Source organism: Myodes glareolus, chromosome 2, assembly GCF_982192425.1.
Source record: "Myodes glareolus chromosome 2, mMyoGla1.1, whole genome shotgun sequence".
Lineage (NCBI taxonomy): Eukaryota > Metazoa > Chordata > Mammalia > Rodentia > Cricetidae > Myodes > Myodes glareolus.
The window spans coordinates 62,866,867-62,982,908 of record NC_142027.1 but is presented as its reverse complement, the minus strand read 5'-3'; the positions used below and the strand labels follow the sequence as shown (position 1 = coordinate 62,982,908).

Here is a 116,042-nt window from a genome sequence, read left to right as displayed (position 1 = left end):
TGGTCCAGAAATAGTGCGAGTGGCTCCCGAAACCCTGAGTTAAATCTCGATCTTCGGGACCTGGAGAGATGGCTGACGCAGAGGTTAAGAGCATTGGCAGCTCTTCCGGAGGTCCTGAGTTCAATTCCTAGGGATCTATGCCCTCTTCTGGTATGCAGGTGTACATGCAGATGGCGCGCTCGTATATAAAGTAAATAAATCTTTAAAAAAAAAAATCCCTTTAAAAAAAATTTTCAACTTCTGAAAAAAAAAAAAAGTTTTAGCCTGACACGGTGGCGCAAGGTTTTTAATCCCAGCTATTTGGGAGGCCCTCTCGCAGTCTGGTCTGCATAGCAAGACAGTGCCCAGACTACATCTATTGCTACTACTGTATTAAAAACTAAAACTAGTCAGGCAGTGGTAGCGACACCTTTAATCCAAGCACTCAGGAGAATTAAAGAGTTAAAGATTAAGAGACAAGTGGATTCCTGTGAGTTCGAGGTCTGCCTGGTCTACAGAGCGAGTTCCGGGATAAGCCCTAAAGATACAGAGAAAACCAAAAATGAATAAATTAATAAAGTAAAAATAATTAACCACTTGTTTAAATATGCCCGTGAGCGTATAATACCAGCACTCAGGAACTAAGACAAATTGCAACAAGTCTCGCGTGTACTCACACACACACACACACACACACACACAAAGCTAGTTTTTTTTTCTGTTTTCTTTCTTTCTTTTTTTTTTAAAAGATTTATTTATTTATGTTTACAGTATTCTACCTGCATACCAGATCTCACTATAGATGGTTGTGAGCCACCATGTGGTTGCTGGGAATTGAACTCGGGACCTCTGGAAGAGCAGCCAGTGCTCTTAATCGCTGAGCCATCTCTCTAGCCCCTTTTCTTTCTTTTTTGCTATTTAAGAAATGCTATTTTAAGTGGCTGGAGAGATGATTCAGCAGTTAAGAGCACTGGCTGCTCTTCCAGAGGTCCCGAGTTCAATTCCCAGCATCCACATGGCAGCTCACAACTCTCTGTAACGCCAGTTCCAGGGGATCTGGCACCAGCACATAGACATACATGCAGGCAAAACATTAATGCACATAAAAGTAAAGAAATCTGTGTGTGTGTGTGTGTGTGTGTGTGTGTGTGTGTGAGAGAGAGAGAGAGAGAGAGAGAGAGAGAGAGAGAGAGAGAGAGAGAGAAGCTATTTTGCCCTGGAAACATGGCTCGGCAGTTAAGAGCACTTGTGCTAGCAGAGACCTAGTGTTTGAATCCCAGCATCCACATGGTGACTCACGACCATCTGTAATTCCAGTTCCAGGGACTCTAGCTCTGTCTAATGACCTCCAGTGGTACCCCTCTGACACATGGCACATGTACATACATTCAAAATATTCAGATACATAAAATAAGATGAATAAATCTAAAAAAATATTTTAATTAAATAACTATTTTAGTTGGGCAGTGGTGGTGCATACCTTTGATTCCAGTTCTCAGGAGGCAAAAGCAGGCAGATCTCTATGAGTTCAAAGTCAGCCTTGTCTCCAGAGCAAATTCCCGGACAGCCAGGGCAACACAGAGAAACTTTGTCTCAAAAAACAAGCAAGCAAACAAAAAAGCTATTGTAAAAATTTCCTGGGCAGGTGGTGCTGGTGTACATCTTAATCCCAGCACTCTGGAGGCTGAGGCAGCCAGGTGTCTGTGAGTTCAAGGCCAACCTGGTCTACAAAGCTAGTTCCAGAACAGCCAGAATACATACATAGAAACCCTCTCTTGAAAAAAGTGAGGGAAAAAAAAAGTACAAATTGGCAAAGTTGTTTTACCCACCAGGTGACATGCTTGCCTTGTAAACCTGATGACCTGAGTTCAGTCCCAAAACCTACATAAAGGTGGAAGGCAAAAAACAGCTTCTCGTAGTTGTCCTCTAACGTCCTATGCTTGCTGTGTACTGAAGCACAATTAAGTGTGGCTACTTGCACAATTAAGGTGCATGTCATTGTGGCTTCCAAGATTAAAGGTGTGTGTTAGCATAACCTGGTCTATAAGGCTGACCAGTAGGATTGTTTTACTCTCACTTCAGGCAGTCTTTATTTATTAAAATACAATTGAAATGCCACTACATTTCCCCTTTTTGTCTAAAATAAAAAAGAAGGCTATAACTAATATAATAAAACTATAAACAATAAATAAATAATGACTATATATACTATATTCAGGCAATAAATACATCAACAATGTTTATTCCATTTGCATTTGACAAATTCAGAGAAAATATATCTATCCTACTTTGGTGCGTCCAAAGTCTTATACCTAATTTACTTTCTATCATAACTTGCTTTACTAAACTATGACTATCTAATCTTCAACTCCCTCAGAGACCCAAGAAGGAAATAATATTAACTGAATAAGCAGGAAGTACAAACAGGCGACTTCTAGAAAATGTGAATAATGACAGAAACAGCTGAGACAGTCACCAAAAGTTCTGTAACGTTGGGGCATCCATCTTCAGCCACGGGCCTAGCGTGTTCAACAGACTCTTCTGTGATGCAGGATATTTTGTGTACTGCTTGTCTAACTAGGATGGCATTATGTCAGCAATAGAGGCAGGGGCATTTTCTTGCCCAGTGATAGGCTTTCTTTTGCCACAAAGAAAGTAAACGCTATGTGGAGTGTCTTTGATGCCTATTATCTTCTCTGAAGTAGATTGGTGCTGACAATCTACTTCAGATCATTTTCATAAAAAGAACAACCTAGGCTATTAAAACATCTTAAATGTCATATTATTTAGATCTCTGAAGTGTTTAAAGATGACTTATCTATCTAAATTATACCTTTATTTGACCTTGAAAACATATCTAATGTGTCTATAAGTTTGATTATACTAGGTAATTAACTACTAATCTACATTTCTTAATTATCCTAAACAGTTGATGATAATAATTTTCAAGAACTAGAGATTAGTATTACATTGTTAAATGAGCTGTATAGGTACACTACCTGAACAAGGTTAGAAATGTATGTTCAATATGTTGTAACAAAATTAATCTCAAATTTGTATCAATATATAAAATTTGTATACAATATACAAAAATAAAACCAATACAACACATTTAAAACCAATCGTTGCTTTTAAAAAGTAGATTCAATAATCTATATTTCTATCTTATTATATTTATACTTCCTTTTTCTTTTCCTTCTTTTTTTTCTTCTCTCTTTCTTTATTTCTTTTTTTAAGTTTTTGGTTTTTCGAGACAGGGTTTCTCAGTAGCTATGGAGCCCATCCTGGAACTCGCTCTGTAGACCAGGCTGGTCTTGAACTCTCAGGGATCTGCGTGCTTCTTCCTCTTGTGTGCTGGGATTAAAGGCAATCACCACCAACTCCTGGAACCTGGTCATTGCATATCTTTAATTGCACTGGGGAGGCAGAGGCAGGCAGATCTCTGAGAGTTTGAGGTCATCTTGGTTTACAAAATGAGTTCCAGGACAGCCAGAACTGTTACACAGAAACCCTATCTTGAAAAACCAAAATCAACCTAACAAACAAGCAAAAAACAAAATAAACAGTAAAAGATGATAAAACATGAAGTCTAGAATTTGCCTTAAAACTACTTAAGAGGGTTACAGGAAAAGGCTTGTGTGAAGAGCTGGTTGACGAGGAGTGGGTTATTGCCCATGCCACATCTGTCAAAACGAGCCTGTTGTGGTGGAGTATAAGAACAGTGGTTACTACTCATCAAAATCCCATCAAAATTCTTCAAAGACCTCGAAAGAATGGTACTCAACTTCATTTGGAAAAGCAAAAAAAACAAGGATAGCCAAAACAATCCTGTACAATAAAAGAACGTCTGGAGGCATCACAATCCCTGACTTCAAACTCTACTACAGAGCTACAGTGGTGTGGGAGAATTGTCTGTATTCTGTCAATCATATTTTAATAAAACACTGATTGGCCAGGCAGGCAGTATAGGCGGGAAAGCCAGACAGGAAGTAGGGGTGGAGCAAAGAGACTGGGAGTATTCTGGGAAGCAGGAAACTCCCTCCGCCATTCCTGCACAGACCACCAGAGAGGCAACATGTGAGCTGACAACTGAAAAAGGTACTAAGCCATGTGGCTAACATAGGTCAGAATAATGGGTTAAGATAAGTCATAAGAACTAATAAGTAGCCTGATATAATGGGCCAATCAGTTTATAATCTTATAAAGTCTCATGTGTGATTTTCCTTGGGAGTTGCCAGTTGTGGGGTACTGGGCGGGACAGAAACCCCAACAAGCCGGCCCTCATGTTACACTACAGTAATGAAAACAGCCTGGTACTGGCATAAGAACAGACAAGAGGACCAATGGAACCGAATAGAAGACCTGGATATCAACCCACACATCTTCAAACACCTGATCTTTGATAAAGAAGCAAAAAATATCAAATGGAAAAAAAAGCATATTTAACAAGTAGTGCTGGCATAAATGGATATCAACATGTACAAAAATGAAAATAGACCCATATCTATCTCCATGCACAAAACTCAAGTCCAAATGGATCAAAGACCTCAACATAAACTCAGCCACACTGAACCTTATAGAAGAGAAAGTGGGAAGTACACTTGAACGCATTGGCACAGGGAACCACTTCCTAAATATAACCCCAGTAGCATAGACACTGAGAGAAACAATTAATAAATGGGACCTCCTGAAACTGAAAAGCTTCTATAAAGCAAAGGACACGGTCAGCAAGACAAACAACAGCCTACAGGATGGGAAAAGATCTTCACTAACCCCACATCAGACAGAGGTCTGATCTCCAAAATATACAATGAACTCAAGAAATTGGTCATCAAAAGATCACATAATCCAATAAAAAAAAATGGAGTACAGACCTAAACAGAGAACTTTCAACAGAGGAATCTAAAATGGCTGAAAGACACTCCTTAGTCAACATCCTTAGTCATCAGAGAAATGCAAATCAAAACATCTCTGAGATTCCATCTTATACCTGTAAGAATGGCCAAGATCAAAAACACTCATGACAATTTATGCTGGAGAGGTTGTGGGGAAAAGGGAACACTTCTACATTACTGGTGGGAATGCAAGCTGGTACAACCCCTTTGGATGTCAGTGTGGCGATTTCTCAAAAAATTGGGAAACAACCTTCCTCAAGACCCAATAATACCACTTTTGGGTATATATTCAAAGGATGCTCAATCGTGCCACAAGGACATGTGCTCAACTATGTTCATAGAAGCTTTATTTGTCATAGCCAGAACCTGGAAACAACCTAAATACCCCTCAACCGAAGAATGGATAAGGAAAATGTGGTACATTTACACAATGGAATGCTACACAGCAGAAAAAAATAACGACAGCTTGAATTTTACAGGAAAATGGATGGAGCTAGAAAACATTGTTTTGAGTGAGGTAACCCAGACACAGAAAGACAATTATCACATGTACTCACTCATAGGTGGTTTTTAAACATAAAACAAAGAAAGCCAGCCTACAAACCATAATCCCAGAGAACTTAGAAAACAATGAGGACAATAAGAGAGACTTACATAGATAAAATCTACATGGGAAGTAGAAAGAAAAAGAAAAGATCTCCTGAGTAAATTGGGAGCATGGGGACCTTGGGGGAAGATTGAAGGAGGAGGGGAGAGGAAGGGAGGGGAACAGAGAAAAATGTGGAGCTCAATAAATATCAATAAAAAATAAACAGTGGTTACTGCTAGTGATTGGTAAGGAGGGCACTTTGTGTGTTAATGGTAACATTCTGTATTTGTGTAGCTTCTGGGTTAATTGCAGTTTGTCTCAACTTGTCTAAACATTTGTTCATTTAAAATGTGTTCATTTCACTGTATATAAATTTTACTTCTCAGTGTTATAAGGGATCTCTTAGTTCTTTCCTGGAACTAAGAATGGGTGGGGAGACCCAGTTTAAACAGAAGTGTATTGAACTTTGCAAAGCAAGCACTCCAAAGACAGATGGGTGCTGAGGAGTCAGGAGGAGGGGAGGAGGGGTGTGGAGGAGTTGTCGGCCGAGTCGTCTCTGCCTTGGGAGGTGGAAAGAAGGTTTTATGAATATTGCAGGCATGTTCATGAGGTAAAGTAACACTTTTCTGCTCCAAAATCATGGTGGATCGGACCTTCCTTTTATTCGTCTAGAAATGCCCTTGGGGATGGGGATGCCAGCCTTAACTGGGCATGCACGTCCTTCCTCAGTGTTCGTGTATATTTTCTGTGGCAGGCGCAACCTCCTGACCGTCGGACACAGCACTAAGATGCAGCTGTGTTGTTCTGTTATCTTAAATCTGTCTAATTTTAAAGAATATTTTTTGAGATGTATCTGTTTTATGTGTCTTGCCTGCGTGTGTGTCTATGCACCATATGCATGCAGTGCCTATGAAGGGCAGAAGAGAGCTTTGGAACTCCTTGAACTGGTATTTCAGATAGTTGTGAGCCACCTTTTGGTTACTGGGAACCCAACCCACATCCTGTAGAGGAGCAGCCAGTGCTCTTACCTGCTGAGCCATCTCTTTGGCCTTCTTTCATTTTATTATTTATTCTATTTTATTTTGAGACAGGATCTCTCTATGTATCTATGTAATCTGTGTGTCCTGGGGCTCGCTGTGTACACCAGGAAGGCCTTGAACTAAGAGATCCACCTGCCTCTGCCTCCTAAATATTGGAATCAAAGTCAGTCATGGGCCAGCATACTAACACCCCCTCTTTTTCTTTTTTAACCACAAAAGGTCCCATTGAAATCGTAACTGTCACTAAAATATTTTTTTTTTTGGTTTTGTTTTGTTTTTTTGAGACAAGGCCTCTTCACATAGCCCTGGGTGTCCTAGAACTATGGAGACCATGCAGTCCTGGAGCTCACAGAGAGCTGCTTACTTCTGCTTCCTGAGTGTTGACACTAAAGTCATGCACCATCACACCTGGCTCATTTTATAATTTTTTTAAATTTAGGTTTTAGCATGAAAATTGGAGATGGAATCTCTCATTTAGCTATGATTCCAGGCTAGCCTTGAACTCACTTTGTAGCGGAGGATGCCCTTGAACTTTTGATCTTTTTCATAGTTTCTCTCCCACCTCCACTGCTCAAGTCCTCCTATTCCTCCTCCTCCTCCTCCTCCTCTTCCTCCTCCTCCTCCTCCTCCTCCTCTTCCTCCTCCTCCTCCTTATTTTGGTTTTACAAGACAGAGTTTTTCTGTAACTTTGGAGCCTGTCCTGGAACTAGTTCTTGTAGACCAGGTTGGCCTTGAACTCACAGAGATCCGCCTGCCTCTGCCTCCCGAGTGCTGGGATTAAAAGCGTGAGCCATCACAACCTGGCTTCAAATCAAGTCCGTCTTCTAAGTCACAAAACACATTCTAATGGTATTGCAGTTGCCTAGCATGCCTCAGGTCCCAGTGCTGCAAAAGTAATTAACATTTTTTAAAAAGGAAACAAGATAATTTGGATTACTAGTAAATGCAATACATGCTGATAATTTTTAAGAGAGGTGTAGTGACCTATTGATAACATGATTTATTGATAGATGAGTATATATGTGATTAAAAATATAAAAATGTTGGTGATGAAATAAAAATCATAAGTACATAAATGTTTACTGTAAAGTTCTCTCAAATTTTCCTTTTGGCTTTTCAACAAGCTAAATCAAGAGAGCCCTCTTCTGGAAGAATATGATATTACAGTTTGGCTCCCAAAGTCAAACCTGGGCAGAGAGGAATGGTCTATGTTTTGCAGGGCCTGGTATGCAATGCTTGTCTATCCTTTTTCACAGACTATTGGCTCATCCTCATGTGCCCAGCCTGTCCTTTTTGTTTAGAAATACTTTTCCCCTTTTCATTGGCTAAATTCTTACTTCCATCTTACTTTCTCTAGAATAGGGAATGGTAAATGTCTTCTGTGAAAGGCCACACAGCAAACACTTGTTGAGTTAGAGGACACGTTGAAGATATCATGTTGGTACAGATGTGGCAAGGGGAAGAGCAAGTTCACATAACATTCTTACTGACACAATTTCTAATATATTGAATACAACTTTTAATTTTTTAACCTTTATTTTGTTTTGTGTATATGGGTGTATTATGTCTGTGCACGATGTGCATGTAGTGACCACAGAGGTCACAAAAGGATGTCAGATACCCTAGGACGGGAGTTACAGACAATTATGAGCTTCCATGTGAAGGCTGAGAACCAAACCCTAGTCCTCTGCAAGAACAGTCAGTTCTCTTAACCGCTGAGCCTTTTCTCCAGCCCCAAGCGCAGATTTGTGTAAAAACAAATCTGCTAGCCTGTGAAATGGCTCATTGGGTAAATCTCAGGCTGCCAGTTCTGACAGCCTGAGTTGGAGCCCTAAGTCCATACAGTGGAAGGAGACAACTGATCCTGTAAGTTGTCCTCCGACCCCTACACATGTGACATGGTATACCTGCACACATCCTCCTGCCCTCTCTCTCACACATATGCCCTCCACACACACACACACACACCCTCTACACACACACATAAATGTGATAAACTTTAAAGCCTACTAATGAGAATTAAATTATTTTTACATTTCTGTTTTTCCAGAATGTTTTTTAATATTTCAAAGTTGTTTATTGCCTGTCATCAATTAATTAATGTACACTTGTCAGTTATGATATGGAATGTGATTTTACAAACTTTACCTTTGGAAAGTAAATCTGTGTGCAGACAGATACCTCACAATGCTGATAACAATCTGAGCATGTAAGTTTGCTTACTAATTGTTGTACCCATTTGAGACCCAAGAGAATGCCGCTCAATGAAGGTCAGGTTAAGAGTTCCTTATTTGCTGGAGGTCAAGAGCAGGCTTTGGCTGGAAAGAACTCTAGGCCCAGAGAAAAACAGGGAAGGGTTTATAAAACCCCACAATCAGATCATGCCAGAGGCAGGCTTGGATGTAGTTCTCTCCAATGTCTTAGTTCAATTCTCTATGTTGTGAAACAGTGGTGCTCCCGTGGCTGCAGGTGTCGCTGCGTGAGAAAGCTCTGCTCGGCAGGATGTGGTTAATGCAGGCTGTGAAGAGGGCTTAGCTAAAACTAGGACAAAATGAAGTCCCCTTGGGCCACTCATTACGTGGAAGTCAGCAACAGAAATGCATTATTTGGTTTGAGGAAACAAATACTAGAATGCTATTGGATATTTGATAACACTAAGAGTTACTGTTAGTTGTTGTCATATTTAATAAAGCTGTTGTTTATTATTTTAACCTTAGTTTTTAGAACCTCATGTTTTTTCTTTTCTTTTTGTTTTAATTTTTGCTATTTCGTGACAGGGTTTCTCTGTGTAGTTTTGAAGCCTGTCCTGAAACTCAGTCTGTAGAGCAGGCTGGCCTCGAACTCATAGAGATCCACCTGCTTCTGTCTCCCGAGTGCTGTGATTAAAGGTGTGTGTCCCCACTGCCTGACAAATTACATGTTAAGTACTTAAAGATGATATAACAAGAGTCTAGAATTTGCCTTAAAATAATGTGAGAGAAGGGTCATCCACAAAAGCTTGTGTGAAAGACTGATTAGACAGGAATGGTAATGATTACGGGCCAATAGTTCATATTATTCTTTCCAGTTCTGCCTAATGGTAATCATTTTCACCTGGAAATTAGGTGAAAGTTCAGTTACAGTGTTAAGTTTATTCTAAAATACAGACACGTCCTTTGTATTTGCATGGAGGCCTGTAAAGCAGTAGTGATATACACCTGTGGTTCCGGTTCTCCAGAGGCTGAGTGGTGACATCAGGCTGTGCTCTGTCTTAGGATTTCTGCTGCTGTGATAAAATACTGTGATCAAAAAGCAGCTTGGGCAGGAGACGGTTTATATTGCTTACTCTTCCACACCACAGTCCATCACTGAAGGCAGTCACGGCAGGAACTCAAGGCAGACACCATGGAGGATTGCTGCTTGCTGACTTTCTCTCCAGGGCTTGCTCAACTTTCTTTCCTTCTTTCTTTTTTTTTCATTTTTGTTTGTTTTTTGTTGTTGTTGTTTTGTTTTGTTTTTCTCTGTGTAACAGTCTTGGCTGTCCTGGCTTACTTGGTAGACCAGGTTAACTTTGAACTCACTGAAATCCACTTGCCTCTGCCTCCCAAGTGTTGGAATGAAAGACATGTGCCACCTCCACCTGGCCCTTCTTTCTATCTTCCTTCCTTCCTTCCTTCTTTTATTTAGATTTATTTTACATTGATCTTGGTGGCCCACAGCTTTAATTCCAGTATGTTGGAGACAGGGGCAGTGATCTCTGAGTTTGAGGCTAGTCTGGTCTACAGAGCAAGTTCCAGGACAACCAGGGCTACACAAATGAACTCTGTCTCAAAAAAAAAAAAAAAAAAAAAGAAGCACAACAAGCAAACAAACAAAAAACTTATGTTACTATTTTATGCATATGTTTTGCCTACATGCATATATGTATATACCACATGTCTGCCTAGTGCCTTCAGGGGATTGAAGAAACATCATATGCCCAGAATTTGGAGTTACAGAATGTTGTGAGCCACCACACGGATGCTGGGACTGGAATCTGGGTCCTCTGCAAGAACAACATATTCTTAACCACTAAGCCAACTCTCTAGCCTTCAATCTACTTTCTTTTTCTTTTTTCTTTTTGGTTTTTCAAGATAGTGTTTCTCTATGTATCTCTGACTATTCTGGAACTTACTCTGTAGACCAAGCTGGCCTCAAACTCACAGAAACCTGCCTACTTCTGCCTCCTCGAGTGCTGGGATTAAAGGTGTGTGCCACCACCACCTGGCCAGTCTATTTACAAATACATCCCTGGACTACTTGCTCAGGAGTCCCACGACCCACAATGGGCTAAGCCCTCCCACATCAATCACTAATTAAAAAAAATGTCCACAGGCTTGACTACAGCCCAATCAATCTTATCGAGTTGTTTTCTTAATTGTGGTTCCCTCCTCTTAGATAACTTTAGTTTCTGTCAAGTTGACAAAAAACTAACTAGCATACTTGCCATTAAGTCCCTCCATATTTTGTGAAAACAGTGGTATAAAGGTTATGATTAGCTCTGGGGGACTCCATCTTGCAAGTAGCATTAGTTCCATTTTGGGTGCAAAGGCAGAGGCAAGGGAATGCTGCACACTGTGTGTAGGTACCACCACCTAGCATCACCCACTAGGCACAAGCTGACAAAACTAATTTTTTTCTTTTGGAGATGGGATCTCATTTAGCTATGATTCTAGGCTTGCCTTGAACTCACTTTGTAGCTGAGGATGCCCTTGAACGTTTGATCTTTGTTATAGTTTCTGTTCTTCTGCTGTGAAGAGATAGACACCATGACTAAGACTACCCATATAAAAAACAGCATTTATTTTGGGGCATGCTTACAGTTTTAGAAGCTTAGTCCACGATTATCATGGTGGGAAGCTATTGGCATGGTGCTGGAGCCGTAGCTGAGAACTTCACATCCTAATGAGAGTGACTGGGCCTGGTGTGGGCTTTTGTAACCTCAAAGCTCACTTCCAGTGACATATTTCCTTCAACAAGACCATACCTCCTAATTCTTCCTAAACAGTTCTACTAACCCAGCACCAAACATTCAAATGTACCAGCCTACGGAGGCCATTCTCATTCACACCACCACAGTCTTCTCACCTTCACCTTTCAAGCACTGGGATTACAAGAATTGTGGTCACAGACATATGATTCCATGCTTTGTTGTTGTTGTTGTTTTGTTTTTGTTTTTCTTCTTTTTTCTTTTTTTATTGATATTCATTGAGCTTTACATTTTTCTCTGCTCCCCCCTGCCTCTCCCCTCCCCCTTCATGCCTCCCCCAAGGTCCCCATGCTCCCAACTTACTCAGGAAATCTTGTCTTTTTCTGTTTTCTACTTCCCATGTAGATTAGATCTATGCAAGTCTCTCTTAGTGTCTGCATTGTTATCTAAGTTCTCTGGGATTATGGTTTGTAGATTGACTTTCATTGCTTTTTGTTTAAAAACCACCTATGAGTGAGTACATGTGATAATTGTCTTACTGTGTCTGGGTTACCTCACTCAAAACAATGTTTTCTAGCTTCATCCATTTTCCTGTAAGATTCAAGCTGTTGTTATTTTTTTCTGCTGTGTAGTACCCCATTGTGTAAATGTACCACATTTTCCTTATCCATTCTTCGGTTGAGGGGTATTTAGGTTGTTTCCAGGTTCTGGCTATGACAAATAAAGCTTCTATGAACATAGTTGAGCACATGTCCTTGTGGCACGATTGAGCATCCTTTGAATATATACCCAAAGTGGTATTACTGGGTCTTGAGGAAGGTTGTTTCCCAATTTTCTGAGAAATCACCACACTGACATCCAAAGCGGTTGTTCCAGCTTGCATTCCCACCAGTAATGCAGAAGCGTTCCCTTTTCCCCACAACCTCTCCAGCATAAATTGTCATGAGTGTTTTTGATCTTGGCCATTCTTACAGGTATAAGATGGAATCTCAGAGATGTTTTGATTTGCATTTCTCTGATGGCTAAGTATGCTGAACATTCCCTTAAGTGTTTTTCAGCCATTTTAGAACATATCCTCTGTTGAGAATTCTCTATTTAGGGCTATACTCCTTTTTTTTTTTAAATTGGATTATGTGATCTTTTGATGTTCATTTTCTTGAGTTCTTTGTATATTTTGGAGATCAGACCTCTGTCTGATGTGGAGTTAGTGTAGATCTTTTCCCATCTGTAGGCTGTCGTTTTGTCTTGTTGACTGTGTCCTTTGTTTTACAGAAGATTTTTAGTTTCAGGAGGTCCCATTTATTAATTGTTTCTCTCAGTGTCTGTGCTACTGGGGTTATATTTAGGAAGGGGTTCCCTGTGCCAATGTGTTCAAGTGTACTTCCCACTTTCTCTTCTATAAGGTTCAGTGTGGCTGAGTTTATGTTGAGGTCTTTGATCCATTTGTACTTGAGTTTTGTGCATGGAGATAGATATGGGTCTATTTTCATTCTTCTGCATGTTGATATCCAGTTATGCAACACCACTTGTTAAATATGCTTTCTTTTTTCCATTTGATATTTTTTGCTTCTTTATCAAAGATCAGGTGTTTGAAGATGTGTGGATTGATATCCAGGTCTTCTATTCGGTTCCGTTGGTCCTCTTGTCTGTTCTTATGCCAGTACCATGCTATTTTCTTTACTGTAGCTCTATAGTAGAGTTTGAAGTCAGGGATTGTGTTGCCTCCAGAAGTTCTTTTATTGTACAGGATTGTTTTGGCTATCCTGGGTTTTTTGCTTTTCCAAATGAAGTTGAGTACCGTTCTTTCGAGGTCTTTGAAGAATTTTGCTGGTATTTTGCTGGGCTTTTAAATTTATTTGCTTTGTTTTGTTTTTCAAGGCAGAGTTTCTCTGTGAAACAGTCCTGGCTGTCCTGGAACTCACTCTGTAGACCAGGCTGGTCTCGAACTCACAGAGATCCACCTGCCTCTTCCTCCTGAGTGCTCGGTTTAAAGGCATGCACCACCATCACCTGACCCATTCGTGGTTTATAGAGTATTGAAGAATCAACCTCAGGGCTTGATGAATGGATGCTAGCCATCCTCAGTCTCCTAAAAACTTTTTAATATTTTTATTTTACGTGTATGAATGTTTTTACTGCTTACTTGTCTATGTATCACTTGTGTATCTGGTGCCCATGGAAGCCAGGAAGGTGAATATCATGGGACAGGGGTTACAGATGGATGTGAACCACTATGTGGATGCTGGGAATCAAATACAGGTCCTCTGGAAAACCAGTCAGTATTCTTAACTGCTAAGCCATTTCTCCAATCCCCCAAAATTTTAATTTCAGGTCATTTAATGTAAAATGAAATGTAATTCTTTTGATTTTTTTTCCAAGACAGGGTTTCTCTTTGTAGCCCTGGCTGTCCTGGAACTCACTCTGTAGACAAGACTGGCTTTGATATCCTCATGACTTTGCCTACTGCGTGCTGGGATTAAAGGTGTGTGCCACCACTGGCCATCTGTTTCTTTTTATTTCTTTTAAAAAATTATTTTATATTTTATCTGTGTGAATCTAAATGTACACATGCACTTAGGTGCCTGTAGAGGCAAGAAGTTGGATCTCTGGAAGTGGAGTTAATGCAGTTATGAGTCACTTAATGTGGGTGCTGGTGACTTAATTCCAGTTCTCTGAAAGAGCAGCGAGTGCTCTTAACCCATTTCTCCAGCCCCTCTATTTATTTATTTAATTTATTTATTTAATGCTGAGACTTGTTGCCACACCTGAGTTTCATTGCCCACACCCACAGGGTAGGATAAAACCAGTTCCCACAACCACTCTTTGACCTCTACATGTGCATATCAGTAACTTACTTTACAACTTGCAAACAGCGAAGTTAGACTTTTTCTTTCAGACATGGTCAGTTCAATCCTAATTGCCAATACAGTAATTTCAGTAGCCACAAATGTTTCCAGGCATGGTGGCAATGTCAGTAATCCTAGCACTTGGAAGTCAGAGGCAGGACTATTTTAGTGAGTTTGAGGCCAACCTAGGCTGCAGAGTAAATCCTTCTCTCAAAAAAACAAAACAAAACAAAACAACAACAACAACAAAAAAACCAAACACACACATGCTATTCCAATCCTGTGTTGACTTGGTCTCCTAACTGTGTTATCTGAACTTTGTATATATTCCTCTCCGGAGCCTTGTTGGACTATACAAGTCTTCTTCCTGAGCTCTTCCACCTCTCAATTCATGTTTGTTATGTGAGTACTTGCACTTTTCTAAGCAACAAGTGTTTTGTGTCAGTCGGCAGTGAAAAGCCCCGAATGAAAACGGATGGAGCGAATGGTAGAAGTTGAGCGAGGCCAGTTTATGTTTGGGAAGTTTCTGAGGGGACGTTGATGTGATAGAGGGCATTGTCTTGCTTGGATCACTCCGGTAACAGTGGGCAGATGAAACTGAGAGACAGAGGTGGGGATCGAATGTGCATTGCTGATAGACGTGAAAGAGGTCTGTGCCAGCCAAGAAACACTACCTTTCTGAGAGATTTGCATAGTTAATTAGTAGAATTCTCCAATTCATTCAGAAATTGCAGGGCTTAATATTCAAGCAAGAAGGCAATTTAGTTAAAAGGTTAGAGGTTTGGTTTAAATGTCAGATTGGTACCTGGAACACAAAGGTGTGTCTGTGTCTAGGAAGAACTGCTGGGTCACGTGACCATATGAGACCATCGAACCTTTGGGCCCTGTCCTGAGGAAAGCAGGGCAGATGAATCCAACAAAACCCTCTCTCAGCTACTATCGCAAACGTGGAAGAATCTGGCTCCTGAATACCTTCACCCGCTAACATTGCTGGGTCTCCTTTCTAAGTAATGACTTCGTTAAATAGAAGAGATCTGCAGCCCTTTCTTTAACCCCTCCTACAACAATCGTCTCCACACTCCTTAGAGCCCACTCCAGCTATGACAGCAATGTCAGAGTTTTCAGAATTAAAGTGGGGTACCCTCTGAAGACCCTTAAAATGACAAAATAAAACAGGAGTTTGGGGAGATGGCTCCACCTGTAGAGGGCCTGAGCTTGGTTTCCAGAATCTACACTGGTGGCTCACAACCACATTGCAGGTCCTTTTCTGTGCACACACACACACACACAGACACACACAGACACACACAAATAAAAATAAAATAAATCTTCAAAAGTATATTAGTGATTTTGAACGGAAGGTTCGGATGTATTTTGGGTTCTAATGCTACTGAGGTTTCTTGTTTTGGGGTTTTAGTCTTTTTTTTTTTTTTTTTTTTTTTTTTTGAGACAGGGTTTCTCTGTGTAACAGCTCTGGCTGTCCTGGTACTCACACTGTAGACCAGCCTGACCTCAAACTCACAGAGATCTGCCCGCCTGGGATTAAAGGTGTGTACCACCACTGTCTTAATCTTCTAAGTAAAATAATTTAAAGACAGACTTGGAAGTTTGAGGACAATTTTATTATCCTTTGGAAGAAAGAAAAACAACAGGGCAGGTAAGCTGTAACTATGAGCAGCTATTGGGAGAAGGGAGAGAGAGAGAGGAGGGAAAGAGAAAACCATGCCATTTGTAAGCAGCCTCCTGCAGACAACCAGCCATGTGGTGGAAGGTGACAATTACAGAGAGTTCCCTGCCCCAAAGTGCTGGATTAAAGGTGTGTGCGCCCACACCCAGTTAGACTAACTCATAAGGGAAGTAACAATAAATACTTATGTTTGGAGCAATCAGAATGTCACGTCTCCACTCAGGAACAGAGGTTTTCCATTCTTTTTACCAGAATGAAATTGGTTTCCCTCAAAAGGTCTCAACAAAGCTCTGGCATCTTCAATGTCTCCTAAAACGACTATAACATTTCCCCCTCAAATACTAAAATTATTTAGGAGACAAGATGAAATCAGAGACTAGATCTCATCCATTCCCACCATGCAAATCCAGAGGTCCAACTCCAGACTGGTTTGACAGCAGGGATAAGTTGTGAATTGAAGTTTTGGTCACACTGTCAGGTATATCTCTAGGAAGGAATGCGTTTTTAGAGGAAGAGAGATCAAGAAACTGGCCCAGCAACCAGAATTTTCTTCTGGCATCTCTACTCTTTTTTTTTCTTTAAATCATTTATTTATTCTTATTTTATGTGCATTGGTGTTTTGCCTGCATGTATGTCTGTGTGAGGGTGTCAGATCTTGGAGTTACAGACAGTTGTTAGCTGCCATGTGGGTGCTGGGAATTGAATCCAGGTCCTTTGGAAGAGCAGTCAGTGCTCTTAACTGCTGAGCCATCTCTCCAGCCTAGGTATCTTTACTCTTGATCTAGGACAGGAACCAAAAACATTATGATTCTGGCCAAGGTGAAGAGAGGAAATATTACTTTGGTGTGTGGGTTTGCTGGTGTTCTGTCCTAAAATTATGGCTTGTTTCTGTTACTGGAATATTTTGGGAAGTCCTGTCAGAGCTACCACATGTTACAGAGAAATGTAAGTCTCCTCCTGGGGTTCTTAGTCTCATTAATGAAAGAATTTAGGAATAGACCCAAAAGGAAGCTCAAAGACGATTTTGCTGGAGTTTATTATTTTTTTAATATTTATTTATTTATTATGTATACAATATTCTGTCTGTGTGTCTGCCTGCAGGCCAGAAGAGGGCACCAGACCTCATTACAGATGGTTGTGAGCCACCATGTGGTTGCTAGGAATTGAACTCAGGACCTTTGGAAGAGCAGGCAATGCTCTTAACCCCTTTGCTGGAGTTTAAAAGGAAATCTTGGACTGAAGAGATGGCTCAGAGGTTAAGAGCACTGGCTATTCTTCTTCAGGTCCTGAGTTCAATTCTCAGCGACCACATGGTGGCTCACAGCCATCTGTAGTTAAGATCTTTAAAAAAAAAAAAGGAAATCTCCAGTTTAAAAAGAATATCTCCAGTTTAAAAAGAAACTCTTGCAGAGGAGTTAGTTTGGGTTTCCAGCATCCACATGGTAGCTCCGGCTGCCTTTTTTTGTTTGTTTGTTTTTTTAAAGATGTATTTATTATGTATACTGTCTGCGTGCCTGCCTGCATGCCAGAAGAGGTCACCAGATCTCATCATAGATGGTTGCATGCCACCATGTGGTTTCTGGGAATCGAACTCAGGACCTCTGGGAAAATAGCCAGTGCTCTTAACATCTGAACCATCTCTAGCCCTCCAGTTTGTTGATACAGTTTCTCTGTTATATAGCTCTGGCTGTCCTGGAACTCACTATATAGATCACACTGACCTTTAACTCACAGATGTGCTTGACTCTGCCTCCAGACTGCTGGGATTAAAAGTTTGGGTCACCATACCTGGCTTGCTTTACATTTATACATATAAAATAATAAGACTATTTATTAAGTAAGGGGTCTCTGGTTAAAAGAAAGGGGGGAATCTTTATTCCTTCTTCGGAATTAGAAAATTATCTTTAGACTGAACCAATGGGAAGCAGAATAGGCCTTTAAGAAAAATGATATAAAAGAAAAAAAGGAATCCAAGACAGAGGAAATGCTTTTTGAATCGTGAGCCCAAAGAGCTGGAAGCCTAATTACTGGATCCTGAACAGAAAGTTCAGTCTTTGGAGCACCTGTTCAGCAAGGGCAGAGAGGTCAGTATGTAGAGAAGTTGGTGAGAAAAGTGGGGGCTCCCTTTGAACTATTGAGCTACCTTTTAAGTCCCTATCAAGTTTTCCCCAAATATCGTAATTTCCACTCTTTCTGAGTTCATAGTTAAATCAAAAAGGGATAAGTTTGTCCCTTCCAACCGTGCAACGTAAGTATTCTTGACTTTGGAAGCTGTTTTAAACTTCTTTTGAATACTCCATAAAAAGTTCTGGGCACTTATGTATCAAATATACTCCTTGGTCAAAAGCTCTGATAAATGTATAAGCACCACCCCTTAAAACAAAAATGTCTGTTTCTGTGGCTTTAAATCCATTTAGTTAGTTAAAATTTCAAATACAATGTATCCATCTTGACTGTCTCAAAATATTTAGTCATTCCTATAGCTAATCTCAAACCTTTTAAACTTAATTCAGAATTGTCAAAATGGGTAGCTGTCATAGAGACTTCTAGCAATGAGCCCTCAAATTGTTTACTTTAAATAACGTCCTTATAGTGTGCCAGGTGGTAAAAGTGTCAAATTTCTCAAACACCTGGACCTGGAGTGAAATGATTCATCTAAGGTGGCAGCTTGCTCACCTATCAGGGTCCCCAAAGCTCTTTCTTACCACTCACTTTCAAGCCTGTGATTCCCACTCCCAGCCAATTGGGCCGGTTGAGTGCTGTGCATCCTGGGAGTTGTAGTTTGCAGTGCCCCACTGCCGACTACATGATCTACAGAACGGATGAGGACGGTTGCCTGGTGTCATTAGCAAGCGGCAAGTATGGCGGTAGCGCGAGCCGACGGAGCTCTGACTCCGGGAGAAGGTAGGATGATCCCCACCACTAAGCTCGAAAGTTTACTTCACTAAGTCATATTACATAGTTGCTTAGTGTAAAGAGAAAGCCTGGGTTTAGACGTGCAGTTTTGGACCAGTTCTTTTGATGCGGGGCTGTAGGCAGCGCGGAGGCGCATTAGCTACTGGGAGTTGTAGTCCCGCTTTCTGATCCAGTTTGGTAGCATTGCGGTGAAGGTTGGATGAGGGACTCCAGCTCCCAGGAGTCTTCGCGGTACCTGGCGCCCCCGTCCCGCGCTCTCCTTAGTCTGACTGGGCAGTGGGCTTCGGACTGCGGCCACCTTTCTGGGACGTTTACTTTGAGTTCCGAGTGTCCACGGAAAATTGGCAGAGTCTCTTTATTTCTTGTGTTCCCCCCACCTTCATCGATTCCGAGAACGTTCAGGAAGCATCTTATTTGATACCGCATCATAGTCGCCTGAACTCTTCATTGGAAGTGGCCAGTACCCGTGATAGAATCTGGGGGTGACCGGGACACGCGTTGCTACCCCGTCATTCTGCAGGCCTGGTCTTAGGATCGAGTTTGGTCTTTGTTTGGCCGAGCGCAGGAGAGGGGTGCGCCTGTAGCTGGGAGATGCCTCCGTGGGGCGCCGGACCTGAGCTTTTGTTTTGGTTACACTCTGAGGCGTGGTAGCAGCTGGCTGGATTGGGGCAGACCAGGGTAGAGTTGGGGCTCATAACCTGGGGTCCCCGATCAGATTCTTGAGGGGAGGAGTTTGGCTAAAAGGTGTGTCGACCCTTCGGAATTGTGTGCGAACGCGCGGTGCGCTTTTCTAGTTTTCATCCATCAAGAAGAGGCTCACGACACCTCTCGTGCTAAGAAAACCGAAAAATATTGAAACCGTCTAGGAGAGCTGTCCCGAGAAATTATTTCTCAGGGTAGTCCCAGTCTACTGGTAAATTTGAAATTGGCAGTTACTTTGGCCCCGCCCCCTATGCCTATGATGCTGATTTTTCTAAACCTCCTTAGCACTCCAAGACAACAGACAAGAGTAGCAGTTGGCGTTTACAGAGCCACTTTTTAAAAACCAGATGATATTTTGGGCAACTTTCTTACATTATTTCACGTTTTTGGTTTTTCGAGACAGGGTTTCTCTGTAGCTTTAGAGCCTGTCCTGGAACTAGCTCTTGTAGACCAGGCTGGCCTCGAACTCACAGAGATCAGCCTGCCTCTGCCTCCTGAGTGTTGGGATAAAGGCGTGCGCCACCACCGCCCGGCTATTTCACGTTTTTATGTAGACCATTTTTTATATTGAATTCTCGCTTTTTTCTTTTCTTTTTCTTTCTTTTTTTTTTTTTTTTTAAGACGGTCTCATTATGTAGTTGTGACTGGCCTAAAACTCACTGAAATCTCCTGCTTTTGCCTTTCCAGTGCAAAGATTAAAGATGTGTACTACCAGAAGTGACTCAGCCTACCCCCCCCCTTTTTTGTTTTTTCGAGACGATTTCTCCGTGTAGCCCCTGACCGACTAGGCTCTGTAGACTAGGCTGGCTTCGAACTCACAGTCTCCCAAGTGCTGGGCTTAAAGCTGTGCACCACCACTGCACAGCTTTTTTGTTTTGTTTTCTTTTCAAGAAAAGTTTTCACTATGTATCTTCTCTCTGCCTGTCCTGGAACTCATTATATAGATAGGCTGGCCTCAAACTCAACAGAGATCTGCCTGCCTCTGCCTCCTGAGTACTGAATTAAAGGTGTGCACCACTATGCCTGGTTATCGTTCACAACTTATAGAGTAGGAAAGTTAACTCAGCGATTCGCACATATAATGAAGGGGCAGCCAGCCTCTTGGAGAGAGGTCTCAGTTACCAAACCTGCCAACACCTTAATTTGGGGGGTTTTCAGACTGAAAAAATGAAGGAGAAAAAGAGAAGGAAACTTGTCCATAGTGGTTAACCAGGGGAGCTATAGTACGAAACCAAATTTTATTGAGTGTTGTCTGCCAGGTCTGAGGCTAAGTACAAGTTATTTGGCTTCTTTACACCAACCTTGTGAAATCAGAGAATCATTTTATTCTATTGATTAGTTAACTATACTTTGATTTTCAAAATACTTTGAAGTGACTGGGGAGATAGTTTAGTTGGTACAGTGCTTGTTGTGCAAGTGTGGGGACCCGAGTTCAATCCTCCAAACCTGAGGAAAGCATTGAGTTTGGTGCTTGGAGCTTGTAATCTCAGGGCTGGGATGGTGGATATAGGCAGATTCTTGGGGCTCGCTGGCCAACCAGCCTACTCTGTTTGATGAGTTCCAGGCCAGGGAGAGACCCTGCCTCGAAAAACAAAGTGAGGGCTGTAGAGATGGCTCAGTGGGTATGAGCACTTGCCTTGAAAGCATGAGGGCTGGAGTTGAAATTCCTGTGAAATCCCCCAATGCCTGTAGCCCTAGTGATGCCTTCAATGCTGTGGAGGCCTTGCTGACTTGCAGTCTAGCTCTAAGTCCAGGTTCAGTGAGAGAGTGTTCATCAAGAGAATAAAAAGAGTGACGGAGCAGGATACCAGCATTTTCTTCAGGTCTTCTTGGGCATGCATGATGTGCACCCCCCCCACACCCCCCCAACCTCTCTCCTGTCACACACTACTTTGGGCACTTGAAGATATACTTGTAGTTATAAAGAGTTGGATCTCTATAAAAAAAAATTCAGTTCTAGGGTCTGATGTGGTGATAGCTATAATCCCAGCACTTGGGAAGTGGAGGACTCATCAAGAGTTCAGATCCAACCTCAGACACATAGAGTTTATGCTAACCTGGTTAGCTTCAGACCCTGTCTCAAATCAAACAAAATAAAACAACAGCAAAAGAAAAACAACCCAAAACAAAGAAGAAGTTTGAAGGGTAAGAAAGGGAAAAAAAAATACATAAAAAATTAAAACCCAGGTAAACAAAACCGAAAAACTCAAAAAAGAAACTTAAGCCCTAGTTTTAAAATACTTTTATTAGGTATAAAATAGGGAACCTCAGGGCCTTGCATGCCAGGCAAAGGCTTTTCCTCTGTGCTATACCCCAGCCTGTAACTTGTAAATTCTGAGGAAACATGTATCGTTACAGCTCTAGATTGCTATCATTTTAAATTCTTCTTCTTCCTTTTTTTTTTTTTTTTTGTCTTTTTTAAAATGTGTAGCTCAGGCTGGTCTCGAAATCGTGATCCTCCTGCCTCTGCCTCCTTCAGCAAATCCTACCGGCGTGTGCCACTACAACTGGCTCATTTTAAATTCTTATACTTATTGTGTATTGGTGTATTTTTAAATATGTATGCATATTTTTTCTCAGTGTAAAATGCTAAGCTCAGCTGTCGTGTTTGCATTCTAACAAGTTGTCTTCTCTTTTTAAGGATCAGTGGTGAACTGGTCAGGGCAGGGACTACAGAAATTAGGTCCCAACTTGCCCTGTGAAGCTGATGTTCACACATTGATTCTGGATAAAAATCAGATTATTAAACTGGAAAATCTAGAGAAATGCAAACAATTAATACAGGTGGGTATGAGTTACATAAGACTAATTTATTATTACAAAATAACTACAAAAAGTTATTCTACATGTGTTGAAAGCAGTAAATGTTGCCTTAAAATTTTATATGCTAGCTTCTGAAGATGAATATCTATCTATCTATCTATCTATCTATCTATCTATCTATCTATCTATCTATCTTACATTTACAGTGGTCTAGAAAAAGCAGTAGTGGTAAAAAGTGGAAATAGGGCCAGCAAGATGGCTCAGTAGGTAGGAGAGGTTGTGCAAAGGCCTAAAGTTTGAGCTGTGTGTACCCCAAGGCAGGAGAGAACTGACTTCTGAGAGTATGCTGGTGACATTTGATTGTATGCCTGCTCCAGAGTGCCTGCAAGTGCACTGCTTGAACATACACACACTCTCTAAAAATTTTTAATTTCTTGTTTATTTGCTTTATTTATGTTTATTTGTGCATATCTGTATGAACGTATGCCATATGTATATGAGTACATGTGGAGGCCGGAAGAGCGATCAGATTCCCTGGAGCTGGAGGGTGGTTATACACATGGTTGTGAGCCGCCTGACTTGGGTCTAGGAACTGACCTCTGATCCTCTGGAAGGATAGCAAGTGCTCTTAGCTATCGAGCCATCTTTCTAGTCCCATAAATAAATAGATGTAGATTTAAAGAGAACATTATATGTTGACGAAATATTGTGTTAATATAATTTATACTTCATATTGGGGGTAAAGAGTTTATTCATCCAAGGATGTTGGGGTTGGATGTGTTGATGGCTGAGTACACGCTTAGCATACTCAGAGCCCTAAGTTTAGTCGTCAGTACTCTACCAAAACTAGGAAATAAACAAGAAGTGTTTATTTAGTCTACCTAATGTTATGAAGACATTTTTTGTGGAGCTTATATATATATGAAACGGTGAGTTCCTGGGCACTCAGGGCTACACAGAGAAGCCCTGTCTTGAAATACCAAAAGAAAAACAAAACGAAACAAAAAACACAACAGCCATGTCATGCCCAGAAGTCAATATTCCATGCTTTCCCCCTTCCCCTGCTCTCACGTTCTTTCTACCCCTTTTCCCACCACACTCCTGGAGCCCTGGAAGGGATGTTACAAATGTCTTACTTCCGACTGGGCACGTAGCAGCTATTTATTTGTTTCCTGCACTTTGATCAGCTATGAGTCTCTGCAGTCGCCACTAATCACTGCAAAGGAAGCGTCTCTGAGTAGAGCTGACAGCACTAAATAGCTGACCCTGTTCTTTGCTGTGCATGCAGCTATTTAGAAGGCAATTTGATGCGTACATTATGTCCTCTTAGCAAAAGTCGTCAGTTGCTTTTTCGCTAGGCTATGTCATCTCCAGCCACGGGTTTTGGGTGGGTTTACAATAACACATGTGAATTCCTTCCTGTGGAGCAGGCATCAGTTGGTTACCCCATAACAGACTTAACCTATACTTTTTGTTGATTAGAAGAACAAACTCCAGTAGTTATATTGTAGGTGTAGATGTAAATAATATATGTAAAAAATAGAAGGTGGGTGTGTGTATTTGGGTAATGTTTGACCATCTACTGTAGTGTGAAAGTAATATGTGTGGATGTATATATTTGTTTCTAGGAATAATAATGTTCCCTTTTCATAGTTGTCAGTGGCTAATAATCGGCTGGTTCGGATGATGGGCGTGGCCAAACTTACTCAACTCCGGGTATTAAATTTACCTCATAATAGTATTGGCTGTGTGGAAGGACTGAAGGACCTAGTCCATTTGGAATGGCTGAATTTAGCAGGAAATAATCTGAAGGTGAATGGCTTTTTTTTTTCTTGGTAATTAACTTTTGATTTTTTTCATAGCAAATCTGTTCTCTATGAAAAGGAAACTTGGCAAGTATATAAATAAGTGGATAAAAAATGAAAATATCTACTTCTACAATCTGTATTAGCATAAACTTTAAAAAGCCTCCATTTTGAACATATACCACAGTATAGTATTCTTTCAAATGTGAACAGAGAATCTATATTATACTTGAAAAAAGTAAATCAAATACTAGAGTCATGAGGAAAGAGATTTTTTCCTATTGAGTTAAACTTTTAAGTAAATTTTTAATGGTACATGGAATTTTTTTTTTAAGTCAAGAGATCTATATTCTATCTTTCCTACTTTGTACACAGGGATTTATAATTTTGGACAAGTTAGCAAACATTTCTGTATCTGTTTTCTGATGTGCCAGGTAAGGGGACTAGAGTAATTGATAATAACCGTTGTCTTTACTGAGCAGCTACCTGCTGCTAGGTACTTTCCTAAGTGTCTGTAGTGAGCGCATGTCAGCCTGTGAAGTAGATAGAGTTGTCAGGCTTACGTAGATAGGGAAACTGAAGCACAGAGAAGCTAGTGCTTGTTCCAATCGTACATCCAAGAAGTTGCAGACCCAAAAATTAAAATATATATATATATATATTTAATTCATTCTTGAAGAATTTCACACAACATACAGCATATTTTGATTATATTCATCTACCACACCTTCCCTAACTTTCCAGATCCATCCCCACCTCCTTACTCAACTTGATTTCCTCTCTTTGTATGTACTTTTCTAAAAAATGACACATTGAGTCGAATTTATGCTGTTTATGTCTTCCTGGGTGTGGTGCCGTTTACTAGATGTAGTTGACTTACTAGGAGTCATACTCTTAAGGACAGCTGAGTGTCCCTTTCTCAGAAGACATTAACTATCCGTAGGTCCTCAGGGGTGGGGCTCAGACGCCTTCTCCCTCTGTGCTAAACTGTTAACTGGCTTGCTCTTGTGCAGGTCATGAACTCAGCTGCTGTGAGTTCATGAGTGCCGTGGTCCCATAATGCCTAGAAGACACTGCCTTGACTCTGGTCCTCCCTGACCATGGAGCCAGGATTTAATAGACTGTGTGGCTTCATTCTAAATTTGAGAATTCTTTTCTCGGCTAGCAGTTCGATGCCATTGAAGTTTCTTTGGGCTATAAATATCTGAGATGGTATGAATTGCTTGGTGTTCTTGAAAGCTTGCAACTTGGCTACTTTCTGAATTTTGCTCTCTCTTTCCCCCATTGTCTTGCTCAGCTCCGCTGCTGTGCATCTAGTGACAAGAGGAGGCGGGGGCTCAGCTGCAAAGAATTAGGGAACGATTTTGATTTTTGATTTTAAGTGCACTGACTAATGTGATGCTTTTCTTGTAATAGACCATGGAGCAAATCAATAGCTGCACAGCGCTCCAACACCTGGACTTGTCAGACAATAGCATACCTCAGATAGGTGACCTGTCAAAACTGGTGTCTTTGAAGGTAAGGGGTCTTCTGTTAGCTCTTAAAAACTATCACAAATAAAAAATTACTAAAGATGTGGTCTCATTGACATAAACTCAGCCTGCCATATATTGTATATTAAGAACCTCTCCTCTCTCTCCCCCCTTTTGAAGGGGTCTCCCAGTAAAGCCTAGGCTCACCTCTCAGGTCCTCCTTGAGCTTTCTTAATTTTTCCAGAGTGCTGGAATTACAGGTATTTGCCAATATGCTTGCCAGATTGTTTTTGTTTTAAAAATATAAGAACTTTTTCTTTCTCTTTTTGGAGACAAAGTCTTACTGTATCGCCCTGGTTATTTCTAGAACTCCTGAGCACAAGAGTATGTACTCTTGAGGCATAAGAACACTTTAGGCCACCCCAAATTGATTGTTAGTGCCTATAAGTGATTTATTTATTTTATATGAAAATAGTCATTGTAGTTAGTTATTTCTTATTTCCCATCCTCTGAATGTGATGAATTTAACTAATGCTAGGGACTTTAATATATATTATATAAATTATAATATATATATAAAATACACACACAGTATTCTGGTAAAGCTTAAAGTAATCCATCCTAAAGTTAAGTCTTTTTTTTTTTTTAAATATAGGATCTCTCTATTATATAGCTCTGCCTGTCTGTCTGTCTGTCCTGGCTATGTAGACAGACTGATTTCAAACTCACAGAGATCCGCCTGCCTCTGCCTCCAGAGTGCTGGGATTAAAGGCATGTGCCACCATGCCCAGCTTTATATTTTTTTAGATGAGGTATCACTATGTTGTCTAGGTTGGTCTTGAATGCAAGTGATCCATTTCCCTAAGTCTCCATCCAGCTGTCTGTTTGGGGTGTCTATGTGGTTTCGTTTATCTGTTTAATTTTTCCTATTCTCAAGGATGCTGTTTTCAATACTAAGTATAATTTAGTTAACAAAGCTAGTTACACTTAATAGACATGGAAGGTGGAGGGATAGCTCAATGGTTCGAAGCACTGGTTGTTGTTCTAGAGGACCTGGGTTTGAGTCCCAGTACCATATGGTGCCTAGAACTGTCTGCTATCCTGGGGAATCTAAATTTCAGGGGATCTAAATTCCCTCTTCTGACTTCCACAGGCACCAGATACACACATGGTTCAGACATACAAGTAGGCAAAACACCAACAAACATAAAATAAGTGATAAAATATAAAAAATTCATCTGTATATTTTTTCTGTATTTTTGCTTAGTATTATTATTAATTCTAATAATTTATTAATTTATATTTTATAAATATTTTTATTATTATATTATAAAGTACATTATAATGTAATAAAATAAATACTATAATATTAATATTTTGAATTTTATAATATTAATAATATTTTGAATATTATTAGCACCAGGTAGACTTTTCAAGCCTTAGATGTGAATCTGAAGCTCTATTTTCTCTACACATTGAGCAGAAATAATTTTATGACAACAATGATTCTAAACAATTTTATGTATCCAACTATTCCAATAAATGCTAAGAAAACTCAAAAGAACTAAAAGATGATTGGATATTTTGTGTATTTTTCTTTTAGTTATAACTTTTTTCTCCTTGGAATGGATATATGACTAACTAAACAGAATCCTGAATGTTTAGAGTATCTTAGACTTGTTCTTTTTAAATGGTTTATTTGTTTTATTTATGTGTATGTGTGTGGGTGCCTGGTTATCTGTATATATTCTATGTGCATGCAAGTGCACAGGAAGACAGAAGAGTGCATTGGATAGCCTGGAGCTGGAGCCACAGGTGGTTGTGAGCCTCTGGTATGGAAACTAAACCTAGGCCTCTGCAAGAGCAGTAAGCACTCTTGACCTCTGAAACATCCTCTACCTCTTAGATTTATTCTTTTTTATTGCTGACTTAATATGGGTCAGCTATGTCTGCAAGCAATAATTTCTACCTTTCTTTGGCTTCAACTAAGCAAAAAATGTAGTTATAAAGTATGAATTGTGACTTATCTGTCTCTTTTACAAAATTTTACAATAATCGCCTTCTACACGATTATTTTATTTTATGTGCATGTATGCATGTGTGGTAGGTGTGATGCATGGACAGGAGTACAGTTGAACACTCCTGTGTGTGCGGGTATGGAGGCTAGGACAGGATGCTGGGTGTCTTCCTCTATCCCTCTCTACCTTCTTACTTTGAAATAGTCTGTCACCGAATTGGAAGTTCACTCTTAGCTCTTGACTAGCTGGCCAGAAATCCCCTTATTTTCTGCCCCCAGTGCTGGGGTCGCAGGTATTAGCTACCGTGCCCAGATTTTCTCACAGATGCTGCAAATTCGCTAACAGGCCCTCATGGTTGTAGAGCAAACACTCTTATCCACCAAGCTATCTCTCCAGCCCTTATTTTGATATATATATATTTTTGTTGTTTGTTTGTTTTGTTTTGTTTTTGGTGTTTGATTTTTTTTTTTTGAGACAGAGTTTCTCTGTGTAGCCCTGGCTGTCTTGGAACTCACTTTGTAGACCCAGCTAGTCTCAAATTCAGAGATCAGTCTGCCTTTGCCTCCTCAGTGCTGGGATTAAAGGCGTGTGCTACCACATCCGTATTTATTTTGTTATTTTAAAAGGAAATGAATAACTATGTTGGAAATTGCTTTGTGTATTAACTTAAATTGTATATCATGCTAGTATATCATAGCAAAGCCAGATCACATCAATTACGTCTTCTTGCATAAGTCTTAAACCCTTGGTTTAAGGCTAAAGACCACTTAGGAGCCTTCTAAGTATTAATCTTTGATTTTTGTGTGATAAGGAATATAACAAAATAGGTCTTTTTATTCTTGGATGCTCTATTTTGGCATTGGCAAGTCAATTTATTTATTATTTGTTGATTTGTATTCTTTTTTCTTTCAAGACCTTGCTTTTACATGGAAACATCATCACTTCTCTTAGAATGGCACCTGCATATCTACCCAGAAGCCTTTCTATATTGTCTTTGGCAGAAAATGAAATCCGAGACTTAAATGAGGTAAAATTTGACTCTGGGATCTTTCCTTCTGGGATCCAAGAAGGAAAAAGTCCAGGACTTTGTGGGATCCAGGAAGGGGAGGTGCAGGACTCTGTGGGGTCCAGGAAGGGGAGGTGCAGGACTCTGTGGGGTCCAGGAAGGGGAAGTGCAGGAGAGATAAGAGAGGTTCTCAAGCTCATTTTAGATCACCGTGGGAGAATTACTGCCCTGGTGAAACATCTGGTCCTGGAGCATCAGCGTCTTTCTTTCTCCTTTTCTTAGCATTGGAGGTCATGAGGCTGAACTTCAGTTGTAAGGCTGCAGTGATCATTCCTGGTGATTGGTAGGGGAGAGACATCTACTTTACAGGGGGTCAATAAGGCAACCTGTCCACTTTTTCATGGCCTCTATTATGTTTCCCAATAGGGCTTTCTCAAGTCAGGCAAAGTCCTTGATGTCTGTAATCTCAGCACTTAGTAAATGGAAACAGGAGGATTAAAGCTGAAGATCAGTCTGGGTTAAATGAGACCCTGCCTCAAAGGAAGTAAATATGGTTTTCTTAATTAAGAAATAATATTGATGTTTTTCCTTGTGCAGCAAGAACAAATGACCAGGTTTTTAGAATTTTGGAAGTCAGTGGCTAATCGTAGAGAATTGCTTAATGCTTTTTAGAACAAGAGGGAAATTGTGACATTCTCAAATGCTGCCAAAGTTATGTAATCAGCGGAAACCCTGTGCTTGACACTGAACATTCATTTTGTTCAACAAGGATGTCTTTTGTTTTAGATCTCGTTTTTGGCCTCTTTAAGTGAATTGGAGCAGTTGTCAATCATGAACAATCCTTGTGTGATGGCAACACCGTCCATTCCAGGGTTTGACTATCGGCCGTACATCGTCAACTGGTGCTTAAATCTCAGAGTACTCGATGGATACGTGATTTCCCAGAAGGAAAGGTGAACAAGATCTGCTTAAAATTGTCTCAATCAAGGATTTTTTTCGGAAATATCATTTCTAGTTTGCTATAGATTAATTGCTGAGTTTTTCTTAAAGAGTGTATATTTACAAATTAAAAATGTCCAGGTAAGCTGTTTCACTGGGTATCTCCATCATGGTCTTGACCCCTTTGCTCATTTATTGCTCCTGCCTCCCTTTGACCAGACTTTGGGAGCTTAGCCCAATGTTCTGCTGTGGATCTCTGTATCTGCTTCCATCAGTTGCTGGATGAAAGTCCTATGATGACATTTAAGATAGTCATCAAGCTGGGTGGTGGTGGAGTATACCTTTAATCCCAGCACTTGGGAGGCAGAGACAGGTGGATCTCAGCGAGTTTGAGGCCAGCCTGCTCTACAAAGAGATTTCCAGGACAGTCAAAGCTGTTACACAGAGAAACCCTGTCTTGGAAAAACCAAAAAGAAAAAAAAAATTAGTCATCAATCTTACTACAGGACAAGGCCAGTTCTGTCACTTTCTCCACAATTGCTTAGGGTCTTAGCTGGGGTAATCCTTGTAGATTCTTGGGAATTTTTCTAGTGCTAGCCCCATAATGTCTCCCTCAATCAAGATATCTCTTTCTTTGCTCTCCTCTCTGTCCTTCCCCCACCTGACCATCCCGTTCTGTTCAGTTCTCGTCCCCCCCCCATTCCCTCCTCCTTCCCTTTCACCCTCCCTTCTCCTCCGACTCTCACACTCCCAATTTTCTCAGGAGATCTTATCTATACAGCTTACCTGAGCTAATGGGAGCTCACTGACCGTGGGAGAACCAGCATAGTCCCTCTGAATGTGGGTGACAGTTGTATGACTGGGGCAGACTGTGGGGCCATTGGCAGTGAGACTGGTACTGGCTTTTTGGAACCCGTTCTCTTTGGAAGGATATCTTGCTTAGCCTAGATATAGTGGGGAGGGCCTTGGTCCTGCCTCAAAGCAATGTTCTAGACTTTGTTGATTTCCCATGGGAAGCCTTACCATATCTGATCAGTGAATGGGGGGTGGTGTGGGGGGAAAGGTGGAGGGAGTGGGAGAAGGGGAGGGAGTAGGAACTGGGATTGGAATGTTTCTTTTTTTTTAATATTTATTTATTTATTTATTATATATACAATATTCTGTCTGTGTGTATGCCTGCAGGCCAGAAGAGGGCACCAGACCCCATTACAGATGGTTGGAAGCCACCATGTGGTTGCTGGGAATTGAACTCAGGACCTTTGGAAGAGCAGGCAATGCTCTTAACCTCTGAGCCATCTCTCCAGCCCCTGGGATTGGAATGTAAAATAAGAAAAGATAGTTTTTTTTTTTTTTTAAAAATTAAAAATGCTGGTATAATCATAGCTCAGATTGTGCTGGCGATTCAGGCTTATCTCTCCTTTCTTAGAAAAGGCAGAAGGTAAACATCGGGGCTGGGAGCAGGTGTTGTGGCACATTTAAGTAATCCCAGCCCTTGAGAAGCACGGATAGAAGAATTAGGTAGTCATTGTCATCGGGATACATTGTTGGTTCTAGAACAGCCTGGTCTACATAAGACCTAGCCTCGGGTCAGGAATACCGCTTAGTTGGGAGAGTGCTTGCCTACCATGTTTGAAGCCCTTGCTCTGCAAGCCTGAGAACCCATGTAGAAAGCCAAGGATAGCTTCTCTTACCTGTAGCCCCAGGATGGGGAAGCGGATGGCAGAAATGGGTGGGTAGATGGTTGGCTAGCCAGTAAAGAGCAAGCTTCTATTTCATTGTGAGACTATTTCAGAGCCCTGGTTTTCTGATAAAACTGGCCATGGTGGTGCATGCCTGTGATTCCAGCACTGGAGAGATGAAAGTAGGAGGATCAGAAGTTTAAATCATATTCAACTACAGAGCAACTATATATGAAAAAAGGGGGTGGGATAGGGGGAGGGAGAGATGGCTCAGCAGATATAAACACTGACTGCTCTTCCTGAGTTCTATTCCCTACATTTACATGATGGTTCACAACTAGCTGTAATTCTAGTTCTTGGGGATGCTCTTATGTCCTTCAAATGCATTTGGTATGTAGTTATACATGCAGGCAAAAATATTCATACACATAAAATAAAAATATGAAAAAAGTGAATATTAGCCCTAGAGATTGGAACTAGCAATTCTAAATGCCAAGCTTATAATAATCTATGTTTTAAAAGTCATTTTGTTGATTGCTTAGAAATGGTAACATTCTTTCCTAGAAACCACATGAATATGATACAAGATCTTGGCTTACTCCCACAAAAGCTTGCTATCTATCTATCATATGTGTAAAGGGGGTGTTAATAATATGTTAGAACCCAGTGTCCTTTTATGATGCACTAGGAAAATGCACATGGTGCTTCAATTTGGAACTTGAAGCAGACATACTATACTGTTTCTCACCTGATGGCTGTGAGTTCATCCTTAGATCACTGATGGTCTCTGCATCTCGGAGCTGGGAATCTGTCCCACCAAGATTGCGTCTTCTAGAGACTGTTGCGTGATCATTAGAGCCTTCAGGAAGGTGGGCTGTGGAGATGGAAGGCACGATGGGTTATTCTCTTTACTGGGATTGCCAGAGATGCACAGAGAAACCCAGTCTTGAAAAACCAAAACCAAACCCAAACAACAAAACAAAACAAAATAAAACAAAAAGAAAAAGAAAGTATGGTTTATAGGAGGCATATTTTATATTATGATTGTAATTTTCTCTCTCTCGTGAGACAGTGTCTTATGTAGCCAGGCTGTTATTGAGGTATCTCCCTGTGTAGCCAGGGATGATCTGACCCCTTTGCTTTCATTCCCTCAGAGCTGGATTCCAGGCCTGCTTTCATGCTGGGTTCACATGGGTCCTGGGATTGAATCTGGGTATTCATGCTTGCTAGGCCAATGCTTTACCAGCTTCAGCTATTAGCAAGTTCAAGGTCAGCCCCAGCTGACATTGAGACATTGTCTCCTAAAGCAACAACAAAACTAAAACCACCAGTTTGTTACAATTGCACACTGCATAGGTTGGCTATGCTGACTGGGTAGTTCTCAGGCAGTTTCTTGTGTGCATCTTCCTCTTTCCTGAATCACCTAAACATTGGTGGTTGGATATGACGATGTGATCAGATTCAGTTTGGAGACTTTCTTCCTTCCTTCCTTCCTCCCTCCTTCCCTCCCTCCTCCCTCCCTTCCTTCCTTCCTTTATTTTTGAGGTATGATACTTCTACATAGCCCAGGCTGTCCTGGAACTCACTATGTAGACCAGGCTGTTCTGGTCACAGAGATCTGCCTGCCTCTGTCTCCCAAGCACTGGGATTAAGGTCTGCACCCCCATGCCCAGCTAGTTTTGAGGATTTAAAAGGAGAACTACTTTATAGATCCTATTGGGTCATATTCAATGTCTGGATGTTTATTTTGTTATTAGTAGCTATTAATAATGCCCCAAACCATTAATTCATTAAAGGTTACAAAACCGAGAAATTCTGTTGTTTTTATTAGTTTCAGTACTTATGTGAACTAAGTATTTATTGACAAATTTTGTATAGGAAATAAAGAATTAACAATATTTAGTCCCCATTATACCAGTTTAAAAAAATGACCAATTAGGTATTTTTTAAAACTGCCATTAAGAGCCCATAGATTGCTTCTGTTTGACAAAGTAAATGGAGAGAATGCTCATTGCCTCTTTGAAAATAATTTAAAAATACTTGGACTCATTAGTATGAACAGTTCCTCTAATTATGAAAACAATTGAAATCTAAGACCGAGGGGAGTGAGTAAGGAATATAGATAGAAAAGCAAGGATGGTGGCACAAATTTGCAGTCCCACTGCTGAGGATGTAAAGATGCACAGAGTGCTGGGGCTTGCTGGCCAGCCAGCCTAGCCAAAAGGTGAGCTCTACGAGTGACTGTGTCTCAAAATTAAAGTGGAGAGCAGTAGAAGATACTCAGCCTCAACCTCTGGCCTCTACTGCACATGCACATGAGTTTTTATGCACATGTGCACACTCAGGAACACACACACACACACACACACACCCCACTACCACCACCACCCAGAAAATTTAGCTAAAAATAAGCAAATAAGATGAATAATTTTTTTTAATGAAATCATGTTGTAGTATTATATGGTAAATTCACAAGGAAGATCAGTTACTGAAGATTGTATTTTGAGGGGCTGGAGAGATGGCTCAGAGGTTAAGAGCATTGCCTGCTCTTCCAAAGGTCCTGAGTTCAATTCCCAGCAACCACATGGTGGCTCACAACCATCTGTAATGAGATCTGGTGCCCTCTTCTGGCCTGCAGGCGTGCACATAGACAGAATATTGTATACATAATAAATAAATAAATAAATAAATAAATATTTTTTAAAAAAGGAATATATTTTGACCACTCCTGTGCCATCATCTCTTATTTCCCAGTTTGAAAGCTGAATGGCTTTATAGTCAAGGCAAGGGACGAGCATATCGGCCTGGCCAGCACATCCAGCTTGTGCAGTACCTGGCTACAGTCTGTCCTCTTATTTCTGCACTGGGCCTTCAGACTGCAGAGGATGCCAAACTCGAGAAGATTCTGAGTAAGCAGAGGTAAGCCTGTTTATTTGTGGCACTGAGGGATTTGGAGGTGAAGGTACCTCAGACTTTCTGTGGTTAGAGGGCATACATCTGGACACATGGTCCTTTGTCACTGCAGGGAAGTTGAGTTACACGGTGTAGCTTGTTCATGGCAGTTGTTTTGTTAAGCAGTTCTTGAGTGGGAGAACCAAACAGTATGACATTGGAAGAATGGGAGTTTTGTCAATGCCAAAGTTATAACCCAGTGGTAGATCTGCCTTGCATGTGTTAGACCCTGAGTTTGAGTTACAATACCTCAAGAAAAGTATTTGGCCTTTAATATAGGTAGGTGCCTTGTGTAGCATGTTAAGTGCTCATGTTAACAAACATGGCCAGAGTGTTTAGTAATCCTTTCTCTTATCAGAGATCCTGTCTTTCAGGGTTTTCACATATGAAATTATGTTTGTGTAAGGTCATGTGGACAGTTAGTTGTATAGATTGAGACAGGGTCTCATGGAAACTAGATTGGCCTTCCACCCATCATGTGGAGAGGGTGACTTTGAGCTTCTGATCCTGTTGCCTCTAGCTCCACAGTGCTGGCTTTACAGGTATCTGCTGACATCCCCATCTTTATCTAACAGTTAAAAAAAAATCTTAACTTTTTTACACAGTGCTTTCAAGGAGACTATAGTTTGTCAGTGGCTAAAGATGCCCTTGCAGGCTTGTTAGGATTCTGTCGTAGCATATTAACCGGGGCGTCAGGAGAGCATGTCTTCTTATTGGCGGAGATGACAGCAGGTTGTTGGTTTCTAGGTTCCACCAGAGGCAGCTGATGAGCCAAAGTCAAAATGAAGAGCTGTCTTCTCTTGCTCCTGTTGAAACAAGGGCCCCCCTTACCCCTGAGTGCTCAAGCCCTGTTCAAGATTTCCAGGAAAGCGGTAAGGAAGTTGTGACCCGGTGCCTAAGAGCAGCTTACTCAACTACTTTTCCTCAACTCACTGGACTTACTGGGTCATGAAACAGTTTGTTTCAGACAGGGTCTCTCTATGTAGCTCTGACTGGTCTGAAACTCATCATGTAGCTCCCAGGCTAGTCTTGAACCTGCTTCTTCAAATCCTCTTGATTTCCTTCCTCTTTTTTTTTTTTTTCTTCTGCATTGGTCCATGAGGGTGGAGGGAGCAGAAGTGGGGAACAGGGTTCAGATGGCTGTAGGTATGATGGAGATAGCCTTCCAGGAGATGACTTTAATGAGTTAGCTTGACTTTATTCCAGACAATAGGAAATATATAGGATTGGGAAGCCTGGAGACCAGTGTGAACTAAGCAGCATGCTCCTATCGCGAGGCTGGGTTAGTGGCAGCACATCCCTATGAAAACAGCTAGAGCATGTCACTTAACTGCCATGTGGTCCACAGGGGAAGAACGTTCACAGGGAACTATGTCAAGGATCATGCTGGAGACATACATCCAGCATCCAGGCCTAGGAACAGCCTCCAAATAAGGACAGAGAGAGAGCAGGAAGTCTCTCTGGTGGGAGGGAGTCCTCCATGTTGCCAAGCTTAGAGAAAGCTGCCAGGCTATGGTAGACTGTAACCTCTGTCAAGCAGAGTCTCCCAACATGTATAAGAGTGTTTGGATGAGTATTGTATGCATACGGGAGTCTGTGGAAGGCAGAAGAGGGCATTGGATCCCTTGGAACTGTAGTCACAGACAGTTGTGAACTATCATGGGTGCTGGGAACTGAACCCTGGGCTCTCTGCCAGAGCAGCACAAACTCTTAACCACTGAGCCAACTCTCCAGCTACTCTTAAGCCCAGAAAAGGGAGTCAGCTCTTTTGGAACTGGAATTACAGATATTGTGAGCCTCCATGTAAGTTCTGGGAATCAAAATCAGGTCCTGTGTAAGAGCAGCCAGTGCTCTTAAGCACTGAGCCATCTCTCCAGCACCATGTTATAGGAGATCGCTTGTTCATTTCCCGGCCACCCAGACTCCTGAAATAATCGCACAGAAACTATATTATTTGCAATACTGTTCGGTCAATAGCTTAAGCATATTTCTAGCTTGCTCTTATATCCTAAGCTAACCCATCTCCACTGATCTGTGTATTGCCACGTGACTGCGGCTTACCGGATAAAGTTCCATCCAAAGTCTGTTTCTGGTGGGACTACATGGTGTCTCCTGACTCCGCCTTCTTTCTCCCAGCATTCAGTCTAGTTTTCCCCACCTAGCTCTATTCTACCCTATCACAGGCCAACGTAGTTTCTTTATTCATTAGCCAATGAAAGCAATACATATGCAGAAGGACCTCCCACACCAGTACCAAGAAATTCATTTTCTTTTTTTCCCCCCAGTTTTTCAAGATAGGGTTTCTCTGTAGCTTTGAAGTGTCCTGGGAACTTGCCCTGTAGACCAGGCTGTCCCTGAACCCACAGAGATCCACCTGCCTCTGCCCCCCAAGTGCTGGGATCAAAGGCGTGAGCTACCACACCCTGCAAAATTCATTTTCTTAAAAATGTTTGGTTTGACATTTCAGTCATGTTGGAGGCAGTCAGTTTATTGTGCTTACTGTATTTTAGGGATCAAATTTCCTTAAATGTAAACAACTAAGGGATTAAGGAGATGGCTCAGTGGATAAAGGTGCTTGATGTCCAGCCTGACAACCTAAGTTCAGTCCCTCAAACCCACATGGTGGAAGGAGAAAACTGACTGCTACAAGCTGTTCTTTGACCTCAGCATGCAAACTATGGCATGCATGTGTACACACACACACACAGAGTACACAAATAAATCGAAACCATGTTTTAAGTATACAATTAAGAAGGCTCTTCAAATACTTGATGATTTAAATAATGCTCTCTCGGTTCTTCTAGAGCCTGTTCTCCAAATCAATTCTTGGGTTGGGGTAAGCAGTAATGATGATCAGTTATATGCTGTTAAGAATAACTTCCCAGCCTCTGCACACACTACAAGATATTCTCGGAATGACCTGCACCTGGAAGACATACAGACAGACGAGGACAAGCTAAACTGCAGTCTGCTCTCTTCAGAGTCCACTTTTATGCCCGTTGCATCAGGGCAGTCTCCAGTATCACCCACTGTGGAGCTGAGGCTGCAGGGCATCAGCTTGGGCCTAGAAGATGATGACGACGATGCAGGTGAAGCCGTGCAAAGGCTGGAAAGCCAGGACTTGGACAAGGACAAGGAAAAGCCTTTGTGGGATACAAATGAGAGTTCTGCTCAAGTGCTGAAAGGTAAGATGAGTACAGAAGTAAAGGAGAAAGCGGAACTGTTTCCTTGTCCCAAGTCAGTGCTCATCAATGCTATCTTGAAGGAGGATAACCATGGTCTTGCATCTTTTCCGGAGTCAGTTGGGCATAGCGTATCCCATGTAGAGTCAAACAGTGAAGAAACCATGTCTTCCACCACTTCAGAGAAATCTCCCTGCAGAATTTTTACTGAGAGATCTCTTGCTTTGGGACAAGATAAAGTCACCCTTCAGAAACTGAATGCAGCCGCCACTAAGCTTCAGGCCTGTTGGCGGGGCTTTTATACCAGGAACTACAGTCCACAAGCCAAAGGGGTACGTTATGAAATCCGGCTGCGCAGAATGCAGGAGCACATTGTCTGCCTGACAGATGAAGTAAGGAGGTAGGTTGGCTTGGGGTGCTGGGTTCTGAAGTTGTTTTAGAACTCTGCTGCTGTGATCATGACACCAGGTGGCCACTGTCAGTGAACACATCTCCAGTGATATAGCAGAAGCCTCCTGAGAGTACAAATTGCCACATGCATCTCCATTCTCAGCATAGCAATTAGCACATAGATGTAGTATCACCAAAGACGTTGAGTGACTGTGAACTACATAGACATCTATGATTCTCAACAAGGGGCAGATACTGTAGAAAAACCGGATGAGGAGGAAGAAGTCCACATAGACTCAATTAGGTGACATAAGAGCTAGAGAAAAATACCAGGGATTCTGAGGGGACTAAAATTTGGGGGCTAAGGTAGGAGTTAGTCCTCAGTTCCAGGGTATGCTTGTTTAGCTGACTGCCAACCTCTGACGTTAGGAGTTCATTAGTATTGGTTCATTAGTATGGTGTTTATCAGTATTATAGGTGGCTTAGGGGAAAGGAGCAAGGAGCCTGAGAAGGAACAGGCAAGAGAGGATATTCTATTCGTTTCCAGTGGGCAGAATGTCTGCGGAGCAGCGAGAGCTGCCTCATGAAGGGGGGAGAAAGTGATGCCAGGTTTAGTCATTGGTGAACCCTCAGGACTGTCCTCGGGTTCCATGATTTGCTAAATGGCCTTACAGAACTCAGGAATCATTCTGATCATGGTTGCTGTTTATTATAGCAGATGCATACAGATTGAAATAGGGGAAATCTCACAGGGCAGACCAGGTGCAGACCTCCAGAGGTCCTCTCTCGGGTAACTTAACTCTTAGAAGTACAGGGCTTACTCCCCATCGCTGAGATATAACGTTGTGCCAATCTGAGACACATTCCCAAGCATTTCAGGCCATGGTTTTTATTGGGGTCAGTTATTTAGTTTCTCATGTGAGTGACTTGAACACACAGAGATCCACCTGCCTCTGCTTCTTGAGTGCTGGGATTAAAGGTGTGTGCCACCACCACCACCCGGCTGGAGTAAGTTTTAAAAGTGGTGTGTTAAAATGTTTGGGAATAGAGTGAGATTGTGACAGTAGAGTGACGGGGTAGTTGTTCCTAGGTCGAGCATCCACTTGAGCCTTCAGAACAAAAGTAACAGGAATGGGGCAGAGAGGAAGCCTGGTGCTGAGACATTGGTGTGTAGTGCGGGAGTGGGAGAACAGATTAGGATGGCATTAGGATAGCAGGCGTTCTCAGGGATGTCTTAGGCTCCTATTGCCTTGCTGAAACACCGTGACCGAAAGTGACTTGGGGAGGAATAGATTGTTGCAGCGTATAACTCTCTGGTCACGCTTCATCACTGAGAAGTAAGTGAGAACTCAAAGCAGGAACCTGAACCTTGAGTCAGGAGCTGAAGCAGAAACCATGGAGGAACGTTGCTTACTGACTTGTTCTCATGGCTTGCTCTGCTTCTTCAGCTTGCTTCTTTGTTTGCTTGTTGCCTTCCTGCCTGCCTGCCTTCCCTCCCTCTTTTCCTCTCTTTTCCTCTTCCTCTTTCCCTCTTCTTTCCTCCCTTCCTCTCTATTTCATCCCTCCCCCCTCTCCCTCCTTCCCTCCCTCCCTCTCTCCCTCCCTCCCTCCTTCCCTCCTTCCCTCCTTCTGATAGGGTTTCTCTGTGTAGCAGTACTAGCTGCCCTGGAACTAGCTCTTGTAGTCCAGGCTGGCCTCGATGAACTCACAGAGACCCATCTGTTTCTGCCTCCCAAGTGCTGGGACTAAAGGTGTGCTCCACCACCGCTGCCCGCCTAACTTTTATTTATTTATTTTTTAAAGATTTATTTATTATATATACAGTGTTCTTCCTGTATGTTTGCCTGCATGCCAGGAGAGGGCACCAGATCTCATTGCAGATGGTTGTGACCTACCATGTGGTTGCTGAGAATTGAACTTGGGACCTCTGGAAGAGCAGTCAGTCTTCTCAACTGCTGAGTCATTTCTCCAGCCCTCAGCCTGCTTTCTTATTCAACTCAGGACCACCTGCCCAGTGGGCGTAACCCCCTGTTTCCTGGGCTCTTTCTTATTAATCATTTATCAAGAAAATGTCCCATAGACTTGCCTGTAGACCAATCTTATAGAGACATATTTTTCAATTGAAATTCCTCTTCCCAGATATTTCTGGGTTTGTGTCAAGTTGCAGAAGAAGTCAACCAGAACAAGGGATTAGATAAAGAATCACTTGAAAATAGCAGTGAGAAGCAGTTTGATGACTTTGTATAAAAGAAAAAAGGGCTTCTAATTGAAAGAGCTGCAGTGCTTGCACAAGTGAGTCTGTTTTAGCTGAGAAAACGTTCAGAGAAAGGAAGCCTATGAGGGAGTTTGCTGCTTAAAATCCAGGAGTGCCGGCTGGTACAGAAGAGTGTCTTGGAGCGTTTAGAGAAAGTGGATAACTGTCTTGGAAATTCTGAAAAGGGGTGAGGCATGGCTCAGGGGTAGAGCCTTTCTTTGTCTAGCAGGTATTAGGAGCTGGATTCTCGATCCAGTACTGCAAAGATTAAAAATAAACACAAAACAAAGTTCAGGACAAAGTGGGGGTGACATTTAGAGTGGTGGTGGACAACTAGGGAAGGCTCTGCTTTGGAACAGGCCTACGAATCGAGACGGCTCCTGTAATTGAGAGGAAAGACTGTGGTATGAGAGCAAGTAATAGACGGGAGAGTCTGGGACCCCAGAGAGAATCAGGGATGGGGCAAGCGGGATGGGCTCGGTTAACGTCTTAGGAGAAAATTGTCAATCTGTGATCCTGAGTGCCTGAGTGTGACTGTTAACTTTTGGAGGCTTTGAATAACCAGCATTTTTTAGGCCCCGTCATCTTGTGTTTGGCTGGGAGCCTGAAGGGTAGCTAAAGAGATATTTAATACATAAGCGTGTGCACGCACACTCACACTCATACACATATCCCCCATTGGTAATGCTGTGTACAATGAATAAGTAAATTTCAGTTTCACTTACATCTCACTTGGCTTCTTTCTTGAAACATAGTTCATTCTGAGTTATGCTTGAAGCATTTTAAATGAGCCTAGAGTTTAGCTATTCAACAGTGGAAGCAGTTGCTATTAGGTTATTAATCTCTTTCTAATGCATTTGCTTAGTAGTTGTAACAGGAAGTTTACATCAAAGCCTTCTTCCTTACGCTAACATGATCTTCTGAATCACTGTAGATTAAGAAAAGAAAGAGATGAAGAGCGCGTGAAAGCCTCTGTGCGAGAAGAAGCTGTCAGATTCCTTTGGAACGAGGTAAATGCTCGCTGCAGATTCCTCTAGTGTATGTGAACACGGATAATTTCCAGTGAGACCAATTTTTTTTTCCTTTTGGTTTTTCAAGACAGAGTTTCTTTGTATAGCCTTGACTGTCCTGGAACTCACTCTGTGGATCAGGCTGGCCTCAGACACAGAGCTCCACCTGCTGCCTTGCCTCCTGCGTGCTGGGAGTAAAGGCATGCACCATCACTTTCCGGTCCCAAATCATTTTAAGCCTGTGGTTTTACTAGTACTGTAAAACTTTAAAATATTACAGTATTACTAATATTATAATAGAAAACTTCCTAATCACCGGGTGGTGGTGGCAGTACATGCCTTTAATCCCAGCACGTGAGAGGCAGAGGAAGGCAGATCTCAGTGAGTTCGAGGCCAGCCTGGTCTATAAAATGAGTTCTAGGACAACCAAGACTGTTACACAGAGAAATCCTGTCTTGAAAAGCAAAAACAAAACAAAAAAAATCCCAAAACAACAAAAAAACTTCCTAATAATAATTTCTTACAAATATCTTTTTTTTCTTAGAAATATCTAAACAAATAAGTTGTTGTAATTATATAGAAACTATATATTAAGTTAATAAATTTCTAAGTTTTTTATTTACTATTAGTAGGGAAGTGGTTAAATAAACTATAAAAATAACAGCACTATATAATGCTATGGGACAATTAAAAAGAATAAAGTAGTACTATGGACTGACCTGGAAAGATCTCCAGAATAATACTAATAAAGTAGAAGCTGGAACTTAGCATCTACTTGATTTGTAAAGCTGAGGACCAGTGAATTAGTTCACGGGGTGAAGGTGCATGTCATTAATATTGACAGCCTGAATTTGGTCCCTGGGACCACATGATGAAAGACAAGAACCAACTTCTGCAAGTTGTTCTCTGATTTCCACAAGCATGTGTGTGCCCCCATCCATAAATTTAAAAAATTAAAAATTTATATTAAAACTGTAAGTATATGGGAATATATAGAAAAAAATTCTGAAAAGATACACTTTAAACTCCTATCAGAAAGTACTTGATGACACAGGGCTATGTAGTGAAATCCTGTCACAAAAAGCAGACAAGAAATTACCTTGGATATTAGTCACAGTGAAACTAAAAATTCTATTTCATTTTCTTTTGAGGTAAGTTTTCATGTGGTCCAGGTTAGCCATACACTCACTAAGCTGAGGATTGGCCTTGAACTCCTGATCCTCCTGCCTGTACCTCACAAGTCGGGGTGTGCAGCGTCACAACTGATTTGTGTCCTTCTGGACCTCGACACCAGGGCCTCATGCATGCTAGGCAAGCGCTGTACCCACCGAGCTACTCTGTAGCACTTTCTTGCTTGCAATTTAAAATAAGAATTTATGTGCATGGGTGTTTTGCCTGCATGTTTGCATGTGCACTATGTGTGTGCAATGCCCTTGAGGCCAAAAGTGGGTAAGTAGAACCCTATGAGATGAAGTTACAGATGGTTGTGATTTGCTGTGTGGTGCTGGTTTTCTGAAAGAGTAACAAATGTTCTTAACTGCTGAGCCATCTCTCCCATACCTTGCTTGCAATTTTTGTTTGTTTCTTGAGATAAGGTTTCTCCGTGCAACAGCTCTGGCTGTCCTAGAACTCGTTTTGTAGATCAGGCTGGCCTCGAACTCACAGAGATTCGCCTGCCTCTGCCTCCCAAGTGCTAGGATTAAAGGTGTGTGCCACCACCACCAGGCACAACTATTTATTCATTCATTTATTTATTTATTTATTTATCTTTAAATTTTGTGTTATTTTTAAATTACTAGTTTGTATGTTTATTTATTTATTATGTATGCAGTATTCTGCCCACATGTATGCCTACATGACAGAAGAATGCACCAGAAGTCTTTACAGATGGTTGTAAGCCATCATGTGGTTGCTGGGAATTGAACTCATGACCTCCGGAAGAGAGCAGCTAGTGCTCTTAACCTCTGAGCTATCTCTCAACAATTTTTATAGTAAAAAATAGAAATTATTTTTATATCTTAAGATATAAAAGGTCATATTGTCAAGAATTTGGGAATATTAGAAAGTTATAAATACTACATTTTAAAATAAGTAGAAACCCTGTGTCTGCATGTATATCTAAAATAAACTGATTTTAGAGGCTCCATTTATTTATTGATTTAGGTACTAATCGGCCTTATTGACTAGATGTCAATCTATAGTTTGTACATTGGTGACCCCTTAGTTAAGGAGTTAAGATGCTGTTGTACTTCCCGTTGTTTCTCCCGTGGAGCAAGAGAACTGCTTTGGCATTGGTCTCTGTGCTGGTGATTGTGCTTTGCTACCAAGACACAAAACACTGTACACTCCTGGTTAGGCTGGGAGTCCTGTGAAGAGGATAGGGGAGTAAGGAATGAAGGCACCTGCATGACTTCTGGAAAAATAAAAAGCTCAGGACGTTTTAAAAAGGCCAGATTTTTACCCTATGATAAAACTGTGCCCTCTGTTTTACAGGTGAGATCCCTACAAGCTTGGCAGCGGGCGGTGGAGCAGCGCCTGACTTCCTGGCACTCTGATGTTCCTCCTATATCTAGTACTCTGGTGTCACCTGAAGCTCCAATATTTCCACAGCGTCAGGCCCTCTCTTCGGATCAGAATCCTGATTGGCTCCTTGCCGAGGCTGAAGCGCCTCAGGAGAGATCTGTTCCAGAATTCCCAGACTCTGGTTTTCATTCCTCCCTAACAGAACAAGTTCACTGTTTGAAGGATTCTTTGGATTTTGAAAAAAGTTCCATAGAAAGCAGTGAAAGCTCCATGCTGGGGAATTCCACGGACACAGTGAAATACGGCAGAGACGTCAACTTAGAGGCCATGACTGGGGAGCACGCAGACTGTAGCAAGGAAAGCTCCAACGGCGAGCAGGACAATACCCTGCTCGAACAGTATTTATCTTCAGTCCAGCAGCTGGACGAGGCCGACGAGAGGACAGATTCTGACGATGTGGCGGGAGACAGTACGTGCCATGTAGCTTGTTCCCCGGAAGGGTTGGATGCCTCCTCTGAGATCGAGGCTCCTGGAGTGTCTCTCACTTTACAGGATGAGATTAGCCAGACCCCAGAGAATTGTAAGTTAAATGCGGACGCTCAAGGGCAGCAGCCGGAATGTGACGCCACGTTTCAGGTGTTGCATGTGGGTGTCACTGTGTAACCTGTCTGATTTAACTAGGGAACAGAGATTCACTTGGATTTTCTCAGTGTTTTCAGTTGCTTCTTTTCTTTTGCAGGGGGTCAATCTTTCCCCCATTTTGTATTGTTTCTATAAAACTTGTATTCTTGTTCCGTATTTTTCAGATTTGAGATATTGAGCTAAGTCTTCATTTTGAGTGTACTAATGTACTAAAAATATTGATATTAAAAGGCATATGCACTTTATTTCTTAGTTACACCAATAATGTTTCTTTTACATACTTCCTTTCAAAAACAGTTTCTTAAAGTATTTTTGGCAATTTAAACAAGAGAGCTTTGTCCTTAATTACATAGTAAGGAATATAATATGTAAGGCATTACTAGGATGAAGATTATGAACAACTGAAATTTGCTGGGCAGTCTCTTTGAACTAGAAATATGTCTTCCCTCCCTTTGAGTTATAGATGTGTGTGTGTGTGTGTGTGTGTGTGTGTGTGTGTGTGTGTGTGTATGGTGTGCTGGCAGTTAAACCCAGAGCCCCAGAATGCTAAGTATTTGCTCTGCCACTCAACTGTCATCTTAATCCTAGATTATAAGGTTTTTAAATGGGGTGATTAAACTGCCTCATGACAAACTTTAGCTAATTTGTGGATCAGTTTTGAAGTAAAGTATTTCATATAAGGTTAAAATCAAGCTTACTTGGGCAAGAGTATTTCTCTTTGATATGGAGAAAGACCACCTAAGGCTATTCACTTGAAATAATGCTGGTCTAATGTTTTATAATTTCATTATGTGCTTTTTTAGCCTGCTCACATTTATGTGCCACTATTTTAGGAAGAAACATATTGTAAGAAATCAATATGCATTCATCATTATGTTCTTTTATTTCTATATGTGTTTCACCAGAAGGACCCAAGCTATTCATTTCATTTTGTGTGTGTGTGTATGTGTGTGTGTGTGTGTGTGTGTGTGTGTGTGTGTGTGAGAGAGAGAGAGAGAGAGAGAGAGAGAGAGAGAGAGAGAGAGACTGGAGACCCAATCTAGGGCCCTGTGCGTGCTAGGTAGATACTGTGCCACTGAGCTTCACTCTTGACCTTTGTTTCATAGTGAAGAAATTTAAAATCCTGTTACTGATAGATTGGGAATGGATTTTTAAAAAGAATTTTTATCTAATCTCTGAAAAAAGCCATATTTGAAAGAAAATTTATTTATAGTTAAGAAAAAAATAAGCCAGGCTGAGCCTGGTGGTGAATGCCTTTGATCCCAGCACTTGGAAAGCAGAGGCAGGCAGATCTCTATGAGTTCAAGAACAGCCTCTGGTCTACAGAGTGAGTTCCAGGTCAGCCAGGGCTAAATTATAGACCCTGCCTCAAAACACACAGACCAAAAAACTCAACAACAAAACAATAAAAACAGCAACAACTAAAAAAAAAATGAAGAAAAGAAAGAAAAAGGAAAGAAAGATAAAACTAAGAAATCTTTCAGGAATAATAATACTGTGTTTGAATATTGAAGGTACATCTGAAATCAAAGGTGACAATTGGGATCCTGGCATTTTATCTTTTAGAATGTTCTGCTCATTAAAGAGCACAACACACATCTGATTTTTCTATATAAGTACAAGCAACTTTCACAATTCTGGCAGTACTTCTGTTCTCTAAACTTAGGTGCTAAATATCATCAATTATTCTGTTACAGCCATTAGAGCCCCTTAACTGAAGATACATGCAATAAAAATTCTGATCCTTCTGAAATAAAGCTGAGGACCACAAGGTATTTTTTGCGGACAGGAATATTTCTGCACTATGGTGAACAATACTTCCCTAGTTTATAAATACATAACACTTAGGTGGAGAAGGCTCACATTCATTCTCAGAAATCCAGAATCCCTCAAAAGGGACATGTTTTCTGTGTTTTATAAGCAGAATAGCAGTCCTGTCTTCAAAATATTTTCTCTTATATAGTGTGTGTTACATTGAATGCATGGTGGATAAAAGCTGACAGTTTAACTTTCTGAATAATAATTACCTTTTATAATTCTGCATTTCTTTTATGGATTTAATTTGCGTGTGTGTTTGTTGTGTGCGATAGAGTGTATGTTTGTGTATGTGTGTGTGCATTTGTGTGCATGTGTGTATGAAAGAGAGAGACTGTGGGTTTGTCCTTGAATCTGGAGTTACAGGTGTTTGTGAGCTATTCATGTGGATGCTGGGATCCACATTCCAGTTCTCTGATAGAGCAGTAAAGTACCTTAACTACTGAACCATTCTTCAGCCCTATCTTTCATTCCTTTTTTAATATAAGAAATGTTCTTATTTTTCTATTTTTGTAGTTAAGTGCCTCATTTGCTGCCCACAGTTAAAGAAAAACTCACTGTACTAGTACCAAACCTGTCTCACTGTTGGTTAATTTTTGGAAGAGTGGCCAAAGTGCCACGCTTCAGGTTCCCTGAGTACGTTTATGTTAGCATCTTCATCCTTGTTTTTTCTCTCTTTCCCTCCCTCCCTCCCTCCCTCCCTCCCTTTTCCCTTCTTTCCTTTTTGGTTTTTCGAGACAAGGTTTCTTTGTGTAACAGTTCTGGCTGTCCTGAAACTCACTTTGTAGACTAGGCTTGCCTTGAACTGACAGGGATCCACTGTCTGCCTCCCAAGTGCTGGGTTAAAATGCTAAAATGCATGTGCCACTGTTGGGGGGGGTTCTGTCCCACCTGGTCCCTGCAGTTGTTAAGTCCCAAAGAAATCACACAGAAGTCTACATTAGTTATAAACGGATTGGCCCAGTATCTCAGGCTTCTTATTAATTCTTACAACTTATATTAGCCCATTATTCTTATCTGTGTTAGCCACATGGCTTGGTACCTTATTCGGCAGGGCAGTTACATCTTGCTTCTTCTGTGGCTGGGAAAGGACTGTGGACCAAGTTTTCTTCCTCCCAAAATTCTCCTGTTCTCGTCACCCCGCCTCTAATTCCTGCCTGGTTGCTGCCTATACTTACTGCCAGGATACTGACCAATCAGCGTTTATTGAAAATAAAATTGACAGGATACAGACCATTGTCCCACAGCACTTCCCCCTCCTTTTATTTAAAAAACAAGAACTCTGAATCTAATATCCTTTGTTTAGCTTTTCTCCTCACCATTAGCCATAACAACTTATAACCAACATTTTAAACAAAGGAAAATATCCATAGTCCATTTTTTGGAGGGGGTAGGAATGTGGGCATAGTTTTACAGGCTAATTCCTACTGATTGGGGGCACTAATAATCTCATGGGGACCTTAAGAAAATTTATAATTATCATCAAGTCATGACTGGAGTATCCTGTGAGGCTTGATCATCTCAGGCAACAGTCTTGAATCTGTTCTGGATGTAGAACTCAGACATCTGGGCCATCTGCTCCTATCAGATTTCTCAGGTGGTCTTCTTTGATCAAATCTGATTTTTCTTAACTCAGAATGAATCCATAGCCTCTCATTTTCTGTGGAAACAAAAGCAAAACCTCTTCTCCAAAGTAACATATTTTTTGACTTCAATTTTGAAGTCAAGGTTATTTTCAAAATACCTATCTTGGATTAATTCAGCAGCATTTATAAACAAATATCTTTTAGCAGCTGTTACTCCTTCCTCAGCATTCAAACAATTCAAAGAGAACATAAAAACATACGGTATCCAGATTCTCTGTGTATTTTCCATCTTTACGTGGCTTTATTTTAACCTCTATTTCTTTTATTTTTAGTTTTTGGCTTTTTGAGACAGGGTTTCTCTGTGTATGTTTGGCTATCTTGGAATTCACTCTGTAGACTATGTTGTCCTTGAACTCACAGAGATCTGCCTGCCTCTGCCTCCCAAGTTTTGGGATTAAAAGTGTATGCCACCACACCCAACTTCTCTTTCTCTCTTTTTTAATTTTAAGGACTTTAACCTTTTTCTTTTCTCTCCTAAGCCTGCATATATTTTTAATACAGGGTAAAGCATTTAGTGGTTTTCTTTATCTTTGAATCTCTCTTTACTGTATATCTCTCTTTTTCTGACCACATTGAGTCTTTAATTTGCTAAGCAATATGGCTAGAATTAAAGCTGTTGCTTTGGCAGCTGGATCCAGACCATTTCTTAGCTTTCTGAGATTCCAGCCTCATGTCAGAGGTACCAGCCAGAACCCTGTTTATTGCCACAACTCTATGGCATTTCAAGGTCCCTGCCACCACCAAAAGGCATGTGGTCAGCTTTTCATCGACACCATTTAAGTGTTTCATGGCAGGACCTCTTAAAAGAGCTGCAAAGTTTTGTAGCTAAAGCTGAGACAGGAAGCCTGTCTTAAATGAGAGTACTTGCTTGCCTCTAGCAAGCAGAGCAAAACCGAGAAAATGCTGCTATCAATAAGCTGTGTTTAACTCTATTATTTTTTGTCTAGAATTACTTTCCAAGCTTTCTCAGGCATTTAAGTAGATTCGATCAGCCCCATGTTGGCACGCCATTCTGTTGTCGTGGGTTTCTGTCCTGCCTGGTCCCCGCATGCCACCACTGCCTGGCTTCTTCCTCCTTTTTCTAAGTAATGGCAGATACAGCCATTTGATCTGATCGGCATTCTCAGCAGAATTTATTTTTCTTTTGCTGTTTTTCTTGTCTGAAAAATGGCATTCAACATATTTTTATGAAAAACCTGGCAGATTATGATAATTATTAATGTTCTGCTTTATTTTTTTTATTTTTACTAGATTTTGGAAGTATGAGAATATTAAGTAGCACACTTTGAGTTGTAGAGTATCTTGAATGTAGATGAGAATACTGTACATCAGAATGTAGAAAAACTATGGCATAGACTTAATATTTTTATTAGTTTATATAATTTAAAAGTAATTTATGTAAAAAAGTAATTTATGTAACTAAGAAATAGTAATTATGTGACTCTGTATTCTTTATTAGATTGACTGAAGATCAATCAGGTAATGTTTGGGGAGCTGGATTTTGGACATGGGCTTTTCTGACAGGAGAGCTTTTGTTCAGTTGTGCTATTTTGACTCATAGAAGTTCTCTTGTTTATGGAGTATTTGATTATCTATTGGAATACTGCAGAAACATAAGCTCATATCATGTGAGAATCAGGAGTCCTAAAATTATCTACTGAAATTATTATTATTATTATTATCACTACTACTACTGTTATTATACTACAGTTCAAAAGAGCTGCTGGCCACACAGCAGGGAATGACTTCTTCGTTTTGAGTAGGAACAGAAGCCCAGGGGTGATATCCGACTTGTCTATGGTTGTAGCAGTCAGTAGTAAACTGTGGAGACATGCTACTGTGTTCCAAACTTTCCTTATTCCTTCTCTGTTAACCTTTCCATTTAGTGAGGGCAAAAGTCTCTGCATTTTAAAGAGGAAACAACGCTTTTAAGGGATGCCTTCAATGGCAGAGTTGTAGCAAACAGCTAAATCTTTCAGAACTTTGAATGAATGTTCTCAAAAAAAAATGTGATTTCATTACAATTGTTTATAGAGCAACAATAACAGTAGGGAATGGTGGCATGTACGTGTGATCGTAGTGCTTGGATGTGGATGGAGAGGTCAGGAGTTCAAGGCCACCGTTAGCTAAGAAGTGAGATTCAGACACCAGCCTGGGCTACCTGGGATTTTGTCTCAAAAAACAGCAATAGTGAAGTTAAAACTTTAGAAAAGACCCACTGTCTGGGACTACATTTATTTGTTGACAGGTAGCATTATAGGATGCCAAAGTAGATACAGTTTTCTCAAGAAACACTAATTTTGATGTTTCATCTTGCCTTTTATAGGACAACAGATCAGAATTTTACTCTCTTGGTGTGAGAAAGGTCTAATTATGACAGCTGATAATGTTCAAGTCGTTTGCTTTTTATGTATAACTATAAAAGGACACCACACTATGTATGTTTTAGAAAATGTTTGGTCACATAGTTGTGTATTTGTAAATAACTTCATTCTTTAATTACATAGCACCATTCTTGAGTGTATGTTTTTCCTTTATTTATTTTAGATTATTTTAATTATTAATTATATGGGTGCCATTCTTGAGTATATGTTTTTCCTTTATTTATTTTAAATATATAACATCATAATAGTGTACTTTCCTGTTATCTATTTAAGACAAGTCTAGTAATACTTTTCAGAAATACTTTCAGGAGTATGCAGGATTTAAATATTATACTATGTCTCCTGGTAATTTTTTCATGTAAAGTATTAAGATTGGATTTATAACAATAATATATTTTTTTTCTGAAGTAAGAAGGAGAAATACAGTCATTGGATTATTCCTCATCCATAAAGAAAAGAAAAAAAACTGGCTTGGTTACATGGTTGTTTAATATATATTCTTATTTTTCTTCACTTGTGTTAAAAGGAGTTTATTGTAGTTACGTTTTCAACTTTAAATATTTAGTAATTTTTTCCTTTCTTTCTCTTAATTTTCTTCTTTTTTCTTTTTCTTTCTCTTTCTCTTTTTGAGACAACATCTCTCTATAAAGCTCTGGCTGTCCTGGAACTCACCAAGATCTGCCTGCCTCTGCCTCCTGAGTGCTGGGATCAAAGGCATGAGCCACCATGCCCAGCCATAGTACCCTTATTCTTGAAGTGAAGCAGAAGTAGTTCATAAGGAACATTTAAAAAAGTTTTTTTTTTTTTGAGATGTGTGTGTGGGGTCTCACTATGTTGCCTAGACTGATCTTGAGCTCCTGACCTCAAATAATCCTCCTGATTCAGCCTCCAGAGTAGTTTGGACTACAGGTACAGAAACATTAAATTCTAACTTTTCATGATAAAGCCAATTGTGCCATATTAAAATTAAAAATCAAGTAAACAAGGCCGTCCTCATAGCCTTGGAGAAAAATTAATCACTGTCGTTTTCGAATGAGGTGCTTCTCATCTGTGACTCAATAGAAATCACACTGAATTTGAATTCTTTTATTGATTTTAGTGGCTATTCAGTTTCTTTGAATGTTTTGTAATAATCTGGGTGTGTGGTGCTGGCATTCCCGGCAAGCACGTACTACTTAACTATACCGCAGCCCTGTGTGTCAGAATATCACTGATGTTGGCAATAAGAGTTTAGAAATTATTTGACTTTGTACTATTTTGATTTTTAAAAAATGTTACTATAAATAGTGTGTATCTAAGGTGACTGGCGTCTGTTTGGCGAAGGCTGTTTCATGTTGTACTCTACCTTCGTACTTGAGTTTGTCTAATCTTAAATAAAACTTCATACCTTTGGGTGCAACAGCTGCTTATTTCAGTGTTGTGACGGTTCTTACTCATTGTGCCCATGTGTTGGTGAAGTTAGAACAGTTTTAGTTCAAAAAGTCCAGAGTGTTAACATTGTACAAAGAGAGTATGAGAGTCATTGGTTCCACAGCCTCTCTCTTTCTCGACAAAGGAAGCATGGGGATTTTATCCAAGGCATCTCTTCATATTCCTAGCAGGGTGAGTCCACTGGGAAGCACACTCAGTGCATTAAGGAGTATATTCCTGAACATGATCGGGTTAAAGTCATAGTTTAAAAGAAACGGTAGACACACATTATTTTAGGTGTGCTTAGCTCTAGGTCATGTTACAGTGATGGGCAGAGATGCCTCTGGGCATGCTCAGTTGCTCTATAAAGTTTTGTAAACAATTTTTTTGGATGACAATTTTGCTGGTTTTTAAAAACATTTATTTAACCTTATTTTATGTGCGTTTGGTTTGAGGGTGTCAGATTCCCTGGAACTGGGGTTGCAGACAGTTGTGAGCTGCCATGTGGGTGCTGGGAATTGAACCTGGGTCCTTTGGGAGAGCAGCCAGGCTCTTTAACTGCTGAACCATCTCTCCAGCCCCTTTCTGTTCTTTTTTTAAAGATTTATTTTTATTTCATGTATATGGGTATTTAGTTTGATATGTCATCATACATCTGTGTTTATAGAGGCCAGAGGGGGGCATTAGGTTCTTTGGAACTGGAGCTACAAGTAGTTGTGGGACACCATGTATGTGCTGGGAATCCACCCTGGGTGCTCTTATCCACTGAGCCATCTCTCCATCCCTGAATCAAAAATCTTTAGCTGAAAATAAAGGAATGGATACAGTGAAGGTGTATTAACACAGGCCTTTGCCCGTGGAGGTGCCTGCCTTTCCAAGTCACTAGCAGATGCCCTTTGGCTAGTGATCCTTGATTTATTTTATTTTATTTTTCGAGACAGGATTTCCCTGTGTAACAATCCTTGCTGTCCTGGAATTTGGTTCATAGGCCAGAGTGGCCTCAAACTCACAGAGATCCACATACCTCTGCATCCCAAGTGCTGGGATCAAAGGTGTGTGCCACCACCGCCTGGGCTGATCCTTGCTTATTTCTGCACACAACATATGAGGCCTATGCCTAAGTGATCATGACAGGCCTTGTCTGGCACCTCATACTCCTTCTTTCCTTTTCTTTCCCCTCCCTCCCTTCTACCCTCCCTCCCTTCTGCTCTCCCTCCCTTCTTTCCTTTTTTCCTTTTCTTGAGACAGGGTCTCATTGTGTAGTTCTGGCTGTCCTGGAACTCACTATGTAGACCATTTTGGCCTTGAACTGATCGAGATCTGCCTGCCTTTGTTTCCCAAGTACTGGAACTAAAGATGTGTGCTTCTATACCCAGCTGACTCCAAACGATGGAGCTGTGGTGTGTGCCCTAGTCCCAGAAGATAGTCCCAACAGAGGCAAGTACCCAGTGTCAGCTCAGCAACAGTTATCAAGTTGTGGAAATGGGTCAGGCAGTGGCTTACTTGACAGCCAAGGAAGCTTTGAACAGCTGAAGAACCTCCAGGGCAGGAAGACAGGAAGTGGAAGTAGAAAAAACCAGAACTGAAAGCTGGTAAAAGGCTGTAAGGAATTAACAAAGACAGCATGCTAGTCCTGGTCTCTAGAACCAGAGAGCTAGCAAATCCCAGGCCAGAAAGTCACAGACCCTTCTCAGGCTGAGAGTTGTAATACAGGCTGCTTGTCAAGGGCTAAGGGTTCTGTTCAAGGACTATAGCACTAAGAGGGGTTTGATACTCAAGGCATGGACAAAGACAAACAAAAGAGGATGCCACTTGCTGCCACTCACTGCTGCCCAGTGCATGCCTGAGAAAACAGAAACCTGTTCAGCCAGCTGATGATGACAACGGGGATCAAGCCTACACCCTTGTACACATCAGAGAAAGTTACTACCACTCTCCTAGTTCCTAGCCTCAGAGTCCTTCCTGATCTCAGGCTCTTATAGTACTGTGGTCAATAAATATAAAGAAAATTAATGCCGGTTGTAATTCATATTAATTCTTCTTCAACCTGGGAGCAGTCTGGCAGCGGGTCTCCCCACCTCCAGCATTTTTTCTCGTGTTAAAAGACTAACCCTACTATGCTTTATGAACTGGACTTATGAGAAACACAGCCGAGCCAGGTTGTTTTTTGTCCACATAGGCTCTCCTATCCTCTAGGCATTCCTCTCAGCTCCTCAGTTTCTCCAAGCTGCTTCTGACATTTCTCCAGTTAAATGTCCAAACTAGGATAATCAAGAATCGAGGGTGGGGTTGGGTGGAGTATTTTGGCACTTTTGCCAAGAGACTAACTTCAGAGAAAGAAGCTTCAAGGCCTTGCTATGTCCATGCTCCTGCAAACCGTGTTTCTCTGAGACCAGCAACTCCACCGCTGCAGGGATTGCTTTGTGGCTAGTTCTCAGGCAGAGAAAATCCTGCTGAGGGAAGCTCCAGGGAAACGCTGATATTCAAGGTCCTTAGTATTTGAGTCTCCAGTGGGGACCAGCCCTTGGGCCAGAGTGCGGGAGGTGCAGTCACTAGAGTACAAGAGCCCTGTGGCAGCGGGTAGCACAGGCGGTGCCAACTCCTTGTCCTCGCCTCCGGGCACAGCACCCTGTTTGCGCGGCTGTCCGTCAACATCCTTGCCCCGCCCCTCCCGTAGTCGGACCAATCATAGCCGGGGGTCGGGGGTGAGGCGCCGTAGCCGGGTCAGGAAGCCGGGAGAGAACGGCCTGGTGCACACACCACCCATCGGGGCGTCCACGTCCTGTCGAAGGGCGAGCGGCGGGTGAGACTCGAGACCCGGTGAGTGCGAGCTGCGACTGTGCGCGGAGCGGGGCGGAGCTTGTCCCGGGAGCGCCAGGTGCCGCGTGCCTTGTGCGCCCCTCGGCTGCTGAGCCCTGTGTTCCACGCGAGACCCCTCCGCCCCGCGTCCCTGGCGACTCCAACCCGGTGTAGGGAGCTGCGGCTCCGGGAGTCCGGTTTGCGTGTCAAGGCCCCGGAGTAGAGGCCCCGATGGAAAGGGCAGGCAGATCCTCAAGCCCTGGGCTGCGGCAGCTGGGGACCAGAGGATCCCAGCCGCTGCAGAGATGGGGCGGGGCGAGGTTGAGCATCTCCATCCTCAGTTTCTCTACTTGCTCTAGCGCCGCTGCACCCGGTAGCTGGCATCTGAGGTGGCCCGCACCCGAGAACGCAGGCAAGCCCCTGTACCCCCTCCTACCCCGTAACTCCTTTCTTTTCTTACACCCGGTGCAGAGAGCTTGGCGACACAGCTCTCAGCCGTTATCACTAATCTCATCGCTGCCCTGGGAGCCAGCTGTCTCTTGGCTGATTATCCTGTGATACTTTGGACTAGTCTGGCCTTACTGAGATGCAGTTTTGAACACATCAGGGAAACCATGCAGGGAGAAACGAGTATGTCACGGGACTCAGTGTAATGTTGAATTTTTGACTTTCTCCTTGATCCAAATCCAGAAGGGCGGTGGTGCTAAGGGGATTAAGAGGCAGAATTTTGCATAATGAATATGAAATTGTAATTTTCCTCTTGCTTTTCATCATTTACTTCAAAGGAAGAATGTTACCATATTTCCAACAGATAAAGAATCACGCTGCTCGGGTGGTCGTGTCCTCCTCCCATTGCCATTATTTGTCATTTGGAACAGGGTGTGTTTGAAACTGGCAGAATGTCTAGACCCTTGTGGCTGTCTGATTTCTCTGAAGGGGATGGCACACCGTACTTTAACTCTGCAATGCTGGGCTGTGCCCCCTTTTGACTGGGTTTGCTACCTTCTTTCCATGTCTGGTATTCTTTTATCTCCCCTGGGTTGAGAAAGGCTGTAATTTGTTACTGAGTAAGGAAACGAAGGGTTAGGTCGCTGAAGATGGAATGGTTGTCCCAAGTGCCCCAGAATCGAGTTGTCCCAAGAGAACGCAGGAAGGCACAATTCCAAATTTATTTTAGTACCACCAGCCCTTGAGAACTGTTGTAAGTAATATCCCCTGGCCACTCTGTTTATGGTTCTTCTACTTGACTGTGGACTACAGCTATCTAGGGACCATTAATGAACAGGAGTACCAAACCCATTACCGTAGATTCTTGTTTAATTTATTGTATGGGCCCAGCGCCTGGTATTTAAAAGTTTCCACAATGACTGTTAATTTGCAGTGACCTATTTTTCACCCTTATAGCACTTACTGTTTGACTTACTAAGCTTTTCCATTTGCCACGCAGCCTCCATGAATGCATTGGGTCCTGCTGTGAGGCACTCGGATTGAGAAGGTCTAGGTGAGTCAGCACTTCAGGTCACTTGATGTGGAAGTATATGATGGAGAAATGGGAGCTACAGAAAGGAAGCCCTGCTTTGTGTGTTCACATTTCGTCTTGGGCTTGAATGGATCTTTATTTCTTTCTGTCAAACTTTCTCTGTTAAATCTCAAGTTCTTTTTTATTTGTTTGTTTTTTGAGGTAGAGTTTCTCTTCATAACCCTGGCTATCCTGGAATTCCCTGTGTAGACCAGGCTGGCCTTGTACTTGCAGAGATCTACTTGCTTCTGCCTCCTGGGTGCTGGGACTAAAATGGTGTGTCATCATGCCTGGCTGTTTCTCAATATTTCAAAACTTCAGTTTTTTTTGTTTTGTTTTATGTCAGAGCCGGCTCCAACAAAGTCAGCTGTGGTACCAGGAAAGGGCCGTGAGAATTGAGGAAATGGCAGATTGAAGAAAATTGAGACAGGAAACACAGGATAGATCCAAGAGGTCTGAAGGTCGATACCACCCAGCCCTAAGTTTATTTCTCAGCCAGCATATATACTAATGACAGATCAAATATATACTAAGCATATATACTAATGACAGATCAAATATATACTAAGCATATATACTAAGAGCAGATCAAAGGACAGCATAATCAGTTAACCACCCCCTGCACTGTTCCTGAGAGAAAGAAGCAAGTAGCTTTGTTATGTATTCCGGGAATCCTGCTAGCAGCAAGCAAACTGTTTTTATATTTTTTACCTAGCTGTGCCTTTGACTGGCATTCAGCAGCCTGTCCAGTTTGGATTTTGTGTGGATTTATTGCCCTTTCCATCTCGTGTCTTCTCTCCCCTTCCTCCCTCCGGAACCCAGGATCATGCATTCGAGGCAAGCACTCTATTACTTATATCCCCAGCCCACATTCCATTTCAACAAAGGAACTAACTCACTCTAATATGAATGCCAACTTTTAAAAGGGATTTTCTGACCCTCAGCACAGTGTGTTACAGAATGCATCTCTGCAATGTTTGTTTCATGGGTTGACTCATGTAAAACGCTAATATTGTGGGAGAATTGAAGACTTAATACAGTAGACCAGTACTGTGATGTGTGACTTTACTTCCAAGCTCCTGGGAAGCAGAGGCAGGGGGATCTCTCTGAGTTCTAGGCAAACCTGGTGTTCATATTGAGATTCAAATAGCACCAACAAAAACACATCTCAAAAAATGGGGAAAAATAAGAAGTATTATCATTAAGTTGCTTTTATTCTGATATATAGCTTATTTATTTTTTAATTTTTAAAATTTATTTCTTTTTATTTTATGTGCCTGCTTACATGTCTGTGTGAGGGTGTCAGATGTTAAGAATTACAGACTGTAGTTACCGGCCATGTGAATGCTGGGAATTGAACTTGGGTCCTCTGGAAGAGCAGTCAGTGCTCTTAATCACTGAGATCTCTCCAGCCCCAGCTTCTTTTTGTTTGTTTGTTTGTTTGTTTGTTTTTTGTTTTTCGAGACAGGGTTTCTCTGTAGCTTTGGAGCCTGTCCTGGAACTAGCCCCTGAAGACCAAGCTGGCCTCGAACTCACAGAGATCTGCCTGCCTCTGCCTCCCGAGTGCTGGGATTAAAGGTGTGTGCCACCGCCGCCCAGCTTCTTTACTTTCTTAAAGTATGGTCCTGACTGGTAGATGTGGCTGGAGCGATTAGAAACACATACAAAGGGTGAGCTGCTAAGAAGTGAAGATAAGTGGGGTTCAGCTTAGCCTTGTCCCCACTCCGCAGCGGGTCTGGGGGTTCAGCTTAGCCTTGTCCCCACTCCGCAGCGGGTCTGGGGAAGACCCGACACGGTTCTTGTGGGGTGATAATGGCCCGGACAGGTGGAGTAGAGGAGTGGGAATAAGGGCTCCTAGGTCCAGCAGAAAGCCGAGGGGAGGGATGATGCAATCGAGCTATTGTGAGCTACTTCAAATTCTCATCATGCACTCTTTCCATCTTCGGTCTGTGCCTACCCTCCAAGAAACCCTCCACGAGAGCAAAATGCCGGGACCTCTCTGTTTACCGGTGTCAAATATCAGCTACATACTCGCTGTTTTGGGGATTTTTGTTCAATATGTGTGTTACTTTTGCTGTATGTCATTGACTTTATAGTTCCCAATTCATATGGACTGTATAGCACTTAATGCTCTTATTTTCACAATTCTCTCCTCCCTCCTTTGTGCGCGCGTGTGTGTGTGTGTGTGTGTGTATGTGTGTGTGTGTGTGTGACGTGCAGAGGTCCAAGGACAACTTCTAGGAGTCAGTTCTCTCGTTCTGCCTTGTGGGTCCTGGGGATCAAATGCAGGCTGCTGGGCTTTCCAGCCAGCACCTTGACCCGCTGAGTCGTCTCACTGGCCCCCTTTTAAGGAATAATCATTTCTAATAAATGAAGAGCTTAACTGTTTAAGGTAGCCACGCCCTTTGGCTTACGCTAAACACTATCTCTTACCTGTTTTTAAGTTATACAATTTCTCTCACAAGGTCTGTAGTCGTGTGTATTTGATTTCCAGGCACAGGCTACTGGAGCTGTGGGTGCTGGAAACAGCCCTTAGCAGCTCTGGCCCGGAGAGTGGAAACATTGCCAGTGCTGGTGCAAAGCCGAAGCCTGCAGCGTGAGGGTGCCAGGGAACTGGTCAGAGGCAGCGTGAGGGTGCCAGGGAACTGGTCAGAGGCAGCGTGAGGGTGCCAGGGAACTGGTCAGAGGCAGCGTGAGGGTGCCAGGGAACTGGTCAGAGGCAGCGTGAGGGTGCCAGGGAACTGGTCAGAGGCAGCGTGAGGGTGCCAGGCAACAGAAACGGGAGTTGGAAAAAGACAATTGTTTCTGTCCTGCCTCTAAACAGTAAGGAGAGTGATTCTGGTCACGCTCTCCAGGACAACATCCAAATGACCGAGAAGAGAAAATATCGGTCACGGTAGCTGGGGCGAAGATGTCCAGTGAAGTCACAGGTGCGGGCTGACCCCGTGGTTCTTGCCTTCAGAATCAGGGACCTAAGTTCAGTTCTCAGGACGCACATGGTAGAGAGAATCAACTCTTGTAAGTTGTCCTCTGACCTCCTCATGTGCACTGTGGCACAAACACACAGAAATGTGAATTAAAAAATTTTTAAAAAGTAGAAAAGTAGATGATACTTTTATAGATGATAATGTAGATTAATCAGGACTGCCTCTGCCCCTTCTAAACTCCGAAGATGATGTCAACTCAAGTCTGAATTTCAGGGCAATACAATAAAAAAGAAGATAAAAATGAATATAAGTAAATATGAATAAGGTTTTCAAAACAGGCAATGCCAATGTACCCAAGCCACAAGATGTAGGCATACGTAAAGCACCAGCCAAGGGGTTGACTTGTGAAGGTATAAATAAAATTCACTTGCAGAGAGCAAAAGTAAAGGCTAAACAGAACTGGAATGAGATTCAAGGTGTCCTTCAAAAGAAAATGTCACTTCAAAGAGCACTTTTTCTGTTTTGGAAACAGACAGTTACTTCCTTATATGTTCTTTTGGTGGAAGTGTACAACAGCAGGAGAGAGAAAGAGAGACAGAGAGAGAGAGAGAGAGAGAGAGAGAGAGAGAGAGAGAGAGAAGAGAGAGAGAGAGAGGTGAGGGAGGGGGAGGAGAAAGAATATGATCACAGATGAGAGAGAAGTCTAGCTTTCTTTCAGGACTTTTGCTAGAGAAGTTCAAGAATTAAGTAAATTGCTTGACAATGTTCCCGGTGCTATAATACCTCATCAATGTGTGCCTCAGTTGTCCCTTTACAGAAAGTAACAAAATGGCCTTACACTGATACAGAAATTAAGCCATTCTTGAAACAAGAATTCCCATGGTACACTAGAAGAAAATTAGAGTCTCTACAGAAATTCCTCTATTTTCTACTGAATTGTTGCTTTTTAGAAGGAAAGTGATCCAGAGCAAATGTTTCATGGGTTTTTCCTCTTGGAAAATGTTGTGAACTCTCTTTTTTTTTTTTTTTTTTTTTTTTTTTTTTGAGACAGCATTTATCTGTGTAACCGCCCCAGGTGTTCTGGAACTCGCTCTGTAGATCAGACTGGCCTGAACTCATAGAGATCTGCCTGTCTTTGCCTCCCGAGTGCTGGGTTTAAAGGCATGCGCCACCACCGCCCAGCTTGTATTATTCTTTCTGCCTACTTTTCTGCAAACACATAAGGTGTGCAGATATCTGTTTCCTGTTATAAAAAGAGAAGTTATGGCAATTTTATGTCTTATAAAGTTATGTTTATTGGAGTGAAAAAATAATGAAAATCATTACTGATTTGCAGCACCCCCTCCCAAACCCAGCAACAGTAGCGACAACATAAAAGCAGCAACTGGAAAGAACATTTTGAATTTGTTAGGAGACTCTAGTCCTTTGCCCCTAAACATCTGTGATAAAAGAACCAGGACCTCTTATAAATTCTTCAGGCGAAGTGTCTTTCCCACATCTTCAGAACAGGTGTCTTTTTTATTATACCTTATCTCTTCCCTGAAGGACGAAAGGACCACTTGTTGGGAGCTGTAAACCCAAAGGCTGTTTGATGTCTTGCTGGGGAGGTTGTAATTAATATTCTGGCTTTCCAGAGGGTTGGGATGGTTCCCACAGGGTTCTGGGACTCTGTATAAAAACACGAGGCCTCCTCCTAACACTCTTTACAGCTAACGAACATGGGGATGCTATATAACTTAAGCTATAAGGGAAGTGAGGCGGTTTTACTTAGAACTCTACAAATTTAACGTTTACTTTTATTTCATAATTTCCGAGTTTGAAGACCTTTTTCCTATTAAACTTATCAGGTAAATAGTTAATAAGGTAATTATTTGCATCTCTGAATTGATGCTTGGGGTTGGAAAAAGAAACTGAAGCAATTATCTGGAGATAAGGTATTACTGTTCCCAGGCCCTTTGCTTTGTGTCAGTGACTGGAACTTGGATAAGGCCCGGGGGAGAGAATGGACTTTTCTTTCTGTGGCAGTTGGTTAGACTTTCATTTCTCTTGTTTATTGAAGGCAAACATGCCTCTTGAACCATCGCTGTCTCTCCTCTGCAGAGCTCTTACGCTCACTGGCAGACTAGAAGCAAGTTAAACGGAACACGCATCTGCAGCTCAAACAACGACGGCATGGCGCTTTGAAGGTGGAAGTAGCATGGTGTCGGCCATGGGTCATCAGGACACAGCCGGACAATGTGGACCACTTTCTTCAAACTACGAGTCTTCTGCTGTCTGTTTGCAGTGCTAATGGTGGTGGCGCTGGTCGTCAATGTGACTCAGGTGGAGGTGAGTGCTCAGATCGGAGGTCATCAAGCAGCTTAGGACAGTTGCAGCTTTCCATTGCTGTGGCATGTGATCATCTCTAGCATCCGTCTGCTGTGACAGTCACTGAGGACACAGGCGTGAAGAAAGGATGCCTCGCCTGTGGGGGAAAATACAGAGAATATTTATTTACGATGCTTAGACTAGATAGAGTGTGTCATATTCTGAAGCCTTTTGTTTGATTTACAAAGAAAGGAGGTTCATTTAGTGCACGAATATTAGAAATTTTTGGATTGGGGAGATTTATTTATTTTAGATAGAGTCTCACTAGGTAGCCCAAGCTGACCTCAAGCTCAGAGATCTGTCTTTCTCTATCTCTTTGGTTTTTTTTTTTTTTTTTTTGACAGGGTTTCTCTGTGGTGTAGCTCAGGCTGCCCTGAAATTTGTTTCGTAGATCAGGCTGGCCTTGAATTCACAGAGATCCTCTTGCCTCTGTCTATTAAGTGCTGGGACTGAAGGCGTGTGCCACCACAGCCCTGCCTCCTCTCTTGAGTGCTGGAATTAAAGAATGTACCAGCACACTGGACTTGGATTTGGGAATTTTTCATAGAAGTCACTGACTGAAATATTCGTAATTCAAAAATCTTGAAGTCATTATGTGTGCCTAAACCTGAATGAACACACCAAAATTTAAGTTTGGACTTTGGCGTATTTCAGATTCTGGTGTTCTGGATTACTACCGTATTAGGTTTCCACTGTTTATTTTATTTTATTATTATTCCTTAGATGGCTGTTTGTTTCCTAAGGAGAGACAGAAATGTGGTTCTGAGTGAGAGGGGAGGTACGTAAACTGGGAGGAGCAGGGTGAGTGGAAACCGTCTCAGAGTATATTGCATACTAAATTTTAAACAGATTTTAAAATCTGTTTTCAGTAAAAAAAAAATGTTACCCACAATCATAAGTATTCATCATAGTTGGGGGCTGGAGAAGTGGCTCAGAGGTTAAGAGCATTGGCTGCTCTTTCAAAGGTCTTGAGTACAGTTCTCAGCAACCACATGGTGGCTCACAACCATCTGTAATGAGATCTGGCGCCCTCTTCTGGCCTGCAGGCAATCATGCAGGCAGAACACTGTATACCTAATAATAAATAAATTTTTAAAAAAAACGTAATTGGGGAATGTAGTAATGATGACTGGCAGTGCTTGTGAAAGTGCTGGAAAGAAAAGGAAGGAAGCTGGAGGCCTCCCCTCCCCTACTTAGCCACAACTAAAGGCTGCCTCTACTGGCTGTAGGCAGTACCCATCTGGTCAGCTTGACCCCATTAACTCCGGTTTTTGCATCCCATACAGTAAAACCATAGCTTCTAAGATCTAGACTACAGAAACTGCTCGAACCAGCATTGCAGCTGACATTGGGGTGGTGTTGGTGGGGGCATCAGAGCAAAAGCCAAATCACCAGCAGCTCTTCTCTTCCCATGGGGACCAAGGAGAGTGGCTACTTCATGGCTACTTTAGAGTAAGGAAGGTGGGGCTTCCTGCAGGAGGGGATTACACAGCCTGGCCACAGGCTGAAGGACAGTTGCAGGGGAGGAACTGATGAATCTGCCTTTGTAAAAAAAATTACAACATTGTTTGACCAATAGCTTATGCATGTTTCTAGCAAACTTGTACATCTTAAGTTAACCCATTTCTATTAATCCGTGAATCACCACAAATCTGTGTCCTGCTGGTAAGGTTCTGACTGGCACCTGATGTCTTTCTCTTTTGGCAACTACTTAGCATCTCCTAGATTCTACCTACTCTCTCTATACCTCTGTTCAGATTTCTCGCCTGGCTTTGCTCTGATAAGCAATTGGCCAAAAAAACTTGTGTCTGTGCTACTGGGATTATATTTAGAAAGTGATCTCCTGTGCCAATGCGTTCAAGTGTACTTCTCACTTTCTTTTCTATAAGGTTCGGTGTGGTTGGTTTAATGTTGAGGTCTTTGAACCATTTGGACTTGAGTTTTGTGAATGGTGATAAATATGGATCTATTTTCATTCTTCTACATGTTGATATCCTGTTATGACAGCACTGTTTGTTAAATATGCTTTCTTTTTTCCATTTGATATTTTTTTACTTCTTTATCAAAAATCAGGTGTTCGAAGGTATTTGAATTGATGACTGTCTTCGATTTGGTTCCATTGGTCCTCCCGTCTGTTTTTTTTTTCTTTTCTTATTGATTTTTATTGAGCTCTACATTTTTCTCTGCTCCCCTCCCTGCCTCTCCCCTTCCCCCTTCAACCCTTTCCCAAGGTCCCCATGCTCCCAATTTACTCAGGAGATCTTGTCTTTTTTTACTTCCCATGTAGATTAGATCTATGTAAGTATCTCTTAGTGTCCTCACTGTTGTCTAAGTTCTCTGGGATTGTGGTTTGTAGGCTGGTTTTCTTTGATTTATGTTTAAAAACCACCTGTGAGTGAGTACATGTGATAATTGTCTTTCTGTGTCTGGGTTACCCCACTCAAAATAATGTTTTCTAGCTCCATCCATGTCTATTTTTATGCCAGTACCAGGCTGTTTTCAGCCTGTAGTAGAGTTTGAAGTCAGGGATTGTGATGCCTTCAGAAGTTCCTTCATTGTACAGGATTGTTTTGGCTGTCCTGGATTTTTTTGCTTTTCCATATAAAGATGAGTATTATTCTTTCGAGGTCTGTGAAGAATTTTGCTGGAATTTTGATGAGTATTGCATTGAATCTGTAGATTGCTTTTGGTAAAACTGCCTTTTTTTTTTTTTTGTTCTACCTACAAAGAGAATGGGAGATCTTTCCATTTTCTGGTGTCTTCTTCAATTTCTTTCTTCCAGAATTTAAAGTTCTTGTCTTACAGGCCTTCCACTTGTTTGGTTAGAGTTACCCTGAGATATTTTATGTTATTTGTGGCTATTTTGAAGGGTACTGTTTCTCTGAATCCTTTCTCAGCCCATTTATCATCCATGTAGAGAAGGGCTACTGATTTTTTTGAGTTAATCTTGTATCCTGCTACATTACTGAAGGTGTTTAGAAGTTCCTTGGTTAATTTTTTGGGATCACTTATGTAAACTATCATATCATCAGCAAATAGTGAGAGTTTGACCTCTTTTTCGGTTTGTATCTTCTTGATCTCCTTTTGTTGTCTTATTGCTCTAGCTAGAACCTCAAGTGCTATATTGAATAGATATGGAGAGTGAACATCTTTGTCTTGTTCCTGATTTCAGTGGGATCGCTTTTGAGTTTCTTTCCATTTAGTTTGATGTTGACTGTTGGCTTGTTGTGCATTACTTTTATTATGTTAGGTCTATTCCTTATATTTCTACTCTTTCCAAGATCTTTATTATGAAGGGTACTTGTATTTTGTCGAAGACTTTTTCAGTATCTAATGAGATGAACATGTGGGTTTTTTTTTTCAGTTTGTTTATATGGTGGATTACATTGACAGATTTTTGTATGTTGAACTATCCCTGCATCTCTGGGATAAAGTCGATTTGATCATGGTGGATGACTTTTCCAATGTGTTCTTGGATTCTGTGTCCCAATATTATTTAGAGTATTTTTGCATCAATGTTCATGAGTGAAATTGGTCTGTAATTCTCTTTCTTAGTAATGTCTTTGTATGGTTTTGGTATTAGGGTAATTGTAGCCTCATAAAAAGAGTTTGGCAATGTTCCTTCTGTTTCTGTTGTGTGGAACAATTTGGGGAGTATTGGTACCAGTTCTTTGAAAATCTTGTAGTATTCTGAGCTGAAACCATCTGGTCCTGGGCATTTTTTTTTTTTGTTGGGAGTCTTTTGATGACTGTTTCTATTTCTTCAGCACTTATAGCTCTATTTAATTTGCTTGTCTGGTCTTTAAGTTTTACAGTTCTGTGGAGTACTGGTTTTCAAAGTATGACCTGATGATTCTCTGGATTTTCTCAGTGTCTGTTGTTATGTCCCCTTTTTCATTTCTGATTTTGTTAATTTGAATAGTCTCTCTTTGCCTTTTGGTTAGTTTGGATAAAGGTTTGCCTATTTTGTTGATTTTCTTGAAGAACTAACTCTTTGTCTCATTGATTCTTTGTTTTGTTATCTTTGTTTCTATTTTGTTGATTTCAACTCTCAATATGATTATTTCCTGCTGTCTAGTCCTCCTAGGTGAATTCGCTTCTTTTTGTTCTAGAGTTTTCAGGTGTTCTGTTAACTCACTAGTGTGGAATTATTCCAGTTTCTTTATGTAGGCATTTAGTGTTATGAACTTTCCTCTTAACACTGCTTTCCTTGTGTCTCATAAATTTGGGTATGTTGCATGGTTATTTTCATTGAGTTTTAGGAAGTCTTTAATTTTCTTTTATTTCTTCCTTGACCCATTGATGATTCAGTTAAGCATGGATTAATTTCCATATGTTTGTGGGCTTTCTGAAATTAGTATTGTTATTGAATTCTAATTTTAAGCCAGGGTGATTAGGTAAGATACATGGGTTATTCCAAGTTTTTTGTTTCTGTTGAGGTTTTCTTTGTTAACTAGTATGTGGTCAATTTTTGAGAAGGTTCCATGAGATACTGAGAAGAAAATACTGTATTATGTTTGGATGGGATGTTCTATAGAGGTCTGTCAAGTCTATTTGATTCATAACATCTGTTAGTTCCCTTATTTCTCTGTTAAGTTTCTGTCTGGCAGACCTGTCCAGTGGTGAGAGTGGGATGTTGAAGTCTCCCCTATTAGTGTGTGGGGTTTAATATATGATTTAATCTTTAGTAGTGTTTCTTTTGTACATGAGGATGCCCTTGTGTTTGGGGCATAGATGTCCTCTTGATGGATTTTTCCTGTGACAAATATGAAATGTCCTTCTTTGTCTCTTTTGATTGACTTTATTTGAAGTCTCTTTTGTTAGATATTAGGATAACTATATCAGCTTGTTTCTTAGGTCTATTTGATTGGAATTTTTTCCCCCATCCCTTTACTTTGAGGTGATATCTGTCTTTGAGTTTGAGGTGTGTTTCTTGTATCCAGCAGAAGGATGGATTCTGTTTTCTTATTCAATCTGTTAGCCTGTGTCTTTTTACAGGTGAGCAGAGTCCATTTATATTAAGGGATATTAGTGACCAGTTCCTGTTATTTAGTTTTCATTGTTGATTATGTTAATTTGTGTGTATTTTCCTTTCTTTGGGGTTTGCTGCTGTGAGATTATCTATTTTCTGTGTAGTTAATTTCTTTGCATTGGAGTTTTCCTTCTAGTACTTTGTGTAGGGCTGGGTTTGTGGCTAGGTATCGGTTAAATCTGGTTTTGTCATGGAATATCTTGTTTTCTCTATCTATGGTGATTGAACATTTTACTCGGTATAGTAGTCTGGGCTGGCATCCATTGTCTCTTAATGTCTGCATAACGCTTGACCATGACCTTCTTGCTTTCATTGTTTCCACTGAGAAGTCAGGTGTAATTCTGATAGGTCTGCCTATCTATGTTACTTAGCCTTTTTCCTTTGCAGCTCTTAATATTTTTTCTTTTTTTCTGTATGTTTATTGTTTTGATTATTATATGGCAAGGGGACTTTTTGATTCAGTCTGTTTGGTGTTTTGTAAGCTTTTCATGTCTTCATATACATATCTTTCTTTACATTGGGAAAGTTTTCTTCTATAATTTTGTTGAATATATTTTCTGTGCTTTTGAGTTGGACTTCTTCTATATCGGTTATTCTTAGGTTTGGTCTTTTCATGGTGTTTCATATTTCCTGGATATTTTGTTAGATTTAATGTTTTCTTTGACTGATGAGTCTGTTTTCTTTATTGTATCTTCAGTGTTTGAGATTCTCTCTCCGATCTCTTGTATTCTGCTGTTCATGCTTGCATTTGTGAATTCTGATTGTTTTTTCATATTTTCCATTTTCAGAATTCCCTCAGTTTGTGTTTTCTTTATTGTCTCTATTTTGGTTTTCAAGGCTTGAATCGTTTCTTTTATGTGTTTGATTGCTTTTTCTTTGTTTTCTTTAAGGGATTTGTTGATTTCTTCCAATTTTATGTTTGTCTTTTCCTCCATTTCTTAGAGGGAATTTTTAATTTCCTCTTTAAGGGTCTCAAACAGTTTCCTAAAGTTGTTTTTTTAGGCCATTTTCTTCTGCGTCATCTATATTGGGTTGTTCAGGTCTTGCTGTTGTAGAGCCACTCATTTTTGCTGGTGTTGTGTTGCTCTTTGTGGTGCTGAGTGTGTTCTTCCTTACCTGGTCTACGCATCTTTTTCTCCTATTGCGGCTGTGTCTCTGGTGATCAATCTTCCAGGTGACAGTGGAGCCAAGGCTCAGATGGTTGCTTCTCGTGATATAGTCAGGACCATGGATCCAGTCACTTCGTTGTCACTAGGTGTTCCTGGAGGTTGCTTGGCACTCCTGGGTGTCTCTCTGCAATTCCAGAGGTCTTTCAGGTCTGCTCCCATGGAGGTCCCTGGCTCAGCTGGTCCCGCAGAGGTTCCTGACTTGGGCCTGCTCCCTAAGGCAGTCTTTCCCTTGTACCTGCTCCTGTGAAGTTTGCTTACTTGGGCCTGTTCTGGTGGAGGTCACTGGCTCAGGCCTTGTCTGGTGGAGGTCACTGGCTTGATCCTGTTCCTGTAGATATTCCTGGCTTGGGCCTGGTTCTGCAGAGGTCTCTGGATGGGGCCTGTTTCCTTGGCAGTTGTAACATGAGAGGGCTGGCTTGTTTGGAGTTTTTATCCTGCCCTGTTCCCCTAGCCTGTTTAGCCCCAAAGAAAATAATACAGAGATTTCTTTAAGTTATAAAGCTGATTGTCCCGTTAGGTCAGGCTTCTTACTGGCTAACTCTCACATCTTGATTAACCCATTTTTCTGATCTATTTTAGCCATGTGGCTTAGTACCTTTTCCAGCTGGGGCAGATCACATCCTGCTGCTTCAGTGATCTGGATAGGAGTGGGAGGAATCAACTTCCTCCTCCCTAGAATTCCTCCTGCTCTCCTTGCATCATTTCCACTTCCTGTCTGGTTTTCCCACCTACACCTCCTGCCTGGCCAATCAGCGTTTATTTAAAATATGATTGACAGAATACAGACAACTCTCCCACACCAGGCAGTAGCTCCCTGGTACCTGCTGGTGAGTCTGTCTTGGATACTTTAGTATGACTGAAGGGCAGGGAACATGACTCCCTTAGCTTCTCACAAATGCTTGAGAGAATCTAGCCCTCTTCCAGACTTCCTCTGCTGAACACATATATGACCAAATTTATGGAGCAGTTTCTACAGAAAAGGTGGTAGCCAGCCATTTTATTTTGTTGCTTGTAGTGATTTTTAGGATGCAAGTCTTAGATGAGCAAGGGATTTCTTTGCTTATTCACAGGTTAGCACAAGAATTTCTTTCTTTCTTTCTTTCTTTCTTTCTTTCTTTCTTTCTTTCTTTCTTTCTTTCTCTCTTGCTTATTTATTTGTTATGTATAGTGTTCTGCCTGCATGTACGCCTGTAGGCCAGAAAAGGGCACCAGATCTGATTTCAGATGGTTGTGAGCCAACATGTGGTTGCTGGGAATTGAACTCAGGATCTCTGGAAGAATAGCCAGTGTTCTTAATTGCTAAGCCACCTCTCCAGCCCAGCACAAGAATTTCTAGAGGCTAAGCCATAGGCCTTTTCATTTCTTCAGTTGTTGTGTAGCAGAACACCAACTCTCATTATAAAACGGACAGAGTCCTCCATAATTTTTGCAGGTCATTGAGTACTTTGAAGAATACAAAGTGATTCTGTTCAATATTAATATCTTGAAGATTAAGTATAACATCTAGGAACTGATCTCTTTTATTTGCTTACACTGTTCTCATCTTTTGCTGTAGGCAAGGCAGTGTCGGCGCCATATTGACAATTCCTTGCACCTGAAAGCTGTCAGTTATAAATATCCATCTAGGTATTTTGATAACATAACACAGAACTTGTGATACATTTTGATTATTTTAAGTCTCTCTCTCTCTCTCTCTCTCTCTCTCTCTCTCTCTCTCTCTCTGTGTGTGTATGTATGTGTGTGTGTGTGTGTGTGTGTGTGTGTGTGAGCGAATGTGTGTAGTGTGAATGCTACTTGCCACAGATTGCATATTGATATCAGAAGACAACATAGGATTTTGGTCCTCACCCTCTACTTTGTTTGAAGCAGGGTCTCTTTGTTGTTCTTCACTAGGTACACCAGTCTAGCTGGCCTGTGGCTGTCTGAGGAGTCTCTTGTCTCACCTCCCATCTCACCGTAGGAGTGCTGGGATATCGGACGCTTGCTACTGCATCTGGCTTTGCATGGGTTCTGGGGATTCCAATTTAGCTTTTCAAACTTGTGTGGCAAGAGCCGTCTCCCCAGCCCCAGGGAATGGAAGTGTACATGTCAGTGGGACTAAGCCCACTTGTGCAACCACTCCACTGTCTCTGGAAATTCATTTTTGTTGGCTGAAATTCTGGATCTGTTAAATAATTATCCTCCTCTCCCTCAGCTTGTCTTCTAATTATCAGTTTCCTGTCTCTATGAATTTCGTGAGTCTAGATGCTGCACATGATAGGATCATATACTGTTTTGCGACTGATTTATTTCTATTAGTGTAAAGTTTTCAAGATTCATCTATGTTGTAGCATGAACCACTTTTTTCATTTCTGGATTGGATCTCATTCTACAGTCCAACCTATCATGACACTCACTATATGCCCAATGCGGCTTCAATCTCTTGGCAATCCTTTGGCCTCAGGCTCTCAAATGCTGGGATTACGCCTGTGAAGCACCATGCTCCATTAACCTTTGCTTCTTAGTTGAAATGTTTAGACTCTTTATATTTAGTGTATTTGTTGAGAGGATCACGGTTACACCATTTGTCATTCATATTCGTCTTATTTCCTTCCCTTTTTCTGCTTTGTTTCACATTGAGAAATTATTTTAATCTGTTTTATATTTTGGGGGATTCTTAGTAATAAGTCTGTTATTTTTAGTAATTCTTTTAGGGCTTACAGTATATATATTTAATCTCACACCCTGTGATCAGATGGTATTCTACCACTTGTAGTATGAGCACCTTGCCACAATGGATGTTCATTTCTTCTCTGTGATTTTTGTGCTGTTGACATATACTTTACCTCTGCATATTACACACACCCCTGTTGTTTAAAACGTGTTTCACATCGTCTTTAAGAATAATATAAACCTGGTATCGTGTATGTAGCACATGTATATAACACATGTATGTAGCACATGTATGTTGCACATGACTTTGCATTTTAGTAGCACTAGGTCTTGTTTGCGGATCTGTATTTCAGTCTCAGAATAGTTTCTTTCTTTTGAATTGTCTTTGGCATTTCTTGTGATGCAGGTTTGTTGGCGATAAATGTGTTCACCTTTGGGAGATTTGCAAAAAATATCCTATATAGCCCTTAAAAATATTTACTACAGCTTTGGCTTTAGCGTAGTTTTAGGACTATAGAAAAATTACACTGAAAGTAGAATTCTCAGGTTGCCCTTCCTCGTCCCAGTTTCCTATTACTAAAATATGACAGAAGTGGATTGCTTTTATTTTGTATTTTTATCTTCCCCGAACAGTCTCTCAGCCACATCTGCTCTACAACATCAGCTTCGTGGCTGTTTGACTCCATTGCATAGCCCTGCCATAGTTTATGTAGCATCCAACTGATGAATTTTGTCTCTAAGGGCAGTGCAGTCGTCAGGGTTCTCTAGAGGAAAAGAGGTGATGGACTGAGTGGATATACATTATATATCATATATATGTTATATAATATATACATATGATGTATACGATATATACTCTCCATTAGTTCACCAACACGGTGTATTTTCTTCCTGTTTCTATGGGAAATAAAGCTCACCTAGGTTCCCAAGGTGGCAGAGAAGAAGCAAAGCGCATGTTTTTTCTGACTGGGAATCCCGTGCTCTTTATTGTTGATGCCACTTCCTTTATCAGAACTAGGGCATGTAACCATCATGAGACGTAGGCAGCCTCATTGCTCAGATGCTGAAGCCGAAACTCAGTGGCTTGGAAAGTTCCTGTTAATCTGGTCTTATGTCTCTACCTTTCCCTATCTGGGACTTATAGTTCCTCTCCTCACATATTCTTAATGCTTTCCATTTGAAAAATGAAAAATTCTTTGCTCTCTGTGGCCCCAGGGTCTTTGGACTGTCTATTCCTTTTCTCTGCCACTTTTGCGTGGTAACTTATGCTCTTCCTTCAGCCTGAACTTAAACATCCCTGTCTTGTGACTCAAATTCGATTTTACGTGGTTCCATTGCCTCTGTGTTAGTTTGGATCTCAAATGATTTCCAACAGCTCATTCTTTGGTTCAAGTCTTCATCCAAATGCATTGGTACTTCCTGCAAATGATTATGCCTAGGGGATTCTGAACTTATCTACAGAGTGACCGGGTGCTAAACTCATAACATAATTTGCAATGGGGAGGTAGTGGGCCTAGTTGGAGCTATTGGGTCACAGACTGGGGAGAGCCAGTGTAGCAGATGTGAAGTAGCCTCGTTCTTCCTGTGGTGTGCCTACCACCATGCTCCTCTGCTTTCCCACAAGTGTGCCCTGAAACCTCTGAAAGTGTGAGTTGATTTTCTCAGGTATTTTCTCACAGTGACAGAAAGCTGACAAGCACACCTCTGTGTGCTTCCACGTCACCACACAGGACTTACAAACTGTGTTGCCAGATGTATCTCCTCATCTGTCTGCCCCAGTCATCTCCAAGGAACGTAGGACATCACTCCTAATTTGTAAACCCAGGACCAGCTCCTGCTGAGTAGTCTGGCCTCTTGGAATAGGCGGGCATACTGCAGGTTATTGGAACCTCAGCCACTTCTGCGGGTTTTACCTGTTTTTGCCTGTTTCACTCTTGCGCGCTTTCCTACTTAACATCTGCAGCCACTGGGGAATAGAATGCACTAAGAATGTTTTTATGTATATCAGGAAGAGACTCTCCCAGCAGTGAATTGCTTGATAATGGCCTTGACATTGGCTTTATATTGCTACGGCCTTCTTCATGTACTTTGCAGTAAAACCCTGGGCTTGCCCACATTACCGGAAGGTACTGGAGGACAGGAATTAGCTGTGCTCCCCACCAGATCACCTCATGCCAGGTGGCATTCGAGTGTATGAGGAGCCAAACTAAATAACTGAGAACTAAATAACTGTCTTGGCAGCTGATAACATTTTAAGACTCAACAACTTGCTCCATTCCCAGCCAAAAGCTTGCGCTCAGAGGAAAATACCATTGTTGCTGTGGTAGTCTGGTTTTTTTTTTTTTTTGTGTGTGTGTGTGTGTGGTTTTATTTTTTTAAAAAATTTTTCTCTTACACATTATATCTCAACTGAAGTTTCCCCTCCCTCCACTCCTTTCAGTTCCTTCCCCCAGTTCCCTTCCTGCCCTCTCCCCCAGTTTATTTTTTTTAATATTTAACTTTATTTTATGTGTATTTGGTGAAGGTGCCAGATTCCCTGGAACTGGAGTTATAGACAGTTGTGAGCTGCCATGTGGGTGCTGGGGATTGAACCCAGGTCCTCAAGGAGAGCAGCCAGTGATCTTGACCGCTGAGCCATCTCTCCAGCCCCTCCCCAGTTTCATCCCTCCTATGTTTCCTTTCAGAAAAAGGAGTAGGCCTCCCAGAGATATCACCGAACACGGCACAACAAGTTACAGTTAGACCAGGAACAAACCCTCATCACGGGTAGACAAGACAACCTAGTAAAAGGAAAAGGGTCCCAAGAGCAGGCAAAAGAGTCAGAGACACCCCTACTTCCCACTCTTAGGAGTCCTGCAAGAACACCCAACTACATAACCATAACTTATATGCAGAGCCTTATCAGGTCTGTGATTGTCACTTCAGTCTGTGGGCCCCTGTGGGCCCTGCTTAGTTGATTTTGTGGGCTTTGTTATTGTGGTATCCTTGTTCCCTTTGGCTACTACACTTCTTTCTCCCTGACTTTTGTGGGATTCCCCTGGCTCTCCCTAGTGTTGGGTTATGGACCTCTGCGTCTGCTCTCATCAGTTGCTGGATGAAACCTTCTGATGACAATTGGGCTAGGCACCGATCTATGAGTATAGCAGAATGTCATTAGGTATCATCTCATTGATATTTTTTCCAATCATGTTTGATTCTATCCTGGGTCTCTGGGCTGTCCAGACTCTGGTGTCTGGCCATTTAGGCCGTGTTAGGCATTGGCTCCCTCTTGTGTGAGTCTCAAGTTGGACCAGTTATTGGTTGGCCGCTCCCACAGTTCTGTGCTAACTTCACCCCAGCACATCTTGCTGGCAGGACAGACTGTAGGTTTTGTGGATGGGTTGAAGTCCCAGTTTCATTACTGGAAGCCTTGCCTGGTCATAGAAGAAGGCCCTTGCAGGCTCTGTATTCCCCATTACTGGGAGTCTTTGCTAGGGTAACTCCCGTGGATTCCAGGGAGTTTCTGCTGTATTAGGTTTCCATCCCCCATCCCTAGAAGCCCTCAATTCCAGTCTTCTCTCCTAATACTCTCTCCCTCCACCCCACCCCCGCCTAATCCCTCCTGTTCCCATTCTCACCTGCCCCCAGTGTTTGTTTCTCATGGTTGTAGGGGTAATGAGTTCAAACTCAAGGTCCCACGCCAATTCAGAGCCAGATGAGAGCCCTCTTCTACCTTGCAGTGGGTCACCTTCTCACCGTCCACACGGAGTAGAAAGCTTCTCCTCCTTCTCCCTTTCTTTTTTGAGACAAGATTCAAACTGTAGCCCCAAAGAGCTTGGAAGTTGCATCAATCCTTCTGCCTAATCCCCCAGGGTTCTGAGCTACAAAGCATGGGCCACCATGCCCAGCCTTTTCTCTGTTCTTGTGAAGCCTCTGATGCCATTGTGAGAATCTGTTCCACTCACTTCATTTGACCCCAGCTTCCTTTCAAAAGACTCATCTGTGAACCATCGCTTTGAGATTTGGGCATCAGTGTGTAAGTTGGGGACCATACCTGACCCTGTAGGAACAAATTTTGATGGCTTCAGGCCTTCCTGTCCCCAAATCGCCCTACCCCTTCATTCTTGTTATTTTCCTTTTATCCAGAATGGCTTTTGATGTGTGCGAAGCTGTACATTACAGTTTATTAGGCTTTAGTAACAAGCAGGATTTTTGAATTTCCTAAATTCAGTGACAGACCAGGGAAATTACCATTGGCCTAGAAGAAATCATTCAAAATACGATATCCAACTGAGATCTAAGGTATATGACTACCAAGAGTTGCCGTACCCTCTGAGAAATGTAGGTTTCTCTTAAGTACGTCGATTCATGTTTCTCTAGGAATGAAATGGATGTAAGGAGGGAGTCTCTGGGTCTAGCTGGTAGAGCTGGCGACAGGTGTGGTGGGGTAGCTCTGTCGTTCCTGTTTCTACACCGTGCCCTGCACTGTAATGTGTGACCATTGGAAGGCACTTAACTGCCCTGCATCAGTTTCCTGATTTACAGGTATGAATGATAAAGTGTCCTCAGTGGATCTGCCTAGCACACTGAAAACACCCCAACAGATACTGCGTGCTGCACAGGATGGCACAGTTGGTCAAGCTGGCAATGCTGAGATTCGTGTACCCGAGGCTTGGCATCAGCAAATAGTTTATAGTTTATAGCTACCATTTCCCAGTTATTGTACAACTGGCTTTCCAGAGTTGATTAGTGGAAGCAGATGGTCTTTCTCTTTGATGCGTGCTTGCTTCTGGAATTATTACAACTTTTTTGTTATTTTTAAGTTGACACATCATATCTCCATGTTAATGAGACCAATGGGATTAGACATGAGATCTTTTTCTTTCCTTTTTTGCTGTTTGAAAATAGATCTCATTCTGTAGCCCAGACTGGCCCAGGACTCACTGTCTAGCTCAGGGTGATCCTCCTGCCTTACCTTCTCAAGCGCTGGATTACACATGTATATCACCAGGCCTGGAACAGTGAGATCTCACTGGTGAGATGATGCTTATCTTTAAAGAATGTGCCCTTTGTTTTCAGTTGTGCCATGATTTTCATTCTCTCATTGCTTCTGATCTCTTTAACTTTGATGTACTCTGGTGTTTACTTGGAGTGCACAAGACCTTGGATTTGTGTTTAGAATTTTTCCTAAATTTGGTATTTTTTTTAAGGAGAGAAATCTTTATTTTCTTGCTTCACAAATAAATCTTAGCCGAATTGGTTGCTTTTTGGTGATTCGTCAAAGAGGCCGAATCCCTTGTTTTCATCTACCTCTGCGGCCGCTTCTTTTGCAGTTTTGTTGGGGCTGTGCTAGCAGAGGTAACTGCGCAGTGGTCCCGACCATGTTTACAGAAGGTCTTCGCACCCCCGTTAATGTAGTCTAGAAACTCTCTCACAGACGCGCCCACAGGTTTGCCTCCTAAGCGGTTCCAGATGCTCAAGTTGACAGTCAATGTTAAGCTCGTCAGCACTTGGAAATCTGCTACCAGTTTTCCCAGAAAAGGCCAACCCCATTCGCTCCTCCCCACTGATGGTCGCACAGGGTACTGATGTCATAGTATGTGGACATGTAGGGGCAGGACTGTGAATACTGTCTGTTATGTCAACTGTTTTGGAGTTGTGGGTGCTGTCCTTGCCGTCCACCTGCTGGGATGTCAGTCTGAAGGTGAAGAGGGAGATGTCCAGTCTTGTGGCTTTGTTGGCTCCTACTTTCTCTTCAGTCTTGATCAGTTGTGAATTTCTTGGAATTCAGTGTTTTCTTTCTTTCTTTTTTTTGTGGTCATGGTTAGACCTGGACACAAGAGCTTCTTTTCCCACCCTCTCACCCCAGTAGTCAAATGTGGAAGCACTAACCTTCAGTGTGATGACATTCGGGGTGAAACACTGTGGAGAAAGTAAGATTTATAGTTTTTTTTTGTGAGGGGCCCTTACGAGATTAATGTTCTTCTAGGGAGAGGAAAAGAGAGAAGTTAAGGAAAGGCTGTGTCCATAAACTGGCCTTTTATAAGTTGTAAAGAGGAAAATTTCCAGGAACTAACCAAGCCCACCCTCTGATCTCAGACAGCTTCCAGAGTCTGAGACATCGTGTTAGTACAGAAGCAGCTCACGATGGCAGAGTTCTTCTTGGTCCAGACTTTAACATTCCCTGGGGCAGTGGTGCCAGTCCACGTGGCACTGGGTACCTTGTTGGCCAGCAGCACATTCCTGCTTTCAGTGAGACTCTTCATGGTCAATCTGATGAGAGCATGGCCATTGCTGTTGTAAGTGCTTTTTGTTCCAGTCCTCTGCACAGCGTACAAATGACATGTCTATTAAAACTCTTCCGAGCATCTACCCCATAGCTGTGAATATTGGGGTGTTTCAGTCTACGTGGTGGGAACAAGTTTTGTTCCTGGCCTCATGTGAACTTGGGTTAGTGTTCTCCATCATGCCTTTATGCAACCTCTGGTATTACAGTTTCTTTTTCATTTTTTTGTTTCTTTGCTTTTTATCTTTTGTTTTTTTGAGACAGGGTTTCTTTGTGTAGCAGCCATGGCTGTCCTGGAACTTGCTTTGTAGATCAGGCTTGTCTCAAACTCAGAGATCTGCCTACCTTTGCTTCCCGAGGGCTGGAATTAAAGACTGTGCACTACCACTACCCAGTAGTATTACAGGTTCTTAAATGTGCTCATCAGTACTCTGCACGACACATTTTCTCTTTCTGAAGTTATTACTATATCCTGCAATTTGTCTTAAAGTGTGTGTATGTATGTGTGCATGTGTTAGCATGTGTGCTTGAGGTCAGAGAACATCTTTTGGGAGTCAGTCTTCTTCTTTGCTTTGTGGCAGGATGTCACTGTTTTGTGTATCCCAGGCTAGCTGACTGATAAGCTTTTGGCAGATTTTTTTTTCTATCTCCATCTCCCATCTCACCATGGTGAATTTGCTGTTGCTATCACTACATCTTGCTTTTTTTTTTTTTTGTGAATCCTGGGGATCAAACTCAGGGTCTTCAGGCTTGTATGGAAAGTGACTTTTTTTTTAACCCACTGATCCATCTCCCCAACCCCTGCTTGACTGTTTGATGCAATACTCTTCAATTCCATCTCTTTTGCTTAGGCGATTGCATCCTTTTTCACCCCTTCCTGTGCTTCAGCCTGGAACCTCTCAAGGGAATAAATGGAAGGAAGTTGCTTCAGATGGGGGAGCTCAGCCTGTTAACTGTTTCCTGCAGACTGTTGGGGATGCGAGAGAAATAATACTGCAGGAGAGCAAAGGGCATAGAACACAGAAGGGTCACATAGACCCTGGGTAGGAAGGGTGCCCTTCCCTTGTGGGTAATCTTGTTATTTTATTACTGCTGATGTAGTGGGAGCCACATGCCTTCCTCTCATGGGAGAGGGCAAGATGCCGCAATGGTGGCAGAGGTCTTTGCTACAGATGAGTGAGTTGTTAGGGAATTCTTGCTTGCGGATCAGGCAGAGGGTGGAAAGGTGGAAGGAGGATGGAATCCAGAAGGTTTATGTATAGGAGACTGGAGAGAGGATGCAGGATGGAGCCCAGCCTGCAGGCCCACGGAAAGGAGCAGATTTTAGCTCCATAATGTGGCTGTGTTTATGCCCATGTTAGTTTTAACTACATCAAAGAGCATGAGTGTAATAATGGAGGAAAAAAGACAATCTGTAGCTCTCGGATAGGCGAGGAAGGGAGGGGAGGGAGGGAGAGATCAAGAGAGAGATGGGGGGGACAAGCAGACTGTTAAAAAGTGTTCGGAAAAGTCCCTTTTAGTCCTGATGCATTCTTGGAAACTTCTGGACTGAATGCCAGTTAGCAGCTCTGTTGTCCGCATGAATAGCCCCAGTGATAGTGAGGAAGGGGGGGTGGCAGCAACCAGTGGTGAAAGACAGTTCCCATCTTGGAGACAGTAAGTGAGTCTTATTGGAGTGGGTAGACTCTTCTATTGAAAGAAGAGGTCTCTGTGTCCCACATGAGAGAACTGCTGTGAATTTCAACTGCTGCTGTGTATTGTGGTCAGTGTGCAGTGATAGGGCAAAGGCTCTGAAGCTTGGCAGCCTCCCATCCTTAATCCATTCCCTCCCTCCCTCCCTATCTCCTTCCCTCCCTCCCTCCCTCCATCCGTTCATCCCTCCCTCCCTCTCTTCTTTCCTTCCATGTTCCTTCCTTCCTGGATTTCCTTCCTCCCTCCCTCCCTCCCTCCCTTCCTCCCTCCCTCCCTCCTTCCCTCCCTTCCTTCCTTCTCTTTGTTTTCTCCTTCCAACCCTTCCTCCCTCCCTTCCCCTCTCTTTCTTTTCTTTCTCCCTCCCTCCCTCTCTGTCTGTCTATCTCTTTCTTTCTTTCTTTCTTTCTTTCTTTCTTTCTTTCTTTCTTTTTTGAGTCAGGGTTTTTCTCTGTAACTGTCCTGGCTCTTCTAGAATTCACTCTGTAGACTAGGCTGACCTTGAACTCACTGAGATCTGCCTGCCTCTGCTTCCCAAGTGCTAGGATTAAAGGCATGCTCCACCAGTCCTGGCTAATTCTTTTAATTTCTTATTAGCTTCCAAAGAATTAGTTTTTATTATGGTAGTTTTGAAATGATATTTGATTAGGTTATTTCCTTCTCTCCTTACTTCTCCATTCCCGCCTGTCCATTGGTCCCTTACTCCACACTAGGCTTCCATCCCCAGCATCTCTTGCTCTCTTGTGGTCCTCTGTGTGGTTTCAGAGTCTAGATCCACTCTCACAACCCCTTATTTACATACATGAAAATGCTAAAAGTTCAGACGTGCATTTGAGAGAGAATATGTGAGTTTTGTCTTTCTGAGACTGGGTTACCTCCCTTAATATATTTCATCTATTTTCATCTAATATAGTTGCATCTATTTTCAGCAAATTTATTTCTTTTTAAGATTTATTTTATTTTTAAAATTATGTGTCTATTCTGCATGCATCTGTGTATATGTGTATGTGAGTCCAGGTGCCGTGGAGACCAGAGGTATTGGATTCCCCTGGAACTGAAGTTACAGGCGGGGGTAGCGAGCTGCCCATTGTGGGGTTCTGGGAATTGAACTTGGATCGTGGAAGAGCAGTAAGCAGTCTTAACTGTTGAGTCATTTTTTCTGCTGCAAATTCATTTTTCTTACTAGTCAAGTAAACTTTTATTGTATGTATTTTCTATATTTTCATTTTCCATCCGTCAGTTGGTGGGCACGATGGATGTCTGTCTAGTTCCAGTTCCTTGCTGTTGTGGACAGTGTAGCAGCTAATATGGCAGGATATAAGTCTCTTTTGTATGTGCCCCAGAGTGGTGTAGCTGGTCATTTGATCTTTTTTTTTTTTTTAATGTTGAGGAATCTCCATACAGATTTCCGTAACAGTTGCATTGGTTTGCATTCCCACTGGTGGTGCACAGGGGTCCCTTCCCCGCCCCCCACATCCTTGCCAGCATTTGCTGTCATTTGTTTTCTGATTACAGCCTCTCTGACTGCGTGAGACGGAGTCTCAAAGTAGCTTTAATCTGCATTTCCTTAATGGCGAAGGATGTTGAACATTAAAGAAAAAAAATGGCTATTTGTGTTTCTTATTTATTTTTTCTTCTTTTTCTTTGGCTCATTTCATTAGCCCACTTACTTTGTGCGGTAGCTCTGTGCGTTTGGTGTTCAATTTTTACTGTTCTTTATATATTCTATATATCAGCTTCATGTCTGAGGTATAGATGTCAAAGATTTTCTCCCATCCAGTATGGAAGCTGTTCTATCTGCTGATAGCTTCCTTCGCTGTGCAGAAAGTTTTCAATTCCATGTGATCCCATTTGTTGATTCTTGGAACCGGTTCCCACACCTTCTTGCCTATACCAATAACTTCAAGTGTATTACCTATATTTTTCAGTGTTTCAAGTTTTAAATGACTATCTTTGATTGACTTTGAGTTGATTTCTGTTCAGGGTTGAGATGTGGATCTAAATTCATTCTTCTGCTGGTCTGTATCCAGCTTAGCTAGCACCATTTGTTGAAGAGACTGTCTTTTTCCCAAGTGACTGTTCTTCATGCCTCTGTCAAAAATTAAGTGATCGTAGCTATATAGGTTTGCTTTGGGTCCTCAGACCCATTCCATTGGACTGCGTGTCTGTTTTTGTCACTGTCGCTGTGCAGTGTCGTGAGGTTAGGTATTGTGATCCTCCAGTTGTGTTCTTTCTGTGTAGGACTGCTTTGACGACGTGTAGTATAATACCAATATGTTGGGACTTTTGACTGCAAGTAAAGACATTTGATTCAAAGCAGCTGTAATACTAGAGAATGCTATCCACTTGGAAGTTTGTAGACAGGCTGAATATCATTCTGTTGTGACCAAGGTCTTTCCGTTGCTTAGTGTTGCTCTCTTTTGAGTGTCGGTTCTTATCTGTGGCATCCTCCCTTGTGGGTAGATGGGTTGATGCTGTTTAAGCAATGGAGTAGTTACTTCTTTGTTCATGTCTAGGTAACAAAAATGTTATTCTTTAGAAATGGCCTTAAAAGGATCATTATTTCCTGGAAGAGGTTACTTGCATTTTTTTTTCATTTGCAAGGAAAATTTAGCAGTTTAGCAGTTACTAGGAGAGGACTATGATGTTATCAGGGTACTTTATTAGTTGCTACTGTAGAATTTGACACATGTGTCAATCAAGGCTCCATCCAGCAGCTTCCTCCTGTCCTCATACCCATTGCTCAATGTAGGACTACCCCTTCATCAGCCAGGTCTGCCTTAGAGCTAAGGTCATCAAATGGCTTTGCTTTTATTCACCACTTAAGAAGTTAAGTGGTGGGGGTTGGAGAGATGGCTCAGAGGTTAAGAGCACTGCCTGCTCTTCCAGAGGTCCTGAGTTCAACTCCCAGCAACCACATGGTGACTCACAGCCATCTGTAATGAGATCTGGTGCCCTCTTCTGGCCTGCAGGCATACATACAGACAGAAAACTGTATAGATAATAAATAAATAAATCTTTTTTTTTTTTTAAGAAGTTAAATGGTGGTGGGCAGGTACCCAGTGCATGATGGATGAAAGGGTTTGGCTCTTAATGTCAAAAAGGTGACAGACCTGAAGCTATCTTTGTTACTGGTTTGGAAGAGAGCTGCCACCTGTGAAAAGAAAACAAATTGTTTTTATTCGTTCTTTTAATTTTATTTTTGCGACAGGATCTCGCTGTGTTGCTCATGGTACCCTCTAATTTGCCTATGTTAGCCATCCAAGGCTAGCCATCCAAGGGCTGGGATTATAGGCATGCAAAACTGTACAGGTGGGCTGTACAGTTTTGCATGTACAGCCCATGCAAAATCCTACCCCTACATATGGAAGAAAGTCGGGTGGCTTAGCACTAAGTGACTGGTAACTCCTCCGCTTGGTTGCAGTGACCTGCCAGCAGATCTTGGGTAAACAACTACCCATGGAATGAGAGGCACACCAAGACAGGAAGCAGGTAAAGGGATAGGAAGAATAGGTGTACACTATGAGCATGAAATGCATGATTTGGCCCCTCTTAGTGTCTCAGCAGCTAGGAAGGAAAGCGAGGCAGAAACCTTTCCTGAAAGGCATTCTATAGTGAGGGTGAGTTTTCAGTGTCACTTTTGGTTTTTCCCCATGACACTTTTTTTTATTATATATTTTTTATTATTTAAAACATAAATACCGTTTGAATGTATTCTTCCCCTCCACCAAGTCCTTTCAGATCCTCTTCCCCTCCCGCCCACCCAACTTTTGAATTCTTTCTCAACTTAAAACAAACAAAAACCCAATACTACAACAAAACCTTCCAAAACCAAGAAAACTACAACCACAAAGGAAACAAACCCAAAACATCAAAAAACTGAAACTCCATAAAACTGTAGCCAAATAAAAGGACACAAAAAGACTGTGGAGTCCATTGTATGTTGTTCACCTCTTCCTGAACATGAGGCCTGTCCTGGAGTGGTTGATATGGCATACTCAGTGTCACTCCTGGAGAAAACTGATTTTCCCTCTCCCAGCTGGTACAAGTGACAGTTCAGCTGTTAACCTTTACCCTAGTGGCTAGGTTTCCATTCATGAGTTCATTTCATTTCATCCAGTATTAAAAATATAATAAGATATATATATATATATTTATATATAAAGATAAAGTATAATAAGATAAAACAAAAACCATCACATAAAAGTTGAACAAGACAAACCAACAAACAGAAGGAAAAGATTCCAAGATAAGAAACAAGATTCAAAGACCCACTAGTTCAAACTGTCAGGAATCCCATAAAAACTCAAAGGTGGAAGTCCTAGTGTACATAGAGGACTTTAGGGGCAGACCTGTGCATGCAACTTCAGCCTCTGTGAGTTCATACGAGCTTTGCTCATGTTGATTTAGAAGACCTTGTTCTCTTGGTGTCCTCCATCTGCTTTGGCTCTTATACTCTTTCTGCTTCTTCTTCCATGGGCTTCCCTGGCTGTGAGGGGAGGGAGTTGATGGAGACATCCCAACTAGAGCACACAGCTTCAAGGACTCTTTCTCTCTGCAAAATGGCTTTGGTTTCCATTTACTGTGGGAGGAAGCCTCTCTGAGGATAGCTGAAGAAGACCCTGATCTATAGGAATTTAGTAAAATACATGAGCAGTTATTTTACCACTGCACTTTTTTTTCTCTTTTAGACTAGTATTATTTGATTTTTTCCCTAGTCCCTGGGCTATCTAGTTTCTGGTTCTTGGTCTCAAAGCAGTGATGGGTATGGGCTCCATCTTGTGGAGTGGGCCTTAAGTCAAATCAGACATTGATTGGTTACTCCCACAGGCTTTGTGCCACCATTGTCCTAGCGTATCTTGCAGGCTGGACAGCATTGCAGATAAAGAGTTTGTGGCAGGCACGGTGTTTATGTTTCTCTTTTGAGAATATGTAGACTGAGCTCCTGTATCAAAGATGCTAGAAGTAGGGGTGAAGGCTCTGTGTAGGCATTACCTCAACTTCTCTACCTTCAGTGAGGTGTATAGGTGTTATCGTCAGCAGCAGGGCCTTGCTCCTGTTTTGTGGAGAGGAACCTACTGTCTTGGTGACAGCCTGGGTTGTTTGGGGATTTCCATGGGACCCCTTTGACCTACAACTCAATTAGATGTAACCCAGTCCCAGTACTGGGAGCTTTGATGGTAAGAGATGACCAGTTGGGAGTCTGTCTCCCCTAATAGTTAGTGATTTCATTTAGTTCGCTTTCATTTATGTACATGTTTTAGAAAATTTCTACTATATTAGGTTTCTGTACTACCCCTAAAATGCCCTTTAATTTTAGCTGCCTCTTTCTTTATGCTCTCCCACCAGCCCAACCCCCTCCACTTACTCCTCTCAGTCCAGTCCTACCCACCCACCCATAACTATCTGTCCTATTTCCCATTCCTAACAATATCTGTCTGTTTCCTGCAGTCCCTTACTCTATACCTACATTCTGTGAGTCAACAGATTGCGACATGGTTATCATCACTTCATGGCTAATATCCAAATACAAGCAAATACATACCATATCCATCTCTCGGAGTTGGGGATACCTCACTCAGAATGATTTTTTTTTCTAGCTCCATCCGTTTGCCTGGAAATTTTATGATGTCATTTTTTAATGTCTGAGTAATACTCTTTTGGGTAAATGTACCATATTTTCTTTATTCATTCTTCTGTTGAGGGACATCTAGGCTGTTTCCAATATCTGGTTATTATGCATAGAGAAGTAATGAACATGGTTGAGCAAGTGTCTCTGTGGTAGGGTGAAGCGTCCTTTGGGTGTATGCCCAAGAGTGGTGTAGCTGGATCTTGAGGTAGATTGAACCCCATCTTACTGAGGAACCACCATACTATTTCCATAGCGGTGATCTAGGTTTACACTCCTCCCATCAGTGGATGAGTGTCCCTCTTAGTCCACATCTTCACCAACATGAGCTGTCACTTATGTTATTGATTTGCATTTTCCTGATGATTAAGGATGTTCAACATTTATTTAAGTGTTTCTTAGTCATTTGAGATTTCTCTGTTGAGAATTCTCTGTTTAGAACTGTACCCCATTTTGGATATTAGACCAATATTATGTCTTGATTTTTCCATTTCTAAAAGTCACAATTTAAAATTTTCTGTTCTGTAAATCTCCATTTAACAATGATCCTATAGAAATTGCAGCCTGTCTCCTGAGAAGGAGAGCATCAGCTTTTCATAGGAGCGTTTTCTCTCTTTTGATTTCTTAAGTGCCAATAATCACAAAAATGTCTGGTTTCTCTTCATTATATACTTGGATTGTTGAATGTGTTATCACTTTGACTCCTCCTCATCAAGAAGTCTTTGAGGCTTCTTAAAGAGTGAAAATTCTCCTCCCCACCCAAGTAATCATAATTTGACATTTCTTTGATCAATATGAAGTGCTTTCACTTCCCAGGGTATGAAGAATTCTTTGGCTGGAAGTTATAAAGCTGCCCATCTGACAGGGGAATGGCAGAGGTTGTGAGTCATCTCCTGGAGTTTCTGCATCTACCGTCAGGAGGGTCCCACCGCCCTATGGTGTCATCACACACAGTCACTGGACACTGTTTACATGCTTCCTCCAGCCTGTCTCCCCTGTGTGAAACTCGACATCAGTTCTGTGATCCAAATGTCACACTTGGCCTTGACTACCTTCAGTCGGCATGTCCGGTGGCTATGTCTAGCATCTTCCTCCTCTTTGGCTGTGATGGCAGAACTGCACCTCTTATTTCCATCCTTTATCTGTTCAGTTCAGTGTTTAGTGTTTGCCCTCAAGTTTGCCACACACATAGAACTGCTCTCTCCTGTAGCTTGTGTTAATTCTGTTGTCCACCCATTCACATGTGACTGTACAAAGTGCAGAGAATCAAATACATTGTTTCTGCTATCACTTTGAACAAATTATCATCTCTCAGATCAGTTAAATATAAGAAAAAAGGGTAACGCAGGAGGATCGTGTGAGCCCAGCAGCCTGAGCAGTGTATTGAAACTTCCCATCAAAGATAAAACAAGCGGCTGGAGATGCCCAGTGGTTAAAAGCACTTGCTGCTGCTCCAGAGAATCTGAGCTCTGTCCCAGAACCCACATCAGGTGGCTCACAACCACTTGTAACTCCAACTCCGGGGGTTCTGACAACCTCTGGACTTCTGGGCACCTGAACACCACTACAAAATACATACACCCCCACCTACTCACCCCCATCCACACACACTGGACTACATCTTTAAAAAAAATCTCAAATAAAACAGGAGAAAACATTTTTGCTTTACATTCACAATCCCTTCTCTCATCTTTTTTTTTTTTATTAGATTCACACTTCTGATTTGTGTAATTTTATTTCTTCCTGTAAAACTTCACTGTAACATTTCTTTCTTGACAGATCTATTGGTAACACCTTTCTTTTTTTAAAAACATTTCTTTTATTTTGAAATAATAATTACATCATTTTCCTCTTCTCTTTCGTCCCTCCAAACCCTCCCGTATACGACTCATTGCTCTCTTTCAAATTCATGGCCTCCTTTTTCGTTCCTCTCTGTTACACCACACACACACACACACACACTCCTGAATGCATAAGTACAGTCCACTCAGTCCATATACTGTTACTTGTATGTATGTTTTCAGGACTTATTCCTTCGGGAAGACTGTTTCTTCTGCTCATGGCATTCCTTAGTTGCCTGCAGTTCCTTATGTAGGGGTAACACCTTCCTTTAACTTCACTTTTTATTTGTCTGAGAACGTATTTCTACTGCACTTTTGAAGAATAGTTTGATAGATTTCATAATTCCAGGTTGATCTTATTCATCTTATTCCTTTAAGCATCTCCTTCCACTCTCATTTCTCTAGTTCTTTTGAGAAGTTGCAGACAATGATTATCTTTACCTCTTTAACATTAAGATGATTTTTCTTTTGTCCCCTCTTAAGACTTTTAAATTGTGTGGTTTGAATATAATCAACCAGCTGTAGTTGGGTGGTTGTCCCCTCAGCTCCCTGAGCTGTGGTTTGGTGTCTGGCATTCATTTGTGTGAGTTCTGGGTCACCATTGCTTCAGATACTTCTTCTGTTTGCCTCTATCCTTCTGGAATTCTCAGACCCCCACCCCCACTCAGCCCACATCTCTTGGGTGTTCTTGAACTTCAGTTAGAAATGTTCCTTTCGAATTTAAAAAGAAAAAACACCCCAAGTCAGGGCAAGCCATAGATCTCAGCAACTACCACAGGTGGGGAAGGAAAATAAAATAGAAAAAAAGCCTTGCTGTGTAAGTATGCATGGAGGTCACACACATGGCAAACACGCAGTCATATGACAGGGAGTAGGGCTTTAGAGGAAGGGCAAGGAAGCTCAGACTCTCAGAAAAAGCACATCTAGGTTCTTGTAGCATCTGGAAGAAAGAAACAGAAGAATGAGAGCAGAAAGGCAAAGTTGTACCTTTCTGAGTTAGAAGGTGGACAGAGTCTACTGAGTTTCCCGGCTGCTGGGCTTGTAGGGACCATGCCTGGGACGAAGAAGGAAAAGTATGGTGTCTTGTAGGAAGAAGGCTGCTTAGCCCCGAAATAATCATACAGAAACTGTGTTATTTAAATCAGTGCTTGACTCATTAGCTCTAGCTTCTTATTGGCTAACTCTTACATATTAATTTAACCCATTTCTATTAAGCTGTATATCACCACGAGGCTGTGGCTTACTGGGCTGTCTGGCTCCTGTGGGGCTACATGTCTTCTCTATGACCCCACTCTTCTTTCTCCCAACATTCTGTTTAGTTTCCCCTGCCTAGCTCTGTTCTACCCTATCAGGCCAAGCCAGTTTCTTTATTCATTAACCAATACAAGCAACACATAGACAGAAGGACCTCCCACACCAGTGTCTCATTAAAAGAAAAGTTACTCCATCTATCTCTCTGTAGCCTGACCTAAGGTGAATCCATTTTCTCAGGAGTGGCGCCTTGGCCAGAGATTGGGCTAGCCTGCCGGACTGTTAGGTTCCCATGAAGACCAGAGGTTCTGCTCTAACGTTCTCCACTCCGAAGAGGGGACTCTAATGTCCTTCAGGAATCTGATCAGAGAGGGGGCCACAGATGATTTTGGAATTTCTAGCCTCCAGCCTGTACAGAGGCCCAAGAGCAGTTTCAGTTTTTATCCTTGAAAGACTCTGGACTTTTCTTTGGGATTTCTCTGATCCTAAATAGTCTAAGCTAATTTTTACCCTGTTCTCACCACTCCCTTGAGAGGTAACCCTAACTGCTGTTATGGAATTGGGGTGACAACTGATCTGGCTTCTTCCAGCTAGATGGAAGTGTAGGTGTAGTGTTCAGGGTACCCTTCAAGGGTGCCTGTCTAAATGACTCCAGAAGTGTATCAGTAATTCCATTTGTGTAAGATCAAGTGTTGATATTGCTTGGAAAGAGACGTAAAGGAGATGTGAGGGCCACAGTCATGAGTGTCAGAAGTTCTAAGAGGGAAACCAGGAGAAGCCAGGACAGAAGAGATACTTTTCCAAATCACAGTCCACTAGAATATCCTCATGGGCTCACAAGAGCATCCATCCACCAGACTTCTCCTCAATTTTTCTTTTGACCTCCAAAGTTGGGCTGCTTTCCAGCAATTTGAGAGCCATTGGGCTAGCTAGAATCACATTGTGACATATTTTCGAGATTCATTAGACAAGGAGAGGGAGAGAACTTTAACTTTCAATCAATTTAAATTAATTAGTTTTAGAAGCCCAGTTACCCTGGAGTTTATTTAAACTAAGGAAAAGGTCATGTTTTTATGCAATATATATCTGGTTCTTTAAATAACAATTGTGACAAGTGGCAGGAAGGATTAGAGGATGTTGCACTTGTGGTCCATACAAAGCATCAGCATTATGGGTTGTACATTTTTAAAGAAACATCTCACTTTTTGAATACTGTAATAACCAATATATAGAGGTGTGCTTTTATGCGAGCATAGGAATTCAATTTAGAAAAGAAAAAAATCATATGGGAACTACTCAACTTTTTAAAATCACCGAGCAAGAAAAGCAACATTGAGCATTCATGCTGACTTTATGCAGCTTCTGTGCAGGTCCTTGACTTAAGTCCACGATCAAAGTCAAGACTCTCCTCCGTTTTGGTAAACAGCTGCATGGTAATCTCAGGTTAACTTTTCCCCTGGATTTTACTGTGAAGTGGCTTTTTAAATATTTTTTTTTAAAAAAAATAGGGTTTGTCATATATATTCAGGAGTCCTATAAAAGCTGTTCAAAGGACCTGGTCCAGACCCGTGTAGGCATTGTTCTTGCTGCTTCAGTCTCTGAGTTCATATGAGCTTTGCTCATGCTGATATAAAGGGCATTGTTCTGCAGGTGTCCTCCATCCTCCCTGGCTCTTACATTCTTTCTACTTCCTCTTGCATTGGTTCCCTGGGTCTTGAGGAGAGGGATTTAATGGAGACATCCCAATTAGAGTTGTATGTTCCAAGATTTCTTTCTCTGCATATTGTCTGCCTGTGGGATATCTGTATCTGTTACCATCTGTTCCAAGAGGAAGCCTCTCTGATGATGGCTGAATATACTGTGAGTATAGCAGAATATCATTAGGAGTCATTGTATCACTTTTTTTTTTTCAACTTAAGACCAGTAGTTAAGTGCCCTAGGTCTCTGGTCTATCTATCTAGCCCCTGGTTCTTGGTCACCCAAGCAGTGTTAGGTATTGGTTTCTTCTCATGGAATGAGCCTTAAGTCAAGTCAGATATTGGTTGGTTACTCTCAAAAGCTTTGTGCCACCATTGCCCTAGCATATTTTGGAAGCAGAACTGCATTGTAGATAATAGGCTTTGTGTCTGGGTTGGTGTTTATGTTTCTCTGAGTCCCTTCCTATACCAAAGACACTAGAAGGTTGGGGTTAAGGTTCTATGTAAGTGCCAGCTTAACCTCTTCATGTTCATTTTGTGTGGCTGTTGCTTCAGAAGTGAGAAATTTGTGGAGGCAACAGCCTGGGTTATTTGGGAATTTCCATGGGGCCCCTTTGTCCAACAACTCAATTGGATATGTAACCCAGTCCTGTTACTGGAAGCTTTGTTTGGTGACAAGAGATGGCCAGGTGGGACTCTGTTTTCTCCATTATTTGGAGACTTCGTTAGGCTTGCCTTCATATATTTTAGGAGGTTTCCACTGCAGTAGACTTCCATACAATCCCCCAAATGTCCCTCACTTCTAGCTGTCTTTCCTCAAATCCTCTCCCTCAATACCATCTCCCTTCCTCTCTTGATCCTCCTGATCCCATTCTCCCACCCCCAGTTCACCTATAAAATCTATTCTATTTCCCTATCCCAGGGAGATCCATGTGTCCCCCCAGTTTCTTCCACTGTACCTAGCTTCTGTGGTCTACCAATGGATGTAGCTTGGTTAGCACTCATTTAATGGCTAATATCCACACATAAGCAAATGCATACCATAGTTATCTTTCTGGATCTGGTTACACTCAGAATGATTTTCATCTAATTCCATACATTTGCCTGCAAATTTCATGATGTCATTTTTTAAATGTCTGAGTAATATTCAGTTCTAAGATTCACATTCTTTACATCATGGGCTGCAGTGTCTGCTAAGCCAACCTCTGATTGTTTAACATCATTTTGTGCATCAATCTGAGTTAACAACTGCGTTCATGTTGATCTCTAATCCCATTCCCCCCCGCCCACAATTCTGCAAGGATAATGTGAACCTTCTCTACATGGAATATTGAATTTGGTTCACAGACATTTTCAAAACTTTTGTCTAATATTCCTACAAACACTTGCATTAGATCTAAATGAGATGAAATATTTGTAATTTCTCAGGGGGATTATTAACTGGAGGATCTGACAACTGACTAGTTTATAGACATATACTCTGTATTTTGTCTTTTCTGTGAATTCCTCAGAAGGTGAACTTGTCATTTTAGGCAAAAACCAAACACTTTTAAATGAACTTAATGAGACAATACTTATGTTAAGCAAGCTCCTGCGGCAGGTAACTAAGAGCAGGTCAATAACTGCACTGATTTAAGGGAGGTCTGGTATCAATGTATTGACTTTTTTTTAAAAAAGATTTATCTATTATGTATAAAGTGCTCTGCCTGCGTGTCTGCCTGCAAGCCAGAATAGGGTGCCAAATCTCATTCTTGATGGTGAGCCACCATGTGGTTGCTGGGAGCTGAACTCAGGACCTCTGGAAGAACAGCTCTTAACCCCTGAGCCATCTCTCCAGCACCCAGTGTATTGACTCTTGATGTTAGAAATGTTTATATTGTACACATATTGTCTCCAAGTCATATCTTTATACATATACATTTATTTATTTTAATTTCATTTTACAGTCCAACCACATTTCTCCCTCTCATCCCCCAACACCTCCCCCCAACCAAGTCTAATCTTTTACCTTATGTAACTTACTCAGAACTTCATAACGTACACAAGAGTCCCAGCTTTCTTTCCCATTTTGGAAGTATCTAGCCATCTTAGTCTTTATATAAAATACTTCTTTATTAAAAAATATTTTTATTCTTGTCTTCATCTTATTCATCTTTTCCTTTTTCTTCCATTTGTTCTCTTTCTTAATACAATGACATATTAACATTAACAAATAATGTTCTTCCGTGATTGCACATGCAAAGATAATTGCATTGATGTATTCTTTCATAATGATAGGTGGAGCCCATGAAAATCAACTCACTGAATTTTCTTTAAATAATACTGTGGATGTCTAAGGAGAGCAGGAAATGCTCGCATAGGGACAAGCTTCAGGTGTGGGGGCCCCGGATGCCACATCTCAGTTTTTCAGCACAGGAAGCCATCTTGTGAAATGCCATGCTACATGCAAATAGGCTTGGAAGGCTTGTTCTTCTGGTACTGGGACGGGGTTTTGCTCTCAAGCCGGTGAAAGTATCTTCTCCTCTCTTAGTGTGACCCGCAGCGCCATCTGCATGGTCAACCTCTGAACCTGGCATTGCCACTGTTAGGGGACGAAGAGCTCACTGTACTCTCGGAATGATCTTCAGCTTTCTGGACATTATGATATGCTTACCATCCATGTCTTTTTCTTTAGTGATTTCATAAATGATCTTTTAGTCAGATTGTCTTCTTTTAACATTTTTTTCCCTAAAAGTGTGTTTCTTTATTTTGTGTGTGTGAGTGCGTGCTCTGGCCACAGTGCACATCTTGCTGGAACTGGTTCTCTTCTTCCACCATGTGGGTTCTGAACTTAGTTCATCAGGCTTGGTGGCAAGCACCTTTGCTCACCGAGCCGTCTCAGTGGCCCGGATGATATCTTTGCTAGCCTGGTGTTCCCAGGCTGCCTTGGTGGGCTTTCCCAATGTGTCGCTCTCACAGCCTTTTCCTACATTCACTCTGGTCTGGTTGGTTCCTGGAGCTCCCGTCCTTAACCATAGCCTTGTCTGGCTGCAAACAGAGCTTGGGCTTCTGGAGGGAGCATCAGGGAGCACAAATCACTTTTGTAATCTGAAGTTACAGCAGCTCCAGACAGTAGTGGCCAGAGCCCAAGGTGCTGCCACACTTTACCCATTGCTGGAACCGCTCGCAGCCTGAGGGGCCACCATATGTGTGTCTGTGGGTCTCTGGAGCCACCCTCAGCCTGAGGGGCCGCCGTATGTGTGTCTGTGTCCCCGGAGCCGTCCACAGCCTGAGGGGCCACCATAGGTGTGTCTGTGGGTCCACAGCCTAAGGGGCCACATATGTGTATCTGCGGGTCCCCAAGTGGCCATCAGAGGCATTAGCCTGAGACTTAGTTGCTTAATTGTAAAATTTGTTTTGTATTATTTTTTAAGGCTTTTGTGGCACTGAGCATTGAGCTGAGGACCTTGTCTGTGTGCAGCAAGCACAGAGCCACTGAGTACCTACGCTCACTGTTGACTTTAATTCCCTGTCTGATAAGTCCAGCACTCCTCCTGTACCTGACATGGCTGCTCCTGCTTGCTGTCTTCAAATTCTGCTTTGTTTAACTTTTAACAATTGAATTTGCCTTGCAGTTTGTTGTTGAATTCTGGACACGATGATCTTGGTGAAAGAAGCAGCTCTGTGGGCTTGTGGTAAAATGGTAGCTTGTACCGGGGGGATGAGGAACATTCTGGTGGTTTGTGTTTTGCTGGAGTCCTTTGGTGAGCACGTACCCCCGCGTGTGGACTTCCTTCATGTGTGCTGGTTCCTACCCTTGGTACAGGCTGGAGTTGGAGGTTTCTCTTTTCCCAGTTGGGTTTCAGGTATGGAAAAGTAGCTTCTCACCTGGTGTCTTACTTAGGGTTTCTTTTGCTGTGAAGAGACACCATGACCACTGCAGCTTTTATAAGCTTACAGGTTCAGAGGTTTAGTCCATAATCATCCTGGCAGAGAGCATAGTGGCATGCAGGCAGACATGGTGCTGCAGAAGGAGCTGAGAGTTCTCCATTCAGATCGGCAGGCCACAGGAAGGACAGGATAGTGGGCCTGGCTCACCCTGGTGACACACTTTCTCCACCGGGCCACGCCTACTCCAACAAGGCCACGCCTCCTAATAGCCACTCCCTGAGCCCGTGGTGACCATATTACTTCAAGGCACCGCATTTGGTTACTACTCATCAATATTACCTTTTAAAAGATGGTTTCTTTCTCCATTCCATGGCTAGAACTAGCTCAAGGAAACTTTTCTCTGCTAATTTACTGTAAGAATCCACATACAGTTCCCAGAAGTAAGATTTGTGAAGCTACAGAGACCTCTCTACGAATTTTCCACGAATCTTATTCTGCTACAATAACTGTGAAACTTTCAGGCTGTTTTGAAACAGTTTAATCTCAGTTGACGTTATACAAATTTAAACCGAAATAGAGATTTATTTGCCTAATATTCAGAGACGTGTGGTTTCTGTTCTCTTTCTCCTTAGTATTTGGACCATGAGACGCTCTCAGGGACATTCATCGACAGCAGTGGCCAGTTTGTTTCCCCGCAGGCAACGGGCATTAGCCGGAATCCATACTGTGGTTATGAGCACCAGGCCCTGTCCAGTCAGGAACGCTTAGAAGAGGATGCATTACTTGCTGCCTCAAAGTGGCAGGTGCCTGATGTGGACTTGGTCCCTTTTGTGAAGAGCACCGACCCTTCCTCCAGCTATTTTGTCATCTTGAATTCTGCAGCCTTCTTCAAGGTGGGGAGCCAGCTGGAGGTGCTGGTTCACGTGCACGATTTTGAAGGGAAGCCCAAGAAGTATGGCGGAGACTACCTGCAGGCCAGAATTCACTCGCCCAAGCTGCAGGCGGGGGCCATGGGCAGAGTGGTAGACTACCAGAATGGATTTTACAAAGTGTTTTTTACCCTGCTCTGGCCTGGCCGAGTTAGAGTGTCCATATCTCTGGTTCACCCCAGTGAAGGGATCAGAGTTCTTCAGTACCTGCAGGAAGCTAAACCAGACAGGGTCTATTTCAAGAGTCTCTTCCGCTCGGGAAGGATTTCGGAAACGATGAAGTGCAATGTGTGCCTCCCGGGAAGTCTTCCCCTGTGCAACTTTACAGACCTCTACACAGGGGAGCCCTGGTTCTGCTTCAAACCAAAGAAGCTCCCCTGCAGCAGCAGAATCAACCACTTCAAGGGCGGATACATGAAGGGCCTTCTCACTGCTGCGGACAGTGCTTTCTTTCAGAGGTATGCCCGCGTCCTGGTGCTGGGGGTAAAGAGGTCTGCCCCATTGTCTTTGCCACTTTTAGGGGACCCTTGTAGGTATGCATTCTGTGTCTGTCTGAACTTGGCCCCGTCAGAAGAGGCGTTGCATAAGAAAACTGGGATTTGCACTTTTGTTCAGTGTTTTAAAAGGAAAGTTTAGTGCTTGTTTAACTTTAAGTTAAAGACCTTTTACCCTTAAACCCTTCAATCTTTGTTCTTATTCTGCTGTTTTTTTTTTTCTTTTCTTTTCCCCGGGACAGGGTATCTCTGTAGCTTTGGAGTCTGTTCTGGAACCAGCTCTTATAGACCAAGCTGACCTTGAACTCAGAGATCCGCCTGCCTCTGCCTCCCAAATGCTAGGATTAAAGGTGTGTGCTATCACTGCTCTCTGCTGTTTATGTTAGAGATACACACCAAGTTTCTTACTGCATAGGCAAGACCACTTATTCACGGAACAGGTTTTTTTTTTTTTTTTTCCCAAGAAAAAAAAAAACCCCAAGATTATCAGGAGATGGCTTAGCACGTGCTTGCTGTACAAGTCTGACACCTGAGTTCCGTCCTCTGAACCTACATAAAAACCCTGCCGTGGCACACATCTGTAATCCCAGCACTCCTGTGTCAAGATGGATGGGAGGCAGAAATAGAATTGTTGAGAAGCTTACACACCAGCTCACTGGAGTATGCAGTGTGACAGAAACAAGAGAGATCCTACCTTAACAAAGTAGAAGGCCAGAACTAATGCTCAAAAAGTACTTCTCTGACCCACCCCTCATACTGTGGCACTGTGTTTTGTACTTCCTGCCCGCTACCCCAGAATAGAGGTATTGAGGGCTAGTCACTGGTACTTGAGGGTCATGCTAAAATGTTGAAGAAACAGATCAACTTTTAAATATTATAAATGTTTATCTATAATTGGATATGGCAGTATTACTGAGCTAACTTAGTAAGCATAGGATCAAGGTGTTCCACAGTAAACTCTGTATTTTAACAGCTCTTGCAAGTATTATGGTATTGTGCTAAAGTACTTATTTTCAGCATAAAACGGAATGTTTTATAGCACAGCCAGTATATGGTAATGGGCAGAATGAAAAAATATAGAATCAGTCTGAATTGAAATTTATGTTTTCTTCGACATTGCATGTAATTCTAAACTGAAATAACAGTCCTGGGGAAAAGTTACGTTGGACAGGAGAAATTACTTCTATTGTTCTAGTGTAGCAGGGTAACTATTGCTGACAATAGCTAACTGAATACTTAAAAAAATAAGTAAAGTGGAGTTTGAATGTTCCCAGCATACACAAGTGGTAAATATTTGCGATGATATACCATTTTCCCTTTTCTAAGCATTATAGATAAAAGCATGCATTAAAGGTATGTTGTGCTTTGTAAGTGTCTGATTGCTAAGTGACAAAAAGTTTTAAAACTATAAAAAACTATAAAAGTGAAGTTATAAAACTATCTGGTGAAAAGCACAATCATTTGGAAGAACATATAAATGTATTTAAAAGAATTTAAAAGATTTTTTTTGTGTGTGTGTGTATGGGTATTTTGCCTGCATGTATGTGTGATGTATGTGTGTACACCATTTGCATGCTTGGTGTCGATGGAGGTCAGAAGAAGGAACCAGGGTCACAGATGGCTGTGAACCACAATGTGGGTGCTAGGAGTCAAACCCAGGTCCTCTCTAAGAGCTTAACCATGGAGTCATCTCCTCAGTCCTTCTAAATAATTTCTTTTCTGAACTGAAATTTTTTTCGTACAGCATACTTTGGTGGCACCTTTCCTTCATCCCTAACCCTTCTGGCTTCTCCCCATAAATATTTCCACTTCCATATGAAATGCCTGCATGCAGGGCTCTGGTAGAGAACTGTTTTCATTGAGTAAAGTTAGACATCCTGAAGTTAGACTATTTCATATTTTATGGCTTCTCATATTGGCAGGAGAAATGTTTTTGTGAAGCATGTAGTTGTAGTAGCTTCCTAAATAAAACCGATTTTTCACTTTCCACAAGTCAGCCTGTGGTCCTGTCATGTCCGTGACCTCTTGACATGCATTTATTTTCAGGGCCAGCAGAGGGAGCCTGATTTCACGCATTTACTGGACAGTGCTCTAGAGGACCAGTATTTTGTGTGACTGAATAAACAAAACGAAACAAAGACGAAAAATATCCTACACATAAATCTAAAAGTTTATGTTTATACTATATATTTGGTTTTTCAAGGCAGGCTTTCTCTGTGTTGCCCTGGTTGTCCTCAAACTTGCTCTGTAGACCAGGATAGCCTTGAAATCACTGAGATGTGCCTGCCTCTGTCTCCCAAGTGCTGGGATTAAAGGCGTGCACTATCACTGCCTGGATACTTACTCATTTTTAAGACCAAATCTTACTATATAGCTGGCAAGAAAATCCACCTTCCTGATGCAGCCTTGTAAATGATGAAAATTACAGGTGTGTGCTACCATGCCAAGTTTCAAGAATTCCATTTCCTTTAATTTTAAAATTAAATTTATTTTTAAAAGTTTCATGTATGTGTACTGTATTTACATATTTTAAGTTTGAGCTCAGACCCAAGACTTACTATTTTTTCAATGAGAATAAGCAACGCTATTTTACTTCTATGCATTTTTTGCCTCTATGTGAAGACTATCCAGTTGGATTGGGTCATCAGTCTGTCCCATGGCTCCCAGTGAAGAAGAAGCATGGTTATTTAGCCAAGTTTCATGTGGAAAATAGTGGGGTAAAGGGATAGAGAGCAAAACCTTTAAAGACATTCCTAACACTATATCCCAGCATTAGAGACAAAAGCACATGAAAACCCGTTACTACAGAAAGAGAAAATGACGGCCTGGGATTGTAACTTGTGATTTTTTTTTTCCAATTCCTTCCAAAGTGGTGTCAATATCAAAATGCCGATCAACTCCAGCGGACCTGACTGGGTGACTGTGATTTCCAGGAGAATGAAAGGTAAAAATGAATGAGCTTGAGGATGCTTCTCTTTTCTTTCAAGAGCGTTAATTTTTTATTTTATGAGTGTTTCCCCTGTGTGTGTGTATGCACACTGCAGGCCTGCAGTACTCAGGAGCCAGGTCAGGCTGCTGGAGCTCCTGGGGCTGGAGTGTCAGAAGACTGTGAGGGGCCGTGGAGGAGCTGGGAACCCAGCCGGGGTCCTCTGCGGGAGCAGCTGTGCTCTTGACTGCCGGGCCATCTCTCCAGTCCCGATGTGTTGTTTCGATGTTAACGGGTTTGATGTGCAAGACGTGTTTCACCGTTCTTATGTCATGGTTTCTTCTGAGCACGAACAGAATAGTAAGGGCTTATGTTTACAACTCAGCTAGATCTTGTGTACTTAATTCTGGGCTGATGTAGAAGTTGTCTTCTTTTTCTTCCACTGTGCACTCGATACTTGTTTAGAGCCTCTAGAGCTATGTTTTCTAATAGGGAAGCTTCTAACCTTTTGTGGCCATTAAGACAGAAATGACTCAAAATAAAATAAAATTAAAACCCGAAAAACCCAGTCGGTAACTTCATCATGTTTGGTGGTGTGCCAAAGTGCTGTTGGATCGTGTTGTACTCTAGATAATCAAGACAGGCATGCAAATAGTCACGGAAAGTGTTTAAACACTTGAGTAGAGGAGGAATTTAGGATTTGGTAGAAAAGTGCCCATTTTTTAGCATTTCCAAGGCCTGGGCTCAGTCTGCGGTTGACTCACACCAGCACATACAAACCGGTGAGTTGACACAATTCTAATCTCCGGGTGTAAGTATTAATAAAGAAGAGTAAGCTGGGAACAGCATCTTACATTGTCATTGTTGGGAGGCTGAGGCAGGGGGACTGCTTTGAATCCAGACTAACTTGAACTACATGGTGAGGTCCAGGCTAGCTTTGGCTCTGTAGCTTTCTCTCTCATAGCACCAAAACCAAAAAAAATGCATTCAAAAAGAATGAAACTCAGAGGAGTAAGTGTGCTGTCTTTGCCGCAGGAAATTTAGAGAGCAGGAGGCTTACATAGGAGAAAACTTTGTAGTTATTGAGAACATATATCCCCCACACGGCATGTATTGCCATCCCTATTGCCACAAGTACTAGGTATACAATACACGTGCACCCAGAAGGATGGGTATTATATATTCCTTATGTAAGCTATGCAGAACGAATCAAGGAGCCAGGACCACCTCAAGGGGGCAGTGTGCTCCTTTGTTTCCTGCAAAACCAAACCCGCTGCACCCAGACATCGAGATTTTCTTCACTGCATCAAACCAGAAATCTTCAGGTTTTGTTTGTTTGTTTTTCTCAACTAATCTGAATTTTAAAATGTGATAGTCACATATTTTAAAACGCTGGTATCTGGTTCAGAATTCATGAGAAATCATGTGATCTAGGTGGGAGTCTCGGCCTCCTGGTGGAGATCTGTATTTGATTTACACTTGAACCAGATAGATGGCTTGTTCCTAGTAGGAGCTGTGTGTGTGAAGCGTCATTAGTGAAAACACTTACCTTCAACGATCAGAATTCCTTCAAACCCACGACCAAGGTGTTAGTAGATGTGAATTTGTTCCTCAACACTTCTGCACTTCAGACTCCTTATCCCACTAATGAGTCCGCCCTTCTTCCCTTCCACTCTGCCATGCTTGCCAGGGTTGTCACGTTCCCAGGTGTCCTGTAGAGTCCTAGGTTAATAAGCATTTTTTTTTCATTTTTCAGTAGTGGAAAATTCCATATTGAAGGTGGACAGAACACACAGGAAGACTCCAGGAGCCAGTAAGAGGTAGCTCAGCTTCAGTACAGAGGGACGCGTGGTCGCATTGCTTTATATCCACCTGCGTGCTCCATTACATTATTCTGAAGCAGAGCTTTTACTGGTTACCTCTGCCCACAGGTCCCAGATCGGCCAGGAATTGGTACAGGCTTGTGGTGATGTACTCTTTTATGTAGAGAGAAGATAGGTTCAATTCACTTGGATTTTTTTTTTTTTTTAATGAAAGAAGGTAACTCAACGTTATTAGGCACTGAATACTGTGGCTTTGAGTGAGGAACTCATATTGTAGCAGGTACATATTAGGGGAAAATTTACTTTGAATATCCAAGGAGCCCAGATAGTGGGAACTTCCTAGCAGGCCACGTTGACCAGAGGTGGTACTTTATGACCCTAAGCAGGCTCTGTCTTTCCTTTCACGCAAACATTACGTTTCTACTTAAACTTTCACCCGCTAACTTCAACTTCTGTTGGATTCAAATGTAGCAGTTGTTTCCATGATGTTCCTTTCAAGATTTATTTTTTTTAAAAAGATTTATTTATCTAAGTATTTATTATGTATTCAGGGTTCTCTTTGCATGTTTGCCTGCATACCATAAGAAGGCATCAGGTCTCATTACAGACGGTTATGAGCCACCATGTGGCTTCTGGAACTTGAACTCAGGACCTCTGGAAAAGCAGTCAATGCTTTTAACCTTTGACCCATCTCTCCTGCCCCTCCTTTTCAGTTTTATTAATTGGAATGCTGGCGTGAAGAAGGGTTGTCCATTTTCATGTCTACATCACTGTAGACTTGCCATTATTTTGTTTCTTTTAATTTGACTAACTTTATTTTTGAGATGGGGTTTCATTATGTAACCTGGCTATCTGAAAACTTACTATGTAGAACAGGCTGGCCTCAAACTCTCAGAGAGTGCTGAGATCAAAGGTGTGCACTACCATGCCCAGATATTTTATTTTTGAGATAAAATTCAGCTTAACCCAATCACTATTTATGTGTGTGTGTACCAGAATTGTTCCAAATTTGAAGTTGAGTTTGGATTCTGTAAACCCATGCTGACCTCAAATATGAAGTCTGCCTGCCTTGGCCTCCCTGGTGCGGGATTGCGAGTGTGAACCACTTCTCTTCGCCCCCTTGATCTATGCTCACCTCTTCATTGAGCGCTTCCTTACTTTCTGACACCATAAGATGTTTTAGGCTCATTTTGTATCCTCCCCACTCCAACCTTAAGAGTTCAGAATCTTAGCTGGGTGGCGGTGGCGCACATCTTTAATCCCAGCACTCAGGAGGCAGAGGCAGGTGGATCTCTGTGAGTTCCAGGACAACCAGGGTTACACATCACATGAAGCTATAATTTCAGTTAAAAGCAAGAAACAGTTTTTAGTTGAAGTAGACCTGCTTCTCATAAAGGGCAAGTGTCTGGTGGCAGCTAGACTTCCCCAGTGTCGGAATTACTGGTGAGTTTCCTTTCCTGTCTGTGCTGTGGTCCCTATGCGTTCCCAGCTGACTCACTCAGGGACCTTGGTGGACCCTGCCCTTGTTGGGAATTGAACCCTTACCTTATTGGGGACCTCACCTATCTTGCTGAGATGGCTCCCAAACCTATTCCCTTCGTTCTCATGGAATTCCTCTCATCCTGCTCTTTGTAGTTGGCTGAAGAAAATCTCTCAGCCTTGTTTCTTTCCCTGTGTTCTGTTTTCGGTCCAGCTAGCCCTCATTAGGCTCACGGACAGTGTGGAACTGTGTAGTGCTATCCTCCCTAGCCCCCAGCAGAGTAATGCCACCGTCATAAGCCTAGCAGTGTGTGCTCCCCACAGCCGGGCTATTGACTGTTGGCATTCCCTCAGAGAAGCGGGGCATTGGGAGTCACTACTGAACCTTGGTTTGTTTGGGGGACTGTTGTGGGTGGGGTACAGATACTGATTAGTCTCCCCCATGGAGAAAATTCTTTCAACACATGAGATAGCAGTAACCGTTGGAGAAAAACATCAGATCTGGCCCTTGAAGAGAAGCCAAGATATTTAGAGAAGGCGGGACAGTACTTGCAAGTAATCAAAAATGTGCCTTCTGGTTTTACATAAGGAGTCTCAAAAAGTTTATTTTTGAAATATGCCAAAGACATATTTATATTTTGCATAAAGATCTGTCTTGGTAAAATTCCCCCTTTACTAATATTCAGAATAACAATTTAGTAATACTGAATTTTTATTTTTTGTCTTCGTTTTTATTCCAAAGAAATAGTAGATTAGGGGTTATTTTATCAATTTAAGAGAATTTCATATCTTAGTGATTTGAAGGCCCAAGTTGAAGTTCCAAGAAACACTTTTTAAGCAACTTCAAATTATTTGAAACCAGTCAGGAAATGCTGTTGTACAAATTGAGCGTAAGGGGGCGATATAGGCACACACATTCCACTCTTAAACAGCACCCTGCATTTAAAGGATGACTGTCAGATTCAATAATTGATTTGCTTTGCTTGACTAAACTCTGGTAGTAAATATAATTAACATTCTCATGGAAATGGTAATTGCTTCCTGTGTGATATATACTTTTCTTTTTAACATGTATTTGACTCAAAATAACTGAATCTGCCAAATTACCAGGGGTAAAACTGTAACTTCAAAATCACTTTTAATTCTCATTCCAGTGTTTTCTTCGTGCCCCAGGTGTGTTCTCTGTAGCTCACACAGTGTGATAATAAAACAACGAGGTAGTTTTTAGGCAGGCAAAGATGAAACAATACTTGATCGTTTGCTGAGGTTATGTTTGCTCACTGTGATTTTTGGTCTTGTTTTGTGATGGTGTTTTGCTGTGTTCCTCAGTCAGTCTTGAACGCCCGAGTAGTATAGCTCCAAGTGTGCTCTGCTATATTTTCCTAAGGAAATTGCTCTTGAATAAGTCCAATAAATGTTTGTTCTTTGCCTTTCTACGCTTTGGTATTCATACTTGCCAAACTAAAACTTTTTGCCAGATACCAGTTACTTTTCCACTTAGTCTGTGAACCAACAAAGAATTAGCAGATGCCTAAGGTAAAAGAGAATATTAGCGATCAGGGAAAGCCTACGGTTTGTTATATGACATCAGGACATGCCATCCTCAGGCTAGCAGACCAGCAATTATGTGAGCGTAGGTGTATCTATGGGAACAGTTTTCGCCTGTTTTTGGAAGTAAATATTTTCCTGTTTTTATTAAACATAAACTAGCAAACTAGAAAATAGACATTTTGAAAGAGAGAATTGGACATACAAAATAATTTGAATTGAGTATATGGACAGAGTTAAGGAGTCAAATAACCTCTAATAGTCGTAAACAGGCCGACTTAAATTTCTAGGTCACATAGCGTTTACATTCCGATTGTGGCTTAACTGGTGACAGGAACGATTGAACTGTGGTTGTTGCTGAACCCTGGGGTGTATGAGGAAGTGGCATAAAATGATTGATGTTATTTGGAGATTATGGGTTTGAATAATTAAGAAAGGAGTAAGTCTATATACTCAGGGAAGAGACGAAAGAAATGGCTGACATCTCTGCACTCCCTCTTTTTCTCTGCTGACCTGGTACCTGGGAAGCTGGGCTTTGGGTCTCACCTGCCTGCCTCAGGTTCTGACAGTGTCTGAGTCAGGCCCGGACCCTCGCTCTGCTTGCTCACTTTGAACAGCATGAATGATAATTGGAAGTTTAAAGAGATGGTGGTAGCTTCCATGAAATGACATGCTTCCTTTCCCCAAACCGACCCTGGAGCTAGGGATGCTAGCTAGTACTTTATGTTTTGAAGCCTTGCCACCTTGCCATGTGTCACTTCCACAGTGGCATTTCCCAAGGGAGGTGCTAGGGCAGAGAGGTGTTGACTCTCCCTAAAAGGTGTCCTAGTGCTGCCATTACCATTTGTAGGCCACGGAGGTGAACACACATCGCTGATGCTTTTCAGTGCTGCTTATGATTCCTACAATCCACCACATAACATTGCTTTCTTGTCTGTAGTAGACAATGGTGGTTTTCTGAATTAAAACCTGAATTGGGAACACATGGATTAAACCTTTAATGGACTGGGAAACATTGTATTAATATTGATATATTAATATACATATATACATAATCACACACACACATATAACTTAATGTGAAATTAAGTCATCATTTTCTTTCAGGCATTGGGATTAAAAACTAATCCTCTCATTCTGAAATAATGCTGGGCAGATACTTTTCCCTGGGCTTCGTTTTCCTTTATTTTGCATGTTGATGAACACACACACACACACACACACACACACACACACGGAGTGCCTAATATGCCTTTTCCCCCGGTGTCCTCCAATACCCCATACCCACTTCTCATCTTCCCATTTTAGAATATGGGGAAAGCCTGGGATTTCTTCAAGCGAAGCCAACAGGAAGTATTGCCTGTAAGCTTGCAGGACAGCAAATATGTGGTATAGTTTTTTTTTCCTTCTTCTGAAAACTTTTCTTCTTCTTCTTTTTTTTTGTATCTGTTTTTGGAGATGAAATTCAGAATCTTATAATAGATTTCCCTTTTTTCTTTGCAGAAACTGATGACCTAGAAGTATCTCAAGGTTCAGGAACTTTTCCTTCTGGATATTTCTACAAAGACCAGTGGAGGCCCAGGAGGTTTAAGATGCGCCGTTTTGATGACCCTGATAACATCACAGAATGCTTGCAAAGAAAAATGGTGTATTTATTCGGTGACTCAACCATCAGGCAGTGGTTTGAATACCTCACTATGTTTGTCCCAGGTTGGTGCTTTTGCTTTTGGTTTCATAACTGTTTCCCTGTGTACGTGAAATCAGATTTGAAAGGAACAGGCTCCCTTTGGTGCCTGAAGAGAGGCATCAGGCGAGGAGGCAGTTTCTCTATGGGACTAAAGATGTATCTTTTTTTTTTTTTTTACCCTTGATGAGTATTTCTTTAATTATTACAATTTCTAGTTTTAATTATTGAAAATATTTTTCATATGATATATTCTGATTATGGTTTATTTTTCTCCAACCCCACCCAAATCCTGTTGGTCAACAAAGGAGTTCCACAATAGTCCGGAATGGAGTACAACAAAGATTTATTTATCTGGGGATAAACTCACAGGAAGAGTAGTGATCCACAGTCGTCTGCATGCGCTGGGAACTGGAACTGAATCCAGCAGCTAGGAGGACTGAGCTTGCTTTTTGTCTGCATTTCTAGTACATGAGGCCATGCCCAGAGTGGGCTGATATAAAGATGTATCTTAACCGTGGAAGATGTATGCCAGCATCTGACCAGCTATGGAGTCTTGGATGTGGCAGAAATGAGGTCTCTCACAGAAGCTTATCCTGCTGTCTCTCTTTGGCCTGGGATGAGCCTCCTGCTCTCCAGGGCTTCATCCTCTGTGTCAGATTAGAGAGCTGAACTATGTCACCGCACGGGTGTCCCTCACTTCTACTAATCTGGATTATAAAACAGTTGGCACTACCAGCTGTTTCTTTTCTGGTTCTGTTTGGCTTAACTCTAGGTCTATAAAGGATTTTACTGGAAGGAATTAGCCAAGTGGGTCCTTGTAGCAAAGGCATCCATTGGGCCTCTCCTCAACGGGACTCTGAGACAGAGATGGTTTCTGTTGAGAGACTCTGGGTATGTCCCAGCATTCTTAGCATCTGCCCAGCTCAGATCCAGAATAAGACTGGGCTGGTTGGAGACCTACCACTTATCCACAGGAGGCATTCTCTTCTTCTCTAGGGTCATGTGCTCACATATTAAGGAACAGGTGATGTTGTGGGAGCTATTTGTGTTTCTGTGTATGTGCACACATGGGTGCAAATGGGTGTGTGTGAAGAAATTGTGCAGGAGGCCAGGGTCAACCTTGGGTGTTGTTCTTCGGCTCTGTCCAGCTTGTTTTTTGAGACAGTCTCACTGGCCAGTGATCCTGAGAGACCTGGCTGTCCCCGCCTCTCCAGCACCATGATTACAAGTGTTTGTGCCATCTCCCCACTTTGCTTGAGTTCCGGGGATCAAACTCAGGTCCTCATTCATATTTTTACAGAAAGCACCAATTGAGCCATTTCCTCAGCCTATGTGGGGACTATTTTTTTTTTTAATGGTTCTAAGTGACTTTTTATATTTTCTCTTTAAGATTTCTTTATATATGTATTTATGTATATGGGTACTTTGCACGTAAGTCTACACACCAGAAGAGGACATCAGACAGTTGTGAGCTGCCATGGGGTGCTAGGACTTGAACTCAGGCCCTTTGGAAGAGCAGTGAGTGCTCTTAACCATTGAACCATCTCTCCTACCCTGTAAATGGAGTCTTTTTAAAAAAATTATCCCTAATTTACTTTTTAAAAGAAAAGGAAGTAGATTTTACCCCGAAGAGTAGAAAGTCAATTTCAGTTTTTCAATGAAACAGACCTGGTCGAGTTCTAGTTATTGAAGCAGAGATTAAACATTTGGAGGAGGAAGTCATGTGTGGCACGGTGCTGGGTAAGCCTTGGTGCTGACCAGGCAGGCCTGCAAGGCGTCTGTAGTTGCTTCTTCATAATTTCTGATGACGTAGCTTGATATTTCCTTTAATGGCAATGATCACATAGGCTGTTTTGATGATTTTCCACCAGACCCTTTACAGACAGGTTTTCATCTGATATAACAGCCTTGTGTGGGTGCCTGATCTTTATCAAACGGTGATAGCGTGAACTTTTATTCGCTTGAACTCCGGACGCTACATAGCAATGAACGAAGGCGGAGAGTCTAAAGGAGAAGCTCAGGATGATGGCCGAGAGCCAACGATGGAATCTGCCTTTAACTCTTAAGGGGAATATAGTCTGATGCGTCCTTTTCAGAATTGACTATAAACTGTGAGGCAAGACACTGATGTCTGCCTTGGTTGATTCATGGCACCTGTGGTAGTGGGCACTGGGCAGCTGCTAAGGAAATGTGACTGGAATTGCATTATCAACATTTACTAGTATGTATGTATGTATGTATGTATGTATTTAATATGAGACAGGTTTCGCTGTGTACTCTTGCTAGCCTAAAGAAGGACGCTTAAAAGAAATCTCACACTAGCTCAGAACTGAGTATAATAGAGGGTTATTTATTTAGGGATAGGCTCCCAGATCATAATCCTCTGCTGGAACAGGGGACAGCAAACCGAATCCAGCAGCCAGAAAGAGGCCGGATGCGCACTTTTCATTGGCATATACAGTGTAAGAGGCCACGCCCAAGTGGGCGGGTAACTTAAAGGCTATTGGCGGTAGGAATTCCTACAGCACTAGCCTGCAGTTTGCTTTATATATCTACCCGGCCTCGACTTTGTGGGGGTCCTCCTGTCTCTGCTTCCCATGTACTTAGATTATGTAGGAACTGGGCTTTGAAACACGATTTAGAGATGGGGTGTGGAGGGGGGAGGATTTCCACGTCGCGCTGCTGACTCACTTCCTTCCTCCTCCTCTCTCGCTTTCCTTTCCTTTTTTTTTTTTTTTCTTCCTTGAGCCGGATATCACTATCTGGCTAGCCTGAAACTCACAATATAGACCAGGCTGGCTTCAAACTCATAGAGATCCGTCTGCTTCTACCTCCCAGTACTAGAATTAAGGGCATGCACCACCACTTAACCTAGATATTTCTTATGTTAGACAAGTTTTCTTGTAGGACATTAGTATGGTTTTTCAACCATAGGGTAAAAATAAAAGTCAAAAGAAACAGAACCTTTTTTTTTCCTTTTGTTTATTAGAAAAACAAGAAACTTGTTTTGCTTTTTTTTTTAGTTCAGGAGTATAATTTAGATTTATTTATTTACCTTTGTTGAGGCAAGATCTCTCTCTGTAGCTCTGGATAGCTTTGAACTCAGCAATCCCCCTTTCTTAGCCTCCCAGGTGCTGGTATTATAACCATATGTTACCATTCTTGGCTTAAAAGTTTATTTCTAATTTGACAAATAATTGCATGTATTTATAGGGTACAATGGGATATATTGATAGAGTGATCTTATCAAGCTGACTAACGTATCTGTCACTTTATATACTTATTTATTTGCAGTGGGAACATTTAAAATTTCTCTGGGTGTTTCTGAAGTATGTTATTGTCAACTGCAGCCACCGCGCTGCACGGCAGGTCTCTTAAATTGACTCTTCCTCATTAGAATAGCTACCCTTGATTAACTCCTCCTTTGCCTCCCAAGCTCCCTGACTTTCAGTGAATTTCTACTCTCTGAGAGTTAGACTTTTTTTTTTTTTTAACTTATTTTATGTACATTGATGTTTTGCCTGCATGTATAGCTGTGTGAGGGTGTCAGATCTTGGAGTTACAGACAGTTGTTAGCTGCCATGTGGGTGCTGGGAATTGAACTCAGGTTCTCTGGAAGAACAATCAATGCTCTTTTTTTTTTTTTTAAAGATTTATTTCTGTATACGAGTGCTCTATCTACATGTACACCTTTATGCCAGAAAAGGGCATCAGATCCCACTATAGATCAGAGCCACCATGTGGTTGCTGGGAAATTGAACTCAGAACTTCTGGAAGAACAGCCAGTGCTCTTAACCATTGAACCATCTTTCTAGCCCCCAGCGAGTTAAACTCTTAAAGTTACTGCATATAAGGAAGGTTATGGAATATTTATCTTTCTGTGTCTGGCTTATTTTACTTAGTGTGACATCCTTCCAGGCTTATACATGTTTTTGCAAATGGCAGAATTTTCCAAAAGATGTGTATGATTACTGAAATATGCTTATAAAATAGAAGCTACAGCACCACCCTAGAAGATAGAATACTCATTTATTATAAGGATAACATATGAATGTCAGCTTCATTCTTAAATATTCTGTGAGCTGTGAAAATAAGATTTCTTGGCTTAATGGAGGTAATCATCTTAGACATATACAGACTCTCTCACTGATAATATTGCTTCTTATGTGATGTTTTGGAGTGATTTGAATAATTAGGGCACTAGACTAAAGGTCTATTGATTCAAAATGGGACACGGAGAATGGGTATTCCTTTTATACTTACATTGAGCCTCTTTGTTGTACCGCCATTTTGAAAAATGTTTGGCAAAACCACTTAACTATTCAGAATGTGTTTAGATTTAATTTTTTCATTAATTTGATGTTTTCCTTGTTTCAGATTTAGTGGAGTTCAATTTGGGTAGTCCCAAGAACGTTGGTCCCTTCCTTGCAGTGGACCAGAAACACAACATCTTGCTCAAATATCGCTGCCATGGTCCACCCATCCGCTTCACGAGTGTCTTCAGTAATGAGCTTCACTATGTGGCCAATGAACTGAATGGGATTGTGGGAGGGAAGAACACAGTGGTGGCCATAGCTGTGTGGTCTCACTTTAGCACATTCCCCTTGGAAGTCTATATCCGGAGGCTCAGGAACATCCGACGAGCTGTGGTCCAACTCTTGGATCGAAGCCCTAAGACTGTGGTTGTCATCCGGACAGGCAATGCCCAAGAGCTGGGGCCTGAGGTCAGCCTTTTCAACAGTGACTGGTACAACTTTCAGCTGGACACTGTCCTTCGGAGGATGTTCTCAGGGGTTGGAGTCTATCTTGTCGATGCCTGGGAGATGACCTTGGCTCATCATCTACCCCACAAGCTGCATCCAGATGAAGTGATTGTGAAGAACCAGCTGGACATGTTCTTATCTTACGTATGCCCCTTGGAGACCTAACTATCTACTAAAGGAATCACATTTGGTGACCTTTCCAATTGACTTGTAGTATAGAAAATTTGTGATTGGCTCCATTGTGAGATGGATGTTATTAATATGTTTGACATTTCAAAAAAAAGAGCTGTACTTTGCATAATGACTTGTAAAGAACTTAGGCAGCGTAGACTGCATTTGTATCTACCTGTAGGATTTTTCCGTCTTGACACAGCCATTGTAGAGCTCTTATTAACAGCATCTACACACTGTATTGCCCTGTAACCAAAGATGCTAACGAGTGTATTTGAGCTAGCTTCTCCCGGGGTGGAGATTTCTGTGCTAATGCCTCCGTGAAGTGTTTTGAGTAAACAGAATGGATAGATTTGGTTGGCAGTGCTTTGTGTTCCATTTGCCTGGTAAAGGAAGTGGAACACGTCTTCATGATCAGCACAAGGATCCCTCCTCAGGAATAGAGCATTTATCGCCAGAGGTTCTCAAGGCCACACTGAAGACTGCTGTATCTCAGGAGTTTCTATTGACTTTTTTCCCCTGAATTACTTGGAAAGGCCAATGTGTGTGGTCAGAATTTTATAATAAGGATATTAACAATTTCCTGCTTTTGTCTTAGAAAGAAGCAAAACAGAAGCAGAAATCTGTGCTTTGGATTGGTATTCGCATTTGATAATTATTTCTTACTAGATTCAGCTACGTTTTAGGTGATGAAAAGTTATTCTAGAATGACTGCTTTTGGAAACAAATATGGAAACAGAAGTTTATTTTCATGTTCTGGAGCGTGTGCGTTTTGAGAACTGATTCTTATGTAAAGAATGCTGCCGACTGTCATAACATTGTAGAGTTTCTCCAATCAGCAGTTCCAAGTGTTTCTCTTCTCTTTTAGCTGTCATAAAGCATATGCCGAGTTAGACATTAAACCAGATCAGAAATTAATAAAATTAGATATTAAAGTCTATGGTAGGTATTTTTTGATTTGGGCATAAATTATACATACACATTATCTCATGCTTGGGAATAAAAAGCTCCTATTTAGCTCTCTGTTATTCCTGCTAGCTTTTCGTCTTTAGGGACTGTGGCTCAAACCCAAGACCTTGACCATGCTAGGCAGACGCTCGGCTCTCCGGAGTTACATTCCTAACCCATTTCTGAACATCCAAAAATAAAAGGATTGGCCATTTTTATTGGACTTTGTCTTAATACTATTAAATGGTTTGAAATTAAAATTAGGATATTTAATAAGTAGTTTTTGCATTACAAGAGGTTATAATTCACTTTTGCTTTCCCTAAACAGACATGCATAAACATTGGGGTGTCTTGGGAGATAAAGACAAATGCTTAAAGCAAGAAAAAATGCACCCTCCAAAGAATGAAAAATTGGGGCTTGTACTGTAGAGGATTTAAGTTCTTCCGTTTCTACTCTCGAGGAGACCAGTACGTTTATAAAATATTTTGTGGGGGAAAGTTTTATAATTGTTTTTGGAGTCTGAGCAGGCCAGTGAAGCTAAATATTTATGACAGCTTAGTTTTTGCGGGACTGAGCTTGAAACTGCTGGGGCCTTATGCATGCTAGGCAAGCTTTCTGACTCTGAGCTAAACACCCGGTTCCTTTTTTTTTTTTTGTTAACTTTTTATTTTTAGAGAAAGTCTCAATAAGTTCACAGATTGGTCTTGAACTTGGTTTGTTGCTTACATAGATAGAGTTTGAATCTGCTATCTTCCTGCCTTAGCCTCTCCAGTAACTGGACCTATATAGGCTTTGCCACTGGCCTGGTTAAAATGGCTTGCTTTAAATGGTCCTTAAGCTTGCAGTGTTTGATTAAAAATGAATCAGAGGCTGTACCTCCAGGGATTATGGAATGAATCTTTGTGACAAATGTCCAGAGATTCTGATGCAGTTGTAGGGTTCCGTATTTTGAGAGACAGTGACAAAGAAAAGATTGATCTAGAGAAGTAACATTACTTATCTATTATTCAAAGGCTTTATCAAGTTCTTAATTCTGGTCATGATTCAGAAATACAGATGATAAACTGGGTGGTGGTGGCAACACCTTTAATCCCAGCACTCGGGAGGCAGAGGCAGGTGGATCTCTGAGTTCGAAGCCAGCCTGGTCCACAAGAGCTAGTTCCAGGACAGGCTCCAAAGCTACAGCGAAACCCTGTTTCAAAAAAACCAACCAAACGAAACAAAACAGAAATATAGGTGATATTAGCTCAATTTTTTAATAGGAAGAACTCAAGTTTGAATTGGACTAAGGTATGTGGAGTCCATGGCCCTGCTTAGCTACAACTTGTTTGACTTCTACGAAGAGATTTTATGTTAGAGAACTTTAGAACATTTCCTTCGGGAGGATTTTGGGAGGAAGCCAAAGAATCACTTTCCCAGTGAAGCTTCAAGGACCACCCACCACTGGGTTAGAGTGATTTCTATGGCTGGTTTCCTTTGACTTTGTTCAGTTTCTGCTTTTCAGTTTGCTGCGCGAGGTCGTGGCGCTTTGATGGCACAGTTTCTTGAAGCCCCTTTAGCTCTCCCTCCCTGTTTATCTTTATCCACTCTGGTGTGGGAATGTTTATCCAAAGTAGAATGGCGCTTAAATATTTCCCAGAACAGTGAGATGCAGGTTGAGCATTTCTAATCTGAAAATCCAGAACTCTCCAAAAGCTAAAGCTTTTTGACTCAATGAGTCACACTCAAAAGACAGATGTGGGACTGGAGACACGGCTCAGATTTTGGAGTATTTGCTATTCTTCCAGAGGACTGAGCCTGAATCCCAGCCGTCATACCAAGTGACTCACAAACCACCAGTAACTGACGCTACAGGTGGATCCCATGCCTAGTTTTTGTCTACAAGGGCACCTGTATTCGTGTGGCATTCGCTCACAACAGAAGCAGACAGACCCACACACAGACATAGACTTATAGACACCCAGACAGACAGACGGATGACCACACACCCACACACACGGGAACACACAATACACAGATAAAATACTAAAAACCAGGTGTAGCATATACTTTTAATCCCAGTTCTTGGAAGGCAGAAGCAGGCAGGTGCCTGTGGATTCAAGGTCAGCCCGGTTTACTAGTGAGTTCCACACTTTAACCAGAGGAACTTGATGAAACATTGTCTCCGAACAAACAAACAAACAAACACAAAACAAACAAACCAACTAAACCAAATGCGCACATACAATAAGAATATAAAAAGTCTTAAAAATAATCTTTAGAAAGCAGACATGCTAAATGTTACATAAAATTTCCTTTAAGGTATATATATGTAAAGTATATGTGAGACCTACATTTCCTATTTAGGCTCGTGATACATTAATGAGTTATATACATACATGTGTGTGAATATATATCATACACATATTTATATTCCCAAATCTAAAATAATTTAAAATCTAACAGTTATGGCCTCAAGGACTTAAGATAAGGGCTTCTCAATCTTATAAATATTTTATAGGTCAGTTAGTCCCACATAGTTGTGAATTTCAGCATGCCAGATGACAATGTTTAAATACACATTTCTCTTGATAAATACAAAGGTAATCATAGTTTTAAAAAACTTCAAAATTTTAATTCAGGACCCAATTCATAAATCAGCTGAACATTAGCTAATTCAATTGACTTCAAATGAACATTAGATATACTTTCTTTTTTTTAAACCATATACAATTGATCATCTATTTCTAGGTTCCATATCACTGGCTTAAGCCAACTTCACATAAAAATATCTGGGAAAATATTGCATCTATACTAAATGTATACACTTTTCCTGTCATTATATATAACCAATAAAGTATAGCATCAATTTATATAACATTTACATACTAGTATGTGTTATAAGTAAACTAGAGATGATTTAAAGTATGTGGGAGGATGTTTGTTAAACACGGATACTATGCCATTTTCTATAAAGGAGCTGAGCATCCACAGATTTTAGTATAATTAAGCCCGAGTCGAGTATCCTCAGACTATAGTATAATTGATCCTGGTGCCCAAACCCTGAGTGATCGCTGGAGTTGGAATCACAGAGTACATGTTATTTGGGCCTTTACAAAATTAACCTATAGTATAAATATTTTTATATGTTAAATAGCCTTAATAATTATGAAAGTCTGCCTAAAATTGTGCTATCTAGTAACAGTTTTATTATGTTAGTTGGTCATGATGGTCGGATGTTTGGGCTTGTAATAAAATATTGAAACTTGTTTATATACAATTTTGTTGAAATAAAATATGAATTTGAGGGGCTGGAGAGACGGGACAGCAGGACAGCAGTTAGGAGCACTCGCTGCTCCCACAGAGGTTTATGGGTTTGATTCTCAGTACCCACATGGGCTCACAACCATCTGGAATTCCAGTTCTGGGGCAGAGGTGTTTCTAACTCCTTCTGGCCTCTGTGGGCACCGAATGCATGTGGAGTACATACATACACACAAGGAAAACAAATAACATTTATATTTGATGTGACAGTATTCATATTACTGAGCGACCCATACTCCTGAACTGAAATGATTAATTTGCTGGTATTGTGAAAGGAAAAGCCCATAATAAGAATATTCTACGGGAATTATACTTCTAGAAGGTATCCTATTAAGAATAAGTTTTCTTGAGTTGGAGCAATGGCTCAGCACTTAAGAGTTTGGCGGTTCTTGAAGCAGGACCAGCTTGGTTCCCAGCACTCCTATCAGAGGCTCTGCAACTTCAGGATATCTGACCCCTCCACCTCTATCACTTGCATGTATACACGCCATGTATACCCCTCCACATGTTTACATGCAATTAAAATAATTCAGTAAATACAGAACCGATCCTAAGTATTCCAATGTATGTCAACCATTTTACCATTCAGTATATTAATACCACCTGACAGACTTGCTTGTCTTGATAAGTTTCAGATGGCTAAATCAGAGTCCTTGGCAAGAACAAATATGGTAAGCCTTTACATATTCCTGTGATACATATAAAGATGAGTCTCCTGTTTCTGAACCCAGACGAAGAAAATGACAGTCACTGAGTGGGGGCAGGGAAATACGCTCTGGAGGGAGGTAACAAGACGTCTTAATTCTCCTACAGAATGAGGTTAAGATTATTTTACAATGCAGGGTCAGTGTACTCAGAATAGCTGCTACATGGGTGGGCAATAAATATGATTTTGGAATTGCTGCTCCCTCTTTCAAAGTGGGTCTGCAGTGCCTGGAGCAATTTGGGAATCCTGGGGCAGTTGAGAGGCAGCGAAGGACCAGAAAGCTGTTGAGGCAGAAGTTTAAGATACAGAAACCAGGGTAGCAAAAATGTGCTTCATCAGTTCAACTTAACCCGTCCTTTTAAAATGCACCTACCTTTAAAAATTTAAAATAATTTTTATTAAATGGAATTTTATATATAGAGTTTAAGCATGAGGATTAAAAGAAAAAGAAACACTCAGAAAAGAGAGAGAGAGAGAGAGACCTTTTGGTGTGGGCATCTCTGAGACAGAACTGCCAGAAACTCATTTTAGGATATTTATCTCTTTAAAGAATGCTAACCAGGCCAGGCAATGGTGGCACATGCCTTTAATCCCAGAACTCGGGAGGCAGAAGCAAGGTCAGTCTCGTCTACAGGAGCTAATTCCAGGACAGGCTCCAAACCTACAGAGAAACCTTGTCTCGAAAAACCAAAAAATTAAAAAAAGAAGAATGCTAACCGGGTAACCGGGACTGGAGAGATGGCTCAGTGGTTAAGAGCATTGGCTGCTCTTTCTGAGTTAATTCCCAGCACCCACATGGTGGCTCAAAAACATCTACAATCAGATCTTATGCCTTCTTCTGGCATAAAGGTGTACATGCAATAGAGCATCCATATACATAAAATCAATAAATCTTAAAAAAAGAATGCTAAGGGGGCTGGAGAGATGGCTCAGCCGTTAGGAGCACTGAGGACCTGGGTTCAGTTTCCAGCACCCACATGGCTCACAACTGTCTGTGACTACAATTTCAGAAGAACCAACACCCTTCTACAAGCACACACACAGGCAAAAAGCCAATGCACATAAAAACAAATTTTAAAAATGCTAACTGAAATGCACCACATACACACAAAATTTCCTTTTTAAAACAAATGAGAGCTGGTCATGCCTCTTGAACGCTAAGGAGCTGAAGTCATGATGTGGATGAACAGTCTTCCTGCCGCTATAGGACCCTGGGTGTTTCCGCTGTAATCACAAAACTAAATTGTAACAAGGATGCCTGGAGATGATGTAAGAGAAGAACAGAACCGAAACCACTGTAGTGAGTGTCCCAAAACCGAGCAGTGAAACTGGATGTCGGGAGAAACCCCTTGGGTGTCGTGCAATGACTCGCCTGCAGTTAAGCTCCTTCCCCCAGCACCTGTACCAGCATTTTCGTCCAGCTAGCGAGCCCTGTTTCATTTGTATTGCAGATTATGAACACATAGAAGAGATGTCCCTTTCTGTTTGCCATACTCACAAAGCTGAACTGGGGAAAGTCACCCTCCAGACAATTCCATTTTCATGCCTAAGAAGCCACAGTGAAAAAGTGACATTCGGGTACTCAACTTCAGATGGAAAAGCAAAACCCCAGGGTAGCCAAAACAATCCTGTCCAATAAAAGAACTTCTGGAGGCATCACAAGCCCTGACTTCAAACTCTACTGCAGAGCTACAGTACTGAAAACAGCCTGGTGTTGGCATATGAACAGACAGGAGGACCAATGGAACTGAATCGAAGACCCAGATGCTAATCCACACACTTTCAAACACCTGATTTTTGACAAAGAAGCAAAAAATATCAAATGGAAAAAAGAAAGCATATTTAACAAGTGGTGCTGGCATAACTGGATATCAACATGTAGAAGAATGAAAATAGACCCATATCTATCACCATGCACAAAACTAAAGTCCAAATGAATCAAAGACCTCAACATAAAGCGAGCCACACTGAACCTTATAGAAGAGAAAGTGGGACGTACACTTGAACGCATTGGCATACACACACACACACACACACACACACACACACACACACACACAGACACACACGCCAGGAGCACAGACACGGAGAGAAACAATTAATAAATGGGACCTCCTGAAACTGAAAAGCTTCTGTAAAGCAAAGGACATGGTCAACAAGACAAAACAGCAGCCTACAGAATGGGTCCTGGATGGATGACTGAGATTCCATCTTACACCTGTAAGAATGGCCAAGATCAAAAACACTGACGACAACTTATGCTGGAGAGGTTGTGGGGTAAAGCGAACACTCCTGCATTGCTGGTACAGCCCCTTTGGATATCAGTGTGGTGATTTCTCAGAAAATTAGGAAACAACCTTCCTCAAGACCCAGCAATACCACTTTTGGGTATATATCCAAAGGATGCTCAATCGTGCCACAAGGACATGTGCTCAACCATGTTTATAACAGCTTTGTCATAGCAAGAACCTGGAAACAACCTAAATGCCCCTCGATAGAAGAATGGATAAGGAAAATGTGGTACATTTACACAACGGAGTACTACACAGCAGAAAAAATAACGACACCTTGAATTTTGCAGGAAAATGGATGGAGCTAGAAGACATCATTTTGAGTGAGATAACCCAGACCCAGAAAGACAATTATCATATGTACTTACTCATAAGTGGTCTTTAAACATAAAGCAAAACTGCCTACAAATCACAATTCCAGACAACCTAGACAACAATGAGGACACTAAGAGTGATATACATAGATCTAATCTACATGCGAAGTAGAAAAAGACAAGATCTCCTGAGTAAATAGGGAGCATGGGGACCATGGGAGAGGGTTGAAGGGGAGGGGAGAGGCAGGGAGGGGAGCAGAGAAAAATGTAGAGCTCAATAAAAATCAATAAAAAAAATATATATATATATATATAAAGAAAAAAGTGACGTTCGGAGAGACAGCTCTAACGAGGAGGCTTTAATCCCCTAGATTCCCTGGACACTGGGACAGGAGCCCGGGAAAACTGCTAGCGCTGCCACTCGTTCCTCCGCACCGCTCCAGTCCAGGTCTTGGAGCTG

General features: G+C 41.6%; 2 protein-coding genes across 10 annotated transcripts; both read left to right on the top strand.

Annotated features, from left to right (window-relative positions):
- Nucleotides 1-18,775: 18,775 nt before the first annotated feature.
- Nucleotides 18,776-51,481, top strand: Cep97 (centrosomal protein 97). The gene is made up of 11 exons (XM_048454281.3): nucleotides 18,776-18,888; nucleotides 22,244-22,386; nucleotides 24,019-24,177; nucleotides 25,587-25,688; nucleotides 28,574-28,687; nucleotides 29,453-29,619; nucleotides 34,039-34,203; nucleotides 34,984-35,108; nucleotides 37,041-37,818; nucleotides 40,997-41,072; nucleotides 43,566-51,481. Exons 1-11 carry the CDS (start codon nucleotides 18,846-18,848, stop codon nucleotides 44,256-44,258), a joined length of 2,565 nt encoding a protein of 854 aa, XP_048310238.3. The 5' UTR covers nucleotides 18,776-18,845; the 3' UTR covers nucleotides 44,259-51,481.
- Nucleotides 51,482-54,174: 2,693 nt separating this feature from the next.
- Nxpe3 (neurexophilin and PC-esterase domain family member 3) lies at nucleotides 54,175-109,190 on the top strand. 9 transcript variants are annotated; one of them, XM_048454284.3, is made up of 8 exons: nucleotides 54,175-54,312; nucleotides 55,739-55,792; nucleotides 60,838-61,065; nucleotides 92,832-93,586; nucleotides 96,493-96,566; nucleotides 102,707-102,787; nucleotides 102,902-103,108; nucleotides 107,463-109,190. In XM_048454284.3, exons 3-8 carry the CDS (start codon nucleotides 60,973-60,975, stop codon nucleotides 108,011-108,013), a joined length of 1,761 nt encoding a protein of 586 aa, XP_048310241.3. In that variant the 5' UTR covers nucleotides 54,175-54,312; nucleotides 55,739-55,792; nucleotides 60,838-60,972; the 3' UTR covers nucleotides 108,014-109,190. The 9 variants fall into 9 exon arrangements, with proteins under 9 accessions (XP_048310241.3, XP_048310242.3, XP_048310243.1 ...); XM_048454285.3 differs by having other exon boundaries at nucleotides 60,797-61,065; XM_085685530.2 differs by lacking the exon at nucleotides 54,175-54,312 and adding an exon at nucleotides 54,552-54,703.
- The last annotated feature ends 6,852 nt before the right edge of the window (nucleotides 109,191-116,042 follow it).

Bases quoted from the DNA above. Each gene is read 5' to 3' on its own strand.
- Cep97 (XM_048454281.3), top strand. From the start codon at position 18,846: ATGGCGGTAGCGCGAGCCGACGGAGCTCTGACTCCGGGAGAAG. The intron at 34,204-34,983 runs GTAAGCCTGTTT...GTTGGTTTCTAG, and splicing joins AAGATTCTGAGTAAGCAGAG to GTTCCACCAGAGGCAGCTGA. The intron at 41,073-43,565 runs GTAAATGCTCGC...TCTGTTTTACAG, and splicing joins TCAGATTCCTTTGGAACGAG to GTGAGATCCCTACAAGCTTG.
- Nxpe3 (XM_048454284.3), top strand. From the start codon at position 60,973: ATGTGGACCACTTTCTTCAAACTACGAGTCTTCTGCTGTCTGTTTGCA. The intron at 93,587-96,492 runs GTATGCCCGCGT...TTCCTTCCAAAG, and splicing joins GACAGTGCTTTCTTTCAGAG to TGGTGTCAATATCAAAATGC. The intron at 103,109-107,462 runs GTTGGTGCTTTT...TCCTTGTTTCAG, and splicing joins CCTCACTATGTTTGTCCCAG to ATTTAGTGGAGTTCAATTTG.